The sequence below is a fragment of the Chaetodon auriga genome, chromosome 2, assembly GCF_051107435.1.
Source record: "Chaetodon auriga isolate fChaAug3 chromosome 2, fChaAug3.hap1, whole genome shotgun sequence".
Taxonomy (NCBI): domain Eukaryota; kingdom Metazoa; phylum Chordata; class Actinopteri; order Chaetodontiformes; family Chaetodontidae; genus Chaetodon; species Chaetodon auriga.
Window position 1 is genome coordinate 20,004,780 of NC_135075.1, and position 123,875 is coordinate 20,128,654.

Below are 123,875 nucleotides of genomic sequence, written 5' to 3' on the forward strand. Positions count from 1 at the left end.
GGTTGTTACAACACGTGTTATCATTTGGATGTGATCATGATGCTTTGAAGTGTTTCTGACAGGAGCATTGATTGATTACATACAGCCAAACAGCTGCGCCGGCAGTATGACTCGTTGTGGTGCATGATGGTAGATGTAGTCAGGAAGAGTTCCTGTTTTCACACCACTCCGCACGGAGTTTCTGTCCTCAGTGGACTCATTGCTATATTTACAAAGATTATTTTTAAACTTGTCGTCTTTGCGTCCCCTTAAAGCTGAATGTCCTCCTGGATGTAAAAGTGGTTTGAGAATGTTGGCTTAAGTCTTTTTTTTTTTTTTTCTTCATTGAAAATGCATTTTGTTTATTGTTTTTAATTTTGTACAGACAAACAAATAAATTGTCAAGTTAAAACGCTGGAAAGGAAACAAAATAAATCTAAGCAGAATATCAGGATCCAGACTATTTTTCTCAACTCAAATAAGACAGATTTTATTCAAATGGTCCATGTTACGTTTTCAACACGCCTGAGCTGACTGGTAAAGCTTGTGCACCCTCTCCAGATGGACGGATCGACTGGGAAATGACAGAGGAGGAGGATATAAAAAAGAAAAAAGATGCTCGGATAAATGATTGTATATACTGTAGTAGTGTATAGGAGTTTTTTAAAAGTAGAAAAACCGTCAATTTTTTCAAGTTGCATAATGAGCCTATCACGTCATGCTTGCCAATGACTTCGGTTAGTAATAGAAATAACAATAGCACAGGCTAGTTAAGTGGCCTTGTCCTTCTGAGTGCAATAAGACAGGGTAAATGTGCATTCTGTATGTAACCTCTCTGGTAATGTCTGATTGGTCAAAGCACAATAAATAGTTTACAACTAGTGAGTACAGTTGAGATGCTAGAGTACTGTATATTCTGTGACGGCAGGAAGACAAGCTTGGTTAAAACACACAAAAGCACATCTAGAATTACACCACAGAAGTTTTCATTCATAACCAGATAGTGCAGAAAAGGATCGTCTTTTTTATATATAGAAAAAGAGTCAAAGCAACATTCCATTTTTGTTGTAATTTGTTTTGTTTTTTTTGTCCGTTTTTCCTCTTTTTTTTTTTTTTTTTTTTTCTCAGATGTTAAAAATGCCAACAGCTTTGTGGGGCTGCGTGTGTCCCTCTGCGAGAGGAAAAGGAAAAAATCTTTTTCGACTAAAAATAAATCGGAATGAAATAAAAAATAAACACAATATATTCCAAATTTTAAACCAAAACAAAATAAGTCTGATTTCCGTGCGGCACAGATAAGCCAAATATAACTTTGCAGATTTCTAATATGACTCGATTGCAGCCTTTTTCGATGGTCCCACATATTTTTAAAACATCAAGTCCTTTGAACAAACAGGTTTATCTAGAAGACAGTTCACTGTAAAGGTCCTGATATCAGCCTTTGACTCGAGCCCTGACCCCAGGCCAGCGCTGAAGCACAGAAAAAAAAACACAATTAAAAAAAAAAAGAGAAGAAGAAGAAGAAGAAGTGAAAAAAGAATTAAATATTCCCCCTCTGTCACGAAAAGGAGGCCTCCGTTTAGAAAAGGCAAGCCACTCCAACTTGATCCCAACAATCATATAGCGTAATACTAAGATTCCACATTTACTACATATCCCATTACATTTTGGTTTCTTTTTGTTTGTCAATCCTCTAAAAATATCTACAATATCTGAAAAGATAGCAGGCAAATTCCAGCACATGTTTTTTCAGTAATAACACACCAACACAGCTCTGGTCCTTCTGAGCTCCAGCTCCACCTCTCTCCTTCTAGAAACCAGGAAGTTTATCTCTACGAGGTTGTAAACAAATTACATTCTCTTTAAGACATAAATAAGTCAAAGTATTTTGAGCCATTGAAGCAGGAACAAGGCAACATGCCGACAAACAAAGATAAACTCTCTCTAAATATATTTATAGTATGTATTTATATTTATAGAATATATCCCATAAATGCTATCATCATCAATATTATTTTGCGTTCCTCTTTTCCGACAGGTGCAAAACTACTGTGCAAGTTGAGCCCCACCACCTCGTTACTCATCTCTGTTTATGGATGAAATAAATTTTTACAGTTGGGTACATGTTCATGCCACACAGAAGAGGGAACTTTGCAGGCCAGGAACTCAGAGAAGCTGTCTTTAAAGCAGTAGTCCGCCTTGAGGCCTAGCCCATCACAACGAAAGAACTCCAATAAAATTAAACCCCTTTTAAATAAAACTTGGGTAATGTACATTCATGCAGGAGCAACAATAATAATAACAATAATAATCAGAATGAGAATCAGAATAATAACAATGCTTTTCAATTTAATTTAAACTATTATCAGTATTGACAATGTTATTGTTGAGGAGGGGGAGTGTAAGGGGAGTTTCGAGTCTGTCCTGTTTTGTGATTTTTACTCCTCAGCAGGGTCTCCCTCCTCATCGTCCTCCGCCCGGTGCCACTAAAGACACAGTTCATACATGTGTGCAGTCAGCGGCACGCTAATACAGTACATGCTTAACACGCATATAGTCATACACACCACCACCGCCGCCGCCGCCGCCGCCGCCACCGCCGTACACATACAACCACAAAAGCAGGATGGCTGTGTAGGTTTTGTGGCTTTGTTGCGCTTTTTTGATTGTATGTTAAGTTTGTTTTTCTTTTCACCTTGCCATATTACTTTAAGATTTTCTCCATTTTGAGAGGAGCAGAGAGCTTTAAGAGCTCCACGTTTAAGGGGGGGCAGATGGAGATTTTGCCACAGGACCTGTCCTGTGTAGGTGGTGAACGGGAGGTTGGAGGGTGCTGGAAGATGGGAATTGAGCTGGACTGGGTGAAATTTTGAGGGTGACAAGGTGTAAGGTTGCAGTTAAAGGTCTGGAGGAATTGGAGCAGGTGCCCCCAGACTGCAAGGAAATGACATTAGAGGTTAAGAGCTGAGGTTAGGATCAGGGTTAGAGGCTGGTCTCCAAGCTGTGAAGAGGGCTGGCGGGGCTGGAGGAAGCAGCTGATTTACTGGTGTCGATGGTGAGATTGATGCCACTGTCGATGGCGTTGTTATTCTTGTTGGGGGACGAAGGCTGGCTGGAGTACTTGCCCCTCCTCCGAGCGGAATCGTCATCTGTGTCGTCGATGAGGGGGATGTTGGGCGTGGAGTCTTCTATCCTAAACTCGGGGTGTGTCATGAAGTTGTGGATGGATGATCTGGAGTCTGGTTTTTCCAGGCCTTCATAGAGGGAGCTACGGAATGCATTCACAACGCGGATCTGCCGTAAAAAAGGGAGGAAAAGGGAAGAAAAACGATGAGCGGTGATGCCAGGGACATAATGGAAGGGTTGGAGGGACCCTCGGGATGAGAGGAGAGAGGGAAGTGGGAGAGAGAAGGGGACAGAGGGGAAGGAGAGAACCTCTTAATTGGGGTGAGGAGGAGGAGGAGAAGGACCAACAAGAGAAAAGGCAACTGTAGTCTGTGTTCTGCTTTCACACAAGATGACTACAGTTCACAAGTCACTCAGTTTGGGCGTGCACTAAGAAAAGCCGTGTGGAACACAATCAGAAAAAAAACACAACCAAATCATACATTTCGAGAAAAAACAAAGACCAAAGCAACACAAACGCTCGTTGTAAGTATACGCTTTAGTCCAATGTGCTGTATACCTAGAAACAAGCCACGTTAATAGATGGAATGCTCACAGAAAAAATTAAAGGAGAATATCACATGCAAGTTTGAAGAAATCTGGTGGACGAGGTCAGTAAGAAGGAAGGAGGTTAGATCTGAGAGATCCAATCAGGTGGTTTAAAAACTTCTGGAGGTACCAGAGCACCGTCTGGGAAAATATCCACACAGACTCTGAATGGGACACACAAACACACGGATATAGCACAGGGTGGGTAAAGCATGGTCCCAAACAGGGCAATGGAGACCGTCAAACTCAAGCCTGCATGAGGAGGTTGGTTCGACACGAGCATTGCAGTGTAGAACTCGCAACAAAACCACACATCCAAAAAAATAAATAAAGAAAAAAAAACGACAGTGGCATTAAGAGCGAACACATCGGGTTTAGATATTATGAACACAGGAAGTAAACAAGAGGTAAACACAAACTACATGCAACAAGACAACAGGGCGGTGGTGAAGGAGTGGACACCAGCACAGACACTGCTGACACAAAACACGTGGAAGTGAAAAATGGAAATAATACGTTTGCTGTCAGAGGTCTGACGGTCGAAGCATGTCCTCAACTCCATGCACGTCTACGTAAACACTCAAGTATAAGCCCCAAACTAGTGGAATCTATATGTCAGTTCATTCGATTCATCCATTACAGGAAAGTGCTGCTTTAATCAAAGCCCCGTCTGCATGTAACATATCTGCTGAAATTTAGGATTTACATGCATAATAACAATAGTTAGTTAAAATGATGATGCTTTATCAGGACATTAACTGATGCTAAATGCTAATTCCCTAAGGTTAAAATCATAAATAAGACAGTTAAGTCATTGGATCACTAATGCAAGAATATATGACTCAGCGGACACAAATGCTTTCAGGCCTGCAACTTAAGACAATTCTGATTACTGAATATATTTCAGATTTCATGTAAGTGTCTAAAATAATTCTGATAAATGCAAAGGTGACATCATTAAATTGCTTGTTTCTGAACTGACTCCAAGTCAGTCCAAAATATTTTCCTATTCTAAATGTCCAAAAAATATTATTATTCTAGTTTTTCCATGGGAAGCTGTACTAGAAGAAATGCTACTACAGTTACATACAATTAATGCATGAAAATAAACGACTCACCCCAGTGTATTGTTTAAAGCTTACAAAGATATGTTATATGAATACTGCATATGCTGTCAATATTGTAGTACTGCTACTGTAGTAAGTGTGGCAGAGTGGGGTATAAGGAGACAAAACAGACAAAGAAAAATAATAAGAGGGGCCTGTCTGGATGAGTGCATGTGACAGGATGTCTGACAAGTAACACTGATGGGGTGTCAGAAACGGGTGGGGGGTTGAATTTACGTCGCTGGTGCTGCAGAGGATCTATGTCCGTAACTATGGCAACATGACAGTCAACTACACTGACAGTATGAAGCGACAAGACGGGATGAATTATTGGTGTCGTACTGCTTTGTGGCGATTCTCCTGTCCCCTCCATTCCTGTCCACACAGCCTGAGCAGAGTTTTACATCTGATCTTCATCAAGTAAATAAAGATTAGAGACAGTGTGTTTGTGTGTGTGTGTGTGTGTGTGTGTGAGAGAGAAAGAAAGAGAAGATGGAGGTGGACAAAAGCAGAGAGAGTCCGTGATACTGACAGTCGTCCCTTGTGGGTAGGTTTTAGTTGCACCATTTGGGCTCCCCATTTGAAAGGTTTGTTTTTGCTGCTGCACACACTGTAGCTCCCTTTCTGTTTTCTTGTCATTGCAGATGACTTGGCAGCTGGACGATGCATCGAATAGCAGGTAAAATTTGCTTCAGATCAATTCAGTGTGATTTGCCTCATTAGTAAGCAAAGTCACAGATGAAAGAAGACAACACTGCGTCTTATACTTGAATGTTTACCCAGTCTCTCGGTGAGTTGATTGGAATTAGTTCACATTAATGTCTGTCAAGACATAAAAATGGAAGGACTGGAGGATGGGATGATGGATGTGGGGGGGGGGGGGATGAGCAGAGCGAGACAAACTCACAACCTGAAATGTCACGCCGTGGGTATCACCCTTAGTCCTGCGCTCCTAGCACTCTGAGGAAACAAACACACATTCACCAATGAGAGGACAGTACACCCAAGCATGGGAGGAGATATCAAGATGAATTTGAAATCCAGCATGAACAGCAAAAAAGACAGAAGAAGAGGAGAAGAGAGGAAATGAAAAAAGCATATAGCAAGAAAGGAAGAAGAAGAAAAAAAAAAGAAAGGCTCTTCAGAGATGCCAACCCCAAAATGGAGACTGTCTGCTAATTTGTTGTGGGAATAATTCTCCAGAGCGGAGAAAGATAACTTTTAGTTCGCGACATGATGGCACCCCTGAAGCAAAGAGAGCACAGAAGCAGACTGACAGAGATCTGACTCACGGCCAGTAGTGGGAGGAGCAGTAGCAGCAGTAGTGCTTGTAGGAGAGGAAAGGGCATTGGACAAGGACACGTGACTAGGACTAGAAACATTGGTTACATCCTGGGTCTGGCTGGTGGTGGATGATTGGCGTCTCAGAGCCCCCGCCCCCTGAAAGGAGGTGCCACTCTTGAAGGTGTTGACTACTTCAATCTGTGGGAGGAGAGCGGGACAGGAGAGGACAAATGGCTGCTCAGAGTGACAGAGACCAAATGGCAACACAGGCTGACTGGCTGGGTGACTTTGGTGGTCAATCATGGCAGGATGGGGGGGGGGGGCAACGAAAGGTCAGGGTGTAGTTTCCCACCAACGAAATGCTGAATTTGACTGGAAGGGTTTGTTTTCAAGATTTCTGCTCCCGACCAAATACAATGTAGGTGAATGGATTTTTAATCTGCATGGTTAAGACACCATAAGAGGCAAGACAGAGGATGAGCTCATTTGGGTGATGCAACCCTTTAAAAAGACGAGCTGGTCGATGTGGAGCGTACAGATGCAGCCATTTACATCATTCAAGGTGTCCCCTCATCTTACTTTAGTTATTAACACGTTATTTATTTAACGTGCCTGGCTGACTGTAGGACGCTGGTCCACGGTATCATGTTGTGGGATAGCTTCACCCTGGACCATCAGAGACACATCAGTGAGATGAAATCAAACCCAACACGCAGGCCGAGCGGCCTCGAGTATCACAGTGATATCGGTGTGCAGCGCTGCTCACAGTGAGAACAATTCAGTGACTATGTCTGGTTGTATTTAACCCCGAAGACTGAGCGTTGATCTTCCACAGGTGCCCACCGGTGATCGCCTCAGTCCAGAGAGGAAGCTGCGTCTTCGCGAACCTAAATAAATCATCTTCAGATAAAGTGACTTTAATAAACTGACTATTGCGATGTCCTACTGAAAACTGATCATATGACAGACAGACAAACAGAAAACTTCCACTTTAATCTTGTTGGTAAACAAAACCTTATTTTTTTATTATTATGGGTTACTTTTTAAGAGTAACCCTGTTTAAAATTTTAAACATCCATCTATTCTTTCTTTCAGGAAAAATCAATCCAGCAAAATCTCTCGGTGAAATAAAACAACAAATCGCAACATGGAGACTGAATGTGCGTCCTTCTCGTGTCCTCACCTGAGTCTGAATGCGGTTGAGTCCTCTGAACCAGAGGATCTGCCCTCTCCTCAGCTCCCTCTCTGCGTGGTCGATCTCCTCGTTTTCCTCGTTCACGTCCTCCTCTGGTAACTCGTCTTTCTGCGTTAACTGGCCCGCCCTCCGCAGGAAGCGCAACCTGCTATTGGGTATGGTGGCGATCACCTAACCCGCAGAGAAAGCAGAGCACTGGGTCAAAAGCTCACAGCACGGAGGAGATTCACAGAGAAACACGGTAAACTAGAATAAATGCAGGAAAACAAGAACAGTGGGAAAAGAGAAAAACGGAGAAACAGCTGAGTTTGCGTGTTACCTGTCCCCAGACAAGCTCCCCCAGCCCGAGGAAAACGCACCACATCCACTTTTCCAGGTCCAGAGGTTGACAGCTGAATGGCTTCCCTCCAAACTGCACGATCACAATCTACACAGAGCAAAGCACAAACCATGAAAATCATGAGAGAAGAGAGAACGGCTTTCATGCCTGACTTCAAAAAAAAAAAACCCTTCAATGTTCAACTCAGCTTATGATGTTCTTCTAAAGTATGATAATAAGCAAGCAGAAATACAGCATTAATAAAATCAGCCTGCTTACCTGCATAGCAAAGGTGCCAAAAACAATAGAGCAGAAGATGGGGTTCCTGAAGATGCCATCGAAGACGTTCCTCTCTCCGTGGATTTTGCGGGCGTTTATCTCGTTAAAGAGCTGCATCATGACGAAGGTGTTGAAGATGATGGTGTAGTGCTCGGATGGAGGAGAGTGAAGTGGAGCATTACGTCCGCTGTCGATGTCAAAGATCTGCTCACCTGCAGCGGGAAAGAGTAGACAGTTAGTATGATCCGATGAATTTAGAGGTGGGGCGTACGGCAGAGGAAAACAACAGCCACCAACCAACAAAGAGCAGCGTGAAGATGATGATGAGCTGATAGACTCCGTGTCCGAGGATGTTCTTTGTCATGGTGCTGGAGATGAGAGGCTTGTTGCGACCGTATGGCTTCCTCTTCAGCAGGGACTCTGTGGGAGGCTCCGTCGCCAGGGCCAGAGATGCAAAAGTGTCCATGATCAAGTTCACCCACAACATCTGCACCGCCTTCAGGGGAGAGTCCTGTGGAGACGCGGTGGAAAGTGCAATTAAGAACCAGTAACTTCAATACAAACGGGGTGGAATGTGACTAATAAACAGTAGTGTAGTTACTGTAACACTTTGTCACACACCTGTGTTTCTGTAAATAAAAATACTTGTCATCCCTAGCAAACACATCACCGGGGTAGCAAAGGTGCAAAAATCTTTATTTTTCCAAATATCATTATTTTTTAGTAGATCTGTATTTACAGGAGTGTGCTAATTGTTCAAAGAAAGTCGTTCATCTCCGCCGCCCCCACATACAGATGCCCACACCCCGCTCTGACCTGTGTGATGCAGGCACCAGTGAAAGCCACTATGACAGCCACAACGTTGACAGTAAGCTGGAACTGAAGGAACTTGGAGATGCTGTCATAGACGTTACGGCCCCACATGACTGCCTTGACGATGCTGCTGAAGTTATCATCAGTCAGAATGATATCTGATGCCTCCTTGGCCACATCTGTTCCAGCAATACCCTGGAGGAGTGCAGAGATGGCACAGTCAGACAGAAACTTGGTATCCTAATACACAACTCGTGTGATTTCTAAATGTGCTGATCATCTATTGCGCTAATCCTCAATCTACCACAGAAACAACCCAAAGCATATCTTTAACTACCAGCCACAGGACACACCGCCGTCAAACCTTAGTCAGCTGCAACAACACGTGATGTGACTGAGAGTGTGTGAAAAGTAGTTGAGAGGCTTGCAGATGGAAAAATACAGAGATGAAAGTAAAGCCTGAATGGTTTAAAGGTCCTGCTTCTGCCACGCCAGGTGGAAGAAAATCAAATGAAAACTTCACCAATGACTGAGTTTAGACTAAGCCTAAACATCCTGAATTCCATCATAATGTCTTGAGTGAAAAATTTATTTTGTAAATGTGCAGTTTTACCTTTTACCTAATTAATAGTGTTAACTAATAAACAATTTCAGATCACTTAGAATAGGCACGTTTGGAACAAGACAGTCAATGAAGGGACACTCGAGCTCATCTGATAGGCCTGTGGAGTCATGACAAGCCTGGTAACCACTGCCAGTGGTGCTCTGAATGAGCCAGATTATTTCATTTGTGAGGGAAAAAAAGGGAAAACGGCACAAGAGTCAAACACCAAATGAATATAAAGCCGTGTAAGAATAACAAGTCTGAAAAGTCTAACGCACTGCAGAGAAACTGTGAGAACATAAATCCACTAGGGGGAGCTCCTCATCTACACAGCCTGAGGAACAGCGTCTGAGAACAAACCTTAAATACTGCAGAGGTGAAGAAGATATCTGCAGATGTTGACTGAGATCAATTCCAAAAGGTAGCAAGCAGGGCAGAAAAGAAAGAGAAAAAACCTAAAGAAAAAAAGGGAAAAGGAAACAGGGTTTGCTCACCATGGCGAAGCCGACATCGGCTTTCTTCAGCGCAGGCCCGTCGTTGGTCCCGTCTCCTGTCACAGCCACCACCTGCCTCTGGTCTGCCATTGTACTGTCGATAATGCCTGTCAAACACACATACACACATAAACAAAGCAGCACATGCAGCAGTGCACATACACTGAATCCAGCATGAGGAAGGTACATTTTCACCAGCAGTCATGAGTATAAGATAGTGTAACCAGTTCACCTTTGACGAGTGTGTGCTTGTCGGTTGGGGAAGATCTGGCCAAAACTCGGAGTTTAGGCCAAACCTTGTCAATGCGCTCCTGCTCCACCTGGACACAAAGAGACAGAAAAGGACAGGTGGTGGTGATGTAGCTTTAGAGAGGTGTCTTTCTTTCTCCTGAGCTCAGCCTCTCTCACTCTGACAGTAATTACTCTACCTCTCCCTTCTCATTGCGGATCCTCCGGTTAAACTCTTTGCCATCGATGCAGAGGAAGTCCTCCCCGGGGTGGATGATGCCGCACTTGATTGCAATGGCCCTGGCTGTGTTTATGTTGTCTCCTGTCACCATGCGCACTGTGATGCCGGCACGCTGGCACTTCTGGATAGCATCGGGCACCTAAAGAGTGATGCATAAAGACATGTGCGAAACAATGTGGTACAACAGAAATAGTCACCACACATATCACTGTAAACGTACGATCACTGATGATCAAAAGGATGATTTGGTGAACTTGTCAGTGACCAGCTACTTGTGTACACATCCAGCACATCTGGAGCAACATTAGCATTAATGTGCAGTCATTTTTCTGGCCACCCGACAAATGTGAGTCCAATATTCGCTCTCCTTTTAACCCTGCTTTGATCTCTAACTCCAAACATTTAGTTATCTGCTGCTAAATGTGCCACTATGTTCAGCAGCTAGTCGCTAACTTTGTCAATCTGCCATCTGATGCTGGGCACATAACAGTCAGGTTTTCAGTGTTTATTGCTGAAAACAGCTGCCTGCCGCAGTATGAGATCAGTAAGACTGAATCAAAACAGCAAAGTTTTGGAAAGAGCTGAAAAACATTACAAAGTTCTGCAGAGCAGAGAATAACTGAGAGGACAGTTGGGTGATGACTACATGCAAGATCCATTGTCTGTAAAAATGTTGATCATAGCGGCTTAAAGAACAGACCAATGGCAACAATACTGCTATCTTTGACAGGCAAAACACATTCAGGTACATGTGTACAAAGCAGATCTAACTTCCTTATACTTACTTTAGCTGAACAGCATTCTGACACCTCTGTCCATTTTTGTATTGCTGAGATGTAAAATGAAGCATTTTATCTGAGCTCTTTTCCCTCCAGATAGTAGTGTAGAGTAGAATAACTGGAGGGTATTACTGTATGGAGATTGATCTGTGGTGAAACCAGCTAGAAACAGCACAGTATTAATTCAGAAACATCTTCTTCCTGACAAAGGTCAGTGTGGGCGAGCACTGCTCTCCAAACCCACACATAAACAACCATGTGCACACATACAGTAACAGCAACTCGCACCATTGCTCTTTTTCTCTCTGACACACACGCACACGCACACACACACACACACGCACACACACGGAGGCAGGAATATACACTTTCCCCCTTACTCTCACAGACACTTGGGCATAATTCAGATACACATGGGAGCATAATTGTACTAACAAATACACATGCAAAGTATAACATAGGATGGAAGACCAAATGAATCCACCGCCGCAATATCGGCCCATTAAACTGGAGGGTGGAGGATTTAATTAGCTTGAAGGGAGCAGCTTATGAATCTATACAGTGGAGAAGGGCAGATCTTTAATGAGCCGGAGGTTAAACAAACAAATATATAATTTCATCCCACTTAATGAAGTTCATGTCTTATGATCCTGTTGTGTGGCTCGTCACAGATAGATGAAGTGAGACTATGTGCAGAGAAACTTTTGCTGCACAGCTGCCACGTGAAAATTATGATTTAAAGCTAAACTCACAACAACAGAAGCAATAGTGGAGAAAAACAGGACAGTTATACGGCCATATTTCTCTTAGACTTGCTAAATTAGCTAACATTAGCCACCATAAGCTACTGGTCACACCAGACCAAGGTAACAGCCTTGAGTATACTGAAGTAAACAAGGTTTTATTGTGTTTTACTGCTTCTGAATTCAACTTTCCATTTGTAAAATAAAAAGTAATTTATCTCTTCTTTCAAACGCTACATAGACGCACACTTTAAAGATTAGAAATGCAAGGTTTTAATTAAATTTTTTCAATGGACGCTTGTCAAATTATAGACATGTTAGAATTAGAAACAGATATGATACATAAAAAAGGCAATGAGGTCAAATTAGCTTTGGATCTTATAATTTACACACACAAAAAAAACAAATATGTGATTTCTGGCTATAATTTTGCACCATTTTCCCAATGAGGAGATGGTCAAGGAGGCTGAATGTATTCTGAAAATCACAACAATATTATTCACAAATGTGCACTTAGAGGCCTCCTAACATCAGTATTCATACATGAGCTGAGTTGGTAATGTGTTAAACAGTCAATACAGTGCACAAGTACATTAATTCATTAGTTCATTGTAAGTAATGCGATCTGACAAAATGCAGTAAATACTGTGGCAAGTGAAGCAAGTTATTACATCCTGCTCTCACCAAGTCATTGTTATCAAGATATCAAGTTCCCGTCTGCCTATCTGTCATCCCTGCTGTCTGTTTTACTCTCCTCTCCTTTGGATTCCCGCTGCTCTAGTTGACTGGTCACCCGAAAGAGGAGGTGGAGAGAGGAGGAGAGGAGAAGAGCGGAGGCTTAATAAAATACAATCTGGCCCATCAGAGGAAGAGGGTAGGAGGCTAGTAGGTGAGACTGAAAAACAAGCCTCTTGCGTGTCTAATGCAGATCTGGTTACACACTCGTTTTCCTCCTGTTTCTGTCCTTACCCGCCGTCCGATTCTGAGTCTGTTTTTCTTTCTCTATCTTTCCCTCGTCTTTTTCTCCCTCATTCTCCCCCTTCCCGTCTCTTTGGGAGCAGCCCTAGCAGCCAGTTATTAAAAGAACATTGCATTCTGGAGGAAGAAATCGGAGACTAATAAACAAACCAAAAACATGTTTACCACTCTGTGTGACCTTTTTAGCAGAGCGGAAAGTCATCTCATTTCCAATATTAGCCAGTCCTGCTAAGAGACCTGGAAAGATGTTAGTGGAGTGCAGCGGTGTTCAGAGCACTGCTTTTCCACACCAGTTATTGAAAATGTCAGATGTTAAGTGACTTCTGTGGTGGAAGAAAACAGAAGTGCAGCAAACTGGAGGAATGCAAGGGACTGTGTTAACACCTGAAGTGTGACTGAATATCACAAATGTTGCAGGATCTGCTTTACAGCATGTTCAATGTGCAATATTTGGCTTTCAGCAGCACATTTCTTTTTAAGTTCATCTTCTCGGGATGACTCTGCAGCTTGCTTAAATACACAACCTTAAATAACACTGTGATGTAAAAGGGGTTTCTCATTAGGCTGTCTAGTTGTTCCTAAGATTGTTTACTTATTAATTTAAGCACCGTGGTTTCTCTTCTCCGTTATTTATTCTATCTAGGTCTGTTCGGCTGCTTGCATAACTCGGCTCCAGACAGAGAGGGAGAGAAAGGGATAGTGGAAGAGCAAGGCAGGTGCAGAGGAAGTCAAAAGAGAAAGAGAGAAACCAGAGAGAGGTGAAAGACAAACCCTGCAGTATGGAGAGGGGTGGAAACGAGGAAACGTGATTGGGAGAGGTTGAATGAGAGACCATGTTACAGATTGAGGAGGGGGGTGGAAAAAAAAAGATTAAAGGAGGAAGTTGAATAATGCAGTAGTCAGTTAGCTTCCTTCCTCCCTGTACCTGCACAGGAGCTGTCAAGCGAGGTCAGTTTTCCTACTGTACACAGATACCTCTTTCCACCAGGCTTTCCTGCTTTTCTTCAAATGAAATTCATCATAAAAGCCTCGAGCTGCTGAAGAAAACATGTCGTGCTGTATCACTTATTTCTATATATATGAATATATAACGCTTGTTTTGCCTTCAAGTGAGCTGAAAGAAGTACCTGAAGTAGAAATCCGACAATGGGAGATACGCTGAATTATGAGCATTAGACCCACAGATCAAAAGTTGATTATTGTAAAGAATGAGTCCTTTCAAAGTGAATTAATGATGCCTTAACTTATATACAGTTTTTAATATTCAACGGTCTGCTTGACGCGACTTTAGTCTTAGTGTTTTAATGCAATTTAAAGAGACATTCTCATTGCAAATCTAATTTCACTCCTCTACAGGCTGAGAGTATGTTTTAACCTGTTACCCTTTCTAAACCTGCCGTTCACTGATCCTTGAAGTTTTGGAGATTTTTACCCAATAACACGGATGTTTTGTGGTCATAGTTTATGCAAGTGTAACTTCTTCATCCGCAAACAGACACAAAAAGTGAAGTAGCAACACCAGAAGACCCCTTTCTATCTGTTTAGTGCAGTGTCTCATTTGCATCTGCACAGTAATGTCCTCGAGCTGCGTCTCTCCGAGAAACTGAAAATTTCAGGACCCAATATAATAAATTCATATATTAAAGTAGTATTTATATAATACAGTAATAGTCACAACATGCAACATCATAACTGCAACACATATAAGGAGCAACCGCATGTTAAAAATATGAGAATGTACAAAAACTGAGCAGCACACGTTCAGTTCTGCTAAATCGGACCGTCCCAGGCTGGAGTGCACATTCATGAATCAATAATCATCAGTGAAGCAACTGATCATACACACACCCTAACGTCAAGTCTTCAAAATGACACATGGAGCCTCTCTGTCAGCTCGCTGTGCAGGCTGCCCCGGCAACCAGAGTCTGGTTGCTTTATTCACTCTTTGTCCCCACACGTCCAGCTTGATAGAAACAAGCGAGTGATTTCATGGAAGCGATCACAGGAACTGGTCTGATGCAACGAAAATCCATAGAACTGTTTATGTGTCTAAAGCTGGGCTTTCTAGGAAAGAAACTGGATCATCTTTTGCAACTGAACAGAGGCTTACTAACAATCACAGGACTTGGACTAGGACAGGAAAAAGGTAATTGAGGGTTGTTACATATTGAAAACTGAATTTCAATAGACAGGCACCCAGTGATCATCAAAGATTTCCAACAGCAGTTTTTTAGCCCATTATATATATATATATATATATATATATATATATATATATATATATAGAGAGAGAGAGAGAGAGAGAGAGAGAGAGAGAGAGAGACAGAGAGACAGAGAGAGAGAGAGAGAGAGAGAGAGTTTGGCTGATTTAATTCTCCAACCTCACACACCTGCAGTTCCTTAAGAGCCTTAATAATAACAGTAATTGAGGGTCAACATCACTTCTTTCTATAAATACCAAACTCATTAAAAAACACATGTACTTTTCTCTCAGTCAAATCGCTCAATTTATGGATATATTATTCAACAGTTGTACAGTTCATGTTGCTAATGCTATGCTATTCTAATACTCAAATGATGATTTTCTCCTGACACACTGTTGACGTACAGGATGCACCTGAATGTGCTGTTATTTCTAGGTCTTGGCACACAGTCTCAGATATTGTAGACCTGTACGTAGAAAAGCCTAAATGCTCTCATACATGTAGATATGAAAACTGTAACCATAGCAGACGGTTAATACAGCACAGAGGACAGATGGTTGATGTACAATACTTAATTCATTCCTGGGGCAGCATACACCAGGAGCACAGTGGAGACACTTGAAATCTTAATATGTCTAGAAAATATTAAAACCATTGTAGGACAGACAAGATCTCATAAATATGTAAAACCTTAAGGTAAAAGGTAAGGTGAAGATACACCAACGGCCAAGCTGCTGGTACTGTAGCGTGTATTTATAACCCGCTTTAGTTTCGTTTGCTCCTACCTCTGGCCTGACGGGGTCCTCGATCCCAACCACGCAGATGGCCGTGAGGTCGTTGAGGATGTTGTTCTCATCTTCCCAGTTGGGCTCAGGGTCACCGCTGAAGTCACGGTACCCCACACAGATGGTCCTCAGGCCGTCACACGCCATGGGCTCGATCACCTTCTTCACCATCTCGTCCTTGTCCCGTGGACGGAAAACCCTGGACTCACCCACCTCGTTCAGGATATGGCTGCATCTGTGAGTCAGGGTGGAGCGGTGGGACGGGGGCATTTCATATTGTGTATCGTGACTTCTGGGTTGTCAGAATGAGCCAACGTGGAAAAGCAAATATACTGCAGAGGACTCCTACGCATCCACTATACAGTATTTAATGTTAAATGCAGTTTTTAAATAGAAGCGATTTTGGTCCGTTTTGGTCTTCATGATTATGATCAGTGCTGATCAAATATCTGTGATTAAAAATAGATCACGGGCTGAGGGTTTATTTTCTATCACTTAGTCTCACATTTTCGATACATGCAGGCTATGGATGCATGATCTTTGACGTTGTGGTCAGATGGGCCATGATGAGAGCGGAGAAGCAGCACCACCAGAGTGCACAGAGTTAACTGTACATCAGCATCTGGTCTACAGTAAGTGGACTCTCCATTCACCACAATAAGGAGCATACAAATGAAAAATAAACACATGTAGTCAAACAAAGGGGCTGGATTGAATTAACATCCTGTAAACTAGTTTAAAAAGCAAATGAACTCTTTATTTACAGTTATTTATTTAACTGTATTTATGGCAACAAAACCTACCAGATATGACTGTCAGTTTTGAATTAATGTTACATTTTAATGTCTTTCATTGTCAAATTTCCGCTCCTTGCTTCATCGGGTGGAGGAGGGTTTATTACTGCCTCTGATGTTTGTCTCAGAGCTACTCATTTGTTACTGTGCTGTTATTGTAATGTACTTTAAAGTGTCACAATTATGTGACCTTCTAGTGGAAAGTCTAGCCCACTCTCACTGCATTGCTTATACCCTCAAGCACATTATGCACTCAAAATGGATTTTCTATACATCTAGTAAAACTTCAGCACTTTATTATATCATATTACCGTACAACAAGGTTATGTGCTGCAGTTATGACCAGAATCGCCTCACAGTAATCAGAGGCAGACTCACTTTTTGAGGACGATCTCGGAGGCTCCCTTGCTGTACATGCGGAAGCTCCCATCAGACAATTTGATGACGGTGCTCATGGACTTCCTGACAGAGTTGAAGGTGTAGACTTTGTAAAGCTTCTCCTCTGGGATCTGGTTTCTTATTGGCTGGTAATCCCGCTTCAGGTCCAAGACCAATCCCAGCAGGCCACACTCTGTCTTGTTGCCCACCTGCTTCGGCAGACCGCCTTCCTTATCTGGAGGCTAAAGAGGCAGAGGAAGAGATTTTATAGAGTAATACATGCTTATTTTCTACATGTGGTTGTTTTTCTCTTAACTTCTCTTCATAAGTTTTGATCATTTAAAGCTCTCTTGTATTCCTCCCCTCACTGTACACACTGTACTTCCATGCATATTTGATTACGTTCCATCTTCGGCTGCGTTTTCTCATATTGTAAAGACAATCCTGGTGCAGAGATTCTTCAGCTGAACGCACTTTAAGAACAAATAGTCTTTGCCGTTTGTTCTGTGACCTATTCAATCAATGAGACTCTCTTTTCTTCAGCGCAGTGCGACCAATGTAAGGCTTGAAATAGCTGCTAGCGGTAATTACCCAGCTAGCAGGTGAAGGGGTTGCTCTGTGTGGGAGGGTAGGAGATGAGATAGATGGAATCAAATTTGAATGTTCTTATTTCAGGCATACGGCTCAACCCAGCGCAATCTGGACATTTGTTAAATTTGGACATTTAATTGTACATTTGGAACTGTGTTTTTCTCCGGTTCAGTGAGCGTCTCAGCGTCCACATTTCTACATGACTGCATGGACTGTGTGTGTGAACCGTGGAGTCAGTTTGTTTTAGACTGAATGTGTAATAGATAGCTAGTTTTCAACAATCAGTTAAAATGTAGATAATTTTCTTGGGTAACACTTTATATTAAGGAACAAATCATGAACTAGTTGCTTATTAGCATGCATATTAGCAGCTGGCTCTTGGCTGTTTATTAGTCATTATGAAACACTTATTAATATCTCCTTCTGCATGACCATACGCTACAACTGCTCGGCTATTAACTAACAGTTAATGGCTTCAATAACCTCTTTTTAATAGTGAGGAAGTTGTTACTTCAATTATGATCTTATAACCTGAACCTTAATAACTAACCCAGAATAAGGTGTTAGTAAGAGCTTTATACTGACTAATAAAGATCTAATATGCTACTAATACGCATGCAACTATGTAATGGTGAATATGTGTACCATACTATGAAGTGCAACCTCTTTATGATTGACTGATTCATTCCTTGGTCTATAAAATACTGTAAAACTGTGAAAAATAAACAACATGCCAGAACCCAAAGTCACATCCTCAAATTGCTCGTTCTGTCTGACATACAATCCAAAACCCAAAGATACTCAGTCAATTTACTGCCATAGATAAAAAAAAAACCAACAGCAGCAAATCTTCATTTTTTTAAAAAGTCAGAACCAGAGAAAATTAGCTGGTGATCATTAAATGTGATTAGCAGGGAGGAAACATTGTACAGTGTGTGATGTCTCCACTTCTCAGAGCTGGAGTGTGTCCATTATCAGAGGAGCCTTTCACTGCAGCTTATGCATGTGTCTGCTCAAAGCTGTGCAGGTGCGACAATATACGTGTGAAATTGCACACACTAACGGTATGTGCGAGTGTGTGAGTGTGCGCATGTGGTCAGCTTGTGGAAGGCTCAGCGTCGCCATGGTAACACTGGGCAAAGCATGCTTGGAAGCAGAGACTTGGGGGGGGAGAAAGAGAGGGCGCTCTCGCCGCCACTTGGGGATTCTTACTCCCTGGCTCTGATTCTCTTGCAGGATTTTCACTCATCTCACTTCACACATGTCCTCAAGTCTTTCCATCGCCCCTTTTCATCTTTTCCCTGTCCTGATTCATTAGCATATCCCGAGTTTCCCTCTATTTACTCGCTCTCTATCAGCTGTCAAATCACGCAGAAACACAAGCAATAAAGCATAGAGTGTGAGTAGTAATATCTTTTTTTTTTCTTTAAATGCACTGTTGTCTGTTCAAGCCACCGTGATACAACAAATCTCATTATCATCAATATCCTGCACACACTCACACGCTGACCACTGTAGTGACACTGACGCTCATAAGTCCCGACACATGCGAGAGTGTGCAATTCCTACTGTCATTACTCATAACATGCCTCTTCACATAATCACACGCATATTCATTTGGGTTTGATAAAAGCAAATAAGGACAATTTGGGCAAAGTAAATCAAATGTTTGATAGCAAATAGCAAGTCGGTGTTGCTATTAATCAGAATTCCTGTTCGGTTACATTCGGTTCCCTATTAGCTGGCACTGAGCTGAAAGCTCGTCTCCCCGGGGTCTTGCTATATAGTACCAAGAGTACACTTGACACCTACACTCACAGCTAAAGAACAGCTTGTCAGGTACACTGTCTTTCTCTAACACACATGCACGTACATGTACACACACACAGCACGGCATGTCAAAAGCACACTGAGCATAATGCTTCTGACTTGCTGCTAAGCAGACACCTTCAGTCTGTGCTATTTGCCCCAAAATAGACTGACTGCAGGCTTGCTGCTCTGCGTCTAAACCAGCCTCCAACCAGGATTAGATTTAAAAGGATAGCTTGACATTTCTTCCTTTGTCAATTTTACTTTCTTCTTCTTGTTTTCTTTGCTCGGCACTTGCCAAAATGTGTTGAGAAAGACTCCGCATTGGCAGTGCAGTTAATCACATTAATGGTTTGTAGGAACTGGTGCGCTCACATTCTCCATCTAATGAACTGTTCTTGTCCACCTGCTAATGAGGTTTTGATAGATAATGCTAATAAACTGTTTGAACGTGCCCTTTAAAGGTGACTTATTATTTACTTAATACTGTCATTTATTCTCCATAGTGTAATTTGACTGCATGTCTGTCTGTCTTTTCTGAACCGGGGTCTCAGGATAGAAGGTGTCGTACTTTATGCTGTACAGACTGTAAAGCCCTTTGAGGCACCTTTTGGGCCAAATAATCTTAAACTGACTTAACTTAATTCATCTGCTTCCAATGTTTGCTTAAACAGCTCGATATTTTGAAAACCCCAATTTCTTGAGAAACAATGAATATTGATTCGCTCAGGCTCAGAGATGTTTTACATGTCCGTTTGGAAGCAGCTGCAATGAGCCACAGGTTCCAGCTGAGAGCCAGAGAGAAAGTCAGCTAAAATCTCATTAATCATTAAAACCCAATCAGACTGCTGGACCATGTTCACCTAGTAATTGGACATATCTGGTTAATGTTCAGCTGTGTGGCTCACAGACACAGACATGAGTATAAATACTTTATACTGAGTTTGCAGTAAATAACAGAATTAATGCCTTTTCCTAATGACCAATGATTACATCAGGAAGACACTGCCTGTCATTGGCTAATGAGGGGATGGAACAAATGGCCTCATCTCCACTGTCTGCTAAGTGTTTGGCAGAATAGGCTCCCAGCAACAGAAAAACACCACACCAAACAACCGAAGGAAAACGACCTGCTGGAAACCGTACAGGATGTATTACGCTTTTAAATGATAATTTATGCACAAAAACTTAAGTTACTAAGAGATGTTTACTATATAAAACATGTCAAAAGGTGCTAGGCATTGTTTTTGCTTTGCATGATAAAACTTTGGAACTTTGATCAGTAATCCCACTTTACTATTCAGGTTCACTTCATGATACAAATTAAACTGAATTCTGTATTTGGAATTAATTCTTTGGCTTATTTCTACATTTTGGAAGATTGAATTTGCGTTTGTGTATTAAAATTAAGGTTTTAATCCCAATACAAATTACATTTCCTGCCATGAGCTTTAATCACTATTCAGGCCCAAATGTTATCTAAGACACTAAGTTTGTTTTCTGGAAATTAAATTTGTGGGTTTGTCTTATATTAAGGACATAGATGACATTATGTATTCATCATTTAGAGAGTTTCTCCAAAACAGGTGCTGCAAAGGTTCTTCTTATTATCAGGGTCATCTTACATTTGGGCGACTAAGGCTTGAGCCACAATCAATCACATGACTGAATGATCTCTGTGAGTTGTTTCTTTTTCTTTTTTCTTTTTGCGGGAATTAAAATTCATAATTTTACAAAATGTATCTACACATCACAGTATTCACACACTTCAGCAGAGCACAAAATTTAAATGTGCACAATTCATATTCAGAAAACAGATTTTGAATTAGGAACATGTCACTGAATTCATTTGGCACAACTCCAGCCACTTTGTGGAAAAACACGGAGACCGCTGCTGCAACACAAATGAAGGCAGGAGAAGGAGCAACGAACAGACAGAAGACAAACAAAAGGCAGACAGCGACGCCGCTGCCTTTTATTCTCAGAGAATCCAAAGAGGTTTAGCTTGACGTGACTTTCTACGCACAAGGACGGTCGCTGGCATGGGACGCCCAGCGCTGGCATGACTGGGCTATGGTTGGCACGTCCTGGCCTGGACGTGGCTACGGACCAGCTGCCCTCTCCCTGGTCCTTGGGTGCTCCCGCAGGCGAGGACATATGCCAGAGGGAGAGCTGGCAACTTCACTTCCTATTCCACCTGGGGCTGTCCGTAATCCATCCCTCCTGTTCCTTCCCCTTCTCTTTCATTTTCTTCCTCATCTTTTCACAACTCTTCCCCACCCTATCACTCCTCTGTCTGTCCCTGATTTTTATACTTTCTATGCAGTCTTTCCTTCTCTCAGTCCCGTCTACCAGTGTCCTCCTTCCTTGCTGTGGATGACTCTCTCCTCTTCCTCACTATAAGTTTCTCTCATTTCTTACAAGGCGGCCCACCTTCCCCCCGCCTCCTCCTTCCTTCTCATTCCCTCTTTGCATGTAGGCGTGGATGATATTCGAGCTCTCCACATGACTGTACCCACCAACTGGGCTAAGGCCTGGAGGCATGCTGGAGGGCAGTAATACAGTCTTCCAGTCCACGATGAGGACACTTGTCACGCGAATGTGGTTCCTCTCTCCTCTTGTATAATTTTGCCCTCTCTTTCATCCTTTTTTTTTGCACTCATCCTTGCTTCCCTTCACCTCTTCACTTGTTTCCAGCCTCCATCATTGACCCTTCATTTCTTTAATTTCTCGTTTTGTCTTATATTTTCCCTTCTACCACAGACATTTGATTTTTTAAAAGCAATAGGACGAGACACAAGTCTCCAATGTAAATTAATACCATTTCTCATTTGTGTTGTATCAAACCTGTGTGAATATCTTTTCAATAATATCTAACAATGACAAAACAATACATCATTTACAACAATCTTTAGAAAATACAGTAACTATATTATTGCTATAATAAAATCTGTGCTTGCCTGAGTTGCTATTTTCCTCTGCATCAGAGAACGAGAGTTGCCATGTCGAACAGTGATCTAACCTCTCCATGGTGCTAATAACAAAGCTAGATGAATTTGTATCTGCATAGCTATTAATTGCGTTGCGGCTCTTGGCGCCATTTAAGCTTCCTTGAGTCTTACTTTAACATGATAATCTTTATTTTGTGGTTTTAAAAGCTGCATATTTGGGCATCACAGACTTGCAAAGCTCCAAATACCCAATGTGACTGGCAGCTTATTAGTTACCTAGTTAGAGTTGAGAGAGTTTAGACTGTTGCAGTGGATTCGTTACGTGGTCTCGTCAGCATCCAGGACGACTCACACATTTACATACAGTTCATGGCTGTGAGATTTCTGTTACTTGCAAAGCTCTACATGTTTTGTATGTTTCACATATCTGCGCACAAAACATTCACGAGTTCTTCCATTGTTTCCAGCATGTGGCCTTCTCTATTGTGTTTACACCTGATACAAACTCCTGTGCCATCCTGATATCTGAGCTTGCAATTTTGTGTAACTTTAAAAACTTAACATCAAATGTGCACCTCACTATTGAAATAATACAATCTAAGATTAAGGTGCCTGTAGATTGAATTCTGCCTTGATGAACCATCTCATAAATATACTTCAATTTACTTTAGGGTTGAGTAAAGTTAAGACAAAGTCTGATATTGTGACCAGTCTGTAGGTTTAACTGGTTACTATGAAACAAATCAGGGATTTATTTTTTGTAAAGGCAACACAAGCATGACTTTATGACTATAGAATATCACATGTTTGATAAAGTATCCGAAAAATTTGAAGTTTTCTCACCACTGACTTCACATTCTCCACATAAATCTCTTATGTATTTAACTGACAATGGTCTAGCCCCCATAGCTCAGTTGGAAGGGTGTGCACCCTATGAACTGAGGCTGTCCTCTGCAGTGGCTGCAGGTTTGACTCCCACCTGCGGCTCATTTGCTGCATGTCATCCCCTCTCTCTCTGCCCCCTTTCCTATCCCACCTTCAGCTATCTCTATCATAAAGGCTAAAATGCCCCCCAAAAATAATAATAATAATGATGAAAAAAAAATCATCTATGTCATGTGTGAGGGAAACGCAGAGAACCCATTAAGCTTTGTGCCTCTGAAACATCAAAGCATTATCATTCTAATGTGATGACGACTTCTCTTTCACTGCCATCTCAGCAGCACTGTCAAGTCTGTAAGCAAGTGCTGAACACACAGCGAGAGAACAGGAGAGGAGAAGGACATAATTCTGCTGAAGATGTCTCTGTCTCTGCTTCCTCCGCTGATTCTCCGTCTCTTTCTCCTTCTCAGTGTCCAAAAATTATTTGGTGGGGACACTGGGTGCTTCGAGCTAAAGACATCCAAGACACTCTCATCTTTCCTCCACGTTGTGCAAACAAGCACGCAATGTCCAGATGACAAAAGCACTGTGAGCCAAAGCCAATTATATCAGGACCTCGCTGCTCACAACTGAACAAAAACGAGGCACTTCATTTTAATTACAAACAATAACTTGCTCGTTGTAGAGCGACAAATGGAGCGTATTCCTATTTAACATGAACTGAATCTATGTTTCATTCTGTTTTAACCAAATACTGACCTACTGAAGTCGTTCCCTTTGCCCAAAGACCTGTCCGTCACAATTAAAGCTATCTGTGTGTGTATAGGTGTGTGCGTGCATGTGTATGATCTACCTCTCTTGTCCCTGACCAGAATAATGACCTGAGCAGGTGGTTGAAGCAACATGAGACGGAGCTCCCAGGATACTCACACAGCCATGCTAAACACACGCCACTGTGCTGCGAGAACATACACCTGTGATCTGAATACCTCCTACGGAGTGAGTGTGCCAGATATGACAGATGTGCGTATTTCGGTGCAACTGTGTGTGCATCTGCACCTCACTAGTTACACACGCAGCCTTCTTGTAGAAAGTGTTAATATGTCACATGTATAATGGGGAAAACTCAGAATGTGAAGTGAAAGTTGAAAGAAGAAGACATGAATAAAAGTAGGGCTAATTCAGTGGGGCGACTGTTTGCTATGAGGCTGCTGCCGCTGGCGATGACGCATGTTCCTTTGAAATGACGTCAGTGTATGTACTGACGTCACTGAATGCCATTCACATATTACTATGTATCACGCTTGACAAGTCTGCAAGAGATATCCAAGGCAAACTGGTCTGTTCAGAATCCAGTGTTAAGAATCTGCTTATTTGTATGCATGCATGCCCGGTCTTTTCAGAACAAAGAAAGAAGTGCACGTGTGCACGTGGCTGTAGTGTCTATGAGCATGTGCATGTACGCTATGAGTGCGCGCATACTTTACGTGTGCATGGACTCATTGTGTAAATGTGTGTGAATTTCTCCCTAGAGGATGAGGCTTCTCCACTTTAGACTCTGTATGTGCTGACAGAAGAAGTCGAGCTATACCACTGGCTGTATTATGAAGCCAGAGAGGCAGTAGGGGGACTGATATGGGTATCAAAGCCTGCCTCTTTGCCTTTGTGCCTTTGTGTGGTGGCCATCAAAGACTTCCATAGCCATCCTGGCATCCCACAGGATTGGCCTCTTATATAAGAACACACCAGCCAGCATACTGCAGGGCTGGAGTGGTGCTGAAGGAGTGGGGGCGGCTGGGGGAGGGAGAGAGGGATGCACTAAATATTCCTCAGAAATGTCCCCTTTGCATCCTGCTTTCTGAGCTCACTTCATTCCTTAATTACTTCTGTCCTTCTCTGTCTTGCTTTCCCTTTGTTCCTTTCTTTCACTCTAACAAGAGCTCTCTGTAAATAAACACACCCATGCCGGCATGTACTGCACTATCTACTGTTTATTATATTTAATCATGTATGTACTGTGTACTTATTTATGTACGTGCATGGATGAACTGATGTTAGTATAAGAACATATGAATATGAATGTAATGCAGTCAGCTGGGTAGCTAACTGCTGGCTGCAGTGCACACACGCTGTAGGTAATTACTGTTGATGGAGGGTAACTAACAGTATAGGTACAGTATGTAAGCTAATATCATTCAAAGTTTACCCTAAGTTTGACTTCGACTTTGATGCATGAGGTAACCTCTTTTATGAATGAAGAGATTATAAAACAGACTAGATGTGCCATTTAATCCACAAAGTCTAAGCTGCACTCTGCCGGTGCTTAATTCGGTCCAGCTAAGCAGCTATAGAGCTACAATAGTCTGATGTAATGCTGCAATGCATTCCTCCAGGTTTCTCTATGGGGATAACATCTCGTTAATGTAGCATGTCTTGGCAAAGAAATGCTGTGGGAAAAGGGGAACTGAGGCAGCAACACAGTTCAGCAAAACTAAATCACTGTTTGAACACTGTGGCTACACTCACAGACTTTTAAATAATGTAAAAGAATCACAGTAAAGTTTTTGTCTCTTGTCTTGGCCACTGCATTCAGCAATTTAAGTAGTTCCCAATAGAAACGCAAAATACTTCACTGCCCTTTCTTCTATAGTCTGTGTAACATATATCTTACTTTCATAGGTAACTTTTTACATTGTGCAAGAAATAGATAGATATTAAATGCGCACTTTTTTGTTTCTTGGTTGTCAGTGTTAATTTGAACCTGCATCTCGACTCAGTCTAACGTAATCTCCAGACTGCTTTGGTTTTGACTTGTCATGGAGTTGACTGGTCCTGGCTACAACCCAGGCTGCAGGCCGGGTCAAATGCAGAATCACTATTTGATCTTTGGCAAAAGGAAGAAAGATGCAACTGTAAGATAGACAGTCAAAGGGCTCTATTTGTATATTGACTGGAGATAGAAACAGCAGAACATGAGGTGTTAGGTCAGACCTTTATTGAAACAGGGATGTTCTCTGTGGACAAGTCTGAGCTAAAGGGCCTGCTTTAGAAACACACGGAAAAGTAGGGCTAAATGGGAATAAATACACCATGCACAGTATTGTTGCTATTTTTTCTATTTAGATAGGTGCTCTGTGAACTCTGTTAAAAAGATTTTAAAAAATTATTGTACTCACTGGCATAAAGCCTGGAGGACACAATTATGCTACTTGTATGCCAGAAATAACTGCATTGCCAAAGTGTATCTACTGTGTTTCAAAGACAAGTTAAAACCGGAGGAGATGCAAATATGTAACTCTCCATCTTAGAAACCCAGTGACCATCGCTCTGTTTTCACCAAGACTGCGATCGTGCCTTGAGGGGCAGGAAGTGAAATCTGTTGGATCCTTCTATCACAGATGTCCCGCCTGCTCAGCTCATTCCCCATGCAACTTCCATCAGGGCAATTGTCAGTTCGTCAGCCATCAATGAACAGACTCTACAGGGGTTCAAAAGGATAGTGATGCACAGACGGGCACAAATGGTACGGTGTGTGCAGGTGAGTACTCGTGGTCATGCCAGGAAAATTATTACTCAGGCGTGTTGCTCTAACAGTCTGAAGACATCCTGATCTTGGCAATCTTTTGCTTTATTATGTATCAGACCTGTGGCCTGAGGGAATATCACTGCGAACAGGTTTCAGATTCTGAGATAAGAACACATAACAGTCCATCTGTCTACATATGTATAAATCTATCTATCTATATATCAATTTCTTATTGCGTACAGGTCTAATTGGCTTAGAGAAAATCTCTCTTCGCTGTACTCACCGTAAACAAGAGATCATCTCAACCACTTAGACAGGCTAAATTCAATTACAGTCTGCTATGCTCTGACTATCAGATAAGACAAAATTACACAACCGTTCTAAAGGTGATAAGTTGAGTGAATGCCTGATGAATCTAAAGCCGCAGCCAAGGACACAGACTGCCTGCTTTGCCAAAAAGAAAGCACTGCAGAACTGTCTCACTGTTTCAGGGCTGTTCTCGTCATATGGTTTCATTGTCACGCAGAGGGAGCCAAAATCTATGCAGCTAACCCAAGATGTTTAAGCCTCTTTAATTAAATGGGCTTTGGTATAGTAGAAAATCTTAACTAATCTGATAAAGGGTTCATAGAGAGAGCCACATATGATGTATACTATAAAAATGGGAAGCGTATAAAGTATGATGTTTCAAATTCCAAGAGAGAGACTTTGTTATAAAATGTAAGAGATAAATAAATTAATCAGATGCGGTGACATTATGTCTTTACATTCATGTTCAACCCCAAGAAGAAAGGCCTCTAAAGTTAACTTCTACTTTACTGGTGGCTTACCAGAATCTTGGTGGTATAGGCGCTGTTGATGGAGATGGCATTGACCAGTAACTCCAGTGATTTGGGCGGCAGAGATCCAGGATCTGGGATTTCTTTGTAGTGCACATCTCCAACGTAACACTGCACCGCTGTCATGCGGTTGGTGGTCAGCGTGCCTGTCTTGTCAGAGCAGATTGCTGTAGCATTGCCCATTGTTTCACATGCATCCAGGTGACGCACCAAGTTGTTGTCTTTCATCATTTTCTGTCGGTAGGAAAACGTGATGATCAGGATGAGTTTCAACGCATGGGTGAAAAGGTTTGAAAATATTTAAATGGACACCTGAATTAGCTAAACAGGCACGCCTGGTCTGTACGCGTCTGTTCGTCCTCACCTTCACAGAGTAGGCCAGGGAGATAGTGACAGCAAGCGGCAGCCCCTCCGGCACGGCCACGACCAACACAGTCACACCGATGATGAAGAACTTGACAAAGTACTGGATGTAGATGGGAGTGCACTCCGGTAACCAAGGACGCTTCTCCATCACAAAGTTGTCAATGGCAAAGTACAGGACCAGGATGATGACTGTGATGGCCGACATGAGCAAACCTGAAAGAAAGATACAAAGGTATCTGAGCAACAGAATAATATATAATGAAAGTGGATTTAAAGAAATGTTGTGACTGGACACTGCAGAAGGTGAGTGTGGGTGGACTGTTACTTTATGTGTGTCAAGCATGCCTGTAATTAATAAAACTCATTATGTCTGCTTTACGTGTGTGTGCCAGTATCAGGATTTTGTGCATGCTGGCTCACTTGGATAGCATACTGACACACCTAAGCTGAACAAAGACAACATTCTTCTATGAAGAAAGTCAACATTATATTAATTTAGGGGGTAAACAAGCCAAAGTCTGATTAAAGAACAACAGTAATCTGATTACTCTGCCTTGTATCCAGAAGTTTGTCAAGTCAGACTTCATCTCAAAAGGATGCAACAAGGTACTTAGACCAACATTAAACAAAGACTGTAATGTAGCATTTCAAGGTTACGTATTTCTGGAGGAAGATATCTGTTTGAGCTTAGGAATCGACAAAACATTAGTAACGACCAGAGCTGAAGCTCACGCTAAGGGCCCTGTCGGTTTTTGTCTTGTCTACCTTCAGTATACCTAATTGGTTGTGTTGTGCTCAGGTGCCTAGTCCACCCCTGCTTTGTCTGTGTCCTGCCAGTCTGCTCTCACAGAAGAACTTGGATCAGTCAGTTTGCTCTCACCAAGGACTTGGACTTGTCTACCTACTCTCGCCAAGGGACTGGATCTGTATACCCTTCAGCTCAATATAAGGACTTGGCTTCATCATTAAGATGCATAGTGTCAATGCAATGCTGTCAAATAAACCATGCAAGTGTTTCACATATATCAGGGGGTCTTTATTCCTCTTCTGAAAGCTAATGGCTTATTAAGAGTGTACAGACAGGAGATAAGCAACAGTAATATAAAAACAGGCACACATGCTGGAGGGTCACAGGCCCCGGTGTGAATTAAGTCCAAACATTTTTTGCCAGACCCGCTGGAAGGCCATATGATGTTAAAGTGCTGCTTGTATGCTAATCCATCCACGGTATTTCATTGTTCTGACACCACGTCCTCATTCCATCACTCAGACCAACAGCGTGATGTAACAGCACACTGCAAAAACGAGGACTTCTTTAAGGGGTTCACAGAAAATGAGAAGCCCTTAACCTTTTACTCACACACACACACACACACACACACACACACACACACACACACACACACACACAAAGAGATAGCCCCTCAAAGAAAGCCTCGGCAGGATTTTTCTGATTCTGGTTGACCGAATCCCCAGACTGGACCAGAAACATTTGCATTTTTGCATGAAGTATTTTAGGTATGTAATGTTCATGGCTGTCATTTGTTCAACAGTAATCCTACTACGTTGCTGCTGGGAAGACACCCACAGTGTGGGCATACTGGCATGTGGGCATCTGCTACTAAAAATGGTGGCTGGTGCAGACCCACTGCAAGTATTTTAGACATCAACTCTTTGGTGCCATGAACTGCTTTAAATTACATTACAAACAACTGATTATGGTATGGATAGTGTGCCCTTATTAAGTTTAATACATGTAATTAATGTAATGATTGTAAAATTGCAAAAGTGAACAAGCTGCATAATGCAGCCTCAGTTGTTCTCGGTACAATGACTCAGCAATCCCTAGAGGACGGCTCATTTAGAAACAGAAAACAAACAGGTTCCTCTTCATAATTCAGACACTTAAGCATTCTTCTACACCACTCTGATTGTTTAAAGCAACCTAAAAGTGAGTCTTATCAGGGCTACATCTTGCTTTGATGGACAGGATGATTGGTTCAGTACCTTGTTGCCCCTAATTTAACTGCCTGACTGAGTGATGGACTTGTCAGTGTGCAATTTACTGTACCTGCTTTGCCAATCTGGACGGCCAGTTTGGTCAGCTTCCCTTGCAGCACAGACTTCTCTTTCTTCGGAACGGACACCCTCTTCCTCTCTTTCTCATCAGCCTCCCCACCCTCAGCACTCTTTAGAGGCTGCATCTCCATGGCAGCTGCTCCATCCTGCTTCTTTACTGTAAACACCACAAAAAACAGACAGCAGCAGTGTTAGTAATGTGGATTAGACCGAGGGAGCGAAGAGGAGCAAGGAGACAGGCTTCAACTCCCAGGTGTTACACTAGCTCCAGCACATTCAGTGCAGACGTACAGTTTGGATTTAAAACCAAGAGGAGACAACATGACATCCCATGACAAGATGGGAACTAATTGGTATGTATAAAGCTTTCACATACCATAACTAGGGTTGTTTATGTTTGTCCCTGCATTGTCAAACCAACCTTCTGTATAGAACATGAATGCTAATAATTCATGAGACTGTAGGTCTTCTTTTGCTGTGGTAAGGGAAACACTGTGTTTGTTGTCATTCACGCCATCCTTTCATCATAACACCGTGTTTACAGTAAGTCATGAATAATTCAGTGGTCCTACATCCAAGGTGCGGGTGTTTGCACAAAGTGACCAAGAGACTCTACATACAGTGCAGCACATGGCACACACAAAAGCAGAATTCAAAACAAAGATAAAAAGCTAAAGAAACTGAAGTGGAGAATTTTTTTTTTTTGATTCAAAATAGAGTCTCAAGCTTTCTGGAGGTTTGTGCACCATAAGAACTAAATATGAGTTTTTAGCTGTCTGGCTGTTTTTCTTTTCTTTCCTTTAACTCTGGGAACACTTTGCAGTCTCAAAAGACCTTGACTGTGTAGAGGATTCACATTCTAAAAGCAAGCCGGACATATATTTTAGCCTTAATCCGTTGAGTGATGTACAGTATAGACCTTGATGTGTAGATGTACAGATGGCAGCAGTGCTTTAAAATCAATTTTATACCAATACTGGAACACAGAGTGCAGAGATCTAAGATGAAGACTTGTGGCACTAATATGATCAAAGAACTGCAGGAGAAACTGTCAAAAGAATAAAAAATGTGCTCCACATTGTTGAAAGCTCATCTTTCATAATTACAATGACAGGAAATTAATGATTGGAAATCCCCAAATACAGTACTGAACATTGGATATGAATGTGATCATACATTTTACGGAAAAAAAAAAAAAAAAAACATCTCAGGGAGGCTGAATCACACAAAACACTGTTACATGCATTTGAAATGATCGTCTTTATATTGCACAAAAAATAAAATTAAATAAAACTGCTCCACCAGTCAGGAAGTCCAAATCCAAACAGTTGTTAATGATGATCTGCTAAAATACCTCTCAATCTTTGTACGATACATATATATTGTGTTTCTTCACACTGTGAGATTAATTGATATTTTATCGGCTCTGTACTGTGGGAAGTGTTTTATGATGTGGCAAAAACAAGATTTCATATTTTCTGTAATAAAAATAATGTTCAGGCTGTAAAAACCAATCCTAAATTACCTCACTGCCTCCATCTCTCTCCCCCTCACACACACACACACACACACACACACACACACACACACACACACACACCCTGTACAGTGCTCCTCTTAATGTAACCCATTGCCAAGAATCATTTCAGCCCAGTTTCCCAATAACCGTGACGCATGAGTTTGATGCTCATGAAAAAAGCCTTCCATGCTGAACCTTTGTCTGCTTGTGTATTCTGTTTCTCCACTTCCACGACTCAAGACAGAAAGTGTTCGCGTCCAACTGCACGCAGCAGAAGAACTAGATCAAACACTTGATGCTAAGACACACTGAGGAGAAAGGCTCGTCTGCAGGAAGGTGTGTTTTGTTCTGTTTTCTAGCGAGCGGTGCTGATGTAGACTGTGATCATCATATCAATGAGTACAAAGTCTTCACTGACCCTTTCGCCCCTTTGATTTGGGGAGTTTTCTTTACTTTTTCAGCTTTATCTGTAATTCCATCTCATCATGCTTTTATTTTAAGAAAGGAAAATTTTTAAATATGACATGAATTCTTGCTACAAACACTTGTGGACTTGGTTACATAAACCAAGTAAGGAGTGTTGAGAATGTCATCAATTTAGAAGTATAACTAATTAAATGACTGAAAAAATACTGGTGTGTTCACATGTCAAGTATGTGGTGGTATAAGTATCAGTCAACTAATCAATCAGCGAATTTAAAGAAAATGTACCTTCAATGAAAGATTTATTTATGAAGAGAAAAACAATATCAAAGATTTGCTGATAACAGCTTCTGGGTTTTCAGTTGTTTGCCAGACACAACAAGCTATTTGAGGGCATCTCCGGAAACCTGGGATGAGCATTTTTCCTGATTTTTAACATTTCACAAACTAAACTGGTAGATTAACACTGGTAGTTACACCATCAAAAAAGTCACAGTTTCCTTTTAAAGCCAGACAATCTATGGCATGTTGTCTGGGGCACATTTCATGAACAGTGGAGGGGAAAGTGGGGTGTGGTATATAACTTAAGGAGAGAACCGAGTGGACAGTTTTGGGTGTTTCTGGTGGAAAAGCACAGCCCGAGTAAGGCAGACACAGTAGTTGAGGAACATGTTTCTGTTCTCTCACAGAGAACACGACAAGTCAACAACACAAGAACAACAACAGAACAACAGACCAGGGACAACACATCAGTGACAGACAGAGTGAAGAGGAGGGAGGTTATGCCCTAATATGACTGCAGGTAAAACCTGGGTCACACACTTATGTTCTCTGGGATTTACTTTGTCAGTGCTAGACTTTGTTACAGCACCTACAGTGAATAAGCACTGCACAAGTACTTGAGAGACAGTGATGTATTGAGAGTGTAGAATATAATCTGGGCTAAAATAATAAAAGCAGTGGAGGATTTTCCACCTGAACTTGACCCAGAGTTTACACCACACACCATAGTAGGGAAAAGATGAAGAGAGGGGGGAAGGAGGGGGAGGAAGAGGGCAAGGAGAAGGCAAGGGAGGAGAGAGTGAAAGACATGGTTTGGTTACCTTTAATCTGGTTGCTCTCCATATTGCCATCTTGCATTTTACCTATGATGGAGACATACAAGACAATAACAACAAAAATAACCAAGGCAGACAAGTCAACAAATTATCACCACAGAGACGACACAAACAGTGAGAACCAAAAGTCACAAACAGGGAGACAGGAAAATGACTTTTAATACAACGTCTCTGTCACATAGAAAGTGATGTGTAAGTGATGTGATGCAGCTAGAAGCTCCAGCTAGTGACAGGGGGTTAATAAAACAACTGAGAGCCACACACCAAAACTGCAGTGTGCAGATGTTCTTGCATTAAGTGGGAGGAAATAAGACGTTCTTTTATTGCATGAGCAACTAATCAGGTAATTAGAAAAGCTTAATGGGCCCTTTTGGACATAAAAATATTTTGACGTCTAAATATATCGCGTGTAACACAACATTATGCTGTACATTTAAAAAAGTGCACACGCTGTGCTGAGTTCTCTGTATTTAAGTAGCCTTCTGAATCAAATACTCACACTATGAGCACAGGTAATTCCACACACATTATCATCAATGCTTCAAATCGTCAGGGAATAAAATGAGATATCAAGACATACAGTAGATACAGCATTACACTGAACACTGACAGAGAGGGAGCGTACACCGCACACGCACACACGCACACACGCACGCACGTACAGTACACACAAACCAGAGACAGCATGCATAAGAGGAAAATTCAGAAAGCACATGCAAGATCACACACTTAGAGGGAAGCAGTGAACAATACACAGAGTGAGAGAGAGAGAGAGAGAGAGAGAGAGAGAGAGAGAGAGAGAGAGAGAGAGAGCGAGCCTGGAGGAAAAGCCTCCCACATGGCGCAGTTACATAAGAACAACTGGAGGAAAATCGAAATCTAAGTTCGGGGACAGTGAATTTTTTATGCTGTTGGATTCTGCTTACACAAGGAGTGAACTTAGTTCAGATGTGTGTTTCAATCAAACGACACTGTTTGGATTTAAAGGATCAACTTGCTGATTCGTGCAGTATATATCACTCTGCAAGCTGATGAAACTCAAGGGAGTCTTGCGCTTTCAAACCAAATGTATACACTATGTTTACAAAACAAAACATTATAATTAAAAAGGCATTTATAATATACTGCAGTGCTGATCCCATTATCTACCCGGGCTGTAATTATAGAGATATGCTCTGTTTGTCTCAGTGGCAGGCAGGCTACAAATTGCACAAAATCTGTCTTTCAGTGCTCTGTGCTCAAATGTCATCGAGAAAATGACTCAGGTAGAGCTGAAAGACCGGATTCTCTCAGAATCCTCGGCATGTATGTGGAGAATAAATGGCTCGTTTCACCTCCACTTCCACATTAGCCAGTTCCCTGCGGAGTCACAATAAAGCTGAAGATGACAAATTGCTCTGTTCCAGCCCAGGACGGCACAAGGTCATCATTACAGTGCAAATCACGCCCCATCCTGCCTTGAGTACAAACATTTTGTGGCTGCTCTCCAAGGAGGCAGAGATAAGAGAGAAGCCAGCGCTACAATGAACGCTGTTAATCTTTTGCATCTTGTCCAGCTAACACAAAAATGGAAGATTTGCACTAAGTGATCTCAGAGGACACCCGACTAAAGGAGATGGCCTTACAGTATGATTTTGCCACCATTGTTCAGCCGGCGTCTTATCTACACTCAGAAATATGAATTAATATAACAATTCTTTTCCTACACAATAGCTACAATGGGAACCATTTAAGGGAGTCCTCCTACATTTTCTGAGATATCTTTATTTGCTTTCTTGCCAAGAAGATTGTTGCCACTCTAATGTTGATACAGTAAAAATATCAAGCTTCCATCAGGAGCCGGTTATCTTAGCTTAGCATCAAGTCTGGAAACAGGGGAAAGAGCTAGTCTGGCTCGATCTACCAGTAACAAAAGCTCACTACCTAACACATTATGTCTCCTATTTTGTAAAAATGACACTTTTTTGGCTACTGACTGCCAGGCTTTTGTCATCTAACTCTCAGAGCTATTCCTTTAAAGGTACCATGCTTCAAACAATACAAGACTTCACAAGTGTTAACCTTGCTATCCTTCACAAAAAGTGAATATAAAAAGGCTCAAAATGTTTTTTTTTTACCATCACAAAAAGCTAATGAGATCTATTTGTTTTCAAATAAGATGAACCAAAAACTCATAAGGCATTACTAGTCTTTCCAAGAGAGCCATAAAGCATTACAAGACAAATGACAGCATAAAGAGAAGAAAAGGAAACACGAGACTAGTTTCTACCACTACAGAGGACATGCATTGACAGCATGGATACAAAAGGGTCCGAAACGACTGAAAGAAAACGTAGAGCAGAGCAGAAGGGGAGCGCCCATGATAGGAGGGAGCTGGAGGATGGAGAAGGTAGGAGGAGTCAAAAGTCACAACAAAAAGAGGTCAGAGATCAGAGGTTTCATCAACCTACCATTAATTAGGCTGGCACTGCCAGGGGCATTAATGCCTGCAGCCCCATCCGTGGCTATAGTTGCGATGGGGTGGATAGGGGGATGGGAGCAGTCTAGCCAGTAACAATGAAGGCCGAACATGAACGAACAAAAACAGCACGCACGCACACACACGCACGCCCACACACACACACACACAATCACACGCACGTGCACAAACAAGACAATGAACAGAAATAACATGGTTATAGCACATTTAAGAGATTCAGCATATGCAGACTGTATGTGAATACTGAAGTCTGATGTTTGTAAAATCTGTCGTATGTACGTTACTAAAGTGATTTACTGAATGTCAATAAAGTGAAGTGTAACACTGGACAGACATGAAACATAAAATCTGAACATAACATATATGGAAATATAAAAAAATGTGAAAACACAGCTACGAATTAGACAAACCAACTGTTGGTTGATTTTACACATATTTGTTACAATATACTGAACGAACTGTATGTAAGCTTCTGTGTCATATACTGCATTTACTGTCATTTTTGTTTGTCTAAATTTGTTGCAAAGTGAAGTTCATTTAAACCATGTTATTCATGTACTATCTTTTAGCATCACAAAATCATAATTTGAGCGAAAAATCTGAAAAGAATAGGCTAAAAGGTGTTGCACAGCCAATCTGAAATTAAACTCTCCTGTAAAGAAAACCAAAAGGTATTAGCCGGGGAAGGGTTGCACATGTGCCAACCAGTTAAGTGATGGGGCTACTGAACTTTAATAGTGCAAATATGTTCATGTTTTTGACAGCTTTCACGTACACTGAGATTACTGGAGAAGAGAAAATCAGTGGAGGAATTGTTATCCTGTGTCCTTCTGGGTTCTGTGTCACAAAGCAGCTATGATTTATAGTAGTTTAAAGGTTTTATCACAATTGCATACTTCATTTATTATCTCAATGAAAAGCTGCTTTCTTTAATGACACAGCACCCCAGCGATTTTAGTGCAAACTACGGATGAGTCTGCAGTTACAAGCAGTGTTTTGACAGCAAATCCATCTGAATAAAAGCACTTTTGGCTAATGGGACCCTTCACAAATGTCTCAGCTGCCTAAAGGTAATCCCAACTTTAACTTATATTTATGTAGTCTTAATACAACTTTAAATTAAGCTGTTGAAGCTGTGCTAATTAGGGCAGCATTGAGTGCATGATGTATGGTCATTTCTACCAGTGAAGCTACCAATTTTGATCAAGTATACAACTTTAAATAAAGAATGGATGATGATCAAGGATGTATTAACATGGATTTGTATAGTACACTGACTGCTTCTCTGGGCCCAGATTATGTCTTACACTGTACAGTCTGTTGCTGGATGTTTGGACACCTCAGATTATTGCTCTTGGTTTGATCGATGTGATCAGTTTTGTTAAACCTGGAAAATAATGCATGTGGCCACAGTGCTACAGCCAGATCAAGAGTATGCTGTTGAAGTCCTACACTTACTGGTCAAAACAAGAACACATAGAGTATTTGTAGTGCAGATCAGAGAATGAAAGTACTGTCCTCACAGAGGATGGCATGTTTCACTGATACCTTGAATAACATGACAATTCTGAGACGGCAATGAAGTAAAATGCCTCAAAATACAGAGTCTGCTATCCATGCAGATAACTAAACTGAGCGGACCAGTGGGGTGTCTGCTCATTGAAACTATACAGCTGATGTACTGGTAACAGTGGTAACAAATTGCTACTGATGTTAAAATATATTTATGTACATGTGTGAGATGTTCTTATGTCTTACAAAGGCTTATAGTCTACTTTACTCTCTACTGCTGGTACATGTGCTGCACACCTGCAAGGCTGTCGCTCTCATGTCATTGTTCTGTAACACAGAAATGAGATGAGTCTGACAGGCTTTGTTTATTCATGGCATTCAATACGTCTATGAAAGAGGACCGATGTTGAATGCTAGCTAGTTAGTTTGATGAGTGCAGTGCCTGTTATAAGAGGAGAGGATTATGCATTGTGAAATGTGTCATCTGTCAGCACTTAAAAAGATGCAGTGTTGTGATGATGAGGCTTCTCTTTTTAAGTGAGGGATTTAATTGGGGCAAGGGTGCTGGGCTACAGAAAGGGGTTGAGGAGTAACAGTGATTTATCGGGGATCAGTGGGGGTTAAAGGTCAAAAGGATCAAGCACCACTCCCAGGGGTCAGAGAAAGGTGATACTCTACCTGTGTTCTGGTGTCCGTCTTCCACTGCCCCTCCTTCGAGGTGAATTTGTAAGGATAAGAGAGTAAGGACAATAATGCACCTGAACCCACAGAACCTGGATACTGCAGCTCACAAGTGTTCCCACCAATACTCATTTCACACAATATTTATACACAAAGTGCACTGTAATACAAATACCTACAAAAGGTTAATGTGGTTGACATGAGTTAAACAGGTGGACATGTGAGTTTTTTGTTTACAACCCTGATAACAAGGACAGTTAAAACCACTGATATTATGCAATGACATACATACACAGTTACACTTTTAGGACATAAGGTAATGAATCGACAAAAGCTTTTTCAAGGGTACATTGCTTAGCAACACTGACAACAAAACCCAAATTACCTCAGTACTGCTGAAGCAACTACAAAACACTCTTACGGAGCATGTATATCAAAGACGATGACTCCATGTTAAAATGATCTGACCTTTCTTTTCTTTCTTCTCTTCTTCCTCTGTGCCGGCCCCCAGCAGGGTGAAGATGATTCCAGTCTGAGAGTTGACACCGACCGCAGTAACCACCATGCGCCCTGACCCCTCCATCACATGGGTGCCTGGAGAAAGAGCAGCACAGTATATTCCATCTCAAGATACTCTCACAGAGCTGATTTAATATAGATTAATGAATTGATCTGTGTGGTGTCCGTTCCTAAAAACAAACTAAACTCATCCCCCCTACGCATAATGGTGAAATTACACCAAATGGTGATCGTTGTCCTGTTTGTGCTATTTTTCCTCAAATCATTTTTGTACAGTGTGAAAGTGTGAAAGTATTCATTGGCTTAGAGCGTGTTCCAATTTCATAGTACAGTATACACTGAAACAGCTCACTCCTATGCCAATAACACATCTGAGTTTTCTCCAGAAAACTTTGGTTGCTTTGGTTCTATATTTAGGCTCCTCGTCCTGCTGCACTGACCTAAAACTGGGGGATTACTGCATGTGTCAAAAGGGCTGCGATTTCAACACTCCACCTTATAGAGAGACCACCTCCAACATCATTAAAGCCGAAAGTCAGCACTTCATTCCCATTGACAGTTTTATTTTAAATCCAATGCGCTGGAGTAGTGAGCCAAAGGCAGTAAAAATGTGCCACACAAATATGTGCAGACGGCACTCCACTTTTGTGCCTGTGTATATGTACAGTACACACACACACACACACACACACACAGAACATTATTAACCTTTGGGAGAGTAAGTCGATGTGGGTGAATATGAGGCTAATTAAAGAAGGCAGCAAAAAGGCACACAGCTAATTATCCACTGGAAAAAAACCACTAAGATGTGAGATCAGATTAACCCACGTTTCTGTTAACTGTAATATTTTTCCATTTCTAAGAATCCTACAGCTGCAAATTCTAGTCTCACTAAAGAGGGGCAGCGGCTTACAAACCAGCAGCTGAAAGGAGCTACGTAGAGCAAATCTAAGCCTGTTTCTCTGAGACATACTGACAGAAAGTTGTGATTTTTATGTAAACATTTAGTATTTCTATGTATTTGCTGGCAGTGGAGGGAAATAAAAGGTTGTGACATTAGTTTAGTAGGTGTAATCATGACTGTGACATGGAGTATAAACACATCCATCAACTGGCAACATACCAGACAACAGCATGGGGTCCTTGTCTGCAGACTTCCTGACGTGGTCGGACTCTCCGGTCAGTGATGACTCATCAATCTTCATGTCGTTGCCCTGGATCAACACTCCATCAGCAGGAAGAAGATCACCTGCAATGACAGAAATGGTGGAGTTGCTATCGGCAGTGTTGCTTACATTTGTGGAATTGCACAACAAAACAGTGCAGTCAACTTCAAAGATTCATTCAGGTTGAACATGGATTTGAGCTAATGACCACTGTAGCATGTTCTTGGTACGAGACAGCATTGGGACAGGATGTGTGCGTGTTTCTGCGTGCATGCATCTGTCTGCAGCTAATTAATTTCTCAACATTAGCACACTGTAGCTTGAATATCTTTAATTGCTTAAGGTGGACGTCATAACTGTAATCCCCCTCTGGAAATGAGGCGGTAGCCTATTTTCAGCTACCTAACCATGGAAATTATTTTATACAGAACAATGGAAACGCCAATCAAGGCGGCGAGTGTGCACATCCAACCACTTAGCGAACTGCGCTGCTCAATTTTGGTCTGTGATCAAGTCTCAGACAAAGGAACTCTCCGATGTTTCAATCAAGGCCTTGGTTGAAATCAAAAATGAGTTGGTACAATATTTATTTACTTATAAAAGTAAGAAAAGGCAAACTGGATGTAAGCGAAATGCAGGAAATACCACTGGTAAACTCCAACAGACACACACAGTTTGACAATCTCCTGCCACCTACCGTATTTGACCTGTGCGATATCCCCCACCACTATGTCAGCCACGGGTAGCTGTATGACCTGGCTACCACGAACAACCTGGAATTTCTGCTCCTGCTCGATGCGGCTCTGCAGCCCACGGAACTGCTTCTCCTTCGACCAGTCGTTGAAGGCCGTCACGAGCACCACACACACCACAGATAAGAGGATAGCTGCGCCCTCGATCCAGCCGGCGTCCGCCTCGCCTTCATCCTCTACCCCACCTGCTGCCATGCCACACACTACAGTTCGGTAACGGTGACAGGAAGGAGAAGAGGAAAATGATGTAGAAGTCACATATTTGCAAGCGCAGCGTGTTTTCATACACGCACGAGTATTCTGTTGACACACACTTGAAGTACAGACTGAATATCAACTCACGCGTTTCATACACAGGTGTATATGCTTATTACTTAGGTAGAGTGTGAGCCCTTCATTATAAAAGAGGCACAAAAGGGATGTAATCAAAGCTCACATTCACACTGGGGGCGGAAAAGCTGTGGACAGAGACAGCAGTGACTGTGCATGCAATAAGTGTGTGTGTGTGTAAATATGTGTACAATGTGTGCAATATGACAGACAGCTGAAATAAAATGAACTCTGGCTGAAATGACCTTCAGAGAATTCACTTCTCGCCTCTTCATTCATTTGCTGTGCCTCAGATGAATGCCCAGCAGTGTCCTGGCTGTTCACTCACAGACTGGGATATATTTGGGAATGAAACAAGGCCTATTCCCTGTCCTCCTCATGCTCCTTCATATCATTCTCTTGGAGCCATTGTGCACCGCACTGCTGGCTAGCCGACTTCAAAAGCCCCCGGTGGGGTGATTTGCTTTGGACTATAAAACACTTGCAGTTCACAAGGGAACCAGTGCAGAGCTCATACTATAGACATTACATATGCAGGGTCTGGTTAAACCAAGAACTAGACTCCGAGAAGCAATTTGGACTTACTGGTGCACTGCAGAGGGGCTCCAATCAATATGATTTTCATTTAGTGGATAAGCCTGCACACAGTAACAGAACAAACCCTCCTTCTACTGTCAGTACCAGTGCAGACATATGTATTCATGCATTCATATTGGTTTTAGCACAAATAAAGACATGGACATTATTATAAATATTATCTCTTTGCATGCATTCATATGTTGTGTTATTTAATTTTTTTTACATTGTCCCATGAAGAAAAGTAATTTCATTTCATAGGACATTTTTTTCAGTTAATCATGTTCTGCCAGGGAAAATGAGTTCCTGACTTTGACCAGCAACAGCTCACAATACAGACATTCAGAACTAATCTACTTCCTCAGAGATTATGCGACAGTATATTCAGACTGGCGTGTGTGTGAAGAGAAGCAAGTGTCAATAAAAAAAGAGATTTCATGTGAAACAAATCATTACCATCCATTTCTTTAACTGGAAGAACCAAATACTAGTAAACTGGGTAGTAAATAATTCAGAAGGTGTTGAGCCAGTGAGTGAAGACGCTGGCAACAGTTCTCATTATACAGCTCTCAGTATTCAGACATGTAAATGCAAATGTGTGCACAAACTGTGCTCTTGTCTCCCTCACAGAAAGAGGAACACACAGAATCATGCAGACATTGTGTAGCTGTCCATGGTGCTGAAGTGCTAACACTGCGCAGCCGGACACCAAAGCCAGACAATGCACAAAATATTAGAAGCAATGCAGCTGTCTGAGAAACTTCTACAACTGGGTGGCATGTATATGAATAAATGAATGCCCACAGGCTTCGAAAGCAGTTCAACAAATAGGTTTGGACACTTTGCCAAACAATGTTGGTTTCTTTGGCTACTTATAGTATTTCCTTTGTGTTCTTCAGGGTTTTGTTTCTATGCATGCTATGTGTTTGATACAGACGCAATTAAGAGCCTCCTCATTCAACTGCAGCCAGGCTGTTTCATATGTAAATGAGAATTAAGTCATCCCACCACTTTCTATTTCTGGACCGTTGAGCTTTTTGTGACCTATTAATAAATAAAAGAGTAAATCAGCAGTGGGAGATGTGCGCTTGTGTCTGCATGCATGTGTAGATACTGTGATATTAGCTATGCAGACTTCTCAAAGCATAAATGTTTTATAAGCTGCAATTTAATGGGTTCTTCTTCAACATTAAATTTAAATGTTTTAGCTGCATTGTTGTTGGATCATATTCATAGCCATCCAGTTTTATGGTTTCCAGATGTACTGGTATTTAGTGAATTGTGTTATACCAAAAAGCCCTTGAGATGGTGACTTTAGGATTCACTGTGTGTACCCTTGTCTAAATGTCAGGGGCATGTGGACAGTGGTGAGGGAGGTGGGACAGCCCAGGGAAGGGAAAAGTTTCCCTTATTTTCAAATCCCGATGTTGACAGGTACGGCACCCATATCAATCAAATATGGGATGATACTTGCAGATTGGCACCTTTTCTGCCTCAAGTTAAAGGGAAGCCTCATCATGCATCTACAGATGGACCCAGTTTTAATGTTTCACTTACACTTTCATTGCTTTATTTGGACTTGATGATGCAGAGAGCAACATTCACAGCTTTCTTTGCAGCTTAAGTGCAACATTTATTCACTCACTTATTAATCCTCTCTTAATGTTAACCAACCAACTAAAAATGTGTGAACTCATTATTTGATGAGCTATTCATGCATATCCAAAAGACAATGGGAACTATTCCTTCTTTCTCTTGTATTTCTGCCTTTTCAAACCCTTTGAGATGGTGACTGGTCCCTTTGGCAGGGTAACTGAATTCCATTACTGTGATAATGCTGGGAGCAATGACTGATGTTGCTGACTCAGCACCTCGTTATGGTCTCTGTCTTCATTTCCTGTTTCACGGCTCACGGGGCTGATGTATGGGCACTGGGAGCTCAAGGTTATTTCTCTACTCAACACTTCATTAACCTTCCCGGTACCTTTTATATGCACATTTAACACGTTCATAATGTGCACGCACACACACAAAAATGACCCCTTTGCTCCGTGAGTCACTTGATCTCTCGCGGCAGGTCACAAACCAAATGTGACCTGCCTCACCAATTAAAAAGTGTGTGTGCACGCAGGACATGTACAGTAAGTGTGTCAGCAAGTGCCAGTAATGTCAGAGGAAGTGATGTCAGTGGGCCAGTGCAATTATAGCCCTTTGCCGTCCTCAGCACTAGTGGAGATACCAGATATAACTGTGGGAGTGTGTGTGTCTGTCTCAAGACCGTGAAATAAACGGCAGGAGACCATTTTAAAGGAAGTGATGTCACAAGGGCCACTTCACTCACTCTCTCCGCCGCTCTCTCCGGGAGGGTGGTAGAAGGAGAGGCCCAGGGAGATCAGGGCAGCGATCTCCAGGATGATGAGGGTGACGTCCTGCAGGGCCTCCCATACCAGCTGCAGGAAGGTTTTTGGCTTCTTTGGAGGTATCAGGTTTTTACCATAAAGTTCTTTTCTCTTGTCCAGGTCAGGTTGGGCGCCTGCGAGTCCTGAGAGACGAAAGGACAGAAAGAGGAGGAGAGAGGAGCAAAGAGTTAGATCACATGTCTGTTTCCAGTTTTTAAGACATTTTTTTAGTGTCAAAAGCGATCTGCAGCCGGCTTCGTAATCAATCTTTTATTTCTCACTTTCTTCTTCTCCTCACTCTCACACCACACACAAACCATCTCTAATTACCAGTTTGAGTCGTGGTGGGCCACAGCTCTGCGTTTCTTATATAATTCTGTTCAAGAGATGAGGGCCTTGTGCTTTGACCTCATCCACCTCCTCATACACCATGTACACAAATATCTTTGGCTCTTTTATCTGAATACTGGCTCGAGGCACAATTTACTTTTAGAATACTGTCCAGAAAATTATTCTCAAACAGTAGCTCATATATTGTGGAAAAAGGGCCAATTACATCAGATGCAGAGCTTGCGCAAGAGGTTGAATGCTGTAATCCAAACAGCATTTCCACAAATGAGAAGCTTTTTTGAGCAATTGTCCTTTTTCATTCTTTTCTTTTAAAGATGCACTATGTAAGCAGTACATTAAATTCAGCATTATGTTGAATATGGATGTAATTTAAGGTTGAATCTGTGGCTGATCCTATATCTTTTATCTTGTTTTCCAATCATGACTAATGGAGCTGGAAATTGAGTCTACTTGCCTTAAGTATTGCTCTTCATATTAAGTCACCTTCATATATTAAATCTAATTTATTACAGCTGCTGTTTCTGATTAACTAATTAAACATTTAGCGCATAAAACATCAGAAAACAGTGAAAAATTTACCTCATCTTTAAACTGCTTCTTTTATGTGATTGACAGTCTAAAACCTACTTTGGATACCTAAAGATATCTATTTCATAATGACATTAAATAGAAAAAAGCAGCAATTTGTCACATGCAAGAAACTGTTACTGGCAAATGTCTGCATTTCTTGCTTTGTAATTAGCATATCAAATTATCAGTCTATAATCATTTTTGATGCATCATTTTGTATAATTGTACTGTGGCTGATTTTATATATTTTATCTGAATTCCACAGATTCAGTCTTACCTAATGTGCCTTAAACTTGAATACACCTCAAAATACTGTACTTTATATTAATAAATGTTCATACATAAATCACATTTACTATAGTGACAATAAAAACTGGCATTACTGCATGTACTGCATCTACATCAAACCTTCACATTCAGCTGTGGAGGTAGCATTAAGAGTAAAAAAACGCAATGAAGATGTGTGCTCTGTATTGTCAGTAAAAATGATCCATGAAAGATTTCTATCAAGCCACATTATTGGTTTCTATCTGACTGCTTTTCAGTGTGGCACCATTATCTGGCTGCTGAGCACGCACACACACACACACACACACACACACACAACGCAGTGTGTATTCACCGTCTCTGTCTGTGTCTCTCTCCCTCACAACCACAGACATTACCACAGCATTATGTCATGCATACTGCGTCACTGGGTCTCCCAGGAGTGGCCCTGGATTGCACCTGATAACATCACTGCTACATGACACTGTTTCACATGCCTATGACTGTGCGATGACTTATTAACATCCGCGAGTGAATAACTGATGAGCCGCCGCAACCGGTATGGCAGAAAGAGAATGACAGAGTTGGGTGAAAAATGAAGGAAAAAAAATAGGAGAAAATAGAGAAAAGAGATCAGTTTCACTTGCTTGTAAAAGAGAGACAGAGCAACAGGGAGGGAAAAGGAGAGGACATAAGGAGGGCAGGCTGAAAAGAGAACAATTCCCAGCTCCTACGTAGGAGAATGCCCTGGTTACAAATAGATCAGTCTATAAATAGCCTCATTATCCATTCTCTTTTAATTGTCTCTGTGAGAGAACCTATCGTGCTCTCCCATTGATCTCCACAGCACCCTACATCGCATTACACACAAACATGTCTGTGTGCGCACACGTGTGAGCGTGTGTGTACGTGTGTGCATGTGCATGTGCGTTCGTGTGTGTGCGTGTGTGCATGGGTCTGTGAGTCATGACCGCCTGCACGTGCTTTGTGTGTGTGTGTGTGACAAGGCTGGCCAAGAATGCCAGTTGCTTGCACTATCACACAGTAAAACTAGAGCTCATATAATCAGGCTTTAGCCAGTTCCAGTTATCCAGTTACACACACACACATAAAGGTACACACATATACACACACACAGGCACAAATGCACATATTTATACATATCCAAATGTAGAACCTCCTCTATCTTTTTAGCTATGTCAGGTGCAGGTCAAATATGACAAACCACTCATATTTATACTAAACACTGCATCCTCTGAATTTTTAAACGCAACAAATACATGTGCTAATCCTCCTACTCCACATTTTGTGCTTCTGTCCAGAGGCGGGCTTGTACTCAAAGCATGCAGATTCACCGTTCTGCATAAGGGCAGCAATCATTTCACATAAGTAGCTCTGTGTTTGGGACGGTGCATCAGTTCAGCTTGACATTTAACCTTGTTAAATGTTTGAACTGTGTTGTCCTTAAACGCCCTTGAGATGTGAGCCGTGCTGTAATCAATCTCGCGAATCATTTCACACTCATTGCTTCCTGCTACATTATCATTCCTTCCTGGATCGCTGATTGCAATGCTGCTTAAGATTCATTTGCCAGATTATGAAATATTGTAGGCTAAATACTGTCAGCCCACCTAACTGCTCTGGCAGAGGATTTTGAGGAGGCAGCGAGAGGGCAGAAAAACTGTGGCGATGCACAGATGAGTCACAACAATCTCACAGAGGATTAAGGGTGATTGCAAGGAAGTCTTTGTGCTGGAGTTCATAACCAAGTAGTGAAGCTCGAACGGAGCAACAAACAAGCAAACTACATATGAAATGTACATGAGCAATAGATGGGAACAGATAAGAAAGTCCTGGTACTGTGTAATGGGTAATTAATTTTATCAAAGCTCATTGTAATTGTTGAAGTGAAGGTTCAAACGGTAAAAGCCTTTTGGATAGGTAATTTGATTCCACCTATGAAAAATGAGAAATGAACTGAGGGATAATGCACCGACATTAGCGTTAGATTGCAGTTCCGTTTTAGATCTTCGGCTGATGGACTCAAAACAAACAGTGGGCATCCTGGTGACTCAGCAGATTAAGTAAAAGCCATTTACTGTAGCAGCAATGCATCCTGTGTTTTAATCTATTCTATGAATTTGGTTGCATGCCATCCAATCACTCTTCTGGACTTTCCGTCACTTTCCACTGAAGTCAAGCTAATTAAGCAGACATGCTTAATAATAAACCACATGTGGTCATAGTTGATTGTGAGCATTAGGAAGAGTTTTTTCAAAGCCCATTAAGCATTAGTTTAAACTTATTATTATGGCATTAATCACGAAAAGGACTGCAAGCAAATGATCAGGTTGGCCGTCTGGGTTCAGGGCCAAGAAAAGCCGCCGCTGCTTCTGTGATTTACCAGACAAACTCTCTACTCTCTCTACCTGACCATCAAGTTTGGCATAGTGAAAATACTAATGCAATGATGAAAAGATACTATACCACATAAACTTGCAATGATAGACTAGGGCTGCAGCAAAGGACTGCTCTCTATTGATTAATCTGTTCACTACTTGACTTTTCTGATTTATTATATATAATTCAGTCTATAAAAAGGAAGCAGTGCTATGTTTGATATGTTTGTTTTGTGGGACCAATAATCAAAGTCATTAAGGTAAAACATGCTGATGCGAAACAGAGAAAAGCAGCAAAGGCGAACATTGCGAGCATGACTTAACTGACCCGTCAACTGTCAAATTGCTTGACTAGATTACAGAATTAGTATTATTATGCACGACCCAAGACGTTTTTGTCAAACTCTGAATTCCTCTCCTCCTCTTCTTCACTCTTCTCACTCTATAATTCATGGCGAGTAATGCGCTGATCTGTCAAACACAGCAGGATCTGTGATTCAAATCGGCTTTGACGAATGGATCACACCTAACATCCTGTTTCCAAATAGATACGGACGAGAAAAAAAGATGAAGAAGAAAAAAACTTTACATCACCCTTTCTGCATGAGAGGAAATGGGATTTTTTTTTTTTCAGTCAGAGGGAACATGATGGCATATTTTAACAGTTGGCCCTTTTTTGTCCGTGGCTAAAAATAGATCTCCATGGAAACGCTATGCATCCCACTCGTTGAGTGGAAATACCCACGACGCCGAACCTTGAAGAATGCGTGAATATGTAAGTAAGTGTGTGTGTGTGTTTTGTATGTGTGTTTTGTGTCCAAGAGAATGCATGCATGCATGCGTGTGTGTGTGTGTGTGTGTGTGTGTGTGTGTGTGCGCGCGCACAGGTATGTGTGTTTCAACAAAGAAAAGACAGTAATGGACGACATGATGCAATGACCTCTAAATGACCTTGTGAAACAGACGCGTCAGAGCGGAGCAGCGAACACATCATAATTCATACATTTCAAAAAAACCTTCACATTTTAACGTGCCTGACTCGATCCAAGCAGCGTCTGCCTCCCCGCCCCCCCCTTTGGCTTTTGTTTGTCTGAACTCCCCACCACCACCACCACCACCACAATCCCATGTGCCACACTGTCCATAACAAGTCACCATGGCAACAGGGTTCTACAATTACGATGATAATCATCATAACGACGCAAAAATACTGATGCTTTTTTTCTGCAGCAAATCAATAGCTTCAACGTGTATTCTCAGCTTTCACCATTTTAAAGGGAGAGAGAATGAAGAGGGAAGACAGAGAGGGCTGAAGTGTGACTCAGAGAGCACAAGAGAGTGAGAAAAGAGAGAGAGGGAGAGCGAGAGCGAGAGTAGGCTGGATGGAGAGTAACTCTATGAATAATAACCCATCAGCGGCTAAAAGGTGGATAATTATCGTGCTCTTATTAGAAGATGGAGTGATGGAGAAATGTGTCACAGTGTCCTTGAGAATGACCTCCATAAGAATGACACCATTTTATGCTGAAAAGGACTAAGAGGTTTGTCAGTGCGCACGCAAAGGCAGAATACGGTCGACTCAAAAGCGCAGATGTTCTCAAGGATGATAATGTACTATGTTATGAGCATGTAAATGACATAGATCGGAGGAGGGAGTGGGATGGAGCAGTGTGAAAAGATTCAGACAGTAACATGAGGTGCACACAAAGACGAGCAAAGGGGAACGAGCCACAGAAACAATAACCTTTTATGCTTTTGGGGTTATGCTATGGAGGCGGTGGGCTTGTGTCTGTTACATAGGAAGATATTACAACACTACATGCATTATTACCATGGTGTGAGTTCAGGGGAGGCAGTACTGCGTGCTTCAGCCTTCTACTTGCAGTCCTTGTTTTAGCTGTGTGACTATGTGTATCTCCCTGCGCATTTGTTCTTTGCACTCTATGTAAGTACACTGAGAGATGGAGTTTACGTCCTTGGATGCTTAAAAATACTTGGCCAATCCTTGTAATACGTGTGTGCAAACAGTGTTGCAAAACCGTTCACAGTTTACCGACAACCTTCAGTTCCCAAGGTGATACATTTTCCACAGCATTGAGGATTCATCTCATCCGGGAGAGAGACACAAGCAGGAAAACCTGATTTATGCACAACCCTGTAAACTGCAAAGGTTAAGACATGCTGCCCGATGTCAGACTTGCCCACCCCCCCCCCCCCCTTGGAGTTTAGGTTAAAGACATTTCAATACACTGTTTTCAGAGCAGCATCTTTATTTTAAGATGATAGTGGGGAATATAACTAATTGAACAGCAGGTCCACCCACTGTTAAATGAAGACGTAATTAAAGAAAGGAAACCCTTTTTCTCACTTAATCATGGTAGGGCTGGATGTTTTTGGGGAAGCAGCAGGGGACTGATGCGAGTGCAGCATTTAAAACAGCAGGGGAGGGGCGTCTCAGCCCCTGTCCTGTGTTCAGGGAGGGCTTCTCTAGTTTGAAGGAGTTTTGTTTTGTCTTATTTGGCGCCGTCTTCACTTTAAAGATGAATCTCTTTGCTGAGCCCACAACACGGACTTGCGTGCTGATTCTCGGTAAGCGCCACGCCCTATCAGGACCGAGAGCCTGAGAGGGCACGTCAGGAGGCGTGCTCTCGCTGTGAGGACGAGCTGATGTGACATGAGGGTAGCAGAACAGGCGAGCAGACATACTGCACTGTATGTAAACAAACAACTGAGAAAATACATTCTCTCATTTCATGAGGAGTCACAGGGTCACACTAACACAAACACACACACACACACACACACACACACACACACACACACACACACACACACACAGATCTGTCATCCATTTCCCCATGGACAGACCCATCTGAAAGGTAATGGACTGGAAAGTGACACTGAGCAATTTCTGACACCATGTCTTTCCCATCACACATGTGCTGTACGTGTGTGTGTGTGCGTGCGTGTGTGTGTGTGTGCGTGTGACACCATACCACAACTTATTATGCTTCCTGCCTGGGCAGACAAAATGACAGATCAGTATAATACTGCAGATGCACTGTGCTACATCTAAGAGAAACAAACTCTGGGAACAGGATCAGTGGCGGATTTTCATGTTTATCAGGTAGCAGAGAGCCCAGAGACGCTCTGCTCACGGCTGCTGCTTTTACAGGAAAAATACTTAAAGCAACAGTTTGACATTTTGGGAAATACACTTATTTGCGTTGCTGCTGAGAGTTAGATGAGACAGGGGGACTAGTTGCCAGGCAACCAGCAGAGACTCAAGGAAGTTACTGGTCCTGGCCAAGAAATAGTCTCGCACATAACCCCCCCATTAAACAGCAAATTGATTTACTATTTCAGATATGGTGTGTTAATTAGCAAGCTTTAGAGGTGCTGGCAGGCAAATTTTGTCACCTTTGGAGGTGTCGCACATCCTCCAACGCTGAATTATGTTTGATTTTGACAATGCTCCAATCTGACCACGAAAAAAAAAAACATCTTTTGGTCTTGGTTTTACAGGTCTTTCATTGCAAGACATTGCATCTAATTTATACACTGATGCCACATCATCTGTGTTTTCTATAAGGAGGCACAAATGCCAGGGCAGTTTTAACGGTCTCCCAACAACCCAAATTAAATGTATGTTGCAATGCCGAAAATAAAATATGCAATTGTGTGCGTGTGTGTGTGTGTGTGTGTGTGTGTGTGTGTGAGAGCTTGTGGGGGCAGCTGTGCAAGTGGGTGAGTTTTGCTGTCATGCACTGTGCTCCATGAGTCTGACTCATGCGAGAGTGGAGTGAGAGAACACAGCTCACAGCTCTCTCTCTCTGTCACGCATACAAACACACAAACACACATGCCACTCACTCAACAGGACAGGAAAACTGATAATTATTTACTATTCCTACTTTACTATATATATATATATATATATGTGTGTGTGTGTGTGTGTGTGTGTGTGTGTGTGTGTGTATGCATGCAGAAAAATGTTGCAGGGAGTCTTCAAAAGAGACAACTGCATGAACAGAGTATAATGCATCCCATGATAATCTGGCTTCTGACTCGCACTCTTTTGTTTCTTGGAGTTCTTTTAAATCTTATAATGTTGTGAAAATAGCTGATTATGTAATGTTATGCAAGAAACAAAAAGCAAGGAAATAACCCATAGATGTGGTTGGCACATGCTGCTCATATCGCGGAACTTGAATACCCAAAGGTTTAATTTACACCTCTGAGAAATGTTTTTTGGAGACCTGGCAAGTAGCACATCAAGAGCAGCACGAGGGGGGAGAAACAGAAACAAGCTGACAGTGACTCATGTAGGACGAGGGCTTCAGTGCATATGGTCCTTATCAAAATTCATGAAACAGCCATTATCCTGTTAAAATTCTGTGCATGGGTGAGGTCCACTCTCATTGGTCCGTGCCACCCCGGGTGCGTGCGACCCACATTTAAATAAATCACGTGTGTGGGTGTTAGGGTTGCACGTTTAACCATATTGAGATCACGCCTCTATGCAATGCCATTCTTGTGGCAGCCACTCTGCTGTGTTTGCATTGGCGGGGAGATCCATTGCATCAAACCAAGAGAAGCTACAGCTAAAAGCTAAAAGTCACCCAACCAATAAAACATACAAGAGACAGTGTCCCTAGAAAATGGTGTAAAAATGTGTGAAAATCATTTGTGAGAAAAATTGTTTTTCTCATTTCGGCCTGAATTGTGCAGACGCAGTGTGTATGCACCCATGTGAGTGTACAAATGTACTTATTCAACACACTGCAAGTGGAAAAACAACTGAAAAAAAAGTGTTTCTTACTGAAATTATGAGTCATTTATTGTTATCTGTTCCACCATCTGAGCCTCAAACACTGTAATGTTAGCTGGCCCGACTGCCCTAGATGTGGACACAACATTAATGAGACATCTGTTTACAGCTTCTGTGTGTGGGGAGCTGTGTGTGTGTGTGTGTGTGTGTGTGTGCTTGTGTGCGTGCATGTGGCAAAGAAAGAGATAGTGAGAGTGTGCGAGCGTGTTTAGACACAACTGCTGAGCGATAAGGGTAAAGTGTAACGGGGTCAGCTACCTCATCCTGTAATTCCAGACTGTTCAACCATTCATTCAATCAGTCAGTCTACCCGTACATCCCTCCATCCACCCATCCATCATCACTCTGCCCTTCATTCGTCTATCCATCTGTGTTATTCAGCTAATTGTCAAGTTAGCAGAAATTTTTCTTTAAAGTCCTCCTGTCTATTGATGAAATGTCATTGTAATGAATTCTTATTTACTTTATAGACTCTGCGATAAATAATAAAGAGCAGTCGCTGTTCAGCTGCTGCAACGATGCGGCACCTACTGTTTTTTATCTGTTTGTCTCTCACTTTCTCTTTACACGTACATGCATAGGTGGAGGAAGCACACCTGTTCCCTACTTCCTCATGTGTGACACTTCCTATATATCCTCATCCTTATAAAGGGACTATTGTATGCATGAGTGCAGGTATACTGGAATATGCTGCCAGCTTTAATACTGCTAAAGATTTGGAGCTTACTGTACATCCCATTTACAAATCAGAGTCTGAACCAAAAATTACTGGTTCATTTCAAATAATTCCCCAGTGAGCTATTTATTGCACAGGAAATATCTAATCTGCAGAACGCTGTTTCACATAACCCCGACACTGTAATTTTGGCTTCATGGCTTGTGCCAACCATGCCGATAAGAAGCTGCTGTATTTTCCCTCGTGCTCACGCGCACACAAACATTTCCATTTGCACAGTGGATGCACACTCACGCGAATCAGCAAACCCTCCCCCCTTGGGAGTGAAAAGGGAGAGCGTCCAGGGCCAAGAGGCTGAAAGGGAGAGTGACAGTGGTCTATCTGCAGTCTCCCATCTGGGTGTCAGTCTCTGGTTTCGCCCAGGGGCTCAGATAAGCTCTGGACACAATAGGGACAGCTATTAAAATTCAAACTACCAGAGAGAGTCATGAAATAGTCATGACAGGTAAGGGAAATCTACACACTCTAATGTGCCCCTTATTATCTGGCTGCTTGGAACTGCAGGGAAAATACACTGTTTGGGGTACAGCGAGGGAAGTGCTGTTGAGCGCGCTGGGTAAACGCCAACTGAATTAAACAAATACTAGTAATTATAACAGTAATTATATCATTATTATTCAATAAAATTTATGAACATATTTGAACATCAATATGAAAGATATTTGAAATGGATTCACCAGCATATAAGAATAATCATTCTACCTACTGTTTCAATGGTAGCTGCACTGTGGGGACTTTACAGTGAAGAGTTGACAGAGAATTGATCTGTGCTATGCAGCAGCATTGTGACTGAACCGTGATGTGACTGAGCCCGTGAAACCCCGTCTGAAAAGTTCCATCGGATGCACAAATGGATGCATCTCCTTTAATATTCCTGACGTGAAACAGATGTACTTACATGGTATTCAGCACAATTGATTTTTCCATATGCCACTCATGTAAGCCCAGTCATTTGGTGTTGGCAGGCTCATATTTATGTGCCGTAAAGAAATACTGAAACGCCAGCTCTAGTTGTTATAGTAGAATATTTGCCATAGATAAGAATAGAGAAGTATGTCCCTCACCAGTTCCCAGAGCCTGACATGATGCTGATTAGCAGTCCACAATCTGAAGATATTCAGTTTATGATGATCTTAAACAGGGAGAAGAAGCTCATGTTCACATTTGAGAAGATATTTGAAATATATAAATATTTGAAAGTTGATTCTTGAATAATCAAAATGCACCCAACATCAAAATTTGGATCCAGTGTTTTAGGATTTGCAGTGGTTGGAAGTCCCTCAGTACATTTAGTCAAGTACTTAAGTACAATTATGAGGTATTTGTAATTAAAAAGTCAAAACTGTACTTTGAACTCCACTTCATGTATTTGACAGCTATTGTTGATTTTGCGCCCTTGGATAAGTATGACTGTGACAGTATCTCTATTACTCTGAGGAAGACTTGATGCCACTGGGCAAAGTGCGGAGGGACACATATTAAAGAGTAAAAGGGAATCCACGTTCCTGTTCCTACTTTGTGCTGCTGGGATGTTGAAATATGGTTTATTTCCCTCTGCCGTATGTGTAAACTCAAAGTTGAGTGATAGCTGATTTGCGCCCTTGAGCAAGGCGAGGATGGATCTGGTCCAAGACTGTGTGGAATATGTGCCCTTGAGAGGGAAATGCTGTCTGTCTGTGTGTTGGCAGCAGTGGTACCACCCTTGTTTTGCCCCACAGCGGGAGAAGAGGGAGGAGAGAGGTCAACTCAGGAAAAGAGCTGACATGGAGAGAAACAAGCCGGTTATAGCCTGGGACTCTGCATATTCAGCTAAAAGCATCACCACGCCTGTCAACTTGCTATCCATACTGCTGGCTTCCAGCAGCCAGTTCAGATTCAGGACATTTCAGAGGACAAGAACTGGATTTAGATGTATGGCAGCAACCTGGGACAGAAAAGCATTTGGAGATGTCATTGTCACTGTATTTTTGAGCGATTCACTTATCCAAGGACGCTCCGCCCCAACCTGTGCACTCTAACTGCACATTAGAAGACTGTCCACTGAAATGAGGCCTCCATAACATGCTTTACATCACTAACCATTTCAACGCTAAGGCAGTCTGACACCAAAAATACAGGAAATAGGAAAAAATACAGCACAGTCATTCAGTGTTGCCTCATGCTTAAAAAATGACAATAATAACAAGACTAGATCATAATTAGATAAGATGTGAGATCAGATGTGAAATAGCTAAACTAGCTCTAGGCCCCTAATTCTAACCCTTCAGTCAGCCGCCAGCCTACGCCATGCTCCAGCAGGCCTAACCCCAACCCCACCCAAGGCCCAGCCCTCGGCCCACACCCTCCAGAAACCTCACCCACAGCCGAACTGATTACTGGACTCTTTTTCAAATTAACTGAAAACTGAGAATACATCTTTTAAAAAAACATACAATTCACAGCTCAAATCATTTGCTGTTGGAGGTAGATGCCACTTTTTCCCTGATTTCCTCCAGAAGAGCAGACTGAGCACACACTGTATGTTGTTTTTTTCAGTACTGGGTTTCTTTACAGCCAGTTTTATATCTAGAATCTCCGAATATGACCACATTTATTATTATGTTTTTGTTTTTCTTCATATTTTCAGGTAGTCCTACTGAATACTAATGTGTACACTATAGCAGACATACTGTACACTGTTGTGAGTCAGCACCAGGCTCCATGGGAGCAGGCCAATAGAGTCTGGTTTTTGGCATCTGTCCTCTTAATTCAGTCAGGCATCTCTCGGGACAGCTGACTTCACTGCCGGCCATGTCCGGCATCTGCGAGTGTGCGAGCACGCATGTGTGTGTGTCAACATATCTGTCTGACAGTCTCTATGACAAGATGTGATTTAACAGAAGGAAGTTTTCACTGCCTCAATAAAACTATATGTACGATACAGTACATCAATAAGCACATTCAAATTACTGTCGCTTGCTTTGTTTTGACCAATGTTTTCGAAAACAAGGAAGAAAAACACACTTAATATGCTGCACAAAATACACCTGCAGCTGTTTTTGTTCCACTGCAAACCGTTTCAACACATAAAAATGCTTCTCCAGCTCATCTGAATCTCCCTCTGTTGTAACTGGTATATTTGTCATGAGTGAAATCAATATGTGTACTGGCTTTTCAGCCAATATGCATCACTACTGATGGAGAGTGGTACAGGTTCCTGATCGTTTGTACACTGAAGGACAATTTCTCAAAGAGAAATTAGGCTTGTTCTAGACTGGGGATGCATTTCAGTGGACATCTAATGGATATACATTTTGTTTTAGTCTGAGACCTTGTTCAATCCCTGTCTGGGAAACCAGCCCACAGTGTACTTCTCCAGAGGCAGTAATCAAACCCTGATATAAAAGCCTAAGCATTCGAGAAGTGATTGCACTTCATAACATGTCCCAGCGGAAATGTTCACAAGCCATTATTATTTTTTCCCGACACCTGCTCATCTTTTTGTATTATGCTGCATTAAAAAATTGGCACAGCTTTGCAACAAGGAACACTTTGTAGTAAGGCAGACAAATGGTTCACCAGTTGTCATTAACAACTTTAGAAATGGTTAATTATTTTTATGAATGCTTAACAGGAAGCAGCATGTGCAAAAAAAACCTTTTGGGTTGCCAGGTTGGAGAAGATTTCATGGTGTCCTGTTACACATCAAGACATCAATTCTGCAGTTATAATTGTTAGTGAGTCACTGATGAAGGGCGGAGGGATTTTTACAGTAAGCGATCATGTTTGCAGAGTCAAATGTTAGTACAGTAAGTCATTCTTAAAAGCATTTGGCCTGAGGTTTGATGATGTCTGTGGGATTGTAGGAATTTATGATTAATTAAAGTCAAAATCTGCATTGCTTTTTTAAACCAACACGCAGTAATGTTACATCCACCTCTATGGTTGACTGCAATGAAACGGACACAGCGTGCAGATCAAACACTGAACAGGTTTGTCTCTATATCCATTTTCACTGCATACCAACAAACTGGGGTGAAACAATGACATATACACAGCACTAGATGCTTTGTCATCTAGTGTTATGGATTGCAGATTTAAAGATCAAGAAAATAAGACAAAGCAAGGTCCTTTGGCAGAGGACAGAGGTCTTTATTTTACATTTATGTGTTCATTCTGGCTGCTCAAATTTGAATTTGTTTAGTGCTTATTACTGATCTAGATGCATTAATAAAACATTACTGAACGTTTATAAAATCAGGGTTTTTTTTATAGACATACCAGACATGTATTAGCTGAACGGCTCCTACAGACTTCAGCACATTCCTTTCCCTGCTAAATCTTCTTAATATTGCATATAGAGTGCTACTGCAGAGTGATTGACCACTGTGCCACAACACTGCTTAAGCTTGCCTCAAGGTCACTGCTACTACACTGCAGAGGAACACCTGTGTGAGTAGTGGTGTGTATTTGTGTGTGTGTGTGTGTGTGTGTGTGTGCCCACGATGTGGTTTTGCTCCTTCACCGAGCAAAATGGCTGTGTATCATTTATAATCTGTCCTCCGAGAGCCATCTCTCTCTCTCTCTCTCTCTCTCTCTCTCTCTCTCTCTCGCTCTCTCTTTTTCACTGCCTCCTATTTCACTCTCTCTCTCTCTTTCTACCTCTTCTTTCCCTTTTGCAGAGCCACTACGGGAGGGTGGGAGTAGAGAGGGGAGGGCAGAGAAGAGAGAGGGAGAGGAGGAGGAGGAGGAAAGGAGTTGCAGAGCAGGAGAAATTGTCCTTTTTTAAAGAGATGGCTGCTCCATGTGAGAGATCCCTTGTGGGACAGAGATTAAATAGACTGCGTCAGAAGGGAACGCGCTTGTGGTGCTGCGACTGGAGGACGCGATAAGTATGATCATCAGGGAGGGAGGGAGGAAAAGAACAGGAGCAAGGAGGAGAGGTGGGGTGAGGGACCAACAGATGAGGAGAGGAAAGGAGAGGGAGGAGCAACAGGGGTAAGACTAGAAGAGGAGAATGTAAAGAAATGTAGGAGCACCCAGACTGAAATGTGGACTTTATTTCACGAGAGGGATAAAAAGAAGCTTAGAGGGAAAACAGGCAGAAGCTGGGTGAGGATGAAGGAAAATGGGAAGGAAAGGAGACGAAAAGGAGGAGCAGCAGAGTTGTTTCAACTAAACTCTGCAGTCACAGACAGGGTAGAAGAAGAAGGAGAGGAGAAGATGGAGAGAAGGTGGGAAGAGGCGGATGACAGAGGCGTGGGGCAAACAGTTTCCTGAGTTATGTATAGAATTCATAAAGGCCCTGTCATGGGAGCAGTACAGAACATAGCGAGTGAGATAAGTAGGAGGAATAAGAGCAGTAATAGTAGCACAGTCTTGATATTACAGGGGAAAACTACAGTAATATGTAGATACTAGATGGACGACTGTATCGGCACGAGAAGAGGTAACAGCAGAGTAGAAAAATGAAGCGTTGGTTTACTAACCTTTGTACATCTAACAGGATTCCTCATTCATCGCATCTTGTCTTTCCCCTGCTACACCTCCATTTTTTCTTTTTGTTCTCTTTCCAAACATTCTGCCAACCACACACATGTGCATCACTACATCTGTGTCCTTGACATCAAGGCAATGTCACTTTAGAAAAATGGATGCAAACATCCAGACAGTGGACTACAAATCAATAGAGTAGTACTGTATGTGAGACACTGCGATGTGTGTGTGTGTGTGTGTGTGTGTGTGTGTGTGTGTGTGTGTGTGTGTGTGTGCGCGCATTCAGGGTCTGTTGTGTACGGTATCAAATCGCATTTGGATAAACAAGTCAAGTGTTCACCTCAGTGAGTGGACTGTTAACACAAGAACCATCAACAACATCCTCCCATAAGCAACACGGGCAGCGCGCATGATGTATCATCTGGCGACCATCCACTTCTGTCATTACTGCCACAAAAAGCAATGCAGGAGCGTTCCCCTCAGGGATCTGCTATAAACACAACTGTCCTCAATCAACTGATTGGCACCTGCACTTCTGCAAGCCGCTATTTGTCCACTTGTCAAAACCTACTGCGCTCTATGTTAGCAGAGGTGCATCAGCTCAACGACAAAATACCCCCTGTGTTATATTTGTTGTCTTCTATTTTTCTCTATTTAAGCAAAAAAATAGAGTTAATATCAATCACAAATCAAGTGTACACTACATTTTTCAACAGTTTAGGGACAGACAGAGTTCAGGAAAGGTGTGCTACTTTTCCACCACCGTTAAATTGTTACTAACTCAGTGAAAGAAGTGAGAGTAAAAGAGAGAGATGATGAAGGTTAGCGATGTGGAGCAGGTCTATTTAGGCTATGCTGTACACCGGCCCACTGGGATACCAGCGACCGACCAGCACACCGAAATAGAAATGGGAGCAGAGGGGAGAGAAAGGAGGAGAGGTAAGGTGTGGTGAGACAGAGGGATGGGAGGTAGAGGGAGAGAGTAAGGGCAGGTGGAAGGGTTGATGAGGAGGAAGTCTGGAGGGGACAGGAAGGAGACACAGGGCGGAACAAAGGTAGGTATAGGAAGTGAGATGATTTAAGTGAAAGTGCTTCCATCATAGAGTTGCAGAGTGAGAGGAAGGCTTGTGTCTTACACTTTACTTTCGGCTGAATTAGATGAATTAGACTGAAATCTTGAACAATTTGACAGTATATGCAATAATTTAACGACAGGCACCAGTTTTAATTACTTCAGCTTTACTGAGAAATCATTTTTCTTCTACTTTCTAAACGCTGAAGTACCCATTACGAGCCCAGTCAGCCGCGAATCACACCTGTAGCAAAATCAAAATGCTTTGCTGTTTCAATTTGGAACAAAACATCAAGCTGTGAAAGTGAACTGATTTAAGCTGCTGAATGTACAGCGTTACCTGGTTTCTACTTTGCAAAATGCACCATGGGAGTCACAGTTAACTTCTCTCCATACATGCGAATGTGCACAGAACAGATATTTTCTCACACAGCTGCTCATCTTTTGTTCAGACCATTTAACCGTGTGAGCTTTTCTGCCCGTCCAAGCCTGAACAACCGGCAATTGTCTAGGCAGAAAATGAATGGGACTTTAACTTTCAGAGCTATGCAAGCCTGAAATAATCCTTCCCTCTTTACAATCTGTGGAGTGAAGAAGAGGAGAAAATGGTGGCTGAGAGGCAGGTGAAGGTGGAGGCATCAGTATAATAAACCTGCAGGCATAGACGCCCAAAGCCATTTTAGTCAGGATACAGACTATTATATACATTTAGAATATACATTTTTGTATTAGGTTACATTCTAGATACGTAGTTTTGGTGTGGTTACGATATCAGTAAGGATCTAGTATGGACTTCAAAATGAATCAAAAACTGCTGGTGTTAAACTGCCTCTGAAGGTTGGGGGAAGGTGATGTTTAGGGAGATTTGTAGGTGGTGGTCAAAGTGTGTGTACAGTATGTGCAGGGGAAGTCAGGGGGAGGGGGAGAGGAGATGGAGGCAGTGAGAGGACTGAAATGAGATGTGGTGATATTGTAGAGGGCAAAGAAAAAGTATTAAGCAGAAAAGGGCCAAGGGTGAGGATGTGGAATGGAAATCTTTGTTGGAAATAAAAAAGCTCAGTCCCAGACTGACTATATTAGAAGTTATTAAAAAAGAAATACTGCTGAATTTTACTCTTGGATTGAATTCATATTGCTTATTCAAAGTTCCTGTTGCTAATAATTAGCATTCAGTGCTATCTCTCTTCGGCATGCATGAGGTAGCACTTCATCCCATCACCTTGGTGTGTAAAGTCATCCTGATGAGCAGCTGCAAGTTATAAAAAAAGGCGTCTCCGGCTGTTATGAGGCATATCTTTTCAGGGTGCTGGTGGACCTTCTGCTTTGGATGAATGACTATGAATGAAAATACCTGAACTGATTGGTATTATATAAAACTGAGTGTAAGCTTGTTGTGATGCGTATTTTTAAAACTTCACTGCTTCATTTTCAGTAACGTTACTTTATGCAAACGTGCAGTCACATCTGCATGAGAAGCTTATGGTTTGTGAGTGGACAGGCTCCTTGTTTATAATGTGGCTTCCCCATGTATCTATATTTACTCCTCCTTTCCCACATACGCTCGATAAGTATCCTCCTGCCCTCCCTTTCTGACAACATCAAAGACTATCGATGCCCACAGCACCTCTTCATCCTCCCGACCCTTGAGGAATGGCTCTGCCCTGAGCACTCTCTCTATTCCTTGACTCCAGACCCAGGAGGACCTACCGATGTGCTGCAGCTCTCTGCAGTCTCTCTAGAATAGTTAGACTGTGAGCACCTACTGACCATCTTTTCTCCCATCTCAAGAGAAACAGGTCATACCCAGAGCAGCTTCCAGCCATCCCTTCTCAGAAACTGAACTGAAGCCTGACATCCCATCTGGCCCCTGAATGTCTTATGCCATTCACCCGCTGGCTGCCTGAGGGAAACGCTAGCTTCTTCACCCCACAGTCACCTACAAGGCACCACATAAGTAACTACATCCTGGGGACAGGTATACAGTACAAGGAAGCAGGTTACTGAGAAAACTGAAGGATAGGAGCCAGAGAATCAAGGTATGTTACAGAATTAGATGTGACACTTAATCACCATTCATCATTGTCGTCGTCATGTATCATTATCAGGTATCTCATGCAATTTTGATTTGAAAAAAGGAATTTTACTTCCTGTTTATGTTTCACCCTCGGTATGTTTTATATTCTTCCTCTGTGGGTTTAGAAAATTGTTCCTCCACTGGAGGCATGAATCACTCACACTGTAAAAAGTGAAATCTAAGATGAAATCTTCTATTCCTTGTCTTTCTCTGGATGATTTTGTCTCTCTTTGCTCTCTTGTTAATGAAGTTACCTTGCTTGTGCTGCCTGCTTTAATGCATACAGTGTGAGGTTTATTGTGTTAGCCTGTATGTTGTGTATTTGATATGGCCAGGTGTGGAGCTTTGTACGAGCCCGAATGGGCTTCGCTCCCACACTGCACAGATTTGTATTTAATTTGTGCTAAACAAATAAAAAACTAAAATAAAACTAACTTCTCACTGGGATTTTATTACTGGTTCTGAATTACTCTTAATGCTTGAAGCTAAACTCATAAATCAGCTTGAGCAACACTGTCAGGTACAAAACTGCTTCCTCGAAGTTAGAATTTCTTTGTATGCAGACAGATTTTTAGCCTGGATACGCTATTTTAATATAACTGTGTTTTCGGTAAGACTACATATTTTAACCTGGTTTTTTTTAAATCTTGGAAGGTGAATTTTCCTATGCTGTTGGCGAATTTTACTTAACTCATTTCAAGTAATATTGCCCCTATTTCATTGCTTTTTAAAAAAAACTAAAAAACTAAAAAAACATAACAATCCCTGAAGAAACATGTTTGAGCTTCTTTTAGCTCTGCAAATGTTTAGATTGTTAACAACAGAGATATGTTTCCCCAACACAGGGCTACTGCATTGCATGCATTATTCTGTTTTCTTTATAGCTATCATGTGCATAATGGCATAACTTGTATCGTGTGAGGGAGCTACTGTAGCAGTCCTCAATCTCTCATGTATTCTCCAATTACTCTACTTGGAAATACATTGAGTGCTGCATACTCAGGCATATGTAACTTAAATGTCCTATTAGATAAACAAATGAACAGCTTCTCAAATGTCTGGCCACTATTTGCACCTTTCTTTCATGTGCTGTAGCAACAACGTAGCAGGAGCCGATTATCTGCTGCACCTAAATGCATGCAGTTACGAACGCAACCTCTTCACTGGTTGCATTTCTATAATCACTAAACCATTATACATTAATGCAGCATAATGGGCTACAGCCATTCATGAACTGTTAGTATCATGTGAGAGGGCTGGTATGGGCGACAGTATACGGGGCTAATAGGTCAACCGTGCTCAGGGCCTCTTACCATCAAGCGCAGGCCCCTGGGACCCATACACATTACACACACCACACATGATGACGGAAAGCAATACAGAATACCTTCAAGGATAATTACCATGATCATATTTCTAAGGTAACATATGTTCTGTGGAGGAACCACACACCACACAAGCATAAACGCAAAAACACCTGGGATCACTTGCAAATAGCAGCAGATACCATTACCCAGTGGATGTTCCATTGAGAGATAAAATAATTAATTATAAAAATTAATAATTATGACCAGGGATGAAAGAGCAGGAGGATCCTGCTTGTAGGCAGGACAAGATCTCAACCAAAACCCAGGGACTTGTTGACTGGGTTTACCTATTGAAAATGTTGACAAACTATAACATGGAAGCACATGATTTCTCCAGAATACCACACAAAAATACACAATGCATTATAGTTAAGCCAATAATGCTGAAGTAATAATGGCGCACACACACGTGAGACTGCAGTGTTTGAGTAATGTAGCCTCGGAGCACCTCATTTACATACATTGTGACATGTTCCTCAGAGCAACTTTTGTTTGCTTCTTTTCATCTTTTCACAATTATTATTTTACCCACAGTGCATTTCGACAAGGAGGAAGTATAATTTGCGCTGTGATCCAGAATAATCTCACTGCGGAAGACTTAAATTAAAATAAGAAAACGCCCCTGCAAACATTTAACATGAGATTTTTTTATGTTTTAAATAAGTTCTAGGATGTAATAATAAGACAACATGTAAGAAAAGAAGGTAAATGTTGATGTTGCTCATACAGTGGCAAATGGGGAAATGTTACGCTCAACAAATCAGACCACCAGTGACAGAAAGCATGTTAATAAATACAATATTCCTGTTTATGTATCATATGTTTAATCACTTTAATTTTAGTTTTATTGGGGGCTGCAGGCTGTGATCCTAGCTTTGTGTTTAACAAACTGATGAAATGTAATGTTGGTGCATCTAATCAGGATGCTCATGAGAACGGGAAAATGAAATTAAAATTTGATGTCTGTTATGATAATTTTATTGCTAGTTGAAATTCAGTTTAATTTCAGTATCGCTGCAACACTGCAGGCATTGTTTCGCATTGATGTTGCAAATACGGTGACGAGCAATAGGCACCACACCTGACTCAGTGCTCATCAGTGCTTTTATTCTTTTCTATCCCATTTTGTTTTGTTCTTTATTCACTCTTAAGTCAACTGTGAGATTCTCTGAATTTGTCTAGTTTACTCTGGTGTTGCCTTGCTCCAGCTGACCTAGAAGTGGTGCTACTGGATGAGAAGACCAGGGAACACAATCTTCTGCCACAATCAGCCTCTAGGGTTACAGGTTACCTCTGATGTCACACAGGTGACACGGCGTGAATGCTGATCAATGATCCCTACATCAGGAGAGGTGGATGATTTCATTATAAATATTCAATATACAGATGAAGCCATTAGAGAGGCTGGTTTTTTGTATGTTCACTTTAATGCAGCTGGTGCTGGAGCAAAAGGAAATCCTGCTTTTATGTAATTTATAGATAAAGTAAAGGTTGGGCTGTTTCAACAATGGATGTCTGTATAAATATTTGATTAAGTTACCCAGGTAGGCCATAAAATGCATATAAAGGGGTTTTGTGATACCTCATGCTGTGCTTCAATGAAATTCTCACATTTTTATTCGCTATGTGAAGAAAAATAGTGCTTTAACAAAACTAACCTTCACCTGAACAAACAAACAAATATCTGCTATCTGCATTTCAGAAATGAAACATTTACAGGAACAGGTGCTGTGCCTATTTAGCTGTTATTCAGTATTGTTATTGTGTTTTTTGCTTTCTCATTCCACTCATGCCCAGTCCATATTTGCAGACGCCACAGTTCATCCCACGTGGCCAAACCCTCTACCGTGTTGCCCCAGAGACCTGCTCCTTAATAAAGCTAAGGCTGATTGGCTGACGAGATGAGAGAATGACAAGGGAGGGTGGGGGGGCTTGTGTGGAGAAGGGGGAGTGAGAGGGGGGCTAAACTGTCCAGAGAGATTTCTATGCATACTAAACAGGTCTAAGACTAGCTGGCTGAGAAGAATTTTCATTATTCCCTTCAAACAGGACTCCCTCCTGTCTGCTCCTCTGATGCTTATGCTTTTCTCCAGGTGCTTTACAAAGGCTGTGCATGCAATGCAACAGTAAATACAATGAAAATCTACCATAGATCATCAGTCTTATGATTGGCTCAACGGACAGCAGCAGAGCACATTCCTCAACATGAGATCGTCATCCGACACACACCAGTGCACACACATTCACATACACCCCCAAACACATCCACATTTGAGCATGTGGACTCACCTTCTGTGGGTGAGGTTTTCAGTCGTTTGCACAGTCCTTCTATGCCCCCGTAGTCCTCCTGGAGCTTGACCACCGCCTCTGTGCCACGCAGCTCCATGAGCGAGCGCAGCTCCATGAGCGAGCAGCCGAAGCCTGCCGCATGGTTGTCCTCGTTTCTTTGGTTCTTGGCATAAAAATCGCTGTTGGACATGTCCCCCATGATGTCAGCTTGTCAAGTCAGTTAGATAAGTGTTTGTTATTGCTTATAGGTCAATCAAAAAACTTGCACAACAGAAAGATGAGCTCAGTCTCATCCAAAAAATCCAAAATAGGTATCAAGCAGGAAACAACAACCAAAAAAGGGAAAAAAAGGAATGCCACTTGTAGGTAAAGTAGGCAGATAGAGAGATTAAAAAGGGGGAAAAAATCCAAAGGGATAAATCGATGAGCAGCTTCGCTCTTTCAGGAGAGACTGTCAGATATCAGTCGACCAAAAACCATCAAAGAGAAGAAACAGAAGAAGAGGAGAAAGAGCAGCAGAGAACAAGGAGAGGAGGGGATGACGAAACACAAGTGGGGAGCATCCAGGTGAGCGTTGGACAGCCCCAGTGGTCAGGTCCTGAGAAGGGCAATGATGGTGGTTTCAAGTCCTCTAGGTCTCAGGCTCACCACGGCTGCAGTCCAGACCCGCTCCATGTGTGGCTTCCCATTGCTGCTATTCTGCTGTTGCCTCCGCTGCCTCTCTGTCTCTACATGGTGGTCTTCCCCATCACTGCTACAGAGAGAGAGAGAGAGAGAGAGAAAGAGAGAGAGAGACAGAGAAAGAGGGAGAGAGAGAGAGAGAGGAATCGGAGAGATGAATTCAAAGAGGACAGAAGGTGAGGGAGGAGGAGGGAGAGACAGAGAAAAAGAGCACAGGAATGAGCGTTGCGTTCTCAGGGCAGGGGTGAATGCAGTGGTAGATGGTGCACGGCTGAAGGACAGCCTCTCCTGGCTGCTGCAGTAACTGTGGCTCTGCTGTCTCTATCTACTGCTGCTGCTGCTGCTGCTGCTGCTGCTAACCTCATTCTGAGGACACACCGACTGACAGAGAGAGAGAGAGGGAGAGAGAGGATACGGAGGAGAGGGAGGGCGAAGAGAAGAGGATGCTCCTTTCTGGTGCAGAGCGGAGAGGAGCTGTGCGCGGGCGGGAGGCTGGGGCTGCTCTGACGACAAAGCGGAGAGGCAGCACGTAACGCTGCGCTGTCACAGGGAGGATGGGCTGAGCTGTGGAGCTGCTGCTGCTATCTCACCACCAGCTCTCCCTCATTCTACAGTAAGTGACCTCTCCTATGCAGTCACTCTATCTCACCGATCCACTCCTCTCTGCCTGCTGTCTCGTAATGCCTGGCATTAATGATTTCAGTGCGTCTCCCGTCCTCTTACCTGAGGACTACACTCAGCTCAGAGAAGACGCCTCTATGGTGTTGAGGTGTTACACTGCAATTTCGTGGATTAAGATAAATCTCTGACCAGTTTAGATCAATTGAAAGTAAATTACCAACAAATTTCTTGGTGTTCTGTCCAGACTCATCTAATATATGTAGTGAAGACTCTGAAGGAATTTAATAAAAGAAGTTTTCACTGTATTGAAAGCATGATTCCAGTGAGAAATATGCTGTTTTCACTTCACTACAGAGGAGTACAGAGGATGGATAGAGAGCTTCATCACATGGTGTAACAACAATCTGCTGTATGTCTATTTGTGTTTTAATTCATTTAGAGAAACATAAAGCAGAGTCACAGTCCTCCTGTGTGTTCGTATGCTTGGCAAATAAAGCTGATTCTGATAGAACACAAACTAGCCTGAGCAACAGACAATGCTTCAAATATGGATGTTGCTGCAAAGTTTTACAAATTCTGAAAACATGGACACTTCAAACACATCTTCAACCCGACAGAACAGAAGATCAATGCAATCGCCACAGTTTCAAGGTGGACACCCAAGATTTGTGTCACCAATTCAGTATCTGACCAAATGTGAAACATGCTCACAATCTCCCCTCCTGTTCCTGAGTTACGGTGTTCAATAATGGCCAGAAAAGTGTTTCTGCAGAACATCATGATGTCGCAGTGAAGTTGACCTTTGACCTTTTGGATATAAAATGTCATCACTTCTTCATTTTATCTCATAAGACATTTGTGGGAAATCTTGTCATAATTACTGTATTATTGTAATTCTTGAATTATTGCCAAAAATGTGCTTTGGGAAGTCACAGTGACCTTTGAGCTTTGACTTTCAAAATCTAACCAGTTTATCCTCGAGTCCAAGTGAACATTTGAGCCAAATCTGATGAAATTCCCTCGAAGTGTTCTTGACATATTGCGTTTACAAGAATGGGACGGAAGGAAAGACAAGCCAAAACATAGTGCCTCTGGTCACAGCTATCGTCAAAGCAGAGGCAGAAAATGTCAAAGGAGCCCGTCTGTGGCATTCAGCCCCTACTGAAGATGTAAATGCTTAAAAAGGGATCAGTTTCATTGAATAAAGGTTAGGTCATTTCCTAAAACTGCTGGGCACGATAGTTATTAGCAGGTTACTCAAATAGTTGTGGTTTAAAAGACATTTGGTGCTCTAGTGAGCATTTCCAACTCCAGGACCCAAAGAAAATGACAGTGCTCAGACTCTCTGCAATGAAGCAACATGTCACTCAGTGAAATGGTGTCGCTCATTGTGTTTTTAATAGTCTTTGGACAACAATACGAGTCTATGGCACAGAGGAATAAGCAGCACAAGCAATACTTGTTAATAGGATCAATTCATTAGTCAATCTTTCAAATAGATTTGTTGACAGTAGGGGAAATATTGCCATCCTTCTCCTCACGGTCTACCCACCTCCACAAAAACACATAATATCACAATACAGTATATAAAACCCTATTGATCTGTCACCAATAATTCACAAGTGTGAATCCATTTTCAATCAATGAAATCAAAGTAAAGCTCTGACTTACAGCTGCCCTTCATCACGACCTACCCACACGGGGGGAGACCTGAGTGCCACTGTACTGCATCATGTTGAATGCAACAGTAAAACTCTCCATCACTATCATCTGAAATGCACAATACTGATGTCACAAGGATTCTTCTATGAGGTCCCCAAGGAATCATAAAGTAGCTATAACACTGCAAAAATAATGCATTGTAAACAAATGTGAGAATAGCCTCCGTCAGATTACCTTACCCTGTGTGTTGGAGCTGTATATGGAGACCATTTTGCAGAAGATCCATGTGATGAAAAATAGAGCAATACTGTGTTACATCAAATTCACTGATATTTATTACATTTTAAATATTGTCTTATTGAACTGTTGAAATTTTAGTCATCTACCGCAAGATGAGATGGGAAAAAAAAGCACAATGTGGAAAAAATTTAAACGGATTTCATAGGACCCGTCCAAGAAGACACACTGGTTGTTGCCTGTTTGGAAAAAGCAAAGAACTAACAGAACGTTCACTTGGCAGCTGATAAAACTCAGCACCAGTGAGGTGCAGAACACAGTCAGATTTTTGGTGGTGGTGGCACAAGCTGCTTAAATTGAGCTCACTGACACAGCAATCAGCAATTGTGTCCGGTCGCAAACATCAAGTGTGATGATTCAGACGGGACTAGCACCAGACACAATTGTGAGGCCGGACACAGCGGGGCACCGACCTTGTCACAGCGGGGTGGTGAGAGACCCTGCCAACATGTGAATACACATCTGTAACTCCACAGGAACCCGTCCTGGCTGCTAATGAGCTCCAGCCCTCAATGCAGTGACAAAGACAGCACTGGCAGTGTCACCTGGACAGGTGCAACCCAACAAACCTGCTAAACATTTCTGTAAAGCAGATTGAGGCAGAGGTGGGAAGCTACCAAGTGCATTCATGCAAGTACTATATTTAAGTACAATTGTGAGGTAATTCTACTTTGATGCTGCTTTATACTTTTACTACTGCATTCCACAAAGTAGTTACAATTAGCCTCACCTTTACCAGCTGCAATATTAAAATAATGCTTACAAGTTAATGCATCCATAGTTGTCCATAATGGAAAAATGTTATATATATGATTCTGAAAATGGGCCATTCTTCATCATGAGTACTTTTACACTTGGTACTTTGTGTATATTTTGATACTTAAGTAAAATTCTGAATGCAGGACTTTTACTTTTAACAGTATATTTCTACACTATGGTATTGTTACTTGCTGCTGCTTAATTGCTTAATTAGGAGATCAACCACTGGATTCTGTATTTTACACACTAATATAATGACATACTTAATAAGACATTACATATTTCAGCTCAGATAGTTTCTCCGTTTATTAAACCAAAAAAAAGGACAGCACGGGGAAGGACTGCATCTTTTTCTCTGTTTTTTCTCCAACCTTTTATGCTGTCCCCCTTTCCTGCCGATCAGGTCCAATCAATGTTGGCGGTACACTTCGCGTGCCAAGGCAGACATCTGTGCCGGCCAGACCCTCCAAAACTGTCAAATGAAAGCAAACAAATGCTCTCCCAGGAAATTATCATGTATGTGTGTGTGTGTGCTTGTACATGTATGCCGAATGGTTAATAAAGTGTCTGGCTGAGGAGAGAAACTACAACAGAGGGACACCGCCTCCTTCACTAATTATAATGGTTTACCTGTACTGAGTAATGCTGCTTTTTTATCGTGCAAGCTTGTGTTTTGCAGCTAATCAGTTAATCGGTCCGATAACTGGACAAAATGCAAACCAGCAGGGCTCTGGGTGTAGATACCGGTTTGAAAACCCATTGCCTTGACAGTTGAGGCTGTTGCATATTTGAGCTGGCATGGCACAGAAGCACCAAGAGAGAATGTCAGCATACTTGCAAACCAATGATGCTGATGATCATAAAAGACAAAATTAAATAAATGCATAATTAGATGCCAAGACATCACCTTGAGTATTGATTTCCATTACTCCAAACACAAAAAGGTTAATTCTGTGTACCCTCTGGAGTATATAGAGTAGGACAGGCTTTAAGACATAAATTAATTTCACACAAATCTATCAGGGAAAGCAGCAACATCAGCGAGCTACACTGTATAATTCATACTTGAGTTTGATTCAAACTGATAAGCTGTTCTGCATATCACTGTTCCATCCTTTCCAATAAAATGGAGGAAAAAATGGATAAAAATGCAACATTTCATGACTAATTTCACGCAGAATGTTGATCCGGCTCCCTCCACAACAGTACACTACAGACTGCGTAAGGCGGTGTGTTCCCAGCTTCACATTATCATGCTGGTGATGTAAGTGACTGGCAGCAGCGGTGGTGGTGGTGGTGTTATATTCTGCTGACGTGCCGCTGCCTATCTTTAAATTACGATGACATGCGCAGGAGTGGGAGAGATGGAGATGTGGGAGGAAAATGAGAAAAGAAAGAGGAGGAGAGGGAGATAGCAAAAGACAAAAGTTGAAAGATGGAGGAAGGCGGAGACAAAAGGAGGGGGAAGCGAAGAAAGAGCCGGGGAAAGGGTAAGATAGAGGTGAAGTGCGCTGCTGAAGCCTGAGCTGAGTAACTTCAAAGCAAACGGTGCTTTCCTTTTTAGAAAATGTAAACATGCATACACGCAGACAGACACACTAACATGCCGAAATGTACGCAAAGAATTGATTTCTTCTTCGCTTGGAAAAAGGAGGGCAGCTGGAAGTAGAGCTATTGTTGGTGTTTTGTATGCATTCATAGATAAAACCATGATGAAGGCAGTGTGTCAAAATGCTTTCTGCCTCACTCTTCAATAATTTAAACATCAAAGGGTGAGCAAATGTCTTTTTCCCAAGTGTTGGGGATATGGGGCTCTTCATGATTTTGTTAGCACCTTGCAAAATACCTTCTGTCTCCGATATTTCCATCACCACCGCTTCTATTCTTGTCTCTGTACCTGCCTGTCTGTATACTGTCCCGTCAATCTCTATGCTGTCATCCTGCTTATCTGTCTATCTGTAGCTGACTGAAACACTTCCCTGCTGGGCTATTCTTCTGTCCACCTCCCTGCCTACTTGCCAGTCTATCTGCATAATTGTTGGCATGCTCCCCGTGGCTTGACAGTGAGTAATGAGTAACATATTGTATGATCAAACCCTCAAGAAAAAAAGTGTAGATTTTGCAATAATTAACAGCTTTTTATCTAAAGTACCAGAACACTTAATTGGACTTTATGAACTTCAACACCATATGGGATCCATCCACAGAAAAAAGGGAAGCTCCACGGCCAGATGCTAAGACCATATGACCACCGTACTGTACAGTGTTTGCCGTATGACAAAACTACTGAAAAAACACAGAAGGATCCACAAAAAGGGCGATTAACATAAAGCCAATGCAGCATCACCAAACAGCTGTCTCTATAGGCCATGTCATGCCGGGTTTCCAACGGCCCATTATTCTGAAGCCCCAACAGTCCGAAAACTGTTCCATTGGACTGAAAGCCCATTTATCTGACAGCCTGTTATCCTGAAAACAAACAGCCATTACTCTGAAGGCCCATTGCTAATGTAAACCTACTTTTTTAACCCAAACCGTAACCAATCTTTTCCTAAACATAACCAAGACGTTTTGGTGCCTACTGCCTAAGCTAACCGAACCAAACTTCTACCATTTCAAAACCACTTGCCTATCATTGTTACCATATCACCTGATTATGACAACACAGGTCACGTGACTATTGTTACCATGAGGACGAAGGTCACCCGATGAAGGTCATCTGACTTGGTCTTTTGCTGCACGTCCAACTACACCAGGACATTAAGGGCCAAGGAGAATGTAATGTCAGAACAACGGGCCTTCGGTGCAGCAAGCTTTTGTTTGTGGGATAACAGGCTGTCGCACAAATGGGCTTTTGGTCCAATGGGACATGTTTCAGATGATTGGGGTTTCAGACTAATGGGCTGTCGGAACAATGGGCAGCCCCTGTACAGTCAAGAACTCTGGGCACAATATGTTGCGGAACGATAGTGAACTAGTGGTCATGTTTTTGTGGTAACAAGTAACTTTTTCATCCTTTCTGCTGAGTTATTGAACCATCTATTAACATTTTTGTCTTTCAAATGATTGCTTTGCTCATCTCAACAGCACATTTTAGAGTTAACATAAATCAAATGTGCTGCAGCAACTGAGCAACCCTGCAGTACTTATTCTATTAGTGTTGTTGCGGGGGCACGGTATTCTTTTAAGTGCATCACACTGGCAGCCTCAGTCGATAATTTCTAAAAACATAAGTATATACAGTACACTCAACTAATGTATTACTAAAAGATGTCCTCCAGTCTTATCAATATTTTCAAATGGTATGATTTTAAGCCCTTCAACCTATGATTCACTTTGGAGGTTATGTTTTATCATGTTGTTGAGCACAAACTTCCCATCAGGCAGTCCCTCTATTCATCCTCAGACATATATATAGTTCATATTCACACATTATGCACAACATAATAATGTGTGTTTCTCTTGGCATCAATTTTACCTTAAATTTGAAATCCTCTACGTATTGTGCCGAGTGATTCATCTGCTGGGTCTCTCTGTACTGCTCTGTGATTATAAAAAAAACAAGTGTTAATGATGAAACGGTACTCTAGAATAATTGCTGCTTTCTCTTTGATGAAAAGTTCCTGGTCTGACAAGCAGTGGGTAGCTTTCTGTCCTCCACAGTGAAGCCATGCGCATTCTCTGTGTCTGTCTCGAAATGTCCTTGAGCACAGTGAGGCAGAGCTGAGGTATGAGCTGTGCCCACTGCACCAGCACCAGCAGCGCTACTGACATACAGCCCCCCCTGCCTGTGACAAAAGATAGTGCAGGAGACCTGTTCTGCACACCTGCACCTCTGTAAATATGGCACTGTAATTTCAGATGACAGGTTTACACATGGTTTGTATCATGACGTGAAGAGTTTCACTTCAAAACACAACACAAACACCTTATGATGTCATGCTATCCATACAACACCACCACAAACTACAGCCCCTGAAATGACAATCAGTCGTTCACTGACATAGTCTCAAAAACATATTAAAGGTGGCATTTACAGCATTACCTCTGGATGGGACTGTATTAGACTGTGAATGTGCTGATGATTGTGTGTCAACTCCCTGTATGTTGGAAGTGACTTGCTGCTTGTGAATGTTTGCTGATTGGTTCTTGGTGTCACAATTTGGAAGGCAGAGATCACACAAATGAAGGCATTCTTTGTGGATGACCTAACAACAGTGTGTTCGAGCACGTACATATTTCAGCGCACCTCGGGAAGCTAAATTAACTCATGTGTATAACCTGCTAGTTTCTGCAATGGAGCATTTATTTACTTAATTTGTCTGTTAAGTTCTAATGTTGTAGAAGAAGCAGTTGGACGACGCTCAGGGAATCCCCAAACACGCGCAGACACACATTAGATAGCAGCTGCATTGCAATACTGCACTGCATTATCCGAAGGCGCGTCAACTCACATTGTCTCTGAGGTGAATTGTTATATAACAACCACATGGAGAGCCTCCTTTCAGCCACCATCAGTGCTCTGTAATTGGGCTGAAAGCAGCTGTCATGCTAACTAAGCGCAGCAGACAGAGTCTAAAGAAGAAAAAGGTTATTTTGGAAACGAACGCAGGAGCTCAAAAAGGACTGCAGCTCCTACTCATATCAGGCTGAAGAGAGGATGAAGTGGAGAGGAATAGAGGAGAGAGAGAGGGATGAGTCAGAGAGAAGGAGTGAGAAAGAGAGAGAACGAGACACGTACGTCCAAGTGTATGTGTGTGCTTAGCCTATGTCGGCTTATAAATGGTGAGGGGGTTTTGAAGAAAAGCCAGGCAACCCCGATAGCTGCAGGGGTTGCTGTGTGTCACTGCAGAGTGAGACTGAGAAGCGAGAAAGTGAGAAGTGGTGGTGATATGCTATAGCTGTGAGATGACTGGGTTAGAGGACGGAGGACGAGGCACTGAGCGATATACGCCTTTGGTCTAAATAGAGAAGCCCTAATGGAACCTGTCTCTCACGTCTATGAAATATCCTCTCCTAAAGAGGACAAGCGGTGCCTCAATATGTTAAGTTGTACCACTGTGAGCGACTCATCTCTCCCTCACTCCGCTCCTTACATCCACCTGCCTCCTTTGCTTTTATGCCTCTGCAGAGTACATGCCGATTCTGGCTGGTGTACACCTTTCCTCTCCTTGGTCCACTGCTTTATATTCAACTGCCTGCTCGCTCCCACTCTCTCTCTCATCTTTTCATTAACATTGCTTTGTTCTTTGATAATTTACAACAAATAAATTACTTGTTGACTTTGTCCTTGTTTCTCTTGCAAGGAGCTGTGCTGTTTCATGGCCTCCTGAATGCGTTGTCCTGGATGTACTTAGTGAGCAAATGGCTTTATATAGTGTAAGCCACACTGTAGGGCTGTGGAGGGAGATATGGAGATGTAGAGTGTAATCCTGCCTGGAGCAGCAATGTTGATGCACATTAACAACTGTAACCAAATAAATACTGGAATTTTATTGGCGTGCATACTGAAAGGCAACACACAAATGTAGCATGAAAAAGTCATTATTATCGAAAAACTAGCTAACCCAAACGTTGTCAGAACGCAACGATCGCATAATGAATAGTGGTGTAGCGTTAGCTTACTAGTGTTGTGGATGCTCAGGTGCTTTCACAGGCTCTGTAGGAGATCCTGTAAATGAGTAGCAGTTACGCTATCTGCTGGTGAATTGTCTAATCAAGACAGACTCAGACAAGTTGCCCCACAGCATGACATCTAGCTGTCAATCATCTCGTACAGGAACTCAGGGGAGTGGCAAAGCTGATAAAGTATGAGACGGGGGATTGACATTATATTCTGTTTTTTTTTTTGGTTTAAACATTGGAAAAAATGTAATATCTGAACTGTAATTACCTGTTTGAGTTACAAATTTACAATCTATAAGTGCAACAGACCATTGGAAGCAGTTTGCCTTGTGATCCATCAGTTTGACCTATTACATGGCCTGTCGACCCTGTCAGTAAACTACGGTACAAAGTTCACGCAAAGCAGCTGTCTTACTCTACAACAACAATGAACTTTGCAAACTCGCCTGCTAGCTTGTCACCCAAGTGAGAAAGCGGAGGATAACCAGCAACACCAAGTCTACAACCTCATCTGACAGCCTACTATTCGGCACACTCAGTTTCAGAAGGCTCAATGCCAGAAAGTCATAAAAATATTATGACCAATAAGATGCAAGATATAAATGCAAGGAAAACACGAAGATATGTGGCCAATTCGTGGTGTTTCTGAAGCGGGATTTCAGAATATCATGATGGAACTGGAAATGATGCTGTTGTCAACAGCATCATGTGGTGGTGGGGGTGGATTTGAATGAGTTGCGTGTCATTTCAAATTCGTTAGAACTTGATTTTTGGAAAATGGAGGAATTAAAGTTGATATCAGAAATTATAGGCTTAACAGTATCTTTTCAGAGAGTCTACATTAATATTGATCTCATGTGTTTGTCTGGGGAAAAAAACATCCAGTTCGGGTACAATATCCTCCTACTAGGTGAACTCTTTCCTGTAACTTCTGTAACTACAGTCAAGGCTTCAAACATTAGATGATACCAGACCAAACAGCTCAGCTCAGCTCAGCTCAGCATTCATGGCTCAGAGGCAAGCATGTGACAGTTTCAGTTTCACAGTTATTTAACTTTAGTTCAAAGAAAACTTAATGGACGGGACTCCATGCTCTCTACTCTGACAGAATATTCTGTGATAAAACACATACCAAAATACATTAACTTAGAGAAGTGGATGTTTTTTAGCCACACTAGTGGCAATATTGTTTTTTTTTTCGTTTATGACTATTCGATAGATTGTTGTGACATTTCGGCAACATTTTCACTCATCCAGTGTAACAAGTATGTCAAGATCAACTCTTTTCCATGACGTCAACATGCCTAATCCCATTCGTCACAGACGTACTTCCTAGCATGCAAACATGCACAACTAAGTGGACATGAAAATATTACCTGCAAAACATATTAGCATGCTGACATTAGCATTTAGCTCAAAGCCCTACTGGGTACAGCCTTGCAGAGGCGTTACGACTGCAGACTCCAAGTTTCGTTTCTTAGTTACAGACTACAAGAAACTTCCCACACATGCCTGCAATAAATTATAAGAAAACTACAAAGACTCCATAAACATTCCCAGAAAATTGTAACCAACACAATGTCTGCCAGACTCAGTTAAAATTCTGAGGGAGGAGGAGGAAAAAGGTAGTAGGGTCTACCTTTGGACTTGTGCCCTTTGTAATAATTACAACTTTCATGCTCTTAATGCTCGATGCTCCCATCCAGCCTCTGCATCATAACCTTAACCACTTGAATCTAGTCAAGCCTAGAATGAGTCTGCTTCAGTCTGTTTCACCACTATTCACTACCTTCACAGAATCATGCATCAAACAAGCAGATGACAAATGTGCTCATGGGGATTTTACTAATCCACACACAGTGTGACACATGGTGCAGTCCACATGTAATATGTCTCACAGAATAGTAATGGCACTCAGTCTGACACTTGCTTAAGAGGGTTTCTAACCAAGAAAGGTCCTGCAAAACAGACTGAGTCACCATCGTTTCCGAGGTTGAATGCTTAAAGCTTGTGTGTAATGAGGCAGAGACAGTGAATTTAATGTCCAGGTTTTGGGTTAAATCCACGACGGTAATGGTAAACCTAAGACTCTGAATACTCATATGAGCATGCGTGTAGACACAGAATGAAATTCTGTATGTCTTTATCAGTAATGCCACTAAAGCTTGGGATAAGCATGTATATAGGGGTTTACATGAAAAGTGGTTTATGTCAAACCAAGTTAATTCTGTTTCAATCTTGTTACCAGCTGAAAAAAATGCTATTTCAGAAGAGGTTATCATCAGTACGTACTGATGAAAGGAGAGGGGAGAACTTCAACAATGCTCTCACCTCTGTAAATAAAAGAAATCTGCACAGTCATACATGAGAGTACTGGCATGCACCAGACATTATGCATGGTGTGGAGAGCATTTATTCACTTACAAATATGTATAGCAAGACTGCTCATGGTGTACACTAATTAGTTAGAGCAATTATCTGTGTCAACAAAAACAAAGCCCAGTTGTTAAAAACTAAATGAGTTTGACCCCCTGTCTTCTTCCATTTGTTTCCCTGTGGGCCAGGACCCTGACCTCAGATTACTCATCTGTTCCTAGATTTGTAAACCTTTGCATGGAAGCACTCTGTTCAGCATGACAAACTGCTTAATCTGTGTCAAGAAAACACCCAGGGATCAAAAAGGACGATACAGCTTCTTACTTCTTCCTGTGCAAATAAATTGGCACGGATGGTCAAATGACATCAGACGTAAAACCAGAAGGCTGCTGATTGCTTTTCAGTTGGAGAAAAAGACCACGTAACTAAAACTGACTGAAAAGACTGGGTGCCGCACTTGAAATTGTATACTTTTTTACCAGTACAAACAATTTTTTTCAGTGTGAAACACGAGCAGACACAGCAGACAGAAGATCACGATTACAGCCTACTTGAGTTCTAACCCCTATTATCGTCTTGTAAATCTCAGGAAAACACACTCTCATGGTGTAGCTACAACATATAACACAAACATGGAAGTGAAACATCTGTCTGCTCTGTTATTCTTTCTCACCCTCACTCTCCTTGACTGTTTCCAGCCAGCCTCCTTTAAGATTTGAAATCTTAAGCATCATTACATCAAGACTTTAGGACTAGCCCTGAATCAAGTTGTAAAAATCAAATATTTTAAATAATATCAATGCTCTCAGATGAACTGGAGAGCAAGTGAATGAAGACCTTAAAGGACCAGTGTGTAGAATTTAGTGACCTCTAGCTGTGAAGTTGGAGATTGCAAGCAACTGCAAAGAGAGCCAGTGTTTGGTTTGTCTACTCTGGGCTACTGTAGGAACACGGCAGAGCAATATGGACTCCATGGAAGAGGGCCTGCTCCCTATGTAGACATAAAGACAGGATAACAAATTCTAATTCAACTTTAATCCTCAAAATAACAAGTTAATTTGTGCCGACTGCCAGTCGCCGTTTCAAACTATTGCAGGCTCAGTCTGATCCTAAGCATCAGTCATAATAAGCAAAATGTTGCTAGAATTGGCCTAACAAATCAGATAATATTTACATCATCTGCTTTGTGTCAACCACATCAGTCAGTCCGGACGGACAGCCACTAAATCAGCAAGACATTTTTCATCATTCTTACTTCATTCTTTTGTAGAATTTCTGTTCAATGATCTGTTTGTGTCCCTCTTTTGTCTGTCTGCAACTACTTTATACATTATTTCTACCACTTTCCCTACTTGCATTTCTATAAACAACTCTGCCTGTCTGGCTGTTTTTGCTTTGCTTCTTGCCTGCCTCTTTGCCTGCAAGCGGTTCATTATATAATGCCAGATTCTTCCTACAGGGGGACAGTTGGAGTCTGTTAGGATCCTATACTGGGTGGGGGTTGACATGTACATGTGAGGAATTGGTATCTGTAAACAATCTGTCTTATGATGCCGTCAAGCATGCACGACTAACTTCAACAACAATCACGCAAAACATTTGCCTCTGGTGATGCATTTATGTCATTGTTTTGTAAGGAAAACAATTGGTTCAAGCTCGGGAAAAGGCCTGATATTGGTGTTCAAGGTTTCACTGAAAAATAGGACAACAGGCGTAAGGCCTGGAAAGACAGACTAGCTTTAAATTCAGCTGTCTACAGGGAGATAGGAGGAACTGAAATGGTGTAATATTGGCTGTGCTATGCATGCAGGAGAGCACGTCTATCAAAGTCTTAATAGAACAAAAGAGAGGGCTCACAAAAGACTCACCAGTAGCCATTTTAGTCCACCAGAACAGATTTATCCCATGTTTATTCTGAATTAGCACCAGCTGCACAATTTTTCAGATGTTTCAAACTAGAAAAAGCATATTACAAAATGACACACAGTTTGTATGTCTTAATTAAGTATAATCCATACCAGAAATTAGACATTTTGAAGACTGAAAGACAGTAAAACCTTTTTTGTACTTTTAGGGGATGCAGTATACAGATAAAGGCTATAGGATTATATTAAGTATTTAATCCATACATACAGTACATTCGTGTGTCTATAACTATTCACTAAGCGAGATCACACACCGCGTGTCCTTCAATACACATGTTCATTCGTATACGGATTCCTATGCATGTCCACACACACACACACACACACACACGCACACACACACAACACACACAAACTTCCAGCTGCAAGGTCACTGGAAGACAGAAAGAAAAAAGGCTGCTGTGGCCCTCTCCTTGCTCCAGATGAGCCGGTAGAAATCATGAGGGAGTTACTGGTCTAATTAAATTCAACACATGCAGGCTAAGTGTGCTAGAAGGGGACTAAAGACAGAAGGAGGAGAGGAGAAGAGGGGAGAGAAAATAAAATAATTTGAGAAGATTTAAGTGAACAAGTAACAGTAGTCCTTTGGATCCAGCCTTGTTTCGCATAACATGAAGACACTCTGCAAAACAGGCTTCAGATTAATGGTATTATTTTGTGTCTGTGTTTTTCATTCCACACATCATCACAATGTCATATTATCTGCCAATGCTGTAACACAGATAGTTACACTGAGAATTTATCTACCTTCTTGTCCTAAGTTTGCCAGTAACATCCCAAGTGCAATCTGTGGATACACTGAGCTCTACCAGGTACCTGACAAGTATAAGCAACTGCTGGACGCAGTCTGCCACATGATGGCAATGCAAATGTGGCTTAAAGGGTCATATGTCATCAAAATGTGCACAGGTGATGACATGATGCAAGCTGATATCACCACTTATACTGGATTTACTGCTTTACTAATGCTCTCTGTTGTGCTGTTTGATCAACAAGTGAACACTAGCAGATCCAAATGCTGGAAATGATCATTTATTTGAAAATTTGTGACTTTGCTGCCCCCGGTGGTAGTATTCAAAAAGACACAGTGGCAGACAGCAATGAAAGCTGCTAATCCTCAACCGTAACACCCCCTTAATCTCATTAAAAATTGTACTTCATGTGCATTTAAATGCTTATAGATAAAAATGCATATCAAAGTGATAGACATGTGTGCACATCCACCAAGCAAAGCCAAGAAAACTGCTCTTTGAAGATTAATTTGAAATGAGAGGTGGTCTAAGCAGGTAGAACTGCAAGTGTCGTTCCATGATGAAAACGAGTATCAAAATTGCACTATGGCATTTGATACTCCTGAGACATCTGTGCAAAATTATACAAAAAAAGAGTTACCAAATTATCAAAAATAGAATTTCAAAACTGACTCCGATAGCTTTGCACCTGCTCAACAAATGCAGCCAATAACATTATTAATGTGAACAAGAACAAACTTGTACAAAAAAAGAAAGTGCATTTATCCTCACACAGCCTAAATGTGGCAAGGAGCATCTCAAACACATGGAACCTGAAAGAGTGTGAAATAACTCCTCAATCACCGGGACACTGTCTAAAAGAAACCTCATCAACCAATCAGGAGCCAACACACCCAAAACAGACTAGAGATAGATAAAAGTGAATGTCACTGGCTCTACGTCACCAGCACATGTATGCCCACAAACACACTCTATGCTGTCAGATTCTCATATAATGGCTGAATGGAACTCAGAGTCTCTTCACCTGAATGAAATTAATTGGAAAAACAAAGATTCTTGCCGTCATATGTCATGCATAACAACATGGCTTTACACTCGAAGCGTCAGGTGACTGCTTGCAGTTACTTGCATCCTGCCTTTCAACCCACCTCATGTTTATCTGAGGTACAGATCAATTTTCATCTAAGAAAACTGTCAGCTGTTTTTGAGGGGTAATTGATAACTTTGGGCACTGAAACTCAGAAATTATAAGTCATATAACTTGGTGTTTGTAAGATGTACATATAGCATGGTAAATCTAACTTTGGTTCAGGTTTTACATAAAATTGCACCTAGTTTTAACATTTAGGACAAAACTAGAGGGGAATAATAAAGAAAAGCTCCAATTACAGAGAGAAAATATCTGAAGGACTGTGTTAATAACATGACATGATTTCAGTCAGTGCTATTTATGTAGCCCAAAAATCTCAAATTGCCCTCAAAGAGCATTATAATCTGCACAGCATATGGCTGCCCTCCATCCTTAAACAGTCAGGTCTTTAAAAGAGAATTGAGGTCCACCTCATTGCATTTGAACATCAGGCTGAATTAGGAGTAAAAACTGAATTTAAACTGTCCTCAAATAGCGTGACAGACTTCTCCTCTCAGTTGTTACTCCCACCTCTCACCCTCCTCACCTCTCCTTTTATTTCCTCTCCTGTGTTTTCCATAAATTCTTCCACTGGTAGACAAGCTTACAAAATCAAAATGAGCTATTTATGATGCTGCCAAGCATCATCTCTCAATTCTTGCCATTACCAGCAAGACAAGAAGAAATAAATGAATAATTACTGTACCTGCCCTTGGCTCAAGTCTCTTAATTGAAGATTTTTTTGTGGAAAAACGACTGTCAAGTCTGCTTGAGCACAATGTTTCTCCCGATGCTACAAAGAGGTGATGATGACACAGCAAAATGTAATGCATTGCGACGCTACCAGATTCTCTCTTGACTATATGAGACATGACAGAGCAGAGCAAGGTATGGATTTTCTCTGTAGGCTGGTTGTTTTTCCTGTTCACGTATGCTGTTATTTTTAATCACTGTTAACTCACATTTAAAATATCATGAGGAATTTCAGGAACATAAAGAAATACTGTATATACTATATATATATATATATATATATATGTATATTTTTATGCTTTTTATGCCTTCACATGGAAAAGGAACCTATGTATTTTCATGCTGTATTGGAAAGACTGGTAAAAATTCATTATACAGCATTTATACGGTTTACTCCTAGGCTGCTCATGGAAACTTCACTTTCAAATAATTGCAGGTGTGCATTATCTACCCTTAAGTTAAAAAGACTAGTGGAATATGTCACTGCATGATTGCAGCCCGCCTTGCTGTGCTAGAACTATCCTACAATGTCATCAGATGTGTGGTTTAGATATCTAAAATAGTGTTTAAAGGCATGAAGTTTTAGAGGACAATGTCGGGACACCGTTTTTTTCACCTCTCCTCCTTCCTGCCTTGCACATTAGTATGTACTTCTACTCATGAATGTCTCATTGCCTATATGTTTTGTGTGCTTAGCCCGGGACATAAAGAAACAGATTGAGAGAAAGAATAAGGGAGAAAGGGGAAAGAAGAGGGCTGACACTCTTCTTCTGAGCTGCCTGGCTGTCTTGGTGCAGTGTAGCTGATGGTTGAGGTCACACAGTCATCCCAGCCCCAACAGAGGCACAATCAATTTCCTATGACAGCTTGTCTAACTGTGTGCCTGACTGACTAAATGCATGACTGAAAGATTGACTTGCTGACTGAATGAATGCATGAATGACTTAACAACCTGGTGGCAAGGCAAATGGCTGACTGGTTGTTTGACTGACTGCCGAGCTGTACTGATGTGAGTGTGTTTCTTTTTTTGTTTTTGGTACACACACTGACTAACTGGCTGTCTACTGAACAGACTTGACAAGTCAACCAACCAGACAACAAGCCTGTGACCCCGTCAGTCACTTGGTGTCATGATCCGTCATCTGATCGGACAAGCACGAAAACATTCAACTAACCAGCCAGTGAAATTACCAATCGCACCAGCCACTGACTGTAATCAGCTAGCCAATCAGCCAGCCAGAAACCAGACAGCCAACAGATCAAGGAGGAGAGGTGATAACATTCCCTATTAATCCTGTCACCATGCAAAGTAGTCAGTCAGCTAATGCGGTGAAGACAGCTAGCCAGCAAACACACATGATCAGTTACGGCAGCGAAGCCTGCTGCTGTAACACAACCAGTCAGTAAGTGTGACAGAGACTGCAGACTTCAATCTGCCAACAGATGGCCTGAATGAGTGAAGACGTGTGCAATAAAACATCTTCATCCTGGGAAACTAAAGGACACGGGAATTTGAGTTTTCCAAAAAAAAAAAAAAAAGATCAGAGTTTGACACAGAGCATGGACCTACACAACATGTATGATATGTTCAGTATGTGCATGCAGATATATGGATATTCAGATATTTGTAAAAGATGTCATGTATATGTAAATATATGCACAGAGATCAAACAGATCGGCAAACATGAATCCATCCTGCAGAATTAATTCTACCACAGATCATCCTCATCTCTGCTCTCCCTCTCTAACACATCACCTGCTTCTTGACTACCTTGCCTACACACAGGACACAGGGCTGCAATATCATCCACGTTCTGTATCCGTAAAACACAGATACACATGGAACAATGGGAACACATTCATATTCACACATCAGAGCCTCCCGACATGCAGATGCTTTACGCCAACAGAATCAAAAGAGACTAACGAAACCGGCAAACACAGATGCGTTCTTCATTCATTCTCAAAGGCAAAGTATACTTACATGGCAGCAGGGTTATCACCACCATCACTGTTACGTGAAAATCCTCCCACCTAAGAATGATATTGCAACGGCACATGCGGCAGCGGACGAACCACCACAGCCGTGTCCGGTATGTGTGTGTGTATGTGTGTGTGAGTGAGTGTAGGTGTGCGTGTGTGTGGAGACTCGCTAAGCTGCACACTCACCGCTACTGCCTCAGCTGGGGCTGTCTCAATGCACAGCCTGTACCATGTCGGCAGGCAGCAGGGGTGGGCGTGTGTGTGTCACTGCCAGTGTGTGTGTGGGCATGCGTGTGTGTGTGTGTGTGTGTGTGTGTGTGTGTAAACAGAGCTGCATAGCAGAGAGGCTGCTCTTCACTTGACAAAGCTGTCCCTTAAATGGATCGAGGAATAAAGATAGATGGAAAGTTAAATTGATGGACTGATGAGGATAGAGAGGGATGAGGTTGGCAGCGTGGGGTAAGAATATAAAGAAAGGACAGATATGACAGATATTCTCTACAGCTCTCCTTCTCTGTGGCTCCCTCTTACTTCCTCTGTGTGACATTTTTGCCTCACAGCGGAGCAGAGCAGGAGGCCCACTGCAGACATGCACGCAACCTCAATTCAGAAATAACTGGAGAAGGAAAAAAGATGGAGAAAAAAGAGGAAGACAGAGAGACTAGATGAGGATGAAGGGAAGAGAAACACTGGAGCAAGCAAAAGGTGAGAGGAGGAAGAGAAGGATGGAAAGAAAGAAGTAATACAGGGAGAACACTGGGAGGGAGTGAAAGCAGTCACACAAATGAAAGCTGTTGAGGTAAAGAAGGAGCAAGTGCATGAAAAAAAGATGGAGGTGAGTGAAGAAGGGGAGGGCAGAGTAACTTTCAAGGACATGGATCATTTTCAGGCTCATTCTTGTCTTCTGCAGATTGGGACACCCATACGACATGCGAGAACTTGCGTACAGCTGATGCTTTGTGTGTGTATGTGTGGCTCTTTCATGATACACATATACGGACAAACACACCTGTTCTGCCTTAGCCAGTCATGTGGCTATCCAGCAAGCCAGCCAGGAGAGGACAAAAGCTTTGTGCCCCCCCTCTCACTGTGTACCACACTTTCCCTCTCTCTGTCCAATGTTGGGTCATGGGTGTATTATGTGAATATCAGATTTATAACAGCACCAGCATCACTAGCAGCATTCCCCCACTTTAGTTTATTCCCTCTAGGATGAATACATGTTACACAGAGCTGAGCAGTGCACATCCAAGCTGCGCTGGGACAGCTGAAACAATACACAGCATGTGCTGACATGCCTACAGTACTTTAGAGGTCTCAGTCTTTTGCATGCTGCACAGTAGCACTGCTGCTGCACAATTGTTCCACTTGAAGAGGAGTACATCCCCGGTTATCTGACAAGTATTGAGTCGCAGAATGAGGCAGTCAGCACAAAAAGAAAAAAGGGGCTACTGCGTGGATGTTCGAAGAAAGACTGTCATGGTTAATGTCAAGCTCTTAGACTTGCTTGCTTGCTTTGTAAGCCTCAACTATCGCAAGCAGTCCACTGTGGCTGGCATTAATCTGAGATACCATGTCTTGCACTCAACTTTTACTGCAGAGGATCACTTTGAAAAAATTCAACCAGCTTACTTCAGTTGTTAATTTTAAAGTAGTTCAATGCTGCTTTTGGATTTTTGCAAATAGGTTAATACTACATTTTATTCATATTTGCTGTGTAGGTCAATCAGTCTATTTAAGGACAGTGTGCACATTTTTTAATTAAGCTGATGTGATAAAAATTCATATCACAGTCAATTTAGGGAAGCTGGGCAAAAAGATTAATGATCAAAACAACATCTTGACTCCAGCATCACCAGGACAGAGTTGCCACAGTAGGTGCAGCAATGCAGGTGAAGGTAAGTGGAATAGAGTTGAACAGAACAGAATAGAAAAGTAGTGCAGATGTTGGACAGGATTGAAGTAGGCCTTTACATTGTTGTGGTGAGACTGGATAACTTTGTACCAACTCTGAGCATTTTAGTACATATGTACTAAAATGATTGCATTCAGTAAGGAAGCCTACAGTGAGGTTTGAACAATACAAATATTCAAGAACCAGTGTTTAGACAACCGGACAGGTAGAGAAATAGAGAGGGAGAGAGAGTGAGAGAGGAAGAGAGAGAGAGAGAGGAAGAGAGAGAGAGGCTAAGAGAGAAGTGATCGGGATCAGAAACAGGCCCTGAATATCAATGCAGCACGTCTGAGAGAATTCAGGGCTGCAGTGCACCAAAACCTGGGAGAAAGAGCACGCCAGAGCCAGAGCTGGAGGTACCACTTCTGCAGTGAAGACCCCGACATACAAAACCACCATGCTGTTCCACACCCATGAATGATAACACCACTGTGACGTCCCCCTGTAAAACTGTCACTGTAATTCTAGGTATAAATAAAAGGACCGTTGAAACAGTTTGTTCAGAGAGATGCTGCTGTAGTGTGGAAAGCTGTGCCTCTTTCTTTTTTTGTGGAAATTAAATATGGTACTTGTTTGATTAACATGAAAGTCAGCTTCTCCCCACCCAAATCCTGCAGGTAGGCCAATTTTAAGTAGACCCTGCAGGTACGCCTTCACACTCAAGTAAACACACACACATATATTTAGCCATCCATCTTAATTAAGTGACAGTCATTCAAGAAGCTTATTAGACACATAAGTATAAGGCTTCTCATCTTCCTTCTCCTCTTCTCTATAAATGGCCTCTTCCCTCCTTCCCATAAAAGCTCCATTTCCTTCCAGGTGGGATCTGTTAACCCATAAAGTGCCATGTTTACCTCAGGTCAATCAGACATCTCATATCCTGGTCACTAGCCACCAGCCAATAACCATTAGCTTTATTAATTGTGGAAGCCTTAGATCATCTCCTGAGTGCTGTAGTAAAATAGGACCATGCAGTGTGTCTGTGTGTGGACACACACACAAGCATGCGGTTAATGAGATGACTCCCAAAGGTCTCTAACCTTTCCCTACGAGAGGTCGCCATCACACACACTTCTTCTTATCTAATACATTACTCACACACTGCATGTCTGTGCCTCCTTGTAGCATTAATCTCAGACAGTTATGAAGAGTGAAAGCCCAGTGCCAATTTTACAACCATGTGTTAAGAGTCTGGGGCCTGCAACAAGCAAGCTGCAATTTGCAACATGAGATCATTTTCTTTCACGTTTGACATGTTTGGCTGATCAAGACAAGTGTAAAACTCGTGAACCCCTGCAAGACAAGAATGTCTAAGAGAATTAAAAATGTGCTGGCCATGTAAACATCTTATCCTGGTTTTGAGAAACATGGATATGCTACCTGGAGTACTTCAAGAGAAACCAGGATACTGCGGCATGTAAACACCTTATTCAGGTTTCTGATCCATCAGTGGCTGAGATGATGAGAAATGAAGACACAAGATCAGAAACCTGGATAGTGTTAGAATCATGTATAAAGGGATTGAAATAACCAGGTTTCTCATATTTCATGTCAACATTATCTCCCAAATAAGATCAAAACCAAGACTCAAAACTGGAATACTGTTGCACACTAAAGTGCACTCAATGATATCTGAAAGTTGAAGGGGTGTTATTGAAAAAATAAGCAATTAATATGACCGTTCCTGCAGCCATCAGGTTACTGTGTAACACAAAGGTTGCTGATCTTACTTATACACTACACTCCCTCCAAACATGAAGCTATTCCCACTACCAAGAGATCAGGATTCAAACAACATACTCTGAATGTGATTCAACATGTCTCCATTATGTAAATCTCTAATCCAATCATATTTTTTGCTGCCCCTCTCCGATCTGCATGATGACATTAGTTTGATTTGTGCTCCAAAATCCGTCATTCACCACTGTGCCTTTTGTTGAGCTTTATTCACTGCGTAGAGAACAACACATTATTTAAATAAAAAAGACAAGTAAGACAAAGAGCATATTTATGTTAATTGTCGACCAAAGACCATACTGCACCAATCAACTTCCGAGTTAGGGCTGCCACTCATGATTATTTCAATATTGATTAATCTATAAATTATTTTCTCGATTAATCAATTAGTCACTCAAGTAATAGAATGTTAGAAAATAACGACACTACAATTACAATGTGTTTTTACAACGTCATTACATTATCCCAGAGTCCACGGTGACGTCTTCAAATTGCTTATTTTGTCCAACCAATAGTCCACAGCCCAAAGATATTCAGTCTATCATCATGTAAGAGAAATAAAAGTAATCAATTCGCTGTCAATTAAATGTCTGTTGATCATTTGGTTGCTTAAGTTTTACTTGAAAATATGATGCAAGTGTACTAACTTCTGTGTTTTCCTGTTGCTTTGAAACAAAGACAAAAGAATCTAGGTATTTAATATGTGGGCAATCATACTGTGACTCATACAATCACAATCACCACGACAGGCAATACATTATGAAGGCCTCATCATCCCATCCTATTTTCCTCTCTTATACCTCTCTACACTGCTATGCCCCTTTTTCTGTTTTCTCAGTCCTTGTTCCAAGAGTGATGGAGAGCTTCATCTAACTCCCCAAGGACAGCCATAAGCCATAAGACTAATGGAAACGCACAAACACACACACACACACACACACACACACACACAAGCCTGACAGTCGCAAAAGGACTCAGACACCTACATCCACGTACACACACCCACACGCAGAGCCAGCAGACAGGGAGACATCGTCCGACAGTTGGGGTGAACTCAGTCAAATTGTCTTTCGCTAAGCTTCCTGCATACCAAACCCAGAGGCAAGGGTAAGCAGAGGAGAGGGGACATTACACAATGACAGATAGTGCAGGCAGTACATAAAACCTTTTTCATTTGAGGCTGTCAAATATAGGAGTTTTGTCAGAAGGTTGAAGTTGGAATTGGTGTGTTCATGACCAGCATTACTGGTCTCGGTCCTATATGGGACTGCTGTCAAACCATCCCTTTCAACCAGTGTTTCTCGTTGTTCTTCACTGTTAATTCATCGCCTCAAACTGGGCTTAGCAGCAGCAAAATCCCCTCTAATTAGGGATGCACAATATACGGGGCCAATAACAACAGTGAGAAATTTATATTACGAGAAATAGAGCTGATAATACAACTGACGTACAAAATCATTTTCACTGACTTGACAAGCGCAGAATCCACACACTCAGATACAGTAGGTGGCAGTGAGCACCTTTCATAACACATAATTCATTTTTGATACAAATACAGTTTTTAAAAAGCAAGAGAAAGTCACAGCAGTCTCAGGATTTTTTTTTTTTTTTTTTTCTTTTTTTTTACATAAAACTGAAATAAATGCAGCGAGACTGGCCAAAATATAAACAGGGGTTGAAGTGCTAAACAGTCAGCATTACAACAATTTGGGCCCTTATAGTACAAACAGATAGCCATGTACTGTACATACTAAGATTAAATCTCACAGATGACATGCACGGTACCTCGATTACATGAGAAGAAAATATGCTTTTGTCCTCCCAGGGGACAAAGGGATAATGACTGGATACTACCTTGGCACACTGACAGGTATCGACTGGACTTTCAAATTCATTTGATACACCAGGCTGTTTACACAAGGGTGGGGAAAAAAAGAATAATACTGTCTGTACTGAAAAAAGAATAACGCTGTATGTACTGTAACTACTGATTTTAAGTCACTGGCATTACATTCCATTCAATCACAGTGATGTGTATATTGTAAAAACACTGAGTACATGATTATTCAATGAGATTTACTGCATTCTGATTTTGGTTGCTTACAGATTCAATGAAGTCATACAGTATTTCCTCCTGGTCCACCAGTCATATGAGATACAGTAAATTAAATTCAAATAAAATGTTGCATATGTCTGCTTGGACCAGCACACAGGATATTGCAGCTTGGATAGATTTCTGAGTGATACTGATAGCCAGAACTCAAACGTCACAAGGCTAATGTAGCTATATAAATGCAATAATTACCCAATCCTTACTTCACTGGATTCAATAAGGGCACTTTTTTTTTTTATCTCATCAGCATGTCCCTTGTTAAATCTGAACAAAATGTGAACAGGCTGAACGGCAGAGCAGAAACTGTGCAGAGAGGTTGGTGGCTCAGCACTTGTGATGGTGCTGAAATATTAATGAATGACCACATGGTCCTTTCTTATCACCTAACAACAAGTGGTTTTAGAAGGTTGTAAAGAGTCTGGTGAGGAGTAATTGCACGTGTGGGTGGAGGACAAAGTCTCACTGTTGAGACATCCATGTCATGTCCATGTTGGGAACTGTCTACAAGGAGCACAGTTAAGTTGCACATGGAAGGTGTGATTGGATTAGCTAGCTCTCTACTGACGACTGGCATTAAAATTCAAATGTAAAACAAGAGAAGATTGACCAAAAAAACCTTTTTGGATTGGTCACAAATAATAATAATTTGCACTTCATTAAAAGTCAGTTAACATCTAAGAATGTTTTTAAAATCTGATTTATTTTCTCAGAGCTACAGTCATTACAACGTAGAGCTTTTACTATTCTAGTCAGGTGGACATGGGAGATAAGAAAAGGGAAGATTTTAATTCTATTTTTCCAAGCCATCCTTCGAGGTAGGTTCAGATGGAAGCATCCCCCCAATGCTTGCTGGGGAAACCCATCAACCTTGCCGGTGGGGGTCTTTGTTCCTGATTGGCTGACCCCTGGGAGCAGAGCTAATTCTTAAAAAAAAAACACATTGTTGTACTGTTAATCTAACAAAGCTGCCTGCCTCTGAAATCTGTTCGGATGGTAGGGAATGCAGTGAGGTACAGACGAGAAAAGCTGGGCGTCCAAAGCCATTAATCTACCCTGGCTTCCTCGTCCCCCCCCCTTCTTCATTTATCTCCTCTCCCTCTCGACACATACACTCCCTCCTAAATAGCCATATATTGAGTTCTTATTCCCCCATTTCTAGGGGAAATTAATGCCTGGTTGAGGTGAGGTGTGAGGATTAAGCTGCAGCAGAGGATTAATCAGTCGTGCATGTCTGTAAGATGGACAATTCTATAGTTTATAAAAAGACTGGAACACACGTATGAATAGATAGAGCTAATTGTGAGTGAATATAGTTCATTCACAGTGGAATACAATAGTCTTTCTGGCAAGACTGGACATGTTTTGTGTTTCAAATTACTTTTCATGGAGTGCTTTTGTACGTTATTTTTGTCATAAGAAGTAATTACGTACTTCCTTGTCAAATTGATATAAAAAGCTAGATGATGACATGGACACACTCACAAGACCATTTGGTAAATGAAGGTGACTATGACTTCAGGGCTCTGAAGAGTAACAGTCATCATTTCAGTTAAAGGTGTCAGGCTCAAGGTGCTGTCCCAGCAGTTCTGCTCTGTTGAGGTAAGCAATGACATGTTTTCTGAGGCTGTGTCTCCAGGGGGAATAAGTAGAATCTGACCACACTATGATTACGTGTCAGTCCGTGTTGCGACAGAGTTCTGTCAGTTCCGCTGGTGACAAATAAGGCAGTAATTTACTTTGCAAATAAGAGAGTAAAGAGTATGGGCCTATATGATTGGCATTGGTTGAGTCTTTGCCCTCCTTGTGCTAACATAAACTTCAACCAGCTAGCGATAACTTCTTAAGTTGAGACTGAGATGGCTTAGCTTTGTCATGTGTAAAAAAGACATTATTCCTCCTGTGTTGGGAACCAGGCCAGTGGCAAACTGCTTTGTGTAAACACAAGCTTTATTTTTAGGTGATGCATCTTGAATATGATGCAGAATGCATATTGTGCATATATATAAAAATTAACTCATCTAGAGTGCCCTAATGGAGGAGGTTTGAACGAGTATGTTCAGTACAGACAGAGTACGACACTTTGGAATCGCCTCAACCTCACTGTCCAATACAATTAACAGGAGACCTGACTGTACTCACTATCCAAGAATAAACATGAATGCACTTTCACACTTCCAATCTAAAATTAGGTGCTTTAAAGTGTGGGGAACTTTTCAAGGACCATGTTTTGGGTTTTTTTGGTTTGGTTTTTTAACAGCCAATTCATCAGAGCCAAGTTGTTACACTGAACGATTGCCAGCTCTCTCCACTGCAGGACAGAACAGCAGAGACAGGGAGGAAGAGGAAGAGGACGGAAATGAGAAGAGAAGAGCAGAGTGCTGACAGAGAGACAAGGCTCGCCTTTACAGATCGTCTTTGACCTTGAATGGGAAAGAAGCTGGAGACAGATTATCTGAGTGGATGGAGAAGACGAGTCCAACACATCCAGTGCCTGTCTATGGTGCCTACGATATTGGCTAATGCTTTCTGTCTGTCTCTGTGCTATCATATGTACGTTAGTCATCTATCAGCCTTCCAAACGGTCAAGCGTGGATTCAATTGCGGTTTAAGTCAAGAAAAATGAGTTACAGCATAAATATGAAAAATGTATATCCCACTATGGTATAATGGAGTTACCCATCAGCTCTCATATAGTGAATGTTAAACAAGGACACAGATGTTTAGAGGGAAAGAAAGTACAAAAGATGTCAACTTCAGTGTGGTAAGGGAAAGGTATGTGAGTTCCCATTCATTGGTGTCCATGTTGTACTGTGCTGATAATAAAACATATATTGTGGTCCAAATTAAATTGATATGGAGTAAAATATCCAGTGAGATATGAAAAACAAAGTAAATGCGATGGGACACTCTGCTTCCAAACCCTTCATCTGGATCTGAACAGCAGCATCCGATATATTGAGCATGACATATAGACAATTAAACAAGCATTGCAGTGCCCCCTTAGGCCAATCAGTGTAATTTAGAGAATGGCAGAAATAAATAATGGCATGCGTTATTCCCTAAAGGTGTCTTTAAATTTGATTACCAGCATGTCTGCTATGTGTGTGACAGATTGATGGGCATACAAGACAAACTATAGTCCCTCCCACAATTTTAATGTGGGGTCAACAGGGTTCTACTGCTGTACCGGTAACGTGGTGTGCCTTGGTAATACATTTGACAGTGGACAAACTGGTTGAAAACGGATAGTAAAACTGTAGACAACATGTCAAAAAGCTTTAAAATGTATGAGTCTCATTAGATGTCAAAGACAAGCAGCAAATTTACAGCCAAATAAAACCGCGTGCAATACATCACGGCAATTTTAGCACCACTTGTACATTATTCAAATGCACAGTTATTACACTGGGTATCTTCATCTGCAAGCTACAATGAGAATGACGAGTACTATTTCAAGAAAAAGCCAATATCCCCCCTTGAACATTTTTTTTAATTATGCCCATTTCTCATCATATATTTCCATAAACAGTGTTTTATTTGAAATCAAATTTTATGACTCATGGCTTTTAAATAAGAGCTCTGGTGCAGAGGTAGCAGAGTAAAGTGGAGACAGCTCCATTTGGGCTGCTGTGCTGTATGCAGCCACTGACAAGAGAGACTTGCTGACAATGTGGCAACATCCCGAACCCAGCACTGTGAACTGTTCAGGGCCTTTGAATTTAAATTAAACATCTTAGTATATTAGACTTGTGTGACAAAGCCAACACACACACATGGAGCAAGGAAGGAGTGAGGTGGAATAAGTATTTCTTGGAAGTCATAATTCTCAGATATTTTGATCCAATGATTGAATCCTACCGAGGCATTTTCTCGTTCGGACAATGAATCATTTAGTCTAAAGTTAAGTGAAAGATACTGTGTGCTTATTTTGCTTTAGAAGAAGAATGAAACATATATATGTATATGAAGCAGCCACGGAGAAATAATTCACAAGAAACAGCAACACTAACTCCCAACACCTTACAGAAAGAATTACTTGTAACAGAAATATAGCAGCCATGACAGCAACGCAACACATAAGAACACATATTATATACAGCAGTAGTTTAGTGTTTAGTGGTGACCTGGCGTCACATCAACTGCTAACAATGTCAGCAAGCTGTTGAGCAACACAGACACGTTTATAGAAAAACAGAGTCGGGGACAGAGACAAATACATTGCACGATGAGAGTAAGCATAACCAGCAATAGCCAACAGCACTCATTCTGAGAATCCCAAACGGCAGTGATGGAAACGAGCCTCCAGTGACAAGTCATTTTTAATGTAACCACACGAGGTATGCAAAGAAGGTTTTCTTTTCACACTCTGCCAAAGGCCACAAGCACAGCCACGCTAATGAAACACAGGGCAGTGTGTGAGAAGCCCTGCAATGTCATTGAGGACATCATCACTTGCAGCTGGTCAATCTCACTAATAGACAGTGAAAAGATGAGATGAAGAGGAGGATATATAGCAGGAAAGTTATCTCCAACAAGAAGCAAGCTTGTTTAACTGGATTCTACTCTGACCTCTGGCACCATTCAAAAGACACGCACACTCCTCACACACAAGTCCCGCTGGGTACACACTCCACAGGGTCATTAATACCACTTAGCGCAGCCACTTCTGCAGCTTTACAGTGCCGACACTGTAATACAGCCTGTCAGTGTTAGAACATACATGTGCTCATTTTCAAAGCATGATGTCTGACTTCATAGTTTCCAATACACTGTGGACATGAGAGTGACGTTAAAGCAATTTGTCTTGAAGTTGAAGAATGTTTTTGGAATTCTTACTGAAATTATTCAACAGTTATCATTGAAAATTGAAGGTTTCTTTTAAAAAAAACATTCAAAGTATTTTGCAGATCCCTCTGTCATCTAGTCTGATCAGTCTGGAAACATGCAGTTCTGTAGCCTACCCCACTGTTTTACGCATTTTAATTACCAGTACTACTGTTGGAGTACACTTCCACTGAAATCTTCCTGATCTGTCAAAGCTCATGTGTTTGTGTCTGTGCTTACATGTTTTATGGTAATCTTGAAATGATATCTTCCCTTGAGCGCTCAAGGTATTTAACACGAAAGTGTACAGAACAGTATTTAAACAAGACAAAGATCATGTGACAAGAATGTTTACTCATATGTCATAAGAAACAATGCTTCATTCAAGAGCGGCCCATGTTCATTCAGCTATAAGTAAACATCACCTCAATGACTTGTAGTTCAGAAAATACGACATTTATACAAAGATTTCTGTACTACTCATTTTATGGTTCTCATCTCTTCTTGAAGATTGAACTGTGAGTCTCTCAGACTGTGAGTCTGACAGGTAAATACTTAGTGCAGTGTAAGAGGATATGTGGACCATTTTGTTTGTTTTGTGGAGCATTTAAGCACTGCATATTAATGACAACTTTTAGCTGTCAGTGTATGTGCTTATTTTCATAGATATACTTAAACAGACCTTCTGCTGAATTGTGATTCATGACCAGAGATTAACAGCAGTTTGGTTATGATTTCTTCAATTAGGATTCATGTTTTATGTCATTTCTAAACTTGGAATAGGGAATTTTGCGGTCTGCACAATATGTATCTCTCTCTTTCCATTTTCACTGGTCTTGTGCTCGACACATTCCACTGGTGAAAGATTTCCTGCCCTCAAAAAGTTCTTGTTGCTATGCAACTGATCTGCCTGGCACTGAGAATAATGCTAGCTCACATAGGCTACACAGAGTACAAACCTACCTACACACACACACACACACACACACACACACACACACGCCAGGCAGCTCTTAGCCTACATCCTGTGCTTGTTAAAAAAGATTGGGCTATTAAGCTAGCACGAACAAAACATCTTTAATCTGTATTGTTTTTGACGAAATAAGCCTTTTGCATTACAGCTACTTTCATTCTCTCCTGCTAAATGCTTTAACATTTAGACAGGCCAGAACAAATACAGACAAGAACATGTTGCTACAAATAATAATAAATGCATTACTGGGAAACACAAAGTGATTGCTGGCATTAAGCATGACATTATAATTTACAGTAGCAATATGTAATCATGAACGACAATTCATTTAGATATTTGCTTACAAAATGGTTGTGTTAGACATGTTTGCTTTTGACAGTAGGTTCATTGTTTAAACTCAAACAACCTCCCCAAAAAGGGAATCAAACAAGTTTGACTAATCTATGCTAAACTCCTTACAGGGCAAACAATGCTGCAAAATGCTTCCTCTACAATACATTTCTCACTAAGACCATACTCATAATTGTTGGTCGTGGTCACTTGGTCACAGTCATGGATGGATCAGAGGCACACATAGAGTAGGAAAAAGACAGAGAGTCAGAGGGAAAGACAGGAACAAAGAGAGAGAGAGATAGATCATTCTTGAATGCCACCTTCAAGGAAGTAATCAGACAAGAGCCTCAATCCTTTTTAGTAATAAAATTTATCGCTCTGTCATTAACCATTTCTATTCAAATTGAAGTCCTCGGGATGAGACTCCTGGCCAAAGACCGCAGCTGAAGATGGCTGTGCCTGACATACTGTCTTAATGCAATCTACTGTACCCCTTTCAGTGCCAGTTTCCAAAAAAAAGTCCTTGAAATATCCTTTTCTTTTCCATTTACATTCTGCCATTTTGATACTCCATTACTTTATTAGTCAAAACCGGCCTCAAATCCTTTCCAGCGGACGGTGAATGTGAAACTCAATGAAGTGAAACTGTGTCGGTGAGTAACACACTAAAGTGTCAGTAAATGGAGAAAAAAAACCTGTTTCCCATGAGCAAGATTAGCTTGTAACTCCCTTCAAGGTAGGAGAAAGGAGTCAGATTAGGTGACCAGGGAGCATGTGATGAGGAGTGATGGAGGACAGAGGGAAGACAAGGCATAATTGGGAATGGTGAGCTTCAGAGGACAGATAGACTGGGCTGCATGTTAACCAGACTTGCCTGGTTGAGATACATTACGCAAATAACACACTTGTGCTGCACAGGACACACACATAAACACACACACACACACACACACACACACACACACACACACACACACACAGAGGCTGTGCTTCTGTCACTCTCCATCTCTTATTATCCGAACACACACACACACACACACACACACACACACACACACACACACACACACAAACACAGGCTGTGCTTCTTTCACTCTCCATCTCTTATTATCCGAACACACACACACACACACACACCCACACACACACACACACACACAGACATACAGTGAAAGCTACTCGCTCGCTCTCTGGCTTGCGACTGCAGAGCTTTAGACCACCTCTTTCACGGTCACACCAAGGGCATCAACTCCCCTGAAAGAGTAGAGCAAGCTCGTCACAGGAGAGGAGAGGAGAGGAGGTGCTCCCTTTAATGATGATGATCATATGCATAGGGGAAAGAATGAGTACTATAAAACAACAGAGGGATGAAATGTCAAGTGGGTAAAAAAAAAATGAACACGGGGTAAAACAAAATCCGCTAACAATGAAAATTGAATAAATATTATGAAAATTAAAGGGAGAGTGGTGGAAATGGTGCAGGTGAAGATAGGAAGAAGAGAAAACTGAAGGTGGTAAAAAGCAGAGGGAACGCACAGGATGTTGCTGGGTAATGGAGATGAGATGTTAATGTGCCTGCTGGTGATGCACTGCAGCAAAGTGAGGGAAGAAGGAGAAGCAGAAGAAGGAAGAGGAGGTGGCAGAGGAAGAGGCTAGTGGGAAAGAAAAGAGGGAGAACAGGGGGAGGTGAAAGAAGCGAGACGATGAGGAGATACGCATTAGAAAAGGAGGGGGACAGAAAGGGAGGAAGAGGAAAGGAAAAGGGAAGAGGATGATGGCAAGATGTGAACTTGGATGACGCTGATGGTGCAGCAAAATGATGCTTGAATAACTGGATACTGATATCTCTGATGAATCTATAATGATGCTATTAGGACAGGGTTTCAAGGCCAGCACTATACTTCTAACCAAAGCAACTTTGCTATTCGCACAATGCTGAATTACAGACTGTTGCCTTTATCTTCTGGTCACACTTAAGCTGTTTGAAAAGTCTCCTATGTGGTCACATTCACGTATTCATCTGTTGAATCATTTCCATAATTTATTTCAACCCCAAATACACACGCTGGAAACTGCGCTCTTGTTCATAATGAATGTATGAAGCACAAAATGGCCTGCTTCCAAGTCACACGCCATGCACTAGCAACATCGTCAGCATGGCTCCAGCTTGAAAACCATGTTCCTTCTCCCATCACTGCTGCTCACTGTCCAACTGTACAAAAATGCTCACACAATCTTCAAACAAGGCTGCTTGACACAGAGCATCCGACATGAAGGCGTCTTTGATGTTACAGTTTAACTATGGCTGAACCTGCAAAAACAGCAAATGATCTCACATGTGGTTGCTCTCTAAAGACTGACAAAAGAGAGAGGAAAAATAACAGCGCAACATCATTAAAAGATGGAATGATGAAAAAAGCGGATCAGAAAGAAAATGAAAGACCTAACCAACAACACAAGGAAAACACCTCTAAAGAAACTGCCATGTGTGCCAGCTAAACCTCGACACACAACATACATACATGACAATTACAGCTTCTAAACAGAGAAAATGCAGAATCCCAAGAAAGCAACCCACTGTCATAAACTGTTTGATGAAAAAGTCAGCATGCAGCCTAGCCTGTTACTCTGTTTATTAGAAAAGAAGTATGAAATATCCAACTAAGTGTCCAACCTAGAATAAAGCCACCACAGACATCAGCAGTAATCAAAATCACCAAAAGGCTTTCCATAGAATAGACCAATCCCTTTCACTTGGTCACATACCAAAGGGTACATTCAAACATTTTTTTCTAACATACAAAGGCTCCGTTGCTTCAACTCAATTGTACTCGTCAAAGCCCGAAAGTGTTGAAGTCCAGCGTAATGAAGACAGTGCTGTCAAAAATGTGAATTATTCAAATGCCGTGAGTGTCCCATTGCGTGACACATCTTTCATGACCTCATAAACCAGGACGTCATCTCATACCCCAACGAGCAGCTCCCTTGTAATGCCAATACTTACAAAGAATGCACACCAGCGTGCCTCTAACATCAAAGCTATATTTATCTGTAGCTCTAATAGTGAGTACCGTGCAGAAGATACAGTATGAAGGATGTAGGTCTGGCCCAAAGCAAGCCAGGCTTTTCATTCAGAGCTTTTAGTGTGACTATGACATAAGAGGTAAGGTCTTTGTAGTACGGACCTTTCACATCAAACATGAATGACTAACATCTGAACACGCCTTGGCTATAGGGTTTTCTTTTGTATGTTAAATGTTACTCTTACACAGGGTGAGTTAAGGTGAAAGTAAAATGCTCACTTCAGAGGACACAAAAATATGAGCGCAAATGATCCCTGTCTAGTGAGGGTCCACCGAGGAGTGGCCCTGTGGGATAAAGCCCGAGTATGTCACATTCAACCAGCCACCGCAGATAGAAAATGTATTAAAAGGAATAGAGCATACAAAACACCAAATGACCTGAAGAGGAAAACTAAAGAGGATAAAATGAATTCACCATTCTGTGGCAGTACCAGAGGGAGGATGTTTCAAAGTGAACAGAAAACCTGCTAAATACTGTATGTAAGCACCATGTTTGCTTGTGCTCTAAGTGAGGATGTTGCAATCATCTGTCAATCCTTTTTCTAGCTTCATCAGCACCAAAGAGTTTTTGTTTTCTTTTTGTTCCCACGTAGCACGAATGTCTGGTGGGTTGATAGCTGCTCCATTCTTATGTAAGGATACCATGATTCAGTAAAGCTCAAAATGGGTCATTCCAGAATTTACCAGACAAAGTGCAAAAGAGTCCATTTAAGATAAGGACAAACTGCTTCTACCTCAAACACATCTTTGGCATTACCAAATGCCAATTTCTTGTTGGTCATCAGTGAACATACACAAAATTACAATATATACTCAATAGGGCTGCAACTTGCAGATTATTATTATTATTATTATTATTATTATTATTATTACTATTTTTGTTTTGTTTTGTTTGTTTGTTTGTTTTTTTACGATTAATCAATTAGTCTTCGAAATTCCAAAAACCAGTGAAAAAAACTCTGTCACAGCTTTTCAGAGCCAGAGGAGACATCTTCAAATGTCTTATTTTGTTTGACCATAAGTCCAAAATCTAAGGACCAAAGGACAACATGAGAACAGTCCCTTACCCTCTACTTCACATCGACTATATCGCCAAAAAAAACAGTAATGAGCAATGTTCATTATCCATCATTATCCATACTTTGCCTATGCACACACATCATAAAGTTACACGCAAGTTACACTTACTCAGTAATAAACTGTTTTTTCTTCCTGTTGGCATTGCGTCCGCAGTTTGTCTTTCACTTAGCAGAACTTCTGCTCAGCCTGGGTATACTGGTGACTAACCTGTTACTAATGAGATGAATTAGCACTTTTCTATATTTGTCTTATTTTAAGTCAACTGTTTTCCCACCGTTTCCAGTGTTTGAGCTGAGCTTAGCTGAATACCTCCAAGCACCCTGTCTGCACAAACAGAGACAAATTTGATGACATTTGACTGTGTGTGAGACGGCAAACGAGGCAGGTGAAGTTGTCCTTTAATCCGAGAATGTTCATTGTTTCCACTAACACCTAGCAACATAAAAAGAGCAATATCATAGGTAAAGACTTCACACTCCTTTGAAGCTGAGGCACAGCATGTATCATATATAACATTAGGTCTGGCCTGTTGTCTGATTTCAATAATATACATTTCATCTTCATGTGTATGTCCTATGTTTGATCTTCAACAGCATTTCAGACACTGACTGCATGCTCCAGGTGATTCAGAGGGAGAAAAGGTTCAAAGACAAAAAGGAAAAGGAGAACGAGCAGGGAGGGAGAGGGATGATGGTGCGCGACTGTGAGGGAGAAATGTAAAGAAACAAGATAAAAAGGAATGAGAACAAGTCTCAGATAAGACAACAGAGCGAGGCAAAAGAGAGTTGGATGCAGGATTATAAGAAAGGAGGGAAAATACAGCGGGAGGTGGACGGAGGCTATGCATGCCATATTACATCCCTACATACGTAAGTGAGGAATGGAAACAAGATATGAAGCATGATAGAAAAGATAGAGAAAAAATGGATGAGAGGATGGACTGATGAATGAGAGATCACAGAGGTGAAACAATCAATGAAAGGAGGAACAGATAAAGGACTAGGTAAGAAAGGATAGACACAAGATGAATGGCTTAAGGGATGCACAGACAGAGGGTGTTACTGTTTCTAGTCTTGCCCTTTTCCATCAAAGGATTTCTTAAAGTTCCCCTGGCTGCTCTGTCTACAGTACAGTCCACAACTGGATCTACATTAACGTGACTGGAGTAGTATTATGTGATTTGGGAATGAGACACAGTTTGTTACTGTGTGGAAAAGCATCTGTGACCTGGAAAATGTCTTGAATGAAATATAAAAAAGGGCAAAAGACTGTCCTGTGGTTTACTTAATGTGGCATAAAGAGCATTGTGCTAAAGGTGGTTTCACTGTTATACCAGAGAAGCAAATTAGGTTTTCAAGGCTTGTGGGAGGGTTTTGGGTAATTCAATATGAAGGTCCAAAACACCTACTTGTCAGCTGATTTTTTGGGGACTGGGCTTATTTTGTTTTCTTTTGTTTTAACTGAAGAGTGTAGAAATAGACATATCGTCTCCACTGAAACTAGCATCTATTCATTTATCACAATGAGCAAAGAAATATGCATAATCAAGAGTTGTTATTATTTAAGTGAATCGACTTAAAACAACCAGTACAGCTCTGTAGATTTCATGCACACTTGTCACCATGTTTTTGAGGCTATATTTCTAATTATGTCACTAAGTACATAGCTAGCTATGTTGGAAGATGACGTCAGCATTCTCAATCCTTACTACAAAGCCAAGTCAATAAAGTCAATAAACAGCTTGGAGATGTGGCCAGTGAATCAGAGGATTGGAACCAGGCCATCATTTCAGTAATGTCCCCAAGCATAAGTGCTATCCTACACTGACACTGTGTGTGATCACCTATGAAAAATAAATCATAACAAGTTTCTCATTCATTAACAAAACCAACTGTGAGTGTAAGAGGGAAAAGCCTCGTTTTTAACTTAATGGAAATGGGATTAACGGCAAGAAAGTGTGTATGGACGTTATAGCCCCTCGATCACAGAGCTTTAACAATGCTGCATGAAGAAACTGGGCAGGCATCCAGTATTACCTCTGCAGCAGAATAGGGTGATACATAACTGTCATTCTCCTCTTCTTCCACAAACTCACACACAAATCAAACAGACTCTATTTTGAAGTATAAATAGCACACACCGCTAAGCACATTAGAATGAACATGGCCTGAATGCACAATGTATGGTGACTTACTTTTGGTAATGCTATGACCACAGGTGCACAGCACAGTTGGAAAAAAGGGTCATATAAGGAGGATCACGTTACAGTAAATGTGTTTGGTCTGGTTTCAGTTAAGACCATTGAAATTAGTTCTTTTTCTTTCCTTCCTAAGCAGAGTGCTCACCACTGTGGCGTCCTGATAAATTACTGCAGGAGGAGAGGAGGAGGAGGAAACTCATGTCCTTCATCTGATGGGGCAGAATCATCACAAGAGAGTAGCACAAATAAACTGCTGAGGGCAAATAATGTTGAACTTGCTTGGGAGGCAACAGCACAGTGTGTGTTACTTTACGGGACTTGTGCATTTGAACAAACCCTATTTATATTTTGATATATCTTAATTGACAAGTGAGTAAAATTAACGAAGCGAATGTATCTAGAAAGACGTAAACCAATTGAATTTGCATTCCTGACTGAATGTCACCTTAGAATTACTTTTTATGAATCAGAATTCTCCTCAGGGCCATGGCTCTAACCATTCACACTTAATATTCAAATGATGTTGGTTCCCAATTAACTGGAGGGTGCATTTGGGAATATGGACCTGTAGTATCTCTGAAAGGCCTTTTCCTACGTCTTAACAAAAGGATTTTACTGCAGCACCAGCTTCCACAGACATTAGTGCACTAGGATGTCTTGTCTATTGTGGGGTACAGTCTTTCATATATTAGGTAAGTCATTCCATGAAGAGATAAGACTGACAAGCTTGTCAGAAACAGTGCCTGGTCGTGCAGTTTTGTTTTTTCTGTGTCTGATTCAACAAGCTCTTGTTTATGACTTTTATTATGTAAAATGGATTGTTATTTGTGAGGCAGGAACAGGAAGACACTTGAAGTACAGCTATTTAAAACTGTCATGTTAATGATTTGTAATCCCTATTTACATCTCTTTTTCGTTACATTAAGCTACACCTGCTAAACATCTAAGCAACAAGGAGGAATCTGCTGGAAAGAATGATGAATATATAAATAAATTCTTCCTCAATGAACACATATGTGTATCAATATTAAATCTTTGTTTCATCAAAAATTCCCCAAAATTGGTAGCATGGCTTCAGTGCTCTCTATAAATGCAGTACTTGCTAATTGCCTCAATGTCAAAAATGTCACTTAATGCAAGTTTAAATAGTAAAATGGAAATACTGAGAGCATTTTTGTTGATGTACGAATGTTGCACCCTTTTCATGCACAAATTTGCATGCAAATTTTCAGTGGAGACCTGTGACAAGCACACAAGCTGAGGCAATGCCCTCCTTGCAACACGCCTGTTTCTTGGGGCGCTTCTCTGACAAACTGAGATGGAAAAATCTCAACTTTTTTTTACAAATCTGACAGGTGGGGGAAAATGATTCCAGAGGGTTGGGCTAAAACAGCAAAGGAACGATCAACTTTTGTTTTGCAGTCGGAACTGGGGATGGATAAAAGGCCGAGATTTGAGGATCGGAGCAGTCAAGAAGACGAATATGGAGCGAGGGGATCAGGACTGTAACGGGGGGCAAGGTCAGGAAGATCTTGTAGTAACAGCAGGCTCGACAGTAGCAAAACCTGCCAAGTGCCTTGGATCAAAGGATAAAAGCGGCACTGCTGACATTTTCCATGCATTTTTAGAAGGACATCTGAATGGCCACTAACACTGTTACAGAACCATATGTTGATGTTTATAGGCAAAATATACATAACGACTTTCAAGTCCCTGTTAAGACTCGTCGCTTTTTAGTACAATGAAGTAACACAGTGATTTGATTACTCCTTCTCCTCCTCTGCTCCTCCCTCACCTCTGCTCTGTCTCTCCATCAGGCCCTCATACCATTCTTTCTACATATATTCTCTTTCTGCTTCTAGCTGCAATCATTACAAGAAGCTAATTAACTCAGACAAATGACTGAACTGAGTAACCCCACAAGCAGACTGGGACAGCTGGCTATTTTAGGAGGAGAAGTTTGCTGTTAAGGCACTAAAGTGACACTTTGCATAGAATGGGCACAACCCCTCGGCTCCACTGAAACAGAGATAGCTGGCAGAAAGGAATATCTGTGTCTCTGTGTTTCTGTGGAGCAGGAACTGTGTGAGCACAGGCATGCAGGTAGCTCCTCACTATGCTTTGCCCTGCGCTGTTCTTTGGTGCACTGAGTGCGTGGGTTCATTGATTGTATCTCTCTCCTGGCACTTTAATGGTCGTGGTACGCTCGTCTCTGGACCCGGCATTAGCATGGTCAAGTTATTTCCTCTCAGGGGCTATTTCCACTGAGCGAACAGGATTTTTCCGTTCACTCCTTAAAACTTGTGTAAGAAAACGGCAAGCTGTGTTTTTCCATTATTTCCTATACGCTGTCTGGAGATGCAGGGAGCAAGAAGTGACTGTGCTTTGAAGTATTTATTGGCAACATAACAGGCTGTTGTGCTTTCATTCTTATCACCGAAGCAGTAAACCCTCTATTTGGTAACCTACACACAGTCTCACACACACAGTTTGAATTGTAGCTGACACATACATACAGTTTGTGCTCCGAAGAGTGAAAGTGAAAAAAGATTTCAAGTCAATGTCAATACAAGTGTCTCCTAAAAGTTTATGAACTGTATAAATATAGATATCTGGGAACTGTACTTCAAGACATCACTGACCTCAATTGTGCAGTGATTGCATGCATTCAAGCACAGATTGGTATTTGCTATTCTATATGGACTGTATATAAGATTCTTCTTGAGACCGTTATCATTTGACAAATGATTATTAGCACAAGGTCTGCTTGAAGATGATGAAGAATTAAGGTCATGAGATGAGCTTGAAAGCTCTACAAAACATCCAGTGAGTGGACTTTGGGCAAATAATTTTCTTTGTCTTTATTAAACAGCTTTTCCAAGGCCAATAACAAAGCTTCAAGCTCACCTTAATCAATCTTACTGCACTTTCATCCCAGCATATTGACTGCATGTGAAGGTAATTCTAATACCCATCATCAGTCAACACAAATGAAATCCCCAATTTCTTTTCCTCTTGAAATGTAGATAAATAGAATACGTTCTGCACATTCTACTGCTCACAGGGCCATGAAACAGAGGTATCTTCAAAACATCAGCATCAATTTTATAAGATGACTGAATCTGAGTCTCCTACCCATGTGGAGAAGAAAAGCAAAGAAAAAATAGTCAAAGCTGAGGAAAAGGTGGGAGTGAGGGGAAGTAGGAATAGAGAAACAGGAAGAAAAAGATGGAGAGGGAAAATCCAAGTGGGAGTGCTCCATCAAGCAGCTTTTTCCCCTGCAGTAAAGAACGAGGGGATGACTTACTTGGGGTAATTCTACACACATGGACACACAAACACACACTCTCCACTGCAGGTAATTGGTCTCGTGAAAACTAGCCTGTCAGTCCACCAGAAGGTAGCAGTGCTCTCTTATGCCCCGACCCTGCATCTCATCCCATCATCTTCCTGGCCTCCAACCCCATCCCTCGGGTGTATTCGGTGCTGCACCTTTTGAACGTCCTCAGTCCTTATACTGCACAAAGCTGTCCTTAACCAGTGACTCTCCATGGTACTCAATAAGAAAGGCTTAGAATCCTGTAAAAAAAAAGTTCCCTGCATACTGATAAAGCATTAAAGATTTGTCAAGACGGCACTTGAAAACTGCTAATGCTTTCACTGTTATTTAAAGGATAAAACACATGTATAACAGATGCAATTAATTACATTTTGATTAAAGATAACGCTTGCTACAGTTCAGGATTGCCCCCTGCAGTATACCATTGGACTATAGTATGAAAGTGCAGTATGCCATGGGATTATAAAGCCTTTAAAGAGAACATATAGCCACATGGTGTCTTGTTAAAAGGCCATAGTGGAGCGCAGCAGGTGAGTTGTGCAGATCATTGTGCTCACAAAAGCGATGAATGTATCCCTGTACTGTGAAACCATTGCAAGCACCTATATGGAGCAATATAAGGCTGGTGCGCAACTTGTCTGCCATATTTAAATCCTGAGTACCTGAATACTGACGAGGTGTGAATAAAAAGATACTTCTAAAGCAGTCAAAAATTAAGTCCACTGGCCTTTAGTCAATGTATTCAACCTACCAACTACCTCCAGTGTGTACTTAGACATGTATGTACGTGTGTTACTGTACAACTGTGTGTTCAAGCCTCTCTCAGGAGACTTTGCAGCCCCTTTATGTTGTCACAGGGTTTGGCACTGGTCTTGTTTCTCCAGATGTTCCCACCATCCTGTCTCTCGCTCTGTTTTTTTTTTTGTTTTTTTTTTTACATCTGCCTTCTCTCTGACTTTCCATTTTCAGGGATGAGAAACTCACTTTTAAACTTTCCATGTCTTGCTGTCTGCTTCCTCTGTCAAACACAAGCACAACCATGGCCCAAATCCCAACCCCCTCCCTTCCCCCATAACTGATGAGTAAGATAAATGTTTTCCCTGCACACAAATATGTACCTATTGCTGCATTTCCCTACTTAAACACATTGCAAAGATGGTGTGATGGTGATAAAACTGTCAAATAAGGATTAAAATGACAGGGATACTAAAAAGAAAAAAAGAAAAAAATACAACACAGTCTCAATTAAGGATGTTGGTAATACGCAGTTGTGTTTTAAACAAAAGTTATCAAGATTGAACTTGATGTTTGTACAAACATCAAGTTTAATCCTAACTTCCATACGCTGACTATGTCATAACCAAACATTGTTGCTCTGCATATACTTCCACAAAGTCAATTACAGGCCAGTCTCTTCTCATTGCTTAGAACAACAAATAAAGAATGAATATATTATTCAACCACATGTTTTTTCCACACCACAGTCTAGAGCCGTGGTGATTACTGAGCACATTTCAAAGGCAGTCCGATACATTGAAACACACAGCAAAGTTGACTGTAACCACAGCAGTTACAGGGAGGCTCAAGTGGAACTGTGTTAAAGGATTACAAAACCTGAAGTACTTCACTACATGTCAAGTGCAGTGTAACTCCTTTCAACTAATCCCTCTGTGCTCTCTCCATTCTGGCAAAATCAGCCCTCAAATTTAACAGAATGCCATTGTTTTAAAAGGATTTACTTACAGTGAAACAGCAGAGAGGAGAACGTGGTGGCAGTGCTAGGTACAGTTTCCCCAAATATCCCTTTTGGTGCTGATGATAGTTGTAGAAGCAGGGTGGCCTGTCCAAGACTAAATATAACCTAGAGAGCTTGTAGCAGGAGCAGACAGCAGGCCGAATCTGGCTTTCCCACGTTGTATGGTCAGTGTATTGGCCATAAGCGAGCTCATTCTGAACGGCTGGAAAGCTGCACAGCACGGGAAAGTACAAGAACAAGAAGCTTCACACTAGGGCTGTGTCCCTAGAACAAATGAAAGGAGGGAGGGAGGGAGGGAGGGAGGGAGGAAGGGAGACAGGGAGGGAGAGATGAAGGGAGAGAGAGAGAGAGGCCGGGAGGGAGGCAAGGAAGGACAGACTGGTGTTGTATAGGACCTGCTAGCATGACCTTTTGTAATGATAGCACACACTGACACACACACATAGCCACAGACCTCAGTCAATCCTGAAAAACTTTACTGATGATTTGACAGCCAACAACTTTGCACTCAAAGGGCTTCCTTTTGCTCTGCAGAACGTGAGCATGTGTTTACATTGTCTGTAGTTTCTTTTCATTTTTTAACTGTAGAGATAAAAATATAAGTAAAATTAACATGTAAATGTGCTTTAATGGCACTGAGACACTGACTGCAGAGTTTTGTTTCTCATAATTAAGACTTCAGTCCTCCTGTCTGTTCCTGTGATGTGATGCTATCAAAAGCAACAAAAAGGACAACAGCTTAAGTATTATCATCTCATAACCTTCCATTGATGTAACAGAATAACAGAATAGAATCACACTGACTGCAATTTATCACTTTTCCTATCAAAGACCAAATTTGGACAAAAGGGTTGGAGCTAAATGATGCAAGCAAACGGTAACTCCCACAGCACTCTGTACCACCAATTTCCCACCTCAAGATCGAGTAACATTTCAGGGAAAGCGCCGGCACAGCTGTGTTGTGAATGAAAGCAGTAATATTACAGGGGCGAACACTTAAAGGCACTGTCTGACAAAAGTCAGTACTGGTGGTGGTGTTGGGGGGGGGGGGGGGGGGGGGGGGGGGGTGGCAGGAGGTGGTGACTGCACTTCTCCCTGCTACGGTCGCTAGCTTCATCAGCACTAGTTCCGATTAGTTAGTTCGATTACTAGTTCGATTTCTCAGAAAAATCCCAATTTGATAGACCTTCAAGAGTCACTACAGCTAAATGTTGCCTTGTATGCCACTAACATTAGGTGAACTGTATTTGGTCCTTGAGCGAGAGACAAGTGTATGAATGGGAGGGTGGACAAGTGAAACAATACAAAAACTTCATTTGTACCATATTTCAGCACATTTGAGCATTTTTCAGTAGTAGTAGTACTATTAGTAGTCTCTGCTTTCGTGTAATTTGTATTTGGGAATGTGATGGGCACCCAGTCTTACACCTTATTCAGACTGTCACAGTAATGCTGGTCAAAGCCACATCAGCCGTCTGAATGGATCAACGCACGTCAGATGACCTCATGTCATATGCGTGTCTCCTGTAAAAGAGGGGTATTAGAGCACCTGCCATCTTAAAGCACTTCAGTACTGTCTGCACACAGTAGTTGCTGCTTGGTTGAAGTAAAGCAGTAGGGATGGAGTGCTTTGCCACATTATTTCTATTTTTGTGGCATAACTCTGTTGTGTTTCTATTGCAGGTAGGGCGGAAGTAATTAGAGTAATGATTAGGTTAGAAAAATAATTGACAGCAATTACTTTTATGAAAAATTTGTTAAGAATTTAAGCAATTGAACTGCTAAAAATACAAAATATTACAATAATCGATTAATTAAAAAATAATCAACCATTTAATGAATTAAAAGAAGAAAAACAATTCATTGCAGCCACAGTGGGAGGAGGAAGTCAATTAGAAGTGAATGGCTCACTAGCTCTTCACTAACTGCAGTAGATTAGGTTGTCTATTCCTCCACAGTATACAAACCCTATTTTGAGAGATATCCAAATTGTTACTAGGCTTCCAGCTGTTTACAGAAGAATGGTTGTAAATGGAGCATTGTGGGTTCAGGTTGCTGGACTGCCTGAGAAATAAAAGGGTAAGGTCTGAAGGAAATGAATGTGAGCAGGTAAACCACAACTGCTCTCATGAGGGAGCCCACTGGCCAATAATAGAAGAGCGTTGTTATGCTGGACAGCAGACGATGTTTAGACATCTCAAAAAGCCTCAAGCAGATCCTCGAGTAAAGCTTCATCAATTCTACAGCCTGGCAGGGAGTTCCAGGCATTTAAAGGCCTCATGAAAGCAAAGAGCACCATTAGCTTCTGTAAGTAAAGGGAGAAGAGGAATCTACTCGAGAGTGAATTCATCTAGTCTGGCTCAACTAAATTCTTCTATTACAGCTGGGTGTGAAAGCTCATTTTTGACCTTGAAACTAGTGGTTTGACAATCTCATCACACTAAAGCATCTCCAACAACTTAGCGAATTACATCCTCTGATGAAGACAGTGAGATGTGGTTGAAAGCTCTGCAAAAAGCAAGGGGACATTAAGTTATGATTACTTTGTGTGGGGAAAAAAACCCTGTAACATACATTGTCAAAAAGATTACTGAGTGGGCCTTGAAGGATCTGAAGGCTGATATTTTGTTGATTTGGAAATACCTCGAGACAACCTGGGTATTGAAACATTCTTCAATTCAAAGTAAAATAAAGCCAAATAAAAGTTTGTTTCTTTATTTCTCTCTCTCTCTCTCTCTCTCTCTCTCTCTCTCTCTCTCTCTCTCTCTCTCTCTGAAAATAATGAATCACTATCAGTGGAAGAGAAAGTATTTGGCCTTGTAAACAACTGGCTGTGGGGCGAGCCACAAGGATAATCTTGTTAGACAATTCCCCCTGAACAATTGTGAGTGTGCATGAGCATGCAACAGTCATATTCTTTTACTTATGCACTGAGACTATTTTCAGCAACCTTGACACAACAGTGCACACACACACACACACACACACACACACACACACACACACATTGCTTCCTAACAGAAAAAGGATGACACATGAGGCAGAGTGGAGGTCTTCCCATGCCCCTCTGCCCTTTCTGTTGGACTTGGACATCTCCCACAGGCTGAGCTGTAAATAGACAGTACCCCCAAAACCTTCACACACACACACACACACACACACACACACACACACACACACACACACACACTCTCTCTCTCTCTCTCTCTCTCTCTCTCACACACACTCACACACACACACACACACACACACACACACAAACAAACACAAACACACACACACACACACACACACATATATATATACACAAACTGCAAGATGCATGCACACACAGAACTATACTTAGATGCTTCTTCTGACTTGCCACCATATACTGCCACAGTGAGATGGGGCACATCAGCTTGACTCTTTAAACAGAAATCAGACTACATCTTTCCTCTCACTACAGGCAGAAATGTCTAAAGTGAAAACATTGCAACTTAAGAAAGTTCTGCACTCACTAGTCTGTTTACATTTGATAAAGTACAGTAGCACAGAGGATTTCATCACATGCAGCGCAGCTTCCAGCCTCACTGGCAAGTTCCTGGAACATCTGTAACCGTTAATGTCCAAACAGATCACAGTAATAGTTTATGATATGTCAGGAGGGCTCTAATAGCCATACCACTGAACAAAAACAAGGTTTATTGAACTATTTGTCAGGAGCAAGGCACTTCAAAGATTGCACAGTAAATTACTGTGTTAAAACACTGAGATGGGAACCTACAGTAAAATACAGTAAATTCATGTAGTGTGAGATATGGCTCCTCAGGGGGGTGTAATTGTTACTTGGGGCTGTAGACAGACCAGGCACTATGGAAAGACGTGTCCAAATACAAACACTGACTAACACAGACACTGAGATGTCTTGACATATGATCAAATCCCTGCAGCCAAAAAGCACTCAAAAATGTTTAGTTTAACTGGACAGAACTTTAGTGAAACTAAAGCAGAAGAAAAGTTACAGCATGAAGCCATGTGGAGACCATGAGGCAGTCGAGGAAAATAGCTCTGCTCTAAGGTGGAGCACGGATGTTACAGTAAACTGCTTACATGCATCACTATCATCATGCATCTAAGCCAATGCAGCCTATTACTTCTCAAGTAAATTTAGCAGAAGTGAGCAACAAGCTTGCAACTACAAAGCCAAACAAACAAACCACAGGTTGACAATTACATCATGCATTTTGCTGCTGTAATAATGGCTTCACCTAAATCTTCATAAAACCACCAAAAATGGGGGAAAATGCAGTGGCAAATGCTATGGAATCCTGATCATATTGCTTATGTGCCTGCAGAGATACGATTCTACGTGCATAACATGCAAATATACTCCTTTGTGTCTCTTTTTACATCACGTGTGATCAAAAATCCAGTGCATTCAGTCTAGCAAACAATGAAACACATAGTATGAATAAATATGAGTACTAACTCATTAGCTTTGCATCAACTGCATACAGTGATCAACCAACAGGAAAACACCTTCATATAATGGTGACATTATTTTTCAGACACTGATCTACTCTGCATTTGTCCGTTACGTTTCGCTCCATGATCACAGTGTTTATTTGAGCAAGGATGACAATTGTAACATTGTCTTGCTGAAATATTACATACAGCACAGGGCTGTCAGAAAGTATTGAGACAGGGAATCGTGTTGCTGTGTTGACTCATTTAAAATTAAATAACGAGTATGAGGTTAAAGTACTGGCTTCAATTTGAGGGTGTCGAAATAAACATCTGATTAACAGAGAAGGAACTGTAGTCTTTTAAGTACATAGGCTCGCAATTTTAGGAGGTAGGGAGTAACAAGTTACAGGAATTTATAGTCAAACTATGTAATATTTGATTTGTATTCTGCATAGTTCTAAGTGCTTCCAAAGGCAACTGGACTTGTTTGTTTGGCAGGGGGCTGAATTCAGTCTGGTTTTCTGGCAAATGATGATTGACATCAGGTGACTTGACTTGGCTGTTCAAGATCTACTTCTGCTGCTTTATTATTTAAAAAAATAAACTTTACAGTAGCCTTTTATGTAAGCTTAGGATTATTAGCCTGATGATTTCCTTAAAATGGTGGTAATGTGTAAAAAGATTTTAGTCCTTTAACAGAACGGTCGGGTGCACTACTACCATCCTCTGGACTGGAGTAGGAACGACCCTGATTTTCATGCAGCATGGGAGAACCATGCGGACTGCAATCAGATCTGAGATCTGGCCAATGGAGATGCATATGACGGTAAGTGTAAACCAATTTACACTCAATAACTTCTGGATTTAATCCAAAGTTTGGGGCCATTTTTTCATCTATAATCCAATAAGATGGAGCAACATAAAAACATAAGGTATGGCAATGATATTTATCAAATTCAATACTGTGCAGAGGGCTTTAAAAATAAATCAAAAGAATGACAATATGACAGCATGTACACCAGAAGGTGATGTTAGCCGTGTTTCAGAGATTTGTTGGGATTTCAAACAGACCTCCTCACAAGAAGCAAGACAGAGGGATATCCCAGACACAGAGATATTATCAAGACATCCCTCATTTGAGATTTAAACTCTATAAAATGAGGGATAGAAATGCTTGACATACTAATTTTTGCTAATGTTATTTCTACAAATGTTGAAAAAAATGTGAGTTTTTCACTATATTATTCAGAGAGACAATGCACAAGTTTGTTTGTTACATGGATGAGTTGCTACATTATCAGTGGCTAATTGATGAAGACTGGTGAAAACACATGATAGCAAGAGAAAGAAACAAAAGGATTAAATTGCAGAATATTGGCAAAATTGCCAAAATGTGGATGCAATTTATAAAAATCTGTGTTTTCCCTACAATTACAAACATTTTTCACAGTGCCTTAGCAAAAAAAAGAAAACTACACTGCTATGTTTTGTCTCACACACACACACAAACACACACACACACACACACACACACACACACACACACCCCTGAGGTCCTCTGAGAGACAGAGAGAGAGGCAGCACACTAGCAAGAGTCCATCACTTCAACAAACTCTCAGAAGCGCAACAACATCGGCAGATGCAAGACGCCAGTTTGTTGAAGACCTTGTGGCTGTTTGCACAAAGTCAGATATTCTGTTGGAAAAAATGTAAAAGCTACATCCCTTCCTACTCAAACACTGTAAACAAGGAGGAGCAATGGCTGAACATGAAAGTAGCCTCCGTCAGACCCACTAACCCGGTATTCAAACTGCATGTGGAGGCTGCCCTGCAGAAGATCCATTTGCTAAAAAATACTGCTATGTATAAAATTCATAGATATTCAGAAAATTGAGAAGATTTTCTTATTGAATCAATGAAATCGAAAGAGAATTTGGGGAAAAAAATATAACTGAATCTGGAAAAGGACCCTGAACAACACAAGGACATCTTCAATGCCACAACAATTCCACACAATAACAAATGATTGTGACTCCTGGATGACCTTACTGCAGTATAGTACAGTATATTACCGTGAATGCACACCCCCAGAGTACAGTGTTGGTTCATTCTGGTCTCCTACTGCTGATATTTTGGCAAGAGATCAAGGTTCTTCGAACCAGGCAGTCCTATTAAACGACCTTTAATATGTTAACCCCATGACCTGCAGCATGACACCTACCCAAAACAATTCCATATACAGTACGTCTTTATTACCAACATGATACTGTCAACACCACATGAAATCCCATATCACCACCCCAGTTCATATTGCAGGTATAAATTACCACCGCAACATCTATAACACACCGAACAGCAGACAGTAAATCCTCCAACCTTGCTCTAAACGCACCTTTAAGATTAAAAATAGCATGAAGCTGATACACAGGTGTGGAAAGAGCAGCCCATTCAATCCAGATGTTCAATCTACCCACGCTGGCACAGCAAACCAATTTTAAACTCAACGGAAAAAGCACAAGATGATGCACTGTTTCTCTGCATTTCATTTTGTTGACTCACTCTTCACCTGTGGAGACGACATCTGACTTCTATTTCGTAGTGTCTTCAGCCTGTTTGTGGTCCCATACTTTTCTTTCTTCTTTCAATGTGCTATACACAGAAAAAGTTGGTACAAGAAAGCTCATCAAGATTTTCTCCCAACATTTCTAATATCTACTATGTAATTACTTACTTAGATTGTGTATACCATATATTTGCATACCTTTAGTTAATTGTAATTTCAGAAAGTTACAACTATAGCGTTTAATTTGTTAAAATTTGCAAGGCAGTTTTATCTCCAACTTCTAACTAACCATCATGAACTGTCACCAGAAACCATTTTTTCATGAATGAAAGAACAGGTCTAAGTGTAATATTGTAGCATTGTAGTGCGGACAGTCCCAACAGATCCCAGACAGTCAGTGTCAGTGTTGGGCAGTGTTCAGTTCTCGCATGGCTCTAGGGCAGAAGCTGTTCTGAAGTCTGTTTGTCTGTGACTTGATGGACCAGAACCAGAGGGCAGCAGGTCAAACAGATGATGTCCAGGGTGGGATGGGTCTTTCATACTGGCTGCTTGACTGAGGCAGCAAAAGCTGAATAAGTCCTCCAATGACCCTCTGAAAGGCTCTCCTGTCCACTACTGAGCATCTGGCATACCATGCAGCATACCATACTACCAATGGAGCAGCACCAGTAGGACAACAGCAGCTTCCCCTGGAGGTTGGTTTTCAGGAGGGACCCTTTCCACGTAGTCCCCGTTGATGTATAGCGGGCCAGAATCTGCACTGTTCTTCCAGAAGTCTATTATGAGTTCTTTTGTTTTTGAAGAGTTCAGGACGGGCCTGGTCTCCGAACACCACACTGTCAGTCTTTGGACTGTAGGCTATCTCGTCTCCTCCTGAGATAAGTCTAACCACAGTCATGTCATCCATGAACTTGAAGGTGGTGTTGGTGGAATGGGTGGGGTCATAGTGATGAGTGTAAAGGGAACAGAGGATGGGACTCAACACACAGCCCTGGAGGGAGCCGGTGCTAAGTGTAAGGGTGGATGGGAAGCAAGGGTCAACCAGTCTGCAGATGGGGGTTGGTCAGAAAGTCCTTGAGTCAGTGGTGGATTGGGAAAGTCCTAGGTTAGTAAGTTCAGCAACAAGTCTGCCCGGGATGATGGTGTTAAAGCTAATGCCTATGAAAAGCATCCTCACATAGCTCTCCTCTCAAGGTGTGTCAGTGCAAGCAGTGGCAATTGCATTAACTGTAGGAAACAGTGGTCTCCCATGTCCAACATTCTATTGACCCATCCCACCACTACCATCCCCTCCCTCTGTGGACTTTGTGGCTCTGAAACAACTTTACGCTATTTGGATGGACAAGTCATAATTCATATAACAAACAGAGGGCTAAGTCACTTTGATATGTTGTTTTTGAGTTTTTACTGAAACAACCGAGTCTGCTGTTTTTCTTAGGTTGAGAGTTTCAGCTTTTAAGACACTACTTACACGACATTACAATCAGAGCATATCAAATAAAGCCCACATTTATTGAACATTTTGCCCTCCCACGTGTTCCAAAAAAGAGCAAAGTCTCTCGTGGAGAAATGAATGGAGCTTGTTTCTTGGGTAATTTTTGGGATCTCTATTCTGTTAAATCACCTAATCCTACTTTTCTCACTTTTCGTTCCACCAATGGCTTCTCTGACTTCTTCTGTGATACTAGCATTGACAGTAATTACTGATTGAAGGCATATGCATCCTGCTGCATGTTGAAGGCGGCACTTCCACAAAATAAACAAAAACCTGTATTCCAGCTTCTCAAAATACAACCTGCAGCAAATGCACAGGATTCATCTTCCAACAACAGCTCACAGGAATTGGTTTCATAATTTTTTCTGGGTGTAATTCATCTCTCATACTCCAAAATAACGCCTAAATTTTTGTTTGCAGATGCTCTATTTTGAGTGATTCAATTTGTTCCTGCAAATAGCTATCCTATTCACGGGCAGAATGTGCACTCCCACCATGCAACTTAAAAATCTCCCACTCTTTTCTAACGCCACACAGACATGTAGAATGAATTGTAGGGGAGTGTAACACAGAACAGCAAGTCAGCAGGAAGGAACTTAGGTGACCACTCAGGAGGTACCTGCTGTGTCTCATACATGGCAGGAATTTTAAGCCTAGGAGGTTCAAGTATGAAAGAAAAGAATCCTAAAAAACAATGCATGTCTAAAACATACAGAAACATATAAAAGTAATAGAGAAATTTATATTCTATTACAAGTCTGTTTTCTACAAGTTTGTCACATACATGGTAATGCGTAATTCCTCGAAAATGAAATCCTGCAAGTTCCTTAAGTCTCAGTGAAGGCTTTGTTGAGCAAAAGGTTTGACCTGAATGCACCCAATACAAACACCCCACTGTAAGCCCTCTAATGTGCGGTTTACCCTGGAGTCCAGATTATTCAACTACAAGTGCTGAAAGTCCACTTTTGCCAGCATGGCCAACAACAGCACAATTAGACATTCCTTACATAATAAGGTAAACAGCTGCACAAAGCTGTATTGGGTGATAAAAACAAATAAGAAAATGTGGCTGCTTATTTAAGCATTTTGTGCAATCTGGTAGTTACAACTGGCACAATTAAACACTGCACATAACATTTGAAGGGCACTGTTGGCAAGCTGTGCTATCAGTCACTCTAGATGGGTATTTTACTTATAACATGAGTCACTTTACAGGTCGAACAGCCAAATCTTTTGGAGGCAGTACTGCTAACATCAAAATGGTGAAGCAAACACATAACAGTTGTTCGGGTTAGGTGTGTTGTTAATTTAAAAAATGTGTCCTTCACAAGAGAATGGCTACGTTCATCCAGTGAACACTTCCTCACTGTACGTGAGAAAATCCTGAGTCAAATTCAGTTGAAGAAGGCCTTAACCAATGTCACATTTTGTAAATATAAGAAAAGGAGAGAGCTGCCTTAGTGTAAACAATTTCAATTGTCTATTCAGTCATATAAATATGATGATTATTTTAAGTGAAAACTGGCATGTGCATACCATGCTAGTATAAATCTGGACAGTAAAATGGTTTAGAAACAGATATGAAATAGCTGTGATCTCAAGTTTTTAATTGCCACATCTGGACAGCAAAAACAACAGGCCTATTTTGCACTGGGGACAACATGCATTCAATCAAGCTATCGTACTGAGCGAGCTGGAGGGGGGGGAGCAGAGAGAAAACACATAAGAAACATCATCAGAGAATGATTCTCCATCCATCTGTCCAGAGATTCTGTGAGGACCATAAAGCCTGCAATAGTGCTTTTGATTGTTGCAGTGAGAATTTGTCATGGTTAAATTAATTCTAACACTGCGCCATGATATGCAAATGACAGACAGAGGGAACACTGAATCTGCAGTAGTAATTAACCGTCCTAAATGGCTCATTAGAATTCATGATTTTATTAGCTAATCAAGTATTTTATGTGCGGATGCTTGTGTAAACATAATATTTTTTTTTTGTTGTTTTTCCAGACATCTACAGCTGGATCAATCCCTCCACCAGCCTTCACTTAAGACTTAAATTACCTCTATAAGACATTTGTAACTGTAGCCAAGGTGTTTGTCCCCTCCCCCTCTGTGTTACAGTAATGGACAGTTGTCCTACATGCAAGAATCTCCGCAGCCCTTTACATTTCACACATGCATATTAAGATGTCAGCTCTTGCTGCATTGCAAATACAAACAAACAACGTAATTATGTATGCATTATTAATTGACAGTGTCAGAGGAGCAGCACCAATGGAGCCACTGTTTGTAAAGAAGATTAATGAGAATGGCAGCCTGTCTTCAAACCCATATTTTACAAGCTCTTTACCAAAAGAAGGATTGCTTTTTTATTTTATTTTTTTTACACAAACTGGGCTTTCATAATTTACTCCTGCTGGGCATTATAGGATGCAACTCATTAGTTTCACTGCTGAAATCTGGGAACATGGCAACACTGGTAACCACAGCTTTACAACAGAGATAAAAGAAACAAGCTTCTAAAATACATATTTGGAGGTGAGCCCACGAGAGGAGACACCTGAAATGTTCTCTATAACGGGCCACTACATTAAAGATATACATAGCTGTAAAATTAAAGCAGGTGCAGTAGGTCAAAGTTGAACTACATTACACAATTACTACAATTATCTACAACAGATATAGAAAATAACTACAGTATCCACCATGGCTGTCCTTTATTCTGACTTTAGAGAGAATGACTAAGAATCTGTTACATAACCACTTTTACCTACAGGTCACCTCAAAAGAGTTTTATCAGGTTTGAATACCTGACAAGAATCAAGGCTATTTGCTCAGAAAAAGGTGACGAGCAGAACAACTATTCAAGATCCTGAACGTGAACGGCCTCATGTGATTTTAAAACTGAAAAATGAAACAGCGCAACATCTTAAATCACAGCAAAGTGTACAATCTACTGCAACGAGAAGGATGAGAAAAAAAAAAAGTTTCAAGTATAAAAATACTCTTAAATTATACTTTTACGCATATGTACATATGTATTTCATCCTTGTTTGCAGGCTCATTGATGTGGACTGCGTCATCATGATTTGCATTAACTCACCTTGGACACTATGACTGCTGACAACTGTAACAAATTAACCTTGCACACAGCAAAAAACTCAAATCATGAGCCACGACTGGTGTCAACAGTTACACCTACAGTATAATAATAATGTCAGGGACTCTATTACTCCCAGCAGTGTGAAGCTGCCTATCATCAGAAAAGCTACAATTACAAGCATACAGTTCACAAAAACTAAACATCTAACTTTTCACTTAGGATTTACAGTAAATGAAGTAAATGTTTGCCATAAAACAGGTAAACAACCATTGTATCCCTGATTACATCTTCAGTTGAGCTACCTCAAGTTTAACCTCAGTAACGCCGCTCATGTATTACCATTACATTTAGGTCACACAACTAAGCATCCCATATTCTGACAAACAAATACCTGGTGTCTATACAGGTAGCTGGAAATGTCATTGCTCAAAAAATATTTTTTTTAATGAAAACATAAAATATTGGAAAGAAACATCAATATATACCACAATAATAAATTTTAAATTTTGCTTCACATTGAAATAATTGAGCAAGGAAAAAGAGGTGCAGCTTGGGGAACAGGTTGATAATATTTTCCATTGTGCAGGAATATTTTTTTCATCCTAACAATTACAAGAGTTTGAGCATTCTGGAAATGCCTTTATGACAGCAGCGAAGAGTTGTTAAACAATCAGATGCTTAGCTCTACGATTTAAATGTCTAACACATAAGAGGCACAAACTGGGGCTACTTTGAGTTATACTGCGCTCAGTGGAAAGCACAAAAAAAAAAGAAACAGAAAATAGGTCGCCCTATTATATCATCAACCAGTTATTAGGTTTTCAAACTGCATGATATGAAGAAATTAGATGCACTATATTGCAAGTGCAGCACACAGCCACAAAAAGACAAGCAGGACATCAGAAACTAAGTGCTTGCATCCATCCCCTCTGCTCCACCGCATACCTGCGGCACAATGTACGTCTCAGAGGCAACGACAGCAGACCGAATGGGTAGCAACAGTGTGTCATTCCTGCCGACGCATCTCACTATGGATGCAAGGGCATCTCCCATTATCACCGACTCCTCATCTGACAGTGGCCTCCCAACAACCACGACATGGACAAACTAAAGGGACCGCAAAAACTAGACAGTAAAGGACTCTTTCCCACCGCCAACCCCACTGACTGGATGTGTGGGTGACATTTTCCAAATCGGAAGCATGTCCTACCTGTTTCTGCTGTTCCAGGAGGGAGAGGAGGAGGAGGAGGAGGCGCATCAGGATGAAGATAAATGCTGCATTTAGGAGATCGGGGAATTATGGAAATCGAGATGTAGCAGGGACGCGTTGGTGCTCCCTCCTTCAGTCACGACGCGCGTCCCGACACTTTGCGCTCAGCGGCTACTTTTGGCGCACAGCTCCACCAACATGCAGCGGAATGAGGAGCACAAGTGTTGCGCAATATTATCTGAACTGAATTTGAGGATTTAATTCATCCAACTTCAGACAAGCTTTTAACCAGTGACGTAATTAAAAGAGGGTAAACCATAAACTGAATGGCAAACAGTCGCTTAAGCAAACGGCAGCGTCCTGGACATCCGCCAGAACATTACATGAACGACTGACTAACTTGGCTTGTCAGTCAGCCTTGAACACAGAATTAACTAATTAAACAGAGGGTTAACTAAACTGAAACCGGTGGCTTTACTATAGGTTATACTGCCTTCCTGCTTTACATCTTAAGACTACAGTTTTCCTAATGACATTTAAAGAGCTACAAACTTAACGAAAACATTAACCTCAGCGCCGGTGTCTGAAGAGTTCCACCTTATCGTTTTGGGTCCCGACCTTCATTTACATGCATCACACAAACAGCCACAATGATAAACACACTTTTTTTTTTTAACTCCTTTAACTACCGTTGTCCTTGCTCTCCTCAGTCTGTGTGGCCTGTGAGCGTCGTTCTAACATTTGCGACTGTAGTTGCGATTAGCTGCCGTTAAGCTACCGCGCAGTGCTAGCTTGCTAGCATCTAATTTTCTCGATAATAAACTCCAAGCCAAACTTAAAATATGAACACTTACCACAGGTTTGAAGACGTGCAGATCCCTCAAAGATTCTTCTATCCTCGTGGAATGAAAAATATTACATGTTCTGCTCAATGAATACAAAAACTCGTTTCAAAATTTCATAACCATATTAAAGATGGCTGCCGGAAAAGACATGCCAACTGCCACAAAACACTAGAAGAAGAAAACAGACGTTGCTGGTTGCACAGCAGGCAAGACTAAAATAAACACATTAAATTAGAAATAAATAAATGAACCTGTTAACAAAGCTTACATCCTTTAAGTCCAAATGATTGCTGAAGCTGATACTGAAGTCGATTTTTCCTCTCACAGGACGAATAAAGGAATATTGAATTGATGTTTGGGAATTTAAAACAAAAATTATGAACATTGGGCCATTTAAGGCCAGATGGCTGTGAATACTGAAGTCATGTCCTCAGTATATTTTTTCCTGATTTTTACAGGAATTTGGAGATTGTAATAATCTAGGGCAGTTACATTCAATACACTTTACAATAAAAACAAATAGAACATTGTGGAAATGTTAAAGGCTGATTTCAGTGTTTTTAATCTCAACATATTCAGAGACTGTCAGGCCATAGTTCCACTGCTTTGGGTGTCGGGTTAATTCCACTCATTACACACCTCCCACAGCCAAAATAACAAACATACCAATGTTTTCTTACCTATGGTTCTAGCTTGTTTGAGGTTGTATTTGCTGCTGTCATTCTGCAGTGGGCAACATGCAGGGCGCTAAAAATTGATTTACTGGCAGAGATTTAGATTTTTCCATTACGCAGCACATGTGTGTTGCCAGGGTGGGTGGGTTGGAAACAACCCTTGCTGGCTTATGTATTCCTGAAAACACACCCGTCTTTGTCCTGCACTGTGGCGAAACTTTTGTTCTCTGCTGACTGTAATGAGTTGTGTTGTCCATTATTAGAGTTAGATGACAGGGGTCATGTTCACTTCACCCAGGCTGCATACTGTATTTCTGTGATGTCGATCAGCAGATGGGTCGCTGACCTGCTCTCTTAGCCGGGCCGGGGTGTGCAGAGGCACAAATGGAGCAGCAGGAGCAGATGGGAGCGAGACGGATGAGAGAAGGATGAGACAGAGCTGTGTGCTTAATATTTAACCAGTGAAGCAGCATGCTGCTCCGCCCAGGAGGGGAGGAGGATAAAACCATCACACTGAAGTGACACTGATTATAGAGATGCTGGAATTCACAGGTGGAAAGTTAAGTACTGTATTATCATATACTCCTCACATTTTGAGGGGGTACTTTTTCTGAAGAGCTGAGGAGACTTTACACTTTTCCTCCACAATTTTTCACTCTGAGTAACCACACTTTACCTTCCCACATCAGAGCGCTTTTTAATTTTCCTGCTAATGCTTTTTTACCTCACTCCCCTCAGGCAAGAGGCTGCGATAGATCAAGACCAAAACTTCAAGCAACATGAATAATGTCTCCCCTACTGCAGCTGGCCTCATCAACAAGGCCCAGGACCCCCACTGATAACGACTTTTATCCCGCCCCATGGACACGACATGATGCACTGACATAAAGTCTGCACACCTGCCTTGTTACATGATCATCTTTTGGTTTATCATGCCTGTGCATTGCATATATCCTTTATACCGTGAACTTCTGCACATTACTTAGTCAATATTTTGCACATTTCATTCTCCTCATTTTGAAACCAAGTTGCTTTTTTATATCTATTTTTCTACACTTTTTTCTATTTATGATTCTTGACTTTGCTGTACTTGTGTATTTCCTTTTCCTTTCTCTCACCACGTGTACTTTATTGTTTTAATTAAAGTGAATGATTTGAGTATGTCTTTCACCACTGTAGGTAATCTACTTTGGGTATGATGGGTAAAATATCACAGTGAGGTTACTGGTTAAATAGGCACAGATGAGTTGGTACTTCTCTGAAGGATTCAGGGTTGTGTTTTACACTTTATGGGAGGAGAAGCAGTTTACTGTAGGATACAGAAGAAGCCTACAGAGAGGAAATGTTTATAAACATTAATGTATATTACAAGATTAATACTGTATTTGTGTGTTTAACTTGCAAAGTCATAGTAGAATTAGAGTTTGATGTTGTAAAGTCCACAAGCAGAAGACAGGTTCTGCAGCAGTGCCCCCAACAGAGAGTTACCTGAACTGCCAACAGGCATGTCCTCCCTCCTGGCCACTTCATTAATATATATACACACACACACACACACACACACACACACACACACACATACACACACACACACACACACACACCTCTCTACATTGGCTGCTGCAGACCAGTGGGAACCAGGTTTCACAGACACAAATTAACACCATGCCTGTGGATGTCAGTACCCTATAAACGTTCCCTGCAAAAGCCAAGTCAGCCTAACACTATGTTTAATCAGCAGGCAAATCAGACCTCAAGGTCACACACAATATTAGAGAATAATGTTATGTTCAACACTGAGACATTATTAACTGTCTTTTTTCCCCAGTTTCCGACAGAGCTAGCATGCCTCTGTATTCGTGTCTACAGTCAAAAGTTTTGTTTCTATTTTTAGTAACAGGTGACTCCATTGAAATCGTGTCAATAGTCAATCTTTTGTTCAGATCAAAATGAGCTCGCAGAATCGCCCAGTGGAAGATTAATTCTTCTTTCCGTGGAAAGCAAGTTACTGGGTCAGCTGCTTTTCATCACTGAAACCTGAAACAAGAAAGAGCACCATACCTGTTTATGGATGGCAGAATCCTCAGGTCGTTGGGAGCCAGGTGGTTAACAGGAACCATGAAAAAGTTTCTCATAAATACCTCTAGATAGGAAGAATGGTACCATCACAGCACGTGGTTGTATTTCTAGCCAGAGGAGTCCAATATTTCACACTGGGTTTTCCAGACAATGATGGAGTTAGAAACAGTCAAGTGGCCTCATTTTGACCAGTTAAGCACGATTCATCTTCCCCTGGTAGCCTCTTAATGTTGACAAAGCACGTCTTTCTCCTTTTGAAAGAGAAAACAGGCTGTCCCCTTCCTCTGCTCGTTCAGTTGTACTGCACACATTTTCTGAACATTTTGGGAGGTAGACTTATTGATACCAGTCTTAAATCTGTCCAATTGGTATGAACCTGGAGCTAGCAGCCGGTTAGCTTAGCCTAGCACAAAGACTGAAAACAGGGGAAAGCAACAAGCCTGCCAAAAGGTAATTAAAAACAAACTTCTAGCACCTCTAAATTTCACTAATTAACACATTATATCTGGTTTGTTTAATCCCAACAAAAACAGCAACAATGTAAATACAACAATTTGAGGTTTTCAGGTGGTACCTGGTGCAGTGACTTCCTGGACTCTCCACTGGTTGCCTGGTAGCTACACATGT

At 41.5% G+C, this 123,875-nt stretch overlaps 1 protein-coding gene across 11 annotated transcripts; it reads right to left on the reverse strand.

Moving 5' to 3' along the window:
• Nucleotides 1–1,038: 1,038 nt before the first annotated feature.
• Nucleotides 1,039–119,860, reverse strand: atp2b2 (ATPase plasma membrane Ca2+ transporting 2). 11 transcript variants are annotated; one of them, XM_076739729.1, is made up of 24 exons: nucleotides 64,866–66,054; nucleotides 43,377–43,577; nucleotides 40,075–40,332; nucleotides 39,335–39,460; nucleotides 38,161–38,286; nucleotides 37,690–37,722; nucleotides 35,471–35,563; nucleotides 33,006–33,047; nucleotides 29,953–30,117; nucleotides 27,880–28,094; nucleotides 27,507–27,749; nucleotides 16,918–17,159; nucleotides 15,746–15,980; nucleotides 10,216–10,395; nucleotides 10,020–10,107; nucleotides 9,788–9,894; nucleotides 8,693–8,884; nucleotides 8,174–8,387; nucleotides 7,877–8,088; nucleotides 7,598–7,705; nucleotides 7,267–7,449; nucleotides 6,092–6,281; nucleotides 5,710–5,759; nucleotides 1,073–3,273 (listed from the first exon to the last, which is right to left on the reverse strand). In XM_076739729.1, the coding sequence occupies exons 1-23, from the start codon at nucleotides 65,062–65,064 to the stop codon at nucleotides 5,752–5,754; spliced, it is 3,660 nt and encodes a 1,219-aa protein (XP_076595844.1). In that variant the 5' UTR covers nucleotides 65,065–66,054; the 3' UTR covers nucleotides 1,073–3,273; nucleotides 5,710–5,751. The 11 variants fall into 11 exon arrangements, with proteins under 11 accessions (XP_076595808.1, XP_076595817.1, XP_076595825.1 ...); XM_076739693.1 differs by lacking the exons at nucleotides 5,710–5,759; nucleotides 6,092–6,281 and adding an exon at nucleotides 119,651–119,860 and having other exon boundaries at nucleotides 1,039–3,273; nucleotides 64,866–65,619; XM_076739702.1 differs by lacking the exons at nucleotides 5,710–5,759; nucleotides 6,092–6,281 and adding an exon at nucleotides 83,430–83,659 and having other exon boundaries at nucleotides 1,039–3,273; nucleotides 64,866–65,619.
• Between the last annotated feature and the right edge of the window lie 4,015 nt (nucleotides 119,861–123,875).

Coding starts and splice junctions, on each gene's coding strand:
- atp2b2 (XM_076739693.1), bottom strand. CDS start 65,064: ATGGGGGACATGTCCAACAGCGATTTTTATGCCAAGAACCAAAGAAAC. Junction 43,578..64,865: donor GAAAACCTCACCCACAGAAG/GTGAGTCCACAT, acceptor TTCGTCTCTCAG/GACTCGCAGGCGCCCAACCT. Junction 35,564..37,689: donor AGACGGACACCAGAACACAG/GTAGAGTATCAC, acceptor GTTACTGGCTAG/ACTGCTCCCATCCCCCTATC.